The sequence below is a fragment of the Muscardinus avellanarius genome (genome assembly GCF_963383645.1).
Source record: "Muscardinus avellanarius genome assembly, chromosome: 13".
NCBI classification, from domain to species: domain Eukaryota; kingdom Metazoa; phylum Chordata; class Mammalia; order Rodentia; family Gliridae; genus Muscardinus; species Muscardinus avellanarius.
Window position 1 is genome coordinate 65,389,036 of NC_137799.1, and position 144,179 is coordinate 65,533,214.

Below are 144,179 nucleotides of genomic sequence, written 5' to 3' on the forward strand. Positions count from 1 at the left end.
GAGCTTACTCAAGGTATCTGCTCCTGAGAAATGTTTAAACTTTCAGTGTGCTGACAATTTATATGTGTCAGATCAAGATCCTGTTAAAAAGAATGGTATACTTGGAGGCCTCCTGAGAAACAGCTTTCTACTCACAGTCCTACAAACTCTGCACTGGTATTATAGTGGTTATGAGTCACGTTTCCTCTATTCTGGATTTGTACATAAACTTTCGTTTTGCAGTTGGGCAAATTGAATTTCTGGTGTGGATCCCACCCAGCACCCCCAGGCCCATTTTCTGTAAGCTGTTATGCAAGGCTTAAATTTTGAACCCCAAGTCATTCTCAGATTAGCTAAAAGTACCTGGTTATTATCTATTCCTTTATATTTACAAAGTAATATGAAGCCTGAGGGAGCTCAGATTTCTAAGTAGAGCAGAAAAAAGTGGGTTTCTTTGGTTCTTTCAGGCCTATGTCTGACTCTAGTAATAGCCACACAAAGTTTTTGGGTTATGGTATGAAACTAAAGGGCTGTGTATTCTTCCTGGAATGGATAACTCTGCAGCTATAGAAAGTAGAATGCTTTAAAACAAAGATGTATTTGAGTTATGTTTTAAAAATCTTGATTATAATGTGTGTTAGTTTGAATTATTCAGGAAACACAGCTGCTTTTCCTGTTTTAGTTACCTGGATTCATTTACTCCATTACAGGTTTTTTTCTTAATTTCTTTTAATTTTCATTACAGAATTTTCCTATCCATAATTTCTTGGCAAGAATCCTGTCCCAGGCTCTGCTTTCACAAGTCAGATATAAAACAGATTTGGATGCAGGTGAGCCTGAGAGGCTCTGTGCCTAAGAGGGAAACAATTTAGAGTGAAAGAATAAATAAATTATTTTTAGTAGAGAACCAGATTTAAAAGAAACAATCCCACATACATATTGATGTTTCTTGTCAGTTTACACTACAAATATTATGAACATCAATTTGCTAAACATTCAGTTTAACTCTTATTCTTAGTGTTAAGAACCCCAAACTTTATTCATGAAATGAAAAGATTAATATGCTACTAGCTACTGCATAAGTTCTCTGATGTTGCAACCTTCAAATAAGAGCCTCTGATAGGCTGTGTATCTTCTTGCTGTGATTTGCTGGCATGCAAACCTCACTGGATAATTTTAATTAGAATCTTAGAATTTTATAGCTGGAACAAACTTTAGGGATCATCTAGTCCAACTCTCATAGGTCATGAACAAAGAGAAGCCAAGAAAATCCAATTATTGCCCAGGGTCATTACAACTACCAAATGGCAGAGTTGGGATGATAATCCACTCTCTAGGGCACAAATCAAATACTATTTCTACTGAACCACATAATCTGGCCTTTACCAAACTTCATATATTTCAGACAAAGGATAGAAAGAGTATCCAGCTTCTTCACTCATTACTCATTAAGTCATACCATTTGGTCTATATTAATATTTACTTTTGTCTAAATGAGTTTGCAATGCTAAATTGTAAACTCATCCTCCTTTCTCATTATTTCTGTATAAGCTTCCCACAATTACTTCAAATAACAATAAACATGTAACTCTCAGAAAAACTCACAGGCAGAAACTATTAAATATTGTATTATTTCATTCAAAATAAGGCTGAAATGGCCCAGACTAAACTAAAGGGATATGCTTCCAATAAGGCTTATGTTATCTATAAATGGAATCAATATTTTTATATTTATATATAAATATACAGAGGGATACAACTTTTTATATTTATATATAAATATACTGATTTAAATATATAATATATCATGATATGTCATATACTATATATATATATATATATATATATATATATATATGAGAGAGAGAGAGAGAGAGAGAGAGAGAGAGAGATGTCCTTTGTCCTTAAGAGAAGAAATTACATGTTCTAAGAGAAGTCATTTCCCTGTGATCTAACAAAATCACTGTTTTCCTGTCATTAATTACAGCTATTTGAGCAAGCTGACCTTTACACCCATTAAGTTGATCTTCAACACAAGCAAATTTGCCATCCTGAAAGATTACATACCCTAAAGCCACTGGGCACTTGTTTCTTATTGAATTTCTTTGCCTTTGTCTGCAGTACAAGTAAGACATTCTAAATGAAACATCTCTGCCTTAAGTGAAATCATTTGGCAACTGGGTGTTTGCATTTGATTCCCTCTAGTAATGAAAAGTTCTACAGAAAAGAGGAGAACATTTTCCCCTCAGGTCTCCAGGGCTAACGAGATCATGATCTCTTCTCTACTCAGTGACTCCCATTTCTAGTTCATAGTAAGTCTAATACTCCTCTTACTGCCACTGAACAAGTGGGAAGGAGCAAAGTTTGCCACAACTGAGAAAGGTCCCCAGTACCTCTAAGAAGGTGGAAAAGAGACCCTTCAACAGCTTCATTTTTAGGTCTGGTTATTTTGGTAGCTTCTCTGCTGAAAACTTTAAGCCCATATAAGAATGAAGACGGTTTGTCATTATTTTCAGGCTGCCTAAATGGTCTATGGTTAATATCCAGTGAATCTAGAAAGCTAGGAATGATCATGATAGGTTTGAATTATATTATACCTGAGATTCATATGGACCAAAGAAAACTTACAAATATATTGTATTTGAGGCCAGTATCTCACAAGAACAGATGTGCAAGACATTATTAGCCAATTTTCTTATTTTCCCAAATGCCCAGAAGAATATTAGGTTCCCCCATACTATAAATATCATTTTGAATATATTATACAAAGTAAAACTCCATTAAAACACTATTCCTCGGATTGCTTTTGTTTTGTTTTATATTGTTGCTGGAGATTGAACCCACGGCCTCTGGCCTGCTAAGCATGAGCTCCACCAGTGGACTATGCCTCCTTTCTCCACACCTACTTTAGTTGACTTTAAAGTCAACCATATGTTCGTGAATAGGGCATATTTGTGAATATGTGTTCATTTTCCTTTTTAAAGTTTAATTAATGTACTTCAGTTGAGTAGTTAATAAGTAAATATGAAAAAACATAATTTCCAAAGTTCAAAATAATATCACCATAAAAAGTAAACTCCTTATCCAGGTCCTCTAATTTCTCATCTCCTGATGCAAATACTTTTACCAGAGTCCTATGCAAACTTCCAAAGACATGCTGTCTATAAACAAACATATGTGTTAAACCAAAATGGAACATTTACATAAATCTTTCTGCATCTTGTCATCTACCAGCACTTTGTTTCATACTCATGTTTACAAAGCTACTGTATTCCATACCTGCATGAGATTTGACTCAATGGTGCTACAGTAATTTGTTTAGTTTGTGGATATTTCATGATATTTTTTCTAGTCCTTTGTTCTGATGGACAAAATTGCAGCAAATTTTGTTATACAAATGTCTCTGAACGCATATTCATATATAAGTGTACAATAAATTCCCAGAAGAGAAACTGCTATGTCAAAAGGGATCTATATTTAAATTTTTTATAATTATTACTGCTTCACACTATGTCCTCATTCAGACTGCCAGAGAAAAATAGCATTGACTTGATGCCTTAAACAACAAACACATGTTTCTCATAGTTGTAGAAGCTGCAAGTCCACTTGCAGGATGCCAACATCACTAGTCCTGGGAAAGATCCTCTTTCAGTTTGCAAACTGCTGACTTCTTATGAATCCTCATGTGAAAGAAAGAAAAAAGGAAAGAAAGGAAGGAAGAAGGAAAGAAAGAAAGAGAGGGAGAAAGAAAGAGAAAAAAAGAGAAAGAGAAAAAGCTTTCACTCCTTTTATAAGAATAATAATCCTGCTCACTCATGAGTATTCCATATTCATGACCTAATGACTTCCCCAAGTTCCACCCTCCAAAAACCATCACACTGGGAATAGGGTGACAACATGTCATTTTAAGGGTATACTATTTCATTGTACCATCTACAGAAATCATAATAATTTACAGTTCCATCAAAATGATTGGAAGTATCATCTTCCCCAGTTCCTGACAATATATTGTCATAGTATTTATTTTAAAAATCTAAGTAAAAATTTCATCTTATTGAATTAATTTTCATTTATTTAATATTGAGCTACATTTCAATGATATTTTAGCTCTACACCTCTGCTTAGTTTTCTATCATTTTCCTGGAGTATGTTATACACACTCCACTGTATTTTTTATTTAGTGTATTTACCTAAGCAGTAGTCAGTAGTTTTGTTTACAAAAATTTATTAGGTTAAAATAGAACTCAAGCATGTAAGTTTCAATCTATGACCATAATTATATAACAACAGTTGACAAAATAATGATTATTTCCACTTATTATTTTATTGCCAAATCAGCATTTCTTGAAATTTAAATGGCATGTTCAAATGACTAAAATGGTTGTGGGGAGTTCCATGGTGGAAGAGAAGAACATTGGAGGAAAATAATATTTATTTTATTTGGAAACAGAGTCTCACTAAGTTGCTGAGAGCCTCACTAAGTAGATGAGACTGGCTTTGAACCAGTGCGATCCTTCTGTCTCAGCCTCCCAAGCACTGGGATTACAAACTTGCACCACCATACCAGGCTAATTTTAATTTAAGCATAGCTAAATGGGATTCTTTTTTCAAAGATTTGTCTGACTCTTAATATAGTCAATATCTATGAAACAAGCCTAGTAGAAGTGTTCCAAAATCATTTGCTACATAACTACTGGAATTAGTATTCTGCTGAACACAGTTTGAGAGACAGCCTTTTCAGGATATATTTCTACTTTATTTATGATTATTACTTTGCAATGAGCCTTGAATTTCACAAGTATCAATAAATACTTTTTATACTATTATTCCTGATAATTAAATTGTTAGTTGTAACAACAAAATGTTCGACAATAACAAGATTCATTTGTGTATGGTTTTAATGTACGTGTTGCTCCAAAATTTATAGGTTGAAACTTAACCCCCAAAGTGGTGTTGTTAAGAGGTGACGACTTTGGGAGGAGGATGCTCCCCCCCAGATAGAATCAGTGCCCTTATCAAATGGCTTGAGGAAACAAGTTCATGCCTTTTTGCTCTTCTTCTATCTTTATTGCTGTGTACATGTGAAAGCACAGCAGCAAGAGTGTCATTTTTGAAGGATAGAATGGGCCTTCACTAAATATTGACTCTGCCAGGACCTTGACCTTGAAATTTTTAGTCTCAAGAACTATAAGCAATATATTTTTGTTATTTATAAATTATGAAGTCTAGGATACTTTGTTTTTACTTTCCAAATGGACTAAAAAATTTAATTTTCTAGTTATTCTTCCTCAAGACAAATATCTAGTTGTGACCCTACACATGCACAGACGTTGCCTATTGGGTGGTGTTATGATCCTGTGATGAATCTGAATACTCAATCAGTCCAGACTTACTGAGCTCTCATGACTTTCAAGAAACAGTGTAGACAAACACACACCAGATAACAATCTTGCCCTTACAGGGCTTACTCTTGAAACTAACAAAAACACTCTTTTCAGGCATCCTATGTAAATTATTACATCTCTTACCCATGTCATCTTCAGTGTCATAATCAGACCACCACAATGGGAGGCCAACAGTCATCCTCTTTGGCAGACAATACAGGAAAGGCAATTTGCCTAAAGAATCAGCGCTAGATAGAAATCAAGCTAGAGCTGGGACTTGGGCACCCTGAATCTGCCACAGAAACCTGTACCATGTAGAAATAATTATATTATTTTTGAGTAAAGGCTGAGGTGGACAAAACTAAGAGTCACAATCACTTCTATTGCTTCTTCTAATCAGATGCCTTTTTCCTTTCTGAAATCTAAATCACAAGGTGTTTTAGTCAGTTTTATTTTAATACCTGTGGCCCAGATATCTGACAAGCACAACTTAGAGAAGGAAAAGGGTTATTTGAATCAGTTTCTGATTATAATGAGGATTTAATTAAGCAAGTTTTCACAATGAGGTAATTTTGATAATGCATGGCTCCCAGCAGTCACAGATTCACAAGACATGAAAGCAAACTTCATCAGGAAGTCTAGAGATTCTTAGCTTTACCTTACTTTTACATTGATCCAGTCCATGGTTGGCAAGCTCCAAGGCAGAAATCATAGTGGCAGAGGGATTGGCAGAAAAAAAGTGAAACAAAACAAAACAAAATAATCTCAGACATGGAGACTGGAAGCAGAGAGAAAAGATCAGGAAAATATATAGTCCCCAAGATCATGCCCCCAATGGACTACCCCTTCCAACCATGCCCCCAACTTCTGAAATTGCTACATTGGGAATATGCTTTAAATAAATGAGGGGTCTTAGGGAGGACATCCCTGAACCAAACCATAATACCAGAGAATATTAAAAAAATAAAAATATTTACTATAAACTTAAAACTTCACCATTGGCGGAATCTGAGTTCACTTGAGAAGAAATGAAAGATGCCTGTAACATCATTCAAAAGGAGTTCTAGTGACTGTAGACTCAGGCCAAGCTTTGGAATAACTACCTTTAGCTCACTAGGCTTGATCTTTCCTAATTGTGTAGCCTTTGATATGTTACCAAACCTTTCTATTTCTTTCCTTTTCTGTGGAGCCAAAAGAGTTCACTCAGAGGATTATAATGATGATTCAATTAAGCAAGTTTTCACAGTGAGGTAGTTTTGATAATGCATGGCTCCCAGCAGTCACAGATTTAGAAGACATGAAAGCAAACTTTATCAGGAAGTCTAGAGATTGTTAGCTTTACCTTTACTTTTACATTGAGCCTCCAAAGTAGAATTGGGTTTCTGAGAGTGATTCCTCTTGCATCCTGTATTAATTGATGAAGTCAAAAGATCATGGATTCTCCCTACTTAGTGGTTCTTAAACTCCTTTTGAATCATCACTTTATACTCTTTTGAAAAAAAATGCATGGATTTTTTTCTTAAAGTTTTAGGGGTATATGAATTTGCAGAAACACTCCTTAGGACTTCAAAGGGAATATAAGGACTCCTCCAATGAGGAGACATCAGTAGTAAAACAGGTCATCCAGCTCTTTCTCTGGTCGAAATATACAGTTTTTCTCTTTTTATGTGTTAAAGTTTTTCCCTTTAGTGACATAGAACAGTTTGATCTCTGGCAACTGCAGGGGCACCTGCCTTTTCCTTCCACTAGGCAGGGACACAACTCCTTCATCAGCTGACCAGGAGAATACCAAGGCTGTAGTTCTCATGCCAAAGCCCTGGTAATCTGCTCAGATGTGTGGCATGGTCTGATAACCTTTTATCTTTGATCTTTCATGTTTCCTGCAGAGGTTATTAATTCTGGTCTCCAGGACATCAGAAGGTAGAGCTGGCACTACTTTCATTGTGGTACTGTAGGAGGAGACAGCTACTAACCCAGAGGTCTATTCCACTAAAACACAAGGGAAGATTTCATGAGAAATTTTTCTCAAATAGAACCTGGTATAACTAAATAGCAGTGTATGGAACAACCAGCAAATTTTCACATATATTTCCATCCCTGAGGCCAGTGCTAAAGCTAAGAATTTTGTTTCACAATAGTATGGGATATTTTATAGTTGTTTATTGTTCTAATTCTAGTGGATTTTATTTCAACTTTCCATTGGCCAAAATTGGTCAGAAGAATCTTGTTTTTAAAAATCTCTCTGGGACTTCTTGGCAACCAAGGGAAGCAACAAATACCAATCCTGCTGACACCCGATCTCCATTGCCTTAAAAACAGCATTATTACCAAAGCCAGAAATACCACAACTTTAAAAGGAACAAAGATGGCAGAAATAAAAGAAGGCTAGAAGACTGATCAGAGCAGAGCAGAGGCCTTCCAGCCACATGGCCGTGGGTGCCATGTGGCACAATATTACCTTACTGCACCCGACTCCAGAGACAAACAGGAAAACAACCAAGGACCTGATGTAAATGGCTGAAGATAATTGGAATTGTAAGCCATCAGTTTCTCCTCCTCAAACACCAGCTGCAACTTTCAGCAGTGGCAGCTGAGCTCATCACACTCTCCAGAGATCCAGACCAGCACTCAGCAACACCAGAAAAGAAACCTGCCCACCTGTTGGCCATGGGCACAACAGCACCATCTTCCTTCAATGGACCTGACTTCAGAGACAAACAGGAAAACAACCAATGACTTGTAGTAAGCAGCTACAGATCACTGGAATTGTAAGTCATCAGTTCCACCTGTGCAAACACCGGCTACAACTTGCAGCAGTGATGGCTGAACTTACCACACCTTCCAGAGATCCAGACCAGTGCTCAGCAACACTGTAATGGAAGCCACCGACCCAACAGGAGAACACCCAGCACAGTGTCCCCAGGGACTCGTGAAGCCTTGATAAACTCCCTGAATCTGAAACTTTGTGGTTCAATTCAGCGAAGGTGAGGATAGAGTCTGCTGTTGGACATAAGAGAGGCTCAAACAGACTCAGGCTCTGCATCAGCGAAAAGTGTGGGGGAATACCTATTTTTTACATTATATCCAACTAGTATAATCTCCAGGGTCACCACAGATCACCCAATCATGATGAAGGGAAAAGTTAGACTGGTAGGCCCAGCCCTACCTGTGAGACTCAGACTGAGTTTGGTCTTGGAGGCATCCACCACCTATGGAGGCAGGGAAAGACTAAAAATCCACATCTATGGAAAGCGTGAAGGGTGATCTATGCTTAACACTGAATCCAGCCCCATTGATACCAGTCATCTGCATAGACTGAGAAAGACTCAGAGAACCAGGATTGCAGCAGGAAATGTGCTGGTGGCACTTGGTATCTGCACAGAGAGAGACTTCAGAGGCCCAGTCTGTTGAATATTTCTATATTTGTAGGGCATAATTTGTGTGTGTGTGTGTGTGTGTGTGTGTGTGTGTGTGTATGCTTGTCTGATTGCTCTATTCCCAACCACTCTCCCATGCTTCTTTCCTTATACATACCTACCCATCTTCTCTCCATCTCTTTTCTTATTTTTGCTTATTTCTTTTTCTTTTTTATTTCTTTTTCTTTGCCTTGTATTAAATCCACTTCATACCACTATACTAAAAACTCTACATTGGTTACTAGACTACTACTAAATATTTACTATCTCTAATTCCTACTATATACTACCTCACCAAACTCATATTCTCATTCTAACTGATCCTATCTGTGGCTTTACCCTATTCCTGCATTTACAACTTCACTTCCTTCCTCACTTAACTGTTGAATACAACACACTTGCCCTTAGATACACCAGATGACACCTAAATACTGAGAGAAATCTACCAAAAGCAACAGATACAAGCTTCTGGAATCATGAGAAGGGGGAATAACAAGGAAGCAATGAGCTCCCACAATCATACAATAACAGAACTTGACAACACAGAATTGCAGAGATCTCCTGAAGGTCAAATCGGAATGTAACTATAGAAATAATACAGGATTTCCAAAAAGAATTTAGAGAGAGTCTGAAAAAGTAATGGATGCAATCATTGAAATGAAGGCATCAATACAAACTTTATAGACCACATGGAAAATAGAATCTCGCTCCTAGAAGATGATCACTCCAAAAACACATAATATATAACTTAGAAAAAACATTTTGACAGCATGAATTGGAGCTTGAAGAAATATGGGCCCATTTTAAAAGAGCTAATCTAAGAATAATTGGCATAAAAGAGGAAAATAAAGGTGAAACTAGAGGGATCAAAACTCTTTTCAAAGAAGTAACAGCAGAAAATTTTCCAAACATAGAACTAGTGGTCAATACACAGGTATAAGAAACTTACAGAGCACCCTTTAGACAAGATCAGAGAAAAAGGTTTACCTCACCACATAATAGTCAAATTGACCAATGTAGAAGCCAAAGAGAGAATCTTAAAGGCAACAAAAACAAAAGACCAAGTGACATTCAGAGGCAAACCAATTAGAATTACTCCAGTCTTCCCAAGCCAAGTCATGAAAGCCAGAAGAGCCTGGAGTAACATATTCCAAGTGCTGAAAGAAAACAACTTCCATCAAAAATTTTCTACCCAACAAAACTATCTCTCAAATTATATGGAGAAATAAACATCTTCCATGACAAACAGAAGTTAAAGAAATTTATGTCTTCAAAACCAACACTAGAGAAAATACTCAAAAGATTAACTGCAAAGAAGAAATAACTAATGCACACGAAAACCAGAGAAACAAAAATTTCCACCCAGCAAACAACTAAGCAAAAAAAAAAAAAAAAAAAAAAAAAAAACCAAACCAAAAAACACTACCTCAAACAGAAGTTCAATATTAATATGTTAAGAATTAAAAAGCATCTCTCAATAATTACACTGAAAATAAATGGCCTCAACTCCTCAATAACATGACATAAGGTGGCAAAGTGAATTAACAACCAGAATGCATCTATCTGATGCCTGCAAGAAACACACTTTACAAGTAAAGATAGTATCAAACTAAAGATAAAGCAAGGTAATCCATGTCAACAGAACTGGAAGACAAGCAGGAGTAGAAACTATGACATAAGTTAGACTTCAAGCCCAAGCTTATAAGAAGAGACAAAGTAGGTCATTTTTACTGAGAATAAGAACAATTCAGCAAGAGAAAAAAAATAGTCAACATTTATGCCCCAAACACAGTTGCAGCTATTTTTATAAAACAAACTCTGTGACATATATCACACTTAAGGCACAGTACAATAATACTGGGGGACTTAAACACCCCTTTCACACTCTTAGACTAGACAAAATACTAGACTAGTAAAGATGCTGAAAACCTAAAAAACACCATCAATCAAACAGACCTATTAGATACATATAGAATATTTCACCCAACTACAGTAGAGTTCACATTTTTCTCAGCTGTTCATATACCTTCTCCAAAATAGATCACATCCTGGGCCACAAAGTGAGCACTAGCAAATTAAAAAAAAGTTACATACTTCCCTGCATCTTTTCAGACCATAAGGAATGAAACTAGAAATCAACTATAAGAAGACTCAGAGAAACCACATAAATATGTGGAGACTGAACACCACACTGCTGAATGAAGAATGGGTCATAGAAGAAATAAAGGAGTAGAATCAAGAAATTTCTAAAAAAAATAAAAATAGAGATACAACATATCAAAACCTCTAGGACACTTTGAAGGCAGTATTAAGAGGAAAATTCATAGCACTGTGTGCCCATATAACAAGAACAGAAAATAACCTAATGGCAAATAAAATTAACCTAATGACACACCTTAAAGCCCTTGAAAAACAGGAACAGTCTAATCCCAAAGCCAGTAGAAGGCAGGAAATTATCAAAATCAGAGCAGAAATCAACAAGGTAGAGAATTTTAAAATTACAAAAAATCAACCAAACAAAAAGCTGGTTTCGCAAAAACATTAACAAGAGAGATAAACCACTAGCCAACTTAACCAAAAAAAGAGAGGCTAAGAGATGATAAATGAGATATTACCACCAACATTGTAGATATCCCGAGGATTATCAGAAACTATGAAAAACTTTATTCCAACAAAATGGAAAAACTGGAAGAAATGGACAACTTTCTTTTATTTGTGTGTGGGTCTGGGGCTAGAACCCAGGGGCATTTGACCTCTGAACTACACCATAAACCCTATTTTTTAATTTTGAAACTGGGTCTCACTAAGTTGCAGAGGGCCTCATTCAGTAGCTGAGGCTGTCTGCAAACCATGATCCTCTGGTCTCAGCCTCTTGCATGCTGGGATTACAAGTGTGCGCCACCACTCCCAGTTTAGAACTTTCTAGATAAATACAACCTTCCTAAACTGAGTAAAAAAGATATAGAAAATTTAAACCAACCAATAGCAATCAGAAAGATTGAAATAGCAATATAGAGCCTACCATCAAAGAAAAGCCCAGGACCAGATGGTTTCCCAAGTGAATTTTATAAAACCTTTATAGAAGAGCTAATCTCAATACTCCTCAATTTATTTTGTGAAAAAGAAAAAATAGGACTCTCCCAAATACATTCTATGAAGCCAACATCATATTAATAACAAAACCAAATAAAGACAGCTCAAGAAAGAATAAGTATATCATTGATGAACTTGTATGCAAAACTGATAAACAAAATACTAGCAAGACACATTCAAAACCACATCAAGAAAATCACACACTATTACAAGGTAGATTTTATCCCAGGAATACAAGGCTGGTTCAACATATGAAAATCAGTCCATGTGATTCATCATATAAACAGAAACCAAAACAAAAATTGCATGATCATTTTAATAGACACTCCAAAAGCATTTGACAAAATCCAACATCCATTTGTGCTAAAAGCAACTGCAGAGAACAGAAATAGAAGGAACATACCTCAACATCATAAAGGCAATATATAATAGGCCCACAGCAAACATCATTAAATGGGGGAAATCTTCAATAATCCCCCCTAAAAACAGGAACAAGACAAGGTTGTCCATTACCACCCCCTTTTTTCAATATAGTACTTGAGACTATAGCAGAGTAATAAGGCAAGAAAATGAAATCAAAGTAGTACAAATAGGAAAAGAAGAACTCAAACTTTTACTATTTGCACATGAAACTATGCTTAGAAGGTCCAACAAACTCAACCAAAAGACTTATAAAACTGATCAACAAATTCAGAATGGTGTCTGGATATAAAACTAATCTTAAAAATTCAGAAGCTCTTCTGTATACCAACCAAAAATTCACTGAGAAAGAAATCCAGAAAATACTTCTTCCACTCACGATATCTCACAAAAAATAAAATACTTAGGAATAAACTTAGCCAAGGAGGTAAAAGACCCCTACGAAGAAAATTATAAAACATTAAAAAAGAAATTGAAGAAGACCTTAGACAATGGAAAGATCTTCCATGTTCATGAATAAGCAAAATAAATATTATCAAAATGGCCATATTTCTAAAATTGATCTACATATTCAACACAATACCTATTAAATTACCAAGGTCATTTCTCACAACAGAAAAAAATCAGTTCTTAAATTTATTTGGAACAATGAAATCCCAGAATAGCCAAAGTAGTTCTCAGCAACAAAAACCATGCAGGAGGAATCACAATACCTGACTTTAAACTATACCACAAAGACATAATAATAAAAATAGCATGGTAATGACACAAAAACAGATACATAGAACAATAGAGCAGAATAGAAGATTCAAACACAAATCTGCATACTTACAGCCAATTGATTTTTGACAGAGGACCAAAAACATACACTGGAAAAAAGATAGCCTGTTTAACAAATGGTGTTGCCCAAACTGGTTATCCATATGCAGAAAAATGGAAATAAACCCCACTTTCTCACCCTGCACAAGAGTCAATTCAAGATGAATCAAAAACTTGGAAATTAGGAAGGAGACCTTGAGACTCCTTGAAGAGGGCATAGGTCCAACATTGTAAAACATAGGCACAGGTAAAATCTTTCTTAATAAGACCCCAAAGGCACAAGAAACTAAAGGTATATCAATACATGAGACTGCACTAAACTGAAGAGCTTCTGTACAGCAAAGGAAACTATCAAGAACCTTAACTGAGAGCCAACAGAATGGGAAAAGTTTTAATGTCTAGACTATACAGAAAACTCAAGAAACTCAACACTAAGAAAACAAATAATCCAACCAAAAAATGGACAAGTGAACTAAATAGACACTTCAAAAGGAAGAAATTCAAATGGCCAATAAATGCATGAAAAATGTTCACCATCATTATCAATCAGAGAGATGCAAATCAAAACTACCCTGAGATTTCACCTAACTCCAATTAGAATGATAATCATTTAAAACACAACAACAAATGCTGGTGAAGATGTGAAGTGGGAACTCTAAAATATTGTTGGTGGGACTACAAATTAGTACAACCACTTGTAAAACTGTATGGAGGATCCTAAGAGGAGTGAGAACAAACTTACCACATGATCCAGCAATACCACTTCTAGATAGCTACCTAAAAGAATGGAAACCAAACTACCAAACTAATGCTTGTGTATCTATGTTCATAGCTGCACACTTCACAATTGCCAAACTATGGAACCAGCCAAGATGTCCATCATCAGATGAATGGACTACAAAACTATGGGATATGTACACAATGGAATTTTACTCAGAGTCATAAAGAAAAACATAATTATATCATTTATAGGGAAATGGATAAAACTGAAGAACATTATGCTAAGAGACTAGTCAGTCACAAAAAATAAGAAATCAAATGATCTCTCTAATATGTGAAAACTATGGAGAAATTGGGACAAAGGAGAAACTATAAATGAAGAAGGAGGTACTATGGATTAACAAATAAGATGACCTAACTGAGGGGGATGGGAGGGAGAGGGAAATGTTCTAATTTTCATGATGTATATTAACAAACATATCAAGGTCAATCACCACACCAAACATGAGAAGGGGGAGAATGGGGCAGGAACTGGGTAAGGGGTAATTGGGTAATATGTGCATATATGCCTCCACCATCTTGTACTCCATTAAGAGATATGAATACAATGCATCAATAGAAAGTTAAAAATCTCTCTCTCTCTCTCTCTCTCTCTCTCTCTCTCTCTCTCTCTCTCTCTCTCTCTCTGAATTAGATTGTAGAAGAACTCCAAGGACTTACATATCCCCAGATATTGAGATATTGGAGAGAGTCCAATATCTCAATATATATATATATATATATATATATATATATATATATATATATATATCTCTATATTGGAGAGAGCCAATATCTCAATATCTCAATATAGTCCAATATTGTGGCCACTGCAGAAATTTACACAGTCTACTCAAAGGCAGACTAATCACCAGATCTATATTGGAGGCTCTGAGAACTGGCAGCTTTGTGCTTAACCACTTTCTAGTCTTCAGAAACATTAATATTAATCTCTTCATCCTTACAGTGTAAAAATGGTGTGTGGGGAGGTATTATCTGAGTTTTCCATGTATCTACAGCAGCAAACAAAGCAAAGCATAAATCCCTGTTACACACATGGCAGGTTTTTAGATCACAGTGTTAGAATGACTGCTGACCATGTGGCAAATAGCTATTTTCTTTCTCTCCAGACTTTACACCATTGTATTTGATTCATTTGGACTCACTGCTGAGACAGAGGGATGTGAGACTGAGAGAGTTTGTGATTATCAATGATCCTATAAAATATTTCTCTTTTTTTCCTGGAGAAATTATAGAAATGTCTGTGATTGGTTGGTATTTGGAAGATTCTATTGTACAGTTATATAAATATGTTTGTTTGGACTAGAGAGAGAGCTTATTTTTCTCAATCAAAATTTGCTTCAATGCCATATGATTATTTACACTAATACTTTATTGAAAGCTAAAGATTTTTATTCTTAATTTTCAATTGGGACACTTATGCATAGAAAACAACTTAAATGCTAAATAAAGTATTTTTAGAAGTGACAGGTAACAAATGGATGCAAAATAACATTTTGTTATGGTAAGGATTAAGATTGCTGTATTTATTGCTGTGTTTTGTTATTTTTTTTTTTCAGTACTGTGGATGGAACCCAGGGGCATTCTACCTCCGTGCTACACCCCCAGGTCTATTTTTTTATTCTTTATTTTGAAACACGGTCTCACTGAGTTACAAAGGACCTTACTAAGTAGTAGCTGAGGCTGTCCTCGAACCATGATCCTCCTGTCTCAGCCTCTCAAATTCTGGGATTACAAGTATGTCCCATCACTCCCAGTTATTGCTGTGTTTTATATCTAACATTTCTTTTAACTTTCATCTGATAGTTGAGAAAAAGGGGAAAGAAAGAATGATAGGTGTTTAATAGCAAGCAGGAATTGTACAATTGTGTGGATTGAAATTAGGAGAGACAAGTCCTTGGTTCTAATGAGTTTCACTTGAAAAAAGCCATATCTCAGTTTCTCCAACCTGGAAATATTAATGGCAGAGCAGCACCAATATGTCATAAGGGGAATGTTGAAATATCTATGGCTCTCCTTTACTTCATGTGTATCCTCCCACTTTCCTCCATGGCTTACTGAGTAACAACTAAGAAAGAACCCTATGGGGCAGGGCAGGGAGGGAAGAAGATGGGACTAAGAGGACTTTTCTTTTTTATTATTATTATTTTTTTATTGGTGCATTATATTCATACAATTTATTGGGGTAAAAAACTTGTGTGTACAAACATGTACTCATCGCTGATTTAACCCCTATCCAAATACCACCCCATTCCTCCCTTCCTTGCTTGGCTTAGTGATTGACTTCGATATGTTTAAGTACATTGTGTGCTTTAGAGATTTTTCTCTTCCCCCTCCTTTCTCTTCCTTTAGGTTATCTTGTTTGCTCCTCTTTTCTCCCTAACTCTCACATATTAGGGAAAGCATCTGATTTCTTATTTTTTGTGCCTGACTAATCTCACTTAGCATAATGTCCTCCAGTTCCATCCATTTCCCTGGAAATGACGTAATTGAGTTTTTTTTGATGGCTGAGTAAAATTCCATTGGGTACATATCCCACAGTTTTGTAATCCATTCATCTGTTGATGGACATCTTGGCTGGTTCCATAGTTTGGCTATGGTGAATTGTGCAGCTATGAACATAGATACACATGCATTAGTTTGGTAGTTTGGTTTCTTTTCTTTTGGGTAGATACCCAACAGTGGTATTGCTGGATCAAATGGTAGGTGTGTTCCCATTCTTCTGAGGATTCTCCATACTGTTTTCCAAAGTGGTTGCACTAATTTGCAATCCCACCAACAATGTCTTAGAGTTCCCACTTCTCCACATCCTCACCAGCATCTGTTGTTGTTTGTGTTTTGAATGATGGCCATTCTAGTTGGAGTTAGGTGAAATCTCAGGGTAGTTTTGATTTGCATCTCTCTGATTGCCAGTGATGTTGAGCATTTTTTCATGCATTTATTGGCCATTTGAATTTCTTCTTTTGTGAAGTGTCTATTTAGTTCATTTGCCCATTTTGTTATTGGATGCTTTGTTTTCTTAGTGTTGAGTTTCTTGAGTTCTCTGTATATTCTAGATATTAGTCCTCTATCGGAGGGGTAGGTGGCAAAAATCTTCTCCCATTCTGTTGGCTCTCGATTGAGGTTCTTGATAGTTTCCTTTGCTGAACAGAAGCTCTTCAGTTTCATGCAATCCCATGTATTGATTCTCCTTTTAATTTGTTGTGCCTTTGGGGTCTTATTGAGGAAATGTTTGTCTGTGCCTATGTGTTGTAGTGTTGGACCTATGCCCTCTTCAAGGAGCTTCAAAGTCTCTGGTTTAATTTCCAAGTCTTTGATCCATCGTGAGTTGACTTTTGTACAGGGTGAAAAAGTGGGATTAACATCCAATTTTCTGCATATGGTTAACCAGTTTTGCCAACACCATTTGTTGAAGAGGCTATCTTTTTTCCAGTGTATGTTTTTGGCCCCTTTGTCAAAAATCAATTGGCTGAAAGTGTGTGGGCTTGTTTCTGGATCTTCTATTCTGCTCCATTGGTCTATATATCTGTTCTTTTGCCAGTACCATGCTGTTTTTATTACAATGGCTTTGTAGTATAGTTTAAAGTCAGGTATTGTGATTCCTCCTGTGTGGTTTTGTTACTGAGAACTACCTTGGCTATTCTGGGCTTTTTGTTATTCCAGATAAATTTAAGGACTGATTTTTCTATGTCTGTGAGGAATGATCTTGGTAGTTTAATGGGCATTGCATTAAATCTGTAGATCACTTTTGGGAGGATGGCCATTTTAATGATACTTATTCTGCCAATCCATGAACATGGAAGATCTTTCCATCTTCTAAGATCTTCTTCAATTTCTTTTTTCAGTGTTTTATAATTTTCTTTGTAGAGATCTTTTACCTCCTTGGTCAAATTTATTCCTAGGTATTTTATTTTTTTGTGGGAGATCCTGAGTTGAAGTGTTTTCTGAATTTCTTTTTCAGTGGATTTATGGTTGGTGTACAGGAAAGCTTCTGATTTTTTAAGATTGATTTTGTATTAGATACTTTGCTGAATTTGTTGATCAGTTCTATAAGCCTTTTGGTTGAGTTTGTTGGGTTTTCTAAATATAGTATCATGTCATCAGCAAATAGTGAAAGCTTAAGTTCTTCTTTTCCTATTTGTACTCCTTTGATTTCCTTTTCTTGCCTTATTGCTCTTGCTAGAGTCTCTAGTACTATATTGAAGAGAAGTGGTGATAGTGGACATCCTTGTCTCGTTCCAGTTTTTAGGGGGATTCTTGAAGTTTTTCCCCATTTAATATGTTGCTGGCAGTGGGCTTGTTGTAGATTGACTTAATAATGTTGAGATATGTTCCTTCTATTCCAATTCTCTGCAGTGTTTTTATCATAAATGGATGTTGAATTTTATCAAATGCTTTTTCAGCATCTATTGAGATGATCATGTGGTTTTTGTCTTTGATTCTGTTTATATGAATTACATGGATTGATTTTCGTATATTGAACCAGCCTTGCATCCCTGGGATGAACCCTACCTGGTCGTGATGAATGATTTTCTTGATGTGGTTTTGAATATGTGTTGCTAGTATTTTGTTTAATAGTTTTGCATCCAAGTTCATCAGAGATATAGGCCTGTAGTTTTCCTTCCTTGAACTGTCTTTATTCGGTTTTGGTATTAGTGTGATGTTGGCTTCATAGAATGTATTTGGGAGAGTCCCGGTTTTTTCTATTTCCCGAAATAGTTTGAGTAGTATTGGGATTAGCTCTTCTGTAAAGGTTTTATAGAATTCACTTGAAAAACCATCTGGTCCTGGGCTTTTTTTGATGGTAAGCTCTTTATTGCTGTTTCAATCTCTTTGATCGTTATTGGTTGGTTTAAGTGTTCTATATCTTCTTGACTCAGTTTAGGAAGGTTGTATTTATCTAGGAAGTTGTCGATTTCCTCCAGATTTTCCATTTTGTTGGAGTATAGTTTTTCAAAGTAGTTTCTGATAATCCTCTGGATTTCTACACTGTCAGTAGTAATGTCTCCTTTTTCATCCCTTATCCTCATAATTTGGGTTGATTCTCTCTTTTTTTTAGTTAGGTTGGCCAGTGGTTTATCAATCTTGTTAATCTTTTCAAGAAACCAGCTTTTGGTTTTGTTGATTTTCTGTATTGTTTTTTTATTCTCTATTTCATTAATTTCTGCTCTAATTTTAATAATTTCCCGTCTTCTGCTGGCTTTGGGGTTCAATTGTTCCTGCTTTTCAAGGGCTTTGAGGTGTGTCGTAAGGCTATTTATTTGAAGATTTTCTGGTTTTCTTATGTGAGCACTCAGTGCTATAAATTTTCCTCTTAATACTGCCTTCAAAGTGTCCCAGAAGTTTTGATATGTTGTTTCTTTATTTTCATTTGTTTCTAGAAATTTCTTGAATCCACCTCTTACATCTTCTATGACCCATTCTTCATTCAGAAGTGTGGTGTTCAGCCTCCACATGTTTATGTTGTTTCTTTGGGTCTTCTTATAGTTGATTTCTAGTTTCATTCCATTATGGTCTGAAATGACACAGGGAAGTATGTAACATTTTTTAAATTTGCTAGTGCTCATTTATGTCCCAGGATGTGATCTATTTTGGAGAAGGTTCCGTGAGCAGCTGAGAAAAATGTGAACTCTGCTGTAGTTGGGTGAAATATTCTATATGTGTCCAACAGGTCCATTTGGTTAATGGTGTTCTTTAGTTCTGAGACATCTTTACTGACCCTTTGTCTGGAAGATTGGTCTAGTATTGTGAGAGGTGTGTTGAAGTCTCCCAGTATTATTGTGTTGGGATTTATGTGTGACTTCATGTCACAAAGAGTTTGATTTATGAAAGTAGCTGCCCCTATGTTTGGGGCATAGATGTTGATTATTGTTATTTCCTCTTGCTGTACTATTCTTTTTACCAATAAAATGTGACCTTCTTTGTCTCTTCTAATAAGTTTGGGTTTGAAGTCTAACTTGTCTGATATCATAGTTGCTACTCCTGCTTGTCTTCGAGTACCATTAGCATGGATAACCTTGCTCCAGCCCTTTACCTTGAGTTTGTTCCTATCTTTACTTGTAAGGTGTGTTTCTTGTAAGCAGCAGATGGATGGATTCTGGCTTTTAATCCATTTTGCCACTTTATGTCTTTTTATTGGGGAGTTGAGGCCATTTACATTCAGTGTGATTATAGAGAGATAATTTTTAATTCCCAACATGTTAGGATCTTATTTCTGTTTGAGGTACTGTTTATTCTTCTTTGCTTAGTTGTCTGCTGGATGGGAATTCTTGTTTCTTTTGGTTCTGGCGTGTATTACCCATTTCCTCTTTGCAGTTAATCTCCTTGAGTACTTTCTCTAGCGCTGGTTTTGAAGACATAAATTTCTTCAGTTTCTGTTTGTCATGGAAGCTTCTTATTTCCCCATCTAATTTGATGGATAGTTTTGCTGGGTAGGAAATTTTTGGCTGGAAGTTGTTTTCTTTCAGAGTTTGGAATATGTTACTCCATGCCCTTCTGGCTTTCATAACTTGGTTTGGGAAGTCTGGAGTGATTCTAATTGGTTTGCCTCTGTATGTTACGTGGCCTTTTGTTTTTGTTGCCTTTAAGATTCTCTCCTTGGCTTCCACATTAGTCATTTTGACAATTATGTGGCGTGGGGATCCTCTTCTTTGATCCTGTCTAAAGGGAGTTCTATAAGTTTCCTGGACCTGTGTATCAACCTCTTGCTCTATGTTTGGAAAATTTTCTGCTATTACTTCCTTGAAGAGATTGTTGATCCCTTTGGTTTCACCTTCTTTTCCCTCCTCTATTCCAATTATTCTTAGGTTAGCTCTCTTGAAATGGGCCCATATTTCTTCAATGTCAGATTCCTGCTGTCGGGGTTTTTTTTCTAAATTAGAAGCTATGCGTTCATTTTTGGAATGGTCATCTTCAAGAAGCGAGATTCTATTCTCCATGTGGTCTAATCTGTTGTTTATACTTTGAATTGAAGCCTTCACTTCATTAATTGCATCCTTTATCTCTTTTTGACTCTAAATTCTTTTCGAAAGTCCTCTATTATTTCTAGAGTTATTTTCCTAATTTGATCTTCTAGAGATCTTTGGATTTCTGTGTTATCAGATTCTGATGTTGTGGGGTTGTGGGCATTCGCTGCTCCATTGTTATTTCTCTTTCCCATGATTTTGGAAATTTGTGCCTTCTCTGGGTTCTTCCCTGAGTCACTACGAGTTCACTTAAGATGTTCTGGATCTCGAGTCTGTGGTATCTCAGTCACCACTACTCCTTTACTGAGTTGTATCACAAAGTCTCAGACCCAGGGAGTCAATTGAGGCTGCTTAGACCGTGGGGGGTGCCAAGTTGGGTGTTCTCTAGCGGGGAGTTGTGACTATGGTATGATATCTCTGCCACTGCCACTCCCCCACTGGGCTGCACTGCTAAAATCTCCGACCCAGGGAGACTATCTGCGCAAGTCCCTGGGAGTGCAGTACTGGGATTTCTCCCCTTGGGGCCACAATTTGACTCACGTTTGTTGAGTGCGCTGATGGAGCTGTAGTGAACTCGGTGGATTCGCTGCTGCCGCCACTGGCAATATGGCACCACTGCCACGCCCTCGGCCGTGATGTGGCCTATTTCTTCTCTGGTTTTGAGCTCCGCTGAGTCCCTGCCAGGTGTGCTGTGCCCGGCCCTTGGGAGCTTTAGACGCTCCTTGCACCGGAGAAACTGCTGACTGCCGCCCGGCTGTTCAGCAGCGGCTTACCTTGGCTTGCTGTCCACCCCTCCTCTCAGGCGTCTGGTGGCTGGTTGTGTGGGTTGGTCTAGGGCCATCTGGTAAATTCGCCGCTGCCGCCAGCAGTAAGACGCTGCTTCTGCATCCTAGGCCGCGAGGCCAGAGTACCTCCTCTCTGGATTTGAGCTCTGTTTTGAGTCTCCCTCCTCTCTGGAGCCTGGTGCTGGTAGGGGAGATGTAAGCCGCGCTGCTCCAGCCGCTCTGCGCTGTGGCTCTGACTTCTCTGCGCTGCGGCTCTGGCCACTCCTGCTCCTCCAGCCGCTCCGCGCCGCAGCGGGCACGGCCCTTCGGGCTGGTTTTTTTCTGGTGTCTTGTTTTTCCAGCCCTTTTTCTCTCTCCCTTGTATTTACCGTTTTTATTTCTTTGCTGGTGGTGTTTTCTGGCTCTGAAAGGCGCTGGTTTTGTGGTAATAGAGTCCGATTGTTAGCGGGACTTGTAAGTGCCGTTTTCCTCGGTCGCCATCTTACCGGAAGTCAGGACTTTTCTTTACCTTCTTTTATATTACAGTCTGCCTTACCTCTTTCATTTTCTTCCCTTTTCAGGTACCATCCTCTCATTGGCCTTCCCTGTGTGTCTTACCAGTATTACACACGTCATTTTCTGGGTTTTTTTTTTTCACAGATATTTCTATATATTTTTTATTTTCCTTGAGGTTGCCAGAGATCAAAGTTGTCCATATCACTAAAAGTAATATGTACAATATATTTTATATTTTTATCTTTTTATAGTGGTCTCTCCTACTATTTCCTTCAATGTTATGCTTCCAGCTATTATTTGATATTCTTTCATAGAAGAAGTTTTAGAATTTAGTGGTGTAAATGAAGATGAAGTAATCTTTATTTAAAACTAGCATTTACTGTTAGTGAATATGCGAGTTCATTTTCCAGGGCCACTGTAACAAATTGCCACAAACAACAGAAATATATGCTCTTACAGTTTCAATGTTGAGAAGTCTGAATTCAAGCTGTTGGCAGGGCCATGTTGTCTCTGGAATTCCTAGGGAAATATCCTTGCCTCATCTCATTTCTGGTGGTTCTCAGCATTCTGTGAGAACGACAGAATGAGGACTGCCCTACCTCTGTCTTTATGTAGCCTTTTCCTCTCCTCTTCTAAGTCTGTAAGTCTGTGTATCCACTTTAAGAACCCTTGTCACTGGACTTGAGGCTCTCCCAGATAACTCATTCTGATCTCATCTTGAGATTCTTGAATCTGTAAGACCCTCTTTCCCCTTAAGGTCGCGTTCTTGAGGCCATCACTCAACCTACAATAGTGTGTTTGTAATATTCACGAAACTTTCTTGTCAATAATAAAATCTCCAGTTTGTAAATGAGAGAACTAAGGTCCAAAGTAGTTAAATGGCTTGGTTAGAAGTTATTGTCTCAGAATTCAAGTTCAGGTCTATATGACACGAAGGCTCACTAAATTGTATCTAAAAAATTCACAAGTTATTTCCCCAGTGGCCTTACTTGTGGCAAAAATATCTCAATAAGCCAGGCGTGGAGGCGCACGCTTGTAATCCCCGCACTTGGGAGGCAGAGACAGGAGGATCGCACAGGTTTGAAGCCAGCCATGCTGGTTTAAGAGACCCTGTTTCCAAATAGTATAAAATAGGTCTGGGATTGTAGCCCAGAGGTAGAAGGACTTCCAGAAACCCCAGTACCAATAAAAACAAAGTCTCAATAAAAAGAACATATTAATATCTCTAATAAACATGAATAATTCTCTAATACCTTTTCTTTTAACTTCTGCTCCAGTGGATTTTTTAGATATAGCTTATTACATTAAAAGGAAAAATCCAGGTTTTTAATTTAGCAAAAGTCTCTTTTAAAAGTAAAAATGGCATGAAAGTAGATATTACATTTCTGAAATAGGGCTAGGAAGGGGAGAACAAAGTAACTATGCCTCTTCATTTTTGTACATTAAAAGATAAATTTGGATCATGGCCTCAAATATATTCTCTGCTGAATAGAATTTGGAAATCAAAGGATATCAGCAAACCAGCTCAATTTTTCTCTATTAAAAAAAGGGACACACTGGAAGTTTTTTTTAGCATACAAACCAGTATTTCCAATGACTTTCTGAACATTTTCACATGGATATCCTCACATCAATTCTAATTCGATGCAAGCATCATTTTTCTTCCCACATCACCATATCTACTTCTTCCAGTTCCTGTCACAATGCTCCCATTTACCAAGAAAAAAATTCTTTGACTCATTGAATTTTGTTGCTCCTTTCCTCAGTGTATCTTACGTGCATTCATTTATTAACTAAATGTTTTGAGTATTTCCTCTAGGTGAACCACCATGTTGGGCACTACAGATAACAAAGCTCTAAAAAGGAAGACATGATCATGACATTGTGGTAAGCATACAGTCCAGGAGGAAAACCTGACATTGAGCATATAATTATAAATTTATCTTTACATTGAGAGGAAATTAAGTTTGTTTTTGTTAAAAGTTAAGTGTGTTTCTGGAGATTCAAATTCACCTCTATCTTCTCACCATCTCTGCCAAGCTCTGGTTAGGGTCTTTGTCATACCTTCTTCTTGAGGAGGCCTTCCTATCTTCAATGTAACCTCTTCCAATTCACCCTGTAGGCCACTCTGCTTTAACCTCCCATATCGCCACTGATCCTCCTTCTCATGGGCTCCCAATAATACTCTACTGCTTACAGGCTCGGCTCTTTTATGAGCAAATGCCAAAAATATTCATTATTGCTGGGGGTGGTAGTACACGCTTGTAATCCCAGTACTTAGGAGGCTGAGACAGGAAGATCACAGGTTGAAAGCCAGCCTCAACCACTTAGTGAGGCCCTCTGAAGCTTAGTGAAACCCTGTTTCAAAATAAAGAATAAAAAATAGGGCTGGGGGTGTATCTCAGAGGTAGAGTGCCCCTGGATTTAATTCTCAGCACTGCAAAAAATATATATTCATTATTGTGAAAATGTGAATGATATAAATATAAAATATACGTATATATTCATTATTGTGAATAATAAAAATTATTATTCCCAATCTCATTTAATCCTGAATAGAGTTCTCAGGGAAGTTAGGGAAGATGCTTGATGTCATTCCTAATATTTGGGAATTTTGTGTTGTCTATAAAAAGTCCTATTAGCCTCATGGAACTTTTACAAAATACTACCTACTCACTCATAATCTATCCTATGATAATCTCTCTCATTCTAACCTTGAACAATTTTTTTTTTCTCACAAAGTACACTCTTCCCACATTTCTATTTCTACTTCAAAGAACACCACTTTGAAAGGGCTTTTTTTCTTTTCGCTAGAATCAAAGCACTGGTTGTCACACCTTTGGGTGAAGGAGTTCAGCTGGTTTATATGATGTTATTTTTCTGTGTATGTAACTGTGCCTTATCTCCCCAGTGAGACCATGATTTTCTTGAGAAGGTCTGACACTATACTCAGTGCTTCTTTGTCCTACGGAAACTTCTGCTGAGTGGGCAATCAATATTTTATATAGTCATAAAATTTTAGAGGTCTAAACATAATGAGACCCAGAGATGTAAAGGATCCATGGTTGGTCAGTGGGATGAGTCTGATTAGAATCTAGACCTCTTGCTAGTGTGTAATTTTTTTTTTCACTGACAGATGAATGCAATAAGTAAATGAATATAAAGAGAAATAAAGTTTGACTCTTAGCAGGTGATTCAGACAGTGTGGTACTTTCCAGCCAGAAGCAAAGCTATGGACTGCAGGTGCAGCTGTTTGGTTTTGAGTTGTCACCCATTGATATTGCAACCGCACCTGTCGACTCCTCCCACCGGCAGACAACCTCTCAATCAATCTGCTTAGTATTGGCTACAACTAGGGGTGGAGAGACTTATGAAACTTGAATCCACAAGTTGTTGGCTCCATTTTCCATGATTGGGATTTGTGGTGTAGCAACTTGAGGAGACAAAGGCACCCCCTCTGTTTGATGTAGGCTACTGTGGGAAACTATGCAGGCAGAGATTCTAACATTTTATTGAGCATCTGGGCTGTCAATCAAGAACCCAGAGGTGAGGAGGGGCACTCCAGGAATTCAAAGCAGACTCAATTATTATCTATCTGCTGCTGATGGCAAAACCATTTCCTTCTTCGGCTCTTCCCAGAATTGAGCGAGAAGTGGGGTGGGGGCTGTGAAAAAATTAAAAGCGTGAAAAATTTTAATGAGTACAATTATTGAATCATCAGTCACACAGCCCATCTGCTTCAGAGCTTTCCAATGACTAAATTCTAAAATACCGCACTGCATTTTCACATTCATGTAATCACATAAATGTTCTTTAAGGAACAGCTAATGATATTCATATATCACGCCCATCCTTTCCATAACTCAACATTCTCTTTTTGTCTGTTTCATTTTATTAGTTGCTAATTTTACCCTCTGACACTGACCTGGTGGGGATTTCCTGACAACTCTATGAGTAGGAGGCAACCCAGTAACATTAAATACTGTGTTGAGGAGCCGGGCATGGTGGTGCACTCTTGTAATCTCAGCATTTGGGAAACTGAGACAAGAGGATCATGTTTGCCGACAGCCTCAGCTACTACTTAATGTGTTTCTTCACAACTCAGTGAGACTCTGTTTCAAAATAAAAAATAAAAAGTAGAGCTGGGGGTGTAGCTAAGAGGTAGAATGCTCCTGAGTTCCATCCCAGTTCTGCAATAATAATAATGATAATAATAATAATAATAATAATGTGTTGTGCAATATTCATTTATACAGATAAACTAATGTGAAATGTATCTCAATGGTCCTGCTTAATCTGGAGTTTGGAAGGCAAAATGTGAAAGTCTGGTGCAGAAAGGACCCAAGACCAGCCATCAGAGATGAGCAAGCAAGCACACTTTATCAGGGCTGCCCAGATCCCTTTTATAACAGGCAGCTGGGGATTTCTAAAAATTGGAGGGTGTTTTCGCTAGCAGAGGAGGACCGTTAGATGTAAGGGGCGTTTACTGATTGGGAGACTCATACCCCAGTGAGTGTGTCACTAGGGGACTGGTTGTTGGGCATCCTGTGGCCCCCTTTGGCGTGCTATGAGGTAACCAGCACAATCTGGAAGAGAAGCCAGAAAGGTTCCATCTTTGTCATGACTGGGCTTCTTATTCTAACAAAATGAATATGTGAAGAAAGGCAAATCATTTTTTAAAGTTTTTTACAGAGCCGGGCATGGTGGCACATGCTTGTTATTCCCACGCTTGGGAGTCTGAGACAGAAGAATTGCACAGGTTTGAAGGCAGCCTCAGCTACTTAGTGAGGCTCTCATCAACTTAGTGAGACTCTGTTTCCAAATAAAATACAAAATAGGTATGGGAGTATAGCCTAGAGGTAAAAAGCCCCTGGTTTGCCGGGCGTGGTGGCGCACGCTTGTAATCCCCACGCTTGGGAGGCGGAGACAGGAGGATCGCACAGGTTCAAAGCCCACTGTGCTGGCTTAGGAGATCCTGTTTCCAAATAAAAATATTAAAAAATAAGTCTGGGAGTATAGCCTGGAGGTAGAAGGGCTCCCAGGAACCCCAGTACCACACACACAAAAAAATTAAAGCCCCTGGGTTCCACCCTCAGTACCACCAAATAGATAAATCTTTTTTTTTTTTTTTTTTTTTTTTTTTTTTTGGTGGTACTCGGGGGTGGAACCCAGAGGCTTTCTACCTCCGGGCTATACTCCCAGACGTTTTGTTATATTTTATTTGGAAACAGTGTCTCACTAAGTTGCTGAGAGCCTAAGTAGCTGAGGCTGGCTTCAAACCTGTGCGATCCTCCTGTCTCAGCCTCCCAAGCGTGGGGATTACAAGCGTGCACCACCACGCCCAGCCAAATAAATAAATCTTTTACAGAGATGATTTTTTCTACCAAGGAGAGATATGAAGCAAAGGTAATGTGTCCCTGAGAAGGCTGGATTTGCTGGTAAAGTTCAAATGCCCTTGTTACTTAGAGCAATGGAAAAGGAAAGAGAAAAAAAGGAAATTCTGGGAAGGTGGATCGTGCGTAGGAGAACTCTAGGACTGGAGTAGGTCAGGATTGCTAAGAATTGGGTTTGTATCTCTCAGATAGAGAAGCTAAAGTCCTAAGCCTAAAAACCTGTGAATGTGACCTTATTTAGAAATAGTGTGCTTGCAGAGGTAATCAAGTGATGATGAAGTCGTTAGCACGGTTTCTTAATCCAATCCTGGTATCCTAAGAAGAGAAGAAGACAGACATCTGAAGACACAGACAAACAGGGTTAGCACTATGAAAGAAGTGCTATAACTACAAATCAAGGGAATCCTGGATAATCAGAAACTTGTAAAGGTGAGGAAAAGAGAATAGTATCTCATTTTCTCTATGAATTCATCCTTTGAAGGACATTTAGGTTGCTTCCACATGCAATAAAATATCATTCAGTCTTTAAAAAGGATTCTGTCATTTGCGACAGCATAGATGAACCTAGAAAATACTATGTTAAGTGACATAAGCCCAGAACAGAAAGACACATGCTACATGTTCTCACTTATGTAGAATTTGAGAAAACCTGAACTCACAGAAGTGGAGAGCAGATTGGTGCTTACTGGTGGTTGAGAGAGGCAGACAGGGAAAGGAAAGATGTTGACCGGAGGGCACAAAGTTTCGATTATTTGGAAAAAATAAGCTTTCACAATCAATTGCACAAAATGGTAGCTATAATTAAGATCTATCACACTGGCAAAACAGCTTTTACATGTTCTTACCACAGAAATGATAATATGAAGTGATGAACATGTAAATTTGCTTGATCTAAACATTTACAATGTAAGCATGTGTCAGAACACCAAACTGTACCTCATAAATATGTACAAGTATTATTTGTAAATTAAAAATAATGTTTTTAAAAAGGACAAGGAGCTGGGTGTGGTAGGTACATGCCTGTAATCCCAGTACTTGAGAGGCTGAAACAGGAGGACCGTAGGTTGGAAGCCAGCCTCAGCAACCCAGTGAGACCCTGTTTCAAAAACAACAAATTAAAAAGAACTGGAACTGGGGGTGTAGCTCAGAGGTTGAGTGCTTCTGGGTTCACTCCTCAGTATCACCTTCCCCCAGAAAAACAGCAAAGACACATCCTTCCCTAGATATTTCTAAAAAATTGTGGTCTTGCATAATGTTTACATGATTTCAAACATCTGGCTTCTGGATCAGTTATACAACAATTTACTGCTATTCTAAGTCACCCAGTTTGTGGTACTTTGCTGCAACAGCCTTAGGAATCCAATACAAGATGTAAAGATATTTGCCATGATATAGATCTCTACATATAATACATTTAATACGAACTTGCCCATCTGTGCCTCTTACTAGGCTCAACACTACAAACCAGGTTAAGAAATCCTTTACTTTGCTCTAAAGGTTAAGGCATAAAGGTGTCCTTCTATCAGCCTGCCCAAGAACTGGAATGTTTTCTATTTCTTTATTATTGTTTTGCATCTCAGAGAAATTTATTGTTTTTTTTTTCATGCTAGCATCACCTGAGAACACCTACCAAATTGAGATAATAGATTTTACAATTCTAAAAAAAAAAAATCACCAAAGAACCCCCGCAATGGTAGGGGTGTCTGGCTGTAGGATGAGTCCTTGGAGGGCACATGAAGCTAAAAGGTAAAACGTTTCATTTTTTGTTTTGCCACATGATTACTGAGAGATGGGAGCCAGGCTGCCCTGGTTACTATTCTTGCTTCCCTTTTTATATACTGCACAACTGTAGAAAAGTTAATCTCTTTGGCCCTCAGTTTTCTCATCTGCATCTAGCTCAAAGATTTTTTGAAAATTAATCTGTACACATTGCTTAGATTAGTGCCTGTCTCACTGGAAGTGTTAAATAGGCATTCACTATTCTTTTATATGTGAGATCTTAGAAGTACATTTGTGTATCAGAGGCCTAAGTAATTTTCTAGGAAAAGATACTTTGTTGGGACTAGGATTTTTTGCAATGCTAATGCATCTTTCTACCCATTAGAAATTCTCATGAGATGGTTGGAATACTTTTACCACTCAAATAATAATGGTTGTTTACTTTTTAATGAAAGATTTTTATACATCTAATAACCTCACATTGTTAGGAAGGAAAAAAATCGGAGAGATGAGGAAAGGGATAAGAAAACAAGTAAACTTAATGAAGAAGTGTGCAGACAAGTGTGTGCATGTGTGTATGTATGTGCATGTGTGTATGTTTGTGTGTACGTGTGTGTGTTTAGGGAGTTGTTGGAAGTGAAGAGATACTCTAGCCTAGACAGATGGAAATATGTCTATTGTTCCTTTCTGTATCTCTATGGAACTTAACTGATTCTATTTCCTCTCTGTACAATGACCAAAAAAACTCTATTAGTTTTATTAATTGCACAAATCTTAAGTGTACAACTCAACACTCTTAAACTTTTAATACTTGAGTAACTAATTTTCAGGTCAAGATAGATGATGTATTTTCTATCCTAGAAATTTCTCCATTCTCTCTCTCTCTCTCTCTCTCTCTCTCTCTCTCTCTCTCTCTCTCTCTCTCTCTCTCTCTCTCTCTCCTCTCTCTCCCCCCTCCCTCTCCCTCTCCTTCTTCCCCTCCCTCTCCTTCTCTCTCCCTCTCTCTCTCTCTAGGTGGTATTGGGGTTCCTGGAAACCCTTCTACCTCCAAGGTACATTCCCAGACCTATTTTTATACTTTGTTATTTGGAAACAGGGTCTCTTAAGCCAGCAAGGTTTGCTTCGAACCTGCACAATCCTCCTGTCTCCACCTCCCAAGTGCAAGGGTTACAAGTGTGCGCCACCACGCCTGGCCTGCTCCTTTTCTCTTAATAGCAATGTGGAGGAAGATGTCTAAATATTAAGTTGCTATAGTATAAATGAAATAATGAATTGCATTCTTTGGTGTCTATCTTCTTTAGCTCAAAATAGCAGTGCTTGGAGAATCATCCATATATTCCATAATAAATAGTCCATTTGTTTTTAATGCTGAGTAATATGCTATTTAGAAATACACCACAATTGATTATTCTTCTGTTCATGGTCACTTAGGTCCTTTCCTATTTTCCTAGTTCCAAACCCAAATCCACGGGGTTAATTCAATGGTCTTCAATACTTTTTTTAGTCAATAGAACTATTTATTTAGTTGGAATCTTATTTGCTAGTCCATTGTATAAAAAATAGACAAAAGTAAATCTGCTCTAGATTAAAGGTTAGGATTTTAAGATGCAGACTCCTTGCTCAGCTTTTTTCTATTCCTTCCTTATCCTCAATCTGGTATCCTTTAAAGCATCTCTCAAAAGAATAGGGTTCCATGAGATTTAAAAACATCTTGTCTTATCCTTAAACACATCCATTATACATGTATAGGACCAAAAGATTAACATAAAATTATGATGCACCCTCTTTTAAAGGTTCAACCCCTCTTTAAGCAGTTGTCGCTTGAGAGATGTGACCCCATTTACAGATGAGGATGCTGGCAGAGTAGAAGACCTCATTTCAGGGAACATAGCTCAGTTATCTGATCGCGCTGCCTGGGGTATGTGAGGGTAAAGACTCAAAACCAGGCTTCCTAGACCCAAGTCCAGTTCGCTGTCTCTGCCACATGAAAATTGACACCTGCTCATATGACAGACTGTCTGTATATCCAAATGGTCCCCAGAATGCTTGGAAATGTGTGGATTTTTGTTACTCTTTGTTTTGCAGTTTGAATTCAATTTAGTAATTATTCAAAGAGCATTCATTCAGTGCCTACACAGTGCAAGATAATCTCTGAGTTTATGAAGGACTCTGTGAATATAAACTGGACTATTGGAGTTTCCTGAATGTGTTAGTTCCGGGAAATCTAATCATTCTTATGAAAACCACTCCAATTACAGCATTACATTCCAATTCATCTTGGGGTGTTGGGAATTCTCATTTTTCTATTCAATCAAGAAAACAATGGTGTTTCCGCTGTCCCCACCCCACCCTCCCTATCATCCAATCTTAAAACTTAGTGCCAAATAGCTTAGCACAGAATAATTTTCTGTGAAAGCAGCCCTGCCATTTTCACTTAAAAACACTTAAAAGTGTAACAATATTTAAATATCTTTCTGTGTAGAAATTTCTTATCCTTCCAGGATCATGTACAATAGTAACTATCCAAAACAAAACCTTTCTAGAAGCAAAGTCATCAGTGGTCCAAAGGTTCAAGATTCATTCATTTTGTGGTACTGGAAATTGAACCAAGGGGCATTCTATATCTGAGTCATACCCCTAACGCTATCTTACTTATTTTTCTTTAATTTGAAACAAGGTCTCAACAAGGGGTCTTACTAATTTGCTGAGGCTGGCCTGAAAAAATATATCAGAATCAAATAAGGCAACCTTACTGAGGGGATGGGAGGGGGGAAGAAGGAAACTCTCTAAAGCACATGTTGTACTTAAACAAACATATCAAAAGTCAACCACTAAGCCAAGCATGGGAAGGAGGGATGGGGAGGGAATGGGGTGGGGATTAGGTAGGGAGGGATTAGGTAGGGGCTAACTGGGCAATGTGTGCATGTATGTCTGTCTACACAAGTTTTTTATCCCATTATGATGTATGAATACAATACAACAATAAAAAATTTTTTAAAAATATCAGAATCTTTTCTTGAGGCTTTTAATGAGACCTAGCATGGAGTTACTGCCTTTGAATCATTGCTGAAATAATTATTTGTGATACTTTGAAATAGCCTAATTTTGTGGTGAAAAAATATACATCAAAGACTCTCCAAGATCATCATCACCTTGTGTAAAGATATCTTGCTTTCAGCTGGTGGTCATTGAATATTTAAAACTTTTCTTTTACCCCTCCCCCATTTTGCTTTTCTTGTTTGTCTAGACCTGTGAGGCTAACAAGGTCCAAACACCTCTTACTGTTGAAGACACAAGCCCCAAAGTCAATTTGCAGGACAGATGAGAATCAGTTCAGAGCTTTGCTCTTTCCCCTGACTTTGCAAAGAGAGGCTCAGGAATTGTCCACTTGGCACAGAAAAGATTTAAGAATAAGTTTATTAAAAAGTTTTGTGCCTTTAAAAGAACAGAAAAAATAACACGAATAAATGTGAAGAAGAGAATGAGAAAGTCCCTTGGGTTATGGATGGCTATAGAGGCAGTACTGCAAATGAGCCCTGAAATCTAAATTGGTTTAGAAATAGAAGAAATGGCAGTATTCTGTGCCATTTTACAATAAGTGCCACTGCTTAGTGCTCTGGTTTGGCTTTTTATGTATTTATGTGAGTACATTGGGTGTCCATCTGGATCTTTTAATCTATCTAGTTATATGCCTGGGCGTGTTCTCGTCTTAATATCCTTCCTCCCCGGCCTCGGGAAATGCATGAAGGAATACTGACTTGGAAGAAAAGGAATTTTTGCTGATTAGAGAACAAAGCAAGAATGTTAAACCCAGCAGGGGATCTCTTTTTGCCTACCATGGAAGGGCTGAGCACACACTTCTGAAGCATATGGGCCCTACTTGGTCCTGAAAATTTGACCCGCTGAACTCCCATAAAGGAATCACAAAACCCAAGAAGGCCAACCACCACTTGCTAAATTCTGAAGCCTTGCAATTCTGTAAGAAATAACCATCTTCTATCTTCAGATGAGGATGCTGCATTTTCACACAGATCTGAATGGGTCCCTGGAATCCATCCAGAAATTAATGTTACCACTTAAGAAAATTGCAGGAAAAGTGTTAGGCAGAGAGAACACAGAGCAGTATTTAATATCAATTTCTAGGTCAATTTTTAGTCTTAACTTTTAGCTCATCCAGGAAATTTCTAGGAATGACTGACAGAACAAGAAGCAACTTAGACTAGTTGAGAACATAGATGCTGAAAACTTACCACCTGTGTTTTTCTCAATTCTGCAGGTAATTTACTATAAAATCACCAGCCCTGGGTGGGCCACTAAATCCCACAATGCCATAACTTCTATGCTATAAGATGAGCACGAAACCAATGGTACCTTACTATATATTGTCACTAGCACTAACTAATATATAATTAAACTCATAATAATAAATATATGGAGATAAAGTGAAACATAATAAACTCAACAAAAATGTATAAAGATATAATAAAACTCAATAAACTCAACATTTACCATTTTTATGGAATGTAGGCATTTGTACTCGCATTTTTACTTGCAATTATTATGGACTTTTCAGTGCCTCTTTTCTGTTTATAAAAAAAAAAGTGAAGAGCATATTATGTTTCTTTCCAAGAGTACAATCTATGTGTAAGTGATACATTGACTTTGAACAGTCAGTCATAAATACAGCCTTTTCAGAGCGTGAAGTAAATTAAAAAGAATGCTTATTTCATGCCAAGAATTTGTTCTTGCTTTTTTTGGAACTGATATTGTCCATGAATTTTTTTCTCTTAGTGTACTGTATCTATGAACAAATTTTACTACCTGCTATGAAGGTAGGGATCCCATCTGTCTTATTCATTTCTTGGCCCTCAAAATGAGCACAGAGGAGCTTCTCCATAAATATTTTTGATTGAATAAACACACTTGTATTTCTCCCATGCTCTTCCCACTTAAAAAGTCCCACCATTCATCCCCCCCTCTCCCGTGTCTCCTCAAATGGAGCTCCTAAAGCAACTCTTCTAAAATGCCTTTCTTCACTTTTCATTCCATACTATTATGCCATACTCATGACCTCCCATGTATTTTTTCTATGCCATTCTTCTATACTTTGATTCCTATCTTTGTTATAACTTATGCATGGAAACTGCACATATCCCAGATCAGGCCCTGATTTTATGTTTCTGCATGGCTATCATTCAATATATGCTCGTTAAAATACTAAACATACAGGCATGATAACACATGCCTGTAATCCCAGTATTTGGGAAGTCTGTGACATCAGGATTGCAGGTTCAAGCACAGACTCTGCAGCTTAGCTAGACTCAACAAACTAGTGAGATGCTATTTCAAAACAAAAGAGGCCTGGGGATATAATTCAGAGGTAGAACACCCCTGAGTTCAATCCTCAGTAACACATACACACACAATTTTAAATCAATATATTTCATTAAGCATATATGTTTTTATACATACACATGTATATATTCATTTCAGACTGCTTTGGACTGTGTTCTGAACTAAACACATTTATACTTTTATTACTAGAATTGTATTTGTTTTCCATCCCCCAATTGCTTTATTTTCCATTTCTCTTCCTCTTCCTCCTCCTCCCTCTTTCTTCTTCTTCTTCTTCTTCTTCTTCTTCTTCTTCTTCTTCTTCTTCTTCTTCTTCTTCTTCTTCTTCTTCTTCACCACCACCACATCCAATTCCCTAATTTCTTAATTTGGCCAAAGGCTGGATCTACTCCATTGGACCTCACTCTGTAGCTTGATAAGCTGCTGACTTAAATATTTACTTTTACTAGGCCTTGTTAATACTTGGCACTTACTAAACTTAACCTAATGTTAAAAATGATCTGTAAGAATTTTTTTCTAAAAATCACCTCAAGAAATAAGTAGTTGTATTCTTTTTTTTTTTTTTTTTTGGTGGTACTGGGGTTCCTGGAAGCCCTTCTACCTCCGGGCTACACTCCCAGACCTATTTTTACATTTTTATTTGGAAACAGGGTCTCCTAAACCAGCGCGGATGGCTGGCTTCGAACCTGCGCGATCCCCCTGTCTCTGCCTCCCAAGCGCCGGGGATTACAAGCGTGCGCCACCATGCCCGGCATGTAGTTGTATTCTTTACTAAACATTTTTCTTTTTTTCCATTTGTGATCCTCCTCGTGTCCCTGTTGGAAACTTAATGTTGAACTGTGACATAATTAGCCTTCTTTAGGAAATTTTTGATAAAATATTCTCCAGAATATGTTCCACTAACAAACAACACAAATGCTGTATGGGATAGTCAGAGGTCTCATGTATTTCTCCTGGATGGTGTGGCCATATCTAATCAGCAGCACTTGTTGGGTATGGAACATCCCATCAGGTAGCAGGCCTGCTCTGCACCTTCTGGCATTCTTATTAGCAGACACACTAAAGAGGCTGGTAATGGTTCCTTCTTCAGGCATTAAATTTGATCAAGTCACTTCTAATTCTTGTTGGAGGCAGGGAAGGGGTAAATTATAAATAAATTGATTGATTCAATCAGATTAGTTTAGCAGATACTGAGTATAGCAATGCATTTTTAAATGTCATTTGAGGAAAGCAATGAGATTAGATGGAAGAAATTTTATAATAGGATTTTAAAAACATAGATCAAATCTGCATTCTTTCACCAACTGGTTGACTATTTCACTCACATAATTCTCATTTTTTACCTTCTCCCCATCTGAAAACTGTAGACAGAAAAAAATAATTCTCACTTATAGAACATGTTATTGAATGACAGCCACCCTGAGAGGTGGCATCTCTTTCAGTCTTCACAAAGGAATAGCAATATTATCAATATGTTAGTGATAAAGAAATTTGCAACTCAGAGACATTCCATTTCATCAGAGTAGTGTTGCCATCAGCAAAGACAGAATTTGAACTCATGTCTATTAAACTATAAACCTTAGATTTTACCACCAGTCTCAGTCATATTTATTTTCATCCTCCATACCATAAGGCGTTTAGTTCTTCAGAATGTAATGGAATTTCTATATCATTCCTCCCTATCCATCCTATGGGTTCCTCTATTTCCTATTTCTGCTGTTACAAATTACTACAAATGTAGTAGCTTTAAAACATCTTACATTTTACATTTCTGAAGATCAGACCTACAAAATAGGTATCGCTAGAAAAAAAAAAACAATGTTTGCAGAGCTGTGTCCCTTTCTAGATAAGCTGCCCCCCCCCCCAGCTGCTATAGGCAGCCTGCTCCTTTGGTTGCTCCTTCCTCTGTTTTAAAAATAGCAATAGCTGGTTGAATCTTGGACTCATCTTAAAGACCCTTCTGCAGTTAAGGACTGGTAATTACTTTGAGTTCACCTTGATAACATCTTTAAAGTCAGTTGATCAGAATATCTTAATTCTATGGCTAAGCTTAATTTTTCCTTGTTATGGAAGAAATTTTATAATAGGGTTTTAAAAACATAGATCAAATCTGCATTCTGTGAATACATACTGTGAATACAACATATTCAGAGGTTACAGGAATTAGAGTAAATATATCGGGGAGGCTGGTATTCTTCCTATCATAGCCCTCAAAAAGAAAAGATGGGTGTTTGAGTTTGCCATTAACTAACTCTCAAAGTCCAACCACATTCCTGGGTCTATGATAGTCTGAAACATTGCAGAGTGGCTCCTGAAGCTACAAGCCTAGGCTCAAGTCTCAGTTCTGTTATTTACTAGCAGTGTGATTCTGGGCTGATTTCTTTATTTCATGATTCTATTTCCTCATCTGCAAAGGGGACTGATTAGGGCAATAAGCACAAATACACACTGAGTATCCCTTATCTGAAAAGCTTGAGACCAGAAGTGTTTGGAAATTTTTTTTTTACAATGTCTGATATCTTGGGTATCTCATTTGAAAATCTAAGTCTAAAATAAAAAATTTGTTTATATGTCATATATATCTTACACACATAGCCTGAAGGTTATATTATGCAACATTTTAAACAACTTTGTACATGAAGCAAAGTTTTATGCTGTGGAATTTTCCACTTGTGCTTTGTGTCAGTGCTCAAAAATGTTTCAGACTCTGGAACATTTTGGATTTCAGATTTTGGGTTAAGATGCTCAATATGTACTTTTTATAGTGTTTATCATGTATTCTAGTAAGGCAGGGTAAAGGAGCTGGGATGATAAGGGTTAAAAGAGGCTATCTATATAAAGATTAAAAACATAGCAATGGTTAATAAGATATTAGGGTAAAAATAACCAGGCAAGAACTATGAAAACTAAAACAAAACTTTGGCTTCTTCTATGAGCTGCATCCTGATAACAACCTGTATAAACAAGGATGGGTGGAGGTAGACAGATAAATGGCACCAGGAGATTAGAGCCCACTAGCCCATTTCATCCTTCAAATTAAGGATTGAAATTGGACAAAAGACATTGGGCTGGCCCAATTCTGACCAATCACAAAATAGCAGATGGGGGACCACAAGAAGGAATAAAATCTCACCTCCCAGGAACTTCAAGGGTTACTTTCTTTCAGATACCCTTCCCTCTGTCTGGGGGAGCTACATCTGTCTTCTAATTCTACTTGGCTTAAACCAAGTGCTATTTGCATGTATGTCACCATCACTGCAAACTACATTATCATGTGAGACTATAATGCACCAATAAAAGTATAAAATAAATAAATAAATGAATCTTTATATTCCTATTTCTACCCTTCTATACTCTGTTGACTTTTAATTTTGTAGACAAGAACCCAATACAAGGAAAACTTGCATCCTTTTGGGCAGAAAAAGAAGAATTTGATTACACTAGATCCTTTTACTTGTATTTACTTAGTTATTGCCCCCAAACAATTCCCTGAGGTATTTCCATTATATTCTCATTTTATAGGTGTTGAAATAAATAAACTGAGATGGTGAGTAACTTGTCCAAGGCCATATAGTTAATAGAGGCAGAATCAGGACTTGTACCTAAGCAATATTGATTTAGAATCCTGTTTGGAACTACCAACACTGCAATTATCACCAGGACTAAATGAAATAGTAGTTGTTCTGTGTCTAGAAATATCTTTAAAACATTTTAGACATTAAATATTAGCGTACAATTATGAGCAGTATTCTATTTTTAAAATTTGGTTAGACTATTATATTTTGCAAAAATAATAGTGTTAAATCATTTTGTATTTATCCCTTTTCTGTATGTTCATCATTAATTTTTTAAATGGAAAATGTTTATTCAAAACAAAATAGACAAAGAGTAAATGTCTTTCCCATAATAAAAATATGTACCTTATTGTAGAAAATGGGTAAAGTACCTAAAAAATAATGAAAGTTATGCCTACATTCAATAGATTTGAAAATATTGACTATGATTGTCTATTAAATAATGCAAGTAAAAATAATGTCTAATTTTCCAATACTGATTTTAAAAACATTAAAAAATAATTATTTAAAAGTATGACCACCACGTGATTCTCAGTATGTGTCTCTGGAGGTCTTAACTGGATTAACATGGTTACCACCATGTTCTGTGGCACACACTGGGTGCACACCGGATCCCGTGGCTCATCTAGCCACACACACTGATACCTGGCTGCCCTGGTCTGGGGCTCTGGAGAGCAGCTATGCCACTAGGTCCTGCGGCTTTACTGGGTACATACATTTATGTACCTTGGTCCCCTTCCAGTTGTCTGGAGGTCTCGCTGTGCCACTGTAGGTGCTGCCTCTGGTGAGCAAACAGTGCTACACAGATGCTTGGGTGAAGCTCGCTCCTTAAGATATTGGAGCTCTATGGCTGCTTTCAAAATCTTGGGTTTTGCTGGGCGTGGTGGTGCATGTTTGTAATCCCCGCGCAGGTTCGAAGCCAGCCGCGCTGGCTTAAGAGACTCTGTTTCAAAAAAAAAAAAAAAAAAAAAAAAAAAAAAAATATATATATATATATATACACACACACACACACACACACACACACACACACACATATATATCATACACACACACACACACACACACACACACACATATATATTAGGTCTGGGAGTGTAGCCCAGAGGTAGAAAGGCTTCCAAGAACCCCAGTACCACAAAACAAAACAAAACAAAAAAACTTGTTGGTTTTTTTTTTGTTTTTTTTTTACTTTCTTGGGGCTGCCATGCCGGGACTTGCAGTTTGGGCCCACAGCCCGTTATTGCACCAGTAGCTGGTGGTGTCTGCAACAAGTCCATTGTGCACTTGGGATTTTTTGCAGTAGATCTCGCTGATCAGAGTTACTGGATCCCTTCAGCCATGATTCCTGGATCTGTTTCGGGTCATGAGGTATATTTATTTTTTTTATTAAGACACTGCCTTCTCAATAGTTGAACTTTATCTGTTTTAGCTACTGAGATGTGCGTCCCATAGTCGGCAATTTGAATCTCCATCATAAATTTTTTTATGATCCTAATTTTTCCACCTCAGTCTTCACACTTTCTAGGTCAAGTCTTCAAGCCATGTTGCTAGAGTTCCTATTTCATCAAATCACAACTAATTTTGAGTTATTATCTCTGAGTCTAAAACATTTCAGGGAAACTACTAATTCTGACAATTAGCCCTAACTCATCTTTATAGCTACATAAATTCTCACCTACAAGCCAAGATTCTCTTGATTCTACATAGTTCATCACACAACCTTTAAAGGGTTCCTTCATAAGAGATCCTTCTCCCAGCCTGGGTTATGAACACTTCCTTCTCTCCTTATCATGGAAAAGAATTTGTCAAATACTATCATAAATGGAGCATTGGACTCAAATTCCCCAAATTTTTGATGAAGGCCTAGCAGAATTACTGACTGGCTACAGTTCTTGGAATAAATATTTGCATCCAAATTTGTAAAATGGAATATAAATCCTGACAGAAGATAATTAAGGATCAAATTAGACAATGTATGTAAAATTGATTTGGAAAAGTGAAATACTTTTCAAATTTAGGCAGTATCAATATTAACTCACATACAATGCCAATAGATACTGGCCATGGTTGATTCTAAACAAGGTACACTATAGTTTTTGGTGCAGGTTAAAAATGTACCATATTGAACCTGAAAACTCTCTTTTTCTTGTTCTCCACTATAGACAGAAACAATATAAATTCAGATCCAAAAAATAGTATCTTTCAGCCTCATTTTCTAACCTTTAACAATTATTACTTCTAGAGTTGTCATAAGAACTAATTAAGATAATGTTTGTGGCTAGCTGTCAAGTCTAGAACTCAGTGAAGAACTCATTAAGACAATTGCTGTTATCATCATCATCATCATCATCATCATTATCATCATTATAATTTGTATCAGGAAGATGTAAGAATTAAAATTTAAAAATAAAAAAGTTCCCCTGGAATAAACCCCAAATCCCATTGATGGAGGCCAAATTCCATTGTTTTATTATTCCTTTGCCTTGGGTCACTTTCATCTTCAGGCCATCCTCAGACTTTACTTATTTTTTTTTAGTTGAAGGTCTTATCCTATAAGAGAGGCTATTAGAAATGAAATCTGTATTATCTAGCCAATAAGTTCTGTGAAGCACTTCAAACTTCTACCTATCAAAAGAAGCGTTTCAGTATGTTTTTTCTAGTGTGTCATATTTATTAGTCTTTTCTAATCTTGAAGCCAGCTTTTATTCAGGAGCAACTCTGACATATAAATAAAAGAGAACATAAGGAAATAAACACATTTATATTGGAAACCTTGAGAAATATCTAGTGATATACTATAAAGGCAAAATTTAAATGGACTCATCTTCATGAAGTTTTTTATAAAAATTTCATCTATCTATTTATCCATCTATTCATTTCCTTGTTCATTCTTTATGTGTATTTGTGTGTGGTACTAGGGATTGAACTTACAGGTAATTCTACCTCAAGCCTATACTCCAGCACATTTTATTTTGAAACAAGATGTCACTAGGTTGCTGAGAGTCTTGCTAAATTTCTGAGGCTGATTTTGAACCTGTGATCCTCCTGCTTCAGCCTCCTAAGTACTAGGGTTACAGTGGTGCACTACCATGCCCAGCTTATTCATACTTTATTATGCATTTAGTCAGCTTTTGGTACCTAGTAGAGGCCCCTGTAGAAAATACAAAGATATTTAGGCAGATCTCTTGCTTGCCAAGGGCTCAAGTCCTAGTTGCTGTATAAACTGAACATGAGTAATTAAACCAAATCAATAACATTTGTATATTTACAGAGCAAGAATATATCTTAAGAGGCAGCCTCATCAAACTTCTGTATAGATACCTCTGCAACCTAAAAAATTTACATATTTTTAAATTTAATGATAAAATGAATATTTATTGGATACATACTATATCCTGGCACAGTGCAACCAGTCTTTGAAGATATAAGCAGAGCAGATCTCTTTCAGCTCTCATGGAACCGGCATGATGGGAAATGAATATTAATTAAATTTATGCAAAATTCCAAATGAGGTCTGAGGATGAATAAGAAAAGGGGGTCCATTTATTCAAGACAGGGGGAATAGAATCTTCAAATATGTTAGAAAAGAGAGAATATGGTGATTGATATGGGACTATTTTAGGGCTTGAGGCTGAACAAAGATAGGTGTGAGAGGCCATGTAGTAACTTGTTCACCACATGAAGGAGTTTTATCTTTTTTTTTTTTTTTTTGTGGTACTGGGGTTCTTGGAAGCCCTTCTACTTCTGGGCTACACTCCCAGACCTATTTTTACATTTTTTAAAAAATTTGGAAACAGGGTCTCCTGAGCCAGCGCACGCAGCTGGCTTCGAACCTGCGCCATCCTCCTGTCTCTGCCTCCCAAGCGCAGGGATTACAAGCTTGCGCCACCACGTCCGGCAGGAGTTTTATCTTAAGAACACTGGGAACCCCGGAACAGCCGGGCCCGGGTCGCGGGACACTGGACCCCAGGCCGACCATGCGTAGCACTCCAGACCCCTGGAGAAACCAGGCCCAATAAGACCCTGGGTCCCCAGCAGGGGTCGGGCAGGGCACACCGGACCCGGGAACAGCCAGGGCCCGGGTCGCAGGACTCTGGGCCCCAGGTGGAGTAGTGCGGAGCACGCTGGACCCATGGGGAAACTGGGCCGGGTCACAGTGCTACTGAGTGCCTGATCACACTACCTCCTCAAACCACACATACTGTCTTCTCTTATTGAAAAAAAGAAAGAAAAGAAAAAGAAAAAAGAAAAATATTGGAGAGGGGTTAAGAAGGCTGTGGCAGATGCTAGGATACTGGAGATGCAGACAAAACTTATCCAAATGCACTGGAACTTATGGAAAAATTCCCTGTGAAGGAGGACTGCTGTTTCTCTATATTGTTAAGAATTTTGGACATTACCTGTAAGGAGAGAGTTTAGTGGAGACCAAGGAGAAAGACGGTGTTGAAAGCGGTCTCCACGATGGCGGTGGAGACTTGTATTCAGGGGAAGCAGAAATCGGATCCTACCAACCTTAATTTTTTTGAGAAATTACACCAAATGTCGAATGCTACTGTCACGCATTCTTAGGAACACTGGACAACATTCAGAGTGGAAAAAGAGCTTGGGAAAGATTTGAAATGGTGGAGGCAGTGGCAATGGCAGTGGCCAGTACTCAGGGGAGACAGAGATCTGATGCATTACACCTGGAATCTTTGAAATAATAACCCCAGAGGCAGAATGCTACCACCACGCACCCTTGAGAACGTGGGACAATTGGTTGGGCAAAGAGGGTGCTTGAATTGGAGCCTGCCGAGGGGTGAGGCCGGCGATGGACACAGCAAAGCTGGGATTGGAGCCTGCCATGAGGCAAGGCCGATGCTGGAACTTCCGAGGCCGGGATCGGAGCCTGCTGAGGAGTTAGGCTGGTGCTGGGGCCAGTGAGGCTGGGATCGAAGCCGGCCGTGAGGCAAGGCCAGTGCCAGGGCCTTCGAGGCCAGGATTGGAGCCTGCCAAGGGGTTAGGCTGGTGCCGGTGCCGGTGCCAGCAAGACCGGGATCGGAGCCTGCCGTGAGGCAAGGCCAGTGCTAGGGCTGTCGAGGCAGCGACCGGAGCCTGCTGAGGGGTTAGGCCAGTGCCGGGGCCAATGGCTGACATTGGAGCCTGCCGTGAGGCAAGGCCGCTACTGAGGCCTCCAAGGCCAGGATTGGAGCCTTCTGAGGGGTTAGACTGGTGCTGGGGCCAGCGAGGCTGGCATCAGAGCCTGCCATGAGGCAAGGTGGGTGCTGGGGCCTCCGAGGCCGGGATCGAAGCCTACCAAGGGGTTAGGCCGGTGCCAGAGCCGGCATAGCTAGGATTGGAGCCTGCTGTGAGGCAAGGCTGGTGCTGGGGCCTCCGAGTCTGGGATTGGAGCCTACCAAGGGGTTAGGCCGGTGCCGGTGCCAGCAGCCGGCATCAGAGCCTTCTGTGAGGCAAGGCCGCTACTGAGGCCTCTGAGGCTGGATCGGAGCCTGCAGAGGCGTTAGGCCGGTGCTGGTGCCAGCAAGGCCGGGATTGGAGCCTGCCATGAGGCTAGGCCGGTGCTGGGGCCTCTGAGGCTGGGATCGGAGCCAGCTAAGGGGTTAGGCCGGTGTCGGGGCCAGCGAGACCAGAATCGGGGCCTCCCATGAGGCAAGGCTGCTGCTTGAGCCAGCAAGGTCTGGATCAGTCCACCGGGTAGCCAGGCCACTACTGGGGCTGTAAGAGTGGGATTGGTACTTGCAGCACGGCATGCACAGAGAAATATCACAGAAAATAAAAATCAGATGCTTCCCCTAAGCAGCAAAAACTAGAAGGAAAGGGGCAACAGGAAGAGGTCGAGCTATAGAAAGGGCCCTATAGTGAAGCAACTAAGGTGACCAATCAGAGGGTATGGAATAGGTGAGGATGGAGCCTCTTTAAAACTCAGGAGGTACATAAACAAATGTATCAAAGTTAATCACAAAACAAGCATGGGATATAGGGAGGGGGAGTGAATGGGATGGGGGCTGGATGAGGGCTAATTGGATGATGTGTGCTTGTATATCCTCTCAAGTCTTGTATTCCAATGTGATATATGATTAAAATGCAACAATAATAAATAAATAAATAAATAAATAAATAAATAAGAACACTGGGACACATCAAGGAACTTAAAATGATGTGAGCTGATTAGATCTGAGTTTTTGCAAGCATTATGTTGACTGCAGTATAGAGAATAAATTAAAGTAGGACTAGATTGGAATCCAGGGACAGGCAGGAGGTACTGCAGTCCTTCAGGTAGGGGATGGAGATAGTTTGGACTAGTGAGGTGGTAATGGAGATGGAAATCAATAAGTAGGTGGGGTAAGATATCTGAGAGATAAAGCCAACAGGACTTGTAATGGATGAGGTGTAGGGGATGAGAACAGAGATAAGTGGCAATCGATTTTTACTGCCTAATTCAATTGAGACAGAACTGAGAAAAATCTGGACAGAGAATTTTGTTTTCAGTCTTCTCAGTCACTCCGTTCTGTTCCTGGTTGCTGCTCAGCGACACATTTTCCCTCAGTTTACATTTGATTCCAACTTTTGAAATGCTCAATCTCTCTACACACACACAACACACACAAAACACACACACACTCAAATATTTTCTAAGATATAATAGTCTTTCATACTTTGCAGTAGATTTCTGTGATAAGGATTGATATTTTGTTCTCCTAGGAGGACAGTTGTTGAGTCAGTTGTTGTGGGTATATATTTCAAGGTTTCCAAAGATTCCCTAGATCAGTGGTTTTAACCCAGGAATGATTTTTGCAATGTAGGGGCCATTTGACAATGTCTGGAGACACTTTGGGTTACCAAAACCACAAGGGTGTGGCTACTAGCATCTACTAGATAAAAGAGAGGAATGCTGGTAAGAATTGTACAATGCCCAGGCCAGTTTCCCACAATATAGAATTATCAAATGCCAATAGTGCCAGGTTAACAAACATTGTTCTACCAGTTAACTCCTCATAATGCAGGGGAAAGATAAAAAATATACAGGAGCTATGTCTAATGTCTTATTAACACTTGTTGAATATGAAAAATAAATTAAAAAGAAAAATCCATAACTATAACATGTCAAGGTTGACGGGTGGTAGGAAGGGTCAGTAATGATGGTATTTCTGAATTGGAAGCAAGAGCAGAGCCAGCCAGAGAGAAGTATAATTTAGTGCTTAATCAATTAGCTGATTAGATTTTATATGAGATTAGGTTTTGAGACACAAATGGATTACAGTGGTGATCTTGGGTACAGCCTTGAACAACTATCAGTCATATATGAGACTGGGGCAGTGGGGGGATGTCAAATATTTCAAAGCTTCTGTAACTAATTTAATGCATTATAATAATAGGGGAAGTTATAAAACTCTTTAACACAGGAAACTCTAAGGAAAAGCTGGCAGAGAATTCTTATTCCATCCCAGGCTGTTGTGCTTGTGGATTGCAGCACATATGGTCCTGCACTAGGGGCGGCAGAATAGTAAAAGATTCTAACACCATATGTGTGGAGATCCTGCACCTTGCAGAGAGTGAAGGGCCAGAGAAAGCTTGTCCTTGAATTTTGGACCTTTATAGCCATTTTCTTCCTGGCTCCACATCAGATTTTGTCCTGTTCCATATGGTATTTCTAACTTATTGTATTTCATCTTCAGAGTAATCTTCTTGGTGATTTTAATTGCTTATTTCCAATACTAATTTCCATCCCTATGAATACAGAGGAAGTAGATTTGCCTCCCTTTCAATAATACAAAAAGAGAACAATTACAAAAACTACTCAGCATGAATAGCATTTCATTTCCCAATGAAAGGTCTGTATTGTGTCAAATATATGCATCTGTATGCATATGCATAGCTTTTAAATGCTGTACTCAGATTTTTTTTGGGGGGTTGCTGGATGGAAATGTGCTATATAAAGCTAAGCTACTGTTGTTATTTATCTAATCGTGTGGAGGCTATGGATTTAGAAGGGACAATTCTTTATCATCAGAGAAACCCTATTCTTCCTTTCACATTAAGTAAAATAGTCAAGGATAATAAAAGATTAAGAAGCCCGGTTAGTAGAAATTTAAGGGGAAGCAACATAAAGATGCTTTTAAAAGATTTCATTAAAATGCTACCCTGAGGTAAAAGAAGAGAGGATTGAAGAATTAGTAACCACTGATGCCCTGTGAATTGAGTCTTGAGTTGGGCCCCTTAACAGTTTCTTCTCCGTTTACTTGCTTTCCCAAAGCTTCAATTGCCTCAAACCACACTAACCCACCTGCATTATTGTGATGATGATTTTTAGCTCTTATGTCTCTTGAAGAAACTGAGGCTGTTGCCTCCGAGTTTTTCAGTTTGAGGCTTCCCCAAGGACAGACACCCTTATTTTTGTAATTGCATTCTCTGCTTTCCTATTGCCATGAATAAGCCCTTCAGGACTGGTCCCTTGAACTGATTTGCTTCCTTTCCTCTAGTACCCACTGAGATCCACCAGTGATCTCATTCTAAAACTTCTACTTGTCCTTCATTGTAGCTCTTTTTCTATACCCTGTAGAAGTGTCCAGGTCCCTCCCATACTAAAAATTAAAATACTTCTCTTATCTTGAATCTTCCTAACTCTCCACTTCCCAGCCAGAGTTTTTATGAGAGCATCTTCATAGCTGCCACTTCCTCTCTTTCCATTCACCCTTTAGCCCATAACCCTGTGTTTTTCTCCCCGTAATTCCACTGCAGCTGCTCTTCCTAAGGCTGCCACTGATGATTCCTGTTGAAGAAAACCATGGACTTCTGTCCATAGGTCATCTTCAACTCTTACTGCTTTTACCTCCTAATCTTCCTCTGCTTCCTTCTTTTGCCTCGAATTATGTGACTTGTTTCTGGTTCATTTCTGCTTCTCTGTCTGTTCTTTCCTATTTTCTTTGTGAATTCCTCCTTCTACTGCTTGACTACTGCTCTTTTTCTTCTCATGCTCCCTTCGGTCAGTTTCATTAAAGTCCTTGTAGAATACTACTCTCTCTATGCAGATAAGCCCCACATTTTGTCTTTAAATTGTCAAATCTTCTTTGAACTTAAGATTCAGAAAATTTTTTATTTCTCCACTGGAAGCTCTACTTTGAATAGCCTAGTCACTCTAGTCTAATCTGAATTCACTGTAGGCATCAAATATCCATATCTTCTTTGCTCAACATAGTTGCTCCTCTCCCTGTAGTCTGATCCCAATTATTCAGTCAAAATCCACTTGGGCATCCAAGCTAAGCATCTGGAAGTCAAAATTTCCCCCTCCCTCTCTACACATACGACCATTCAGTCGTCTTATTTTACCTTGAAAATATTTCGTGTGTGTGTGTGTGTGTGTGTGTGTGTGTGTGTGTGTGTGTGTAGAACTGGGGATGGAATCCAGAAGCATTCTTCCTTCGAGCTAACCCCCAGCCCTATTTTTTATTCTTTATTTTAAAATAGGGTCTCACTGAGTTGGAAAGGGCCTCACTAAGTAGGTAAGGCTGTCTGCAAACCTTGATCCTCCTATCTCAGCCTCCCAAATGCTGGGATTACAAGTGTGCAGCATCATGCCTGGCTGCAAATATTTCTTGAATATAACCCTTTCTTTATTCCTGGAGCTATCACAGTTGACACCTTAATCATTGCCTTAGCAAAAATATTGATATTTTTAGAAGCTGGAGAAATTTGATAGGAACTACAACACTTTTTCTGATTTTCTAGCCTGCTGAATTAACCCAGAAAATTCCAAATCTTTCTTCTCTCTCTCTCTCTCTCTCTCTCTCTCTCTCTCTCTCTCTCTCTCTCTCTCTCTCTCTCTCATCTCTTTATCACTTATGGTTTTACTTCTCTGAACAACCCTGACTGATACAAGTCTCATATTCCAAAGTTCCAAAGACAGTCTAGACACCAGAAGGTAGGGGCTAAAAGGCCTATCTATTTTTCTCTTCAATATCCTTGAAACTCTCTCTTTTATATTACCATTATATTTTTTAAAAATCTGCTGAAATGCTCTCTAGGCTGTAAGTTTTATCATAAGATCGCACTGACTATCACATTTAAATAAATATCATCTCACAGACATAAAGTAATTGGAAAAATGTTCTTCCATTATTATGTGGACAATTTTTCCTTTGCCTTTTTAGGCTCAGTGTCTTCCTTTACTGTCAAGAAAGGTAAGAAGGAAAATTTTTCTTTATAACTGGACTAAGTATGTTTGGCAGCCTCTCTGCTTTTATTATAAGCAATGCAAATTATAAAATATTTAATATATATTGTCCTTTGCTAGGCTACCTCTTTAAGTCTCTATTCATATTTAACTTTCTAAGAGAAGCTTTTTCTGAATCTTAATATCTACATCTTAATTTCATTGGCATGATTTGTTTTCATCACAGAGCACATCAAGTCAGAAATAATCTATTTAATCACTTACATCTTTATTTTTTCCCATTGGGTTATAAGCTCAATGAAGCCAGGGCCCTTATTTTCTTTTGCATATCAAGTAGTAAGCAACAAAATCCTTTTTTTTGGGGGGGGTACTGGGGATGGAACTCATGGGAGACAGTCTACCTCTGAGCTACAACCCAAGCTCTCTAAATTTTATTCTTTATTTTGAAACAGGGTCTCAGAGAGTCGTAAAGGACCTCACTGAGTATCCGAGGCTGTCCTCAAACCATGATGCTCCTGTCTCAGCCTCCCAAATGCTGGGATTATAAGCGAGTGCCACCATGCCTGGCCTAACAAAACCCATTTTGAATAGACACACTAAGGATTCGTATTCATAACTCAGTAATACTGGTTGGAAATGATCACAGGATTATTGCTTTTGAACATCCTTCAAGCTACTTGGGGTGTTGAGGTTAACACTGATGAAATTGTCAAGAACAACAATGAGGCAATATAGGCGACAAGTACCATGACACTGACAAGGGCTGGAGGTATCAGTAGAAAATGAGATCTATGAGCAGGACATCAGGGACAAAAAGCCACTTATATTGGCCTTGTTGAATGGATAAAATTAGATGATTATGCAAGAGAGTAAAGACGGGGGGGAGGAGGAACAACCAACAAAAAGGACAAATTCACAGGATAAAGAAAAGGTAAGGATTCTGACTATAGAGATTAGTGGCAATCAGAAAATGACAAGAGAATTATCCTGGCTAGGGAAGGTGAGGCAAGTGACCAAAAAACAAATTTAAAACTTGGCTTAGCAGCACAGTTTGTAATAGCCAAAATATGGAACCAACCTAGATCTCCATCAACAGATGAGTGGATTGCAAAATTATGGGAAATACACACAATAGAATTCTATTCCGCTATAAAGAAAAATAAAATAACATTTGCAAGAAGATGGAAGGAACTAGAGAACATTATGTTAAGTGAGATTAGTCAAGCACAGAAAGAGAAGGGACATATGTTTTCTCTAATATGTTCAAGCTAGGGAGTAGTGGTAATACCAGAGGGATTCCGGATGATGGAAGGGAAATCTCAGCAAAGTTTGAATGGAAGGATAGGAGAGGAAGAAAGCTGAGGTTGTTCAGTGGAGGAGCTACATATGAATATGTGTAGTAGCATAAATACAACATGATTAACCTGGACACTCTCTACTGGGAGAGGGAAAAGGAGGGGGAAGGGCATGAAGCACAATGTAAATGTACACTCTCACTATGTTCCACTTATAAAAAAATAAATATTAAATTAAAAAAAACTTGGCTTAGTAGCCAAGTGGAGCTATTGAATGTTTTTGCAAAGAAAGACCTAAAACATAAAAAGTTAGTAACAACTTAGTCAGCAGTGCTAAACAGCATGTATTAAATGATACAAAATCTGGAGCAAGAAAAATATAGCTCATCTCCATGAAGGCTGTTCTTGTATCACTTCCTGTTTATCTCCTTCCTCTTGGCCCAAAGTATTTGGGACCCTCCCCAAAAACCTTCTGTTACACAAGGTCAAAAATCTGGTGAAGTATTACTAGTACCTAGTAAAATTACCAGAAACTTCATACTGATCCCAAGTAAAACTGGAGTTCCATTTTAGATTTCTCACCACTAACATGAGAGACCTAAGCATTAGGAAACATTTAGCATCTAATCACTAAAACTAATGATGAAAGTTACTTGACTTTGACTCAGTGTTTCATGTGTTTACTTCTTCCTGGGGATAAGCATTCCCTTATTACAGTTTGGAGAATCCTAGTCCAATAATATCAAGCAAAATTCAAGTTTCTTGTCAGAGGGCCCATTTTAGTTACTTGGTTTCAATTTCCTATCCCAGGATATCTTAGGACTAGAAATATGTGTCTAACTTGTGACTACAATATTTTTTATTATTAGAGCCAGAATACCCAATTTTTAATTGGCAATAAATCATTGTGCTACTTTGAAATGACTAGAATATATCAAAGTCCAGGTAAAACTAAATTATCAAAGCATGGAAGAACCATTTGAAGGCAGAATTATTATTATTACTATTATTATTATTATTTTGGTACAGGAGTTGAACCCAGGGGTGCTCTATCACTGAACTACATTCCCACATCAGACCCTCACCTCTTTTTTTCTGAAACAGGGTCGTCACACTAAGTTGCTAAGATGGCCTCAAACTTTCAATTCATCTGTCTCAGCCTCCTAATTACTGGGATTATGAGTGTATGCCACCACACCCAGGTAAGAGGACTATTTTTAATGGTGTCATTAACCTGTAACCCCAAAGAACTAATTAGAAATCTTTGCTCTTGTTAAAACAGATTGGTACTGGCTTGCTGGCTTAAAACAATTTTATCCATGTTTCAGTCAATTATATTTGAACTAGACTGATTTGGTTGAATTCAATTTGAGCAGTCAAGAACAAGTTTAATCCAGTTAAGACTTACTTCAGATATAAAGTTACAGACATCTTTGAATTTTCAGTGTCTAATCCAGGGTCCAACATACAGAGGGAACTGAATACACATAGCTAAAACCAAGGATAGCCAAAACAGAATATCTGGGCATTAATTAACCTGCTGGGCAAGGACATTTTGAGTCCCAAGATATCGGTTAATGATAAGGATTTTCTTTAATAACAGGAAGAACTTCTCTGTCCAATACTGTGGACATGAGTCATATTATCTATTAAGCAGTTGAAATATTGCTAGTCATCTGGGTATGGTGCCCCATAGAGATAATCCCAGTACTTGGGAGGTCAAGACAAGAGAAGCTCAGGTTCAAGACCAGCCTCAGCAACTCAGCAAGGCTTCATTTCAAAATAAAAAATATAAAAAATGCTGGGGATATATCTTAGAGGTTGAATGCCCCTGAATTCAATTCCTTGTGCCAAAAAGCAAGAAAGAAAAAGAGAAAGGAGAAATAAATGTAGCTGGTAATAATTAAGTTGATTATATGTGTAAAATATATGTCAGATTTCAAAGATTTAGTTTAAAAAGCAAAATATATCATTAAATTTTTATGTTTGTACACTGAAGTGATAATACTTCTGACTATTTAAATCTAACATATTATGAAAGTTAATTTTATCTGGGTATATTTTTTATTTTTATTTTATTTTATTTTATTTTTTTACCTTTCTTTTTTTCTTTTTTTTAAATTTTATTTTATTGGTGCACTGTATTCATACATCATAATGGGATACATACTTTTGTAGACATACATGCACACATCACCCAGTCTGCCCCCACCCGATCCCCACCCCATTCTCTCCCCATCCCTCCTTCCCATGCTTGGCTTAGTGGTTGACATCTAGTATTATAGCAATTTATCCAAAATTAAAAATGATAATCTCACATAACAGTTTCATTTGTCTGATACCAAGCTTTTGATGACTTAAAGATAACATTTCAATATTTCTTTTTGCTTTCTTTCTTACCAGAGGATTTTTTTTTCTATTTTTTTAGGTAAAACTATCATATATTTATATATTTATTTTTCAGAAAGAAATCTATCCTAATATGGAATATGGATTCTAGATACCCAAAACAATCTCAAAGAAGAACAAAGCTAGAAGATATATATTTTCTGATTTCAAACCATATAAAGTTACAATAATTGAAACAGTGTAGTACTGTTCTAAAGGCAGATATATAAACCATTGGAGTTAAATACAAGCCTAGAGCTAAATTCTTCCCTATATTGTCAAGTTATTTTTGACAAGGTTTCCATGAACATTTGGTGGTGGAAATAATAATCTTTTAACTAAATATTGTTGAAAAATAATAATTACATGGAAAAGAATAAAATTGGACCCTTACCTAATCCCATATACAAGTATTAACTCAAAATAGATAAAAGACCTAAATATAAATCTTAAGACTATAAACTTTTAGAAGAAAATCTGGGTCATAAAACCTCACAACATTGAAATTGGCAGTGATTTCTTGGATATGATTTCAATGGCACAGGCAACAGAAGAATATACAAACTCCCTAAAAAATAAAAAAATATTGTATATCCAAAGACAATGTAAACAGAGTTAAAAGTTACTAATAGAATTGGATAAAATATTTCCAAATGCTATATCTGAAGGTATATTAATATTCCAACTAGAAATCCTAAAAATTAACAACAATAAAGACAAACAATACCATTTAGAGATAGGTAAAAGACTAACATAAATAATGAATCTCCACAACCAATCTTAGTTGTCTGTTGGATGGAAACTCTTGTTTCTCTGGTTCTGGTGTGTGTTACCTATTTCTTCTTTGTAGTTAATCTCTTTGAGTATTTTCTCTAGTGCTGGTTTTGAAGACATAAATTTCTTCAGTTTCTGTTTGTCATGGAAGCTTCTTATTTTTCCATCTAATTTGATAGAAAGTTTTGCTGGGTAGGAAATTTTTGGCTGGAAGTTGTTTTCTTTCAGAGTTTGGAATATGTTACTCCAAGCCCTTCTGGCTCTCATGACTTGGTTTGGGAAATCTGGAGTGATTCTAATTGGTTTGCCTCTGAATGTCACTTGGCCCTTTGTTTTTGTTGCCTTTAAGATTCTCTGCTTGGTTTCCACATTGGTCATTTTGAAAATTATGTGGCGTGGGGATCCTCTTCTCCGATCCTGTCTAAAGGGAGTTCTATAAGTTTCCTGGATCTGTGTATCAACCTCTTGCTCTATGTTTGGAAAATTTTCTGCTATTACTTCCTTGAAGAGATTGTTGATCCCTTTGGTATCACTTTCTTTTCCCTCCTCTATTCCAATTATTCTTAGGTTAGCTCTCTTAAAATGGGCCCATATTTCTTCAATATCAGATTCCTGCTGTTGGATATTTTTTTCTAGATTAGAAACTATGCATTCATTTTTGGAATGATCATCTTCTAAGAGCGAGATTCTGTTCTCCATGTGTTCTAATCGGTTGTTTGTGCTTTGAATTGAGGCCTTTACTTCATTAATTGCATCCTTTATCTCTTTTTGGCTCTCTCTGAGTTCTTTTCAAAGCACCTCTATTATTTCTACAGTTATTTTCCTGATTTGATCTTCTAGAAATCTCTGATTTTCTGTTTTATCGGGTTCTGATGTTGTGGGGTTGTGGGCATTCATTGCTCCAGTGTTATTCCTCTTTCCCATGATTTCGGAAGTTTGTGCCTTCTCTGGGTTCTTCCCTTGGGTCACTATAACTTCACTTAAGGTGCTCTGGATCTCGAGTCTGTAGTATCTCAGACCCCCACTACTCCTTTACTGGGTTGTATCACAGAGTCGCCGACCCAGGGAGTCGATAGAGGCTGCTTTAAACTATGGGGGGTGCCAGGTTGCACGTTCTCCTAGGGTGTGATATCTCTGCCACCGCCACTCCCCCACTGGGTCAAGTCCCAGGGAGTACAGTACTGGGATTTCTCCTCTGTGGCCCGCAATTTGACTCACTGTTCTTGAGTACGCAGATGTAGCTGTACTAGACTCGGTGAATTCACTGCTGCTGCCGCCAGTGGCAATATGGCGCTGCCGCCACGCCCTCGGCCGTGAGGCTGGCATATTTTTTCTTCTCTGGTTTTGAGTTCCACTTTGAGTCCCTGCAGTGTGTGCTGAGCTCAGCCACTGGGAGCTTTAAATACTCTCTGCGCGGAAAGATCCCGCCTGGCTGTTCCGCAGCGGCTCACCTCAGCTTGCTGTAGCCATCCGGTGAATTCGCTGCTGCCCCTGGCAGTATGGCACTGCTGCCCTGTCCTCGGGCGTGAGGCCGGTGTATCTCCTCTGTGGCTCTGAGCTCTCTTCTCAGTCCGCTTTCTCTCTGGAACCTGGTGGTTTTTTTGTTTCTCTGGTGATGGTGTTTTCTGGCTATGAAAGGCGCTGATTTTGTGGTAATAGAGATTGGTTTTTAGTGGGGCTCTTAAGCCCCGCTTTTCTCGGTCGCCATCTTCCCGGAAGTCATGACCTTTCTTCTGGGTATATTTTTTAAAATAAAATTACTAGAACTTTTTTTTTTTTTTTTTGGTGGTACTGGGGATGGAACCTTTCTATCTCTGGGTTACACTCCCAGACCTATTTTATATTTTATTTGGAAACAGGGTCTCTTAAGCCAGTGAAACTGGCTTCGAACCTATGAGATCCTCCTGTCTCTGCCTCCCAAGCACGGGGATTAGTGCGCCACTACGCCCAGCATTACTAGAATATTTTAAGTTCTATCTATGGTTCTCATTGCATTTCTGTTGGGAGTGATGGAATGGGATCCACACGCTGATGTGCCTGCCACTGCTCACTCATCAGAACTGTCCACCACCATCCATCCAACACCTGTGTTCACAACAGGACTGAGACATTTTTCCATAAACATCCAGAACTTGCACTTTAATAATGACAAGTCTTGGCATTCCAGAACTATCCTGCACATTCCTCTAAAACAAAACAAACAAAATAAAACAAAAACTCCTATCACTCAATCTGTCATCAAATTTAGTTTATGGTTTAAATATTTTTTCAAATATGTTCTTCTCTCTTTCTCCCTTCCACTAGATTCACACTCTGTGCCTCACCAAACTCCCCACTTCTAATATTTATTTTATACTTCTGTCCTATGAATATATCTCTTAAAATGGGAACATAAACACATACCATACTCAAAATCTCAGGCAATTTGTGAACTTCATGATACTCTGTTCCTTGCCTGGACCATCTTAACTTTTTATTTATTCTTTTCATATTTCACTTAACCACTGTGGTGACTGCTTCATGCCTGGTGGCACTCAACACTTTCCCAACATCCACTCATTTGGTCCTCATTTCTTTTTTTAATGCTCTACTACTATTTCCATTTCGTGGGTGGGAAAATATTATGAGTCATGTGGCTAAGATCATTCAGCCCTGGTAGTATGTGGCAGAGAAGAATTTAGCTTGGTCAATCTGACTCCTATGGCCCATGCTCCTCATCACTATCCTTTGGAAGGAGGAAGGATCTTCCTTCCTGAGTGTCTTCATTTTTCCATGGCTTGCTCTTCCCCAGGTAGGGATAAAGGAAATTTCAGGATTTACTTGGGCTTCATCTTCCTTGCTTTTATGGTTTACAGTCCTCTGCAAGGGCTTTCTGTTTGCAAAGTATTCAAAGGTAAATAATAAGTTACCAATGTGCTGATCAGAGAAAATGTGCTCATTTTGATCCTGCTCATCTCAAAGTAGTATCTCTGGTGGTAAGATCTCAGGCATTGTGATAAATCACCATGTAGGAAAGTCTTGGCATCACTGAGAACTGGCTTACTGACACCTCCCCACCACCATTTTCATCACAGTCCCATATTCTTTCATTCATACATACATATCTGGTTTTGCTCACAAAGGGATTTGAAGTTGTTCTCAAAAATAAATATAAACTCACAGGATTAAATCAATAAAGAAGATGTGGCAGCTATTCATGATCTCTGTGGCAATGCACTAAATCTCTCTTTCAGTTATATAGCACCACTATGAAGGACACCATGAAAAATAGAGACACAATATATGCTCCAAGCCCACATATCCTTCTTTTCCATTTAGAGCTTGCCTTAGTCAACCTGGTGAGCAAAACCAGAGTTATGGTGGGTACTTAATAACCTTGACTCTTTTTAAAGGCAAATACGGAGACCAGCATGATTAGCTGACCTGAGCTTCCTTACTCTGGGCCCTCTAGAGTAGAGCACCTCCCAAGCAGAAGGCACTTTCTATCCATTACTCATCATACCAGGTTGTTAGAAGAACAAGACAGAAAATGAGAAAATGAGCAAATTGAAGTGATATAGGATCTGGGCATATTGACATATGCCTGTACTTTCAGTACTTGAAAGGCTGAGATAGGAGGATCACAGATTCAAGGCCAGCCTCAGCAACCTTATGAGGCCCTCTGCAACTTAGTGAGAGCGTCTTTCAAAATAAAAATAAACTAGGGCTGAGTGTTTAGCTCAGAAGTAGAACACCTCTGGGTTCCATCATACACACACACACACACACACACACACACACACACACACAATATGGAAGAAATATCTCCCATTTTCCCATTTTGTTTGTTCTATAATTTAATTAGTATCCTGCCCTAATCTATCTATATATAGTCTAGGTAACCTGACTGATTTTCTACTCTGTGCTTATCTTGCTTACCTTTGGAGACAAGATACCTGAAAGACAAAAACTCCTCTTCAGGTAGGCTGACTTCAACTCATAGGATCTAGTGTGACCACCAAACAACCTAACTTTATTATAATCTATCTTCTTTCTACATGCTACAACTATCACTGTCATGATAGCTGAAAAGTACTATAATAAAACCCAGAAAGAACCATGAAAGGAACTAAAAGAGGTGATGTTTGAACTTCCAAAAAGTCTCCTTTCATTCCCAGATAAAGCATAAATATACTTTCACTTATTAGCCTATCCTTTCACTCATTTCTTTACATACATCTACAACTGTCCCACCTCCAAAGGGCATAAAGTTTATTTGTGAGTTTATCTCTAATTTCTCCTATTGTTGGCCAAGAATAAATCTTCACCACTTAATCGCTCAGTTGGTGCTGCCTTTTTACTGGTTCTACAATTCTAAAAGAAAAAGATGACCTGGCGTTTGAAGCTAAAAAAAAAAAAAAAAAAAAAAGGTAATGCACTCACTAAATCTCCACTTTTCCCTGACAAAATGATGGCCTACTTTACTTAACCTGGGAATTCTGTTTTGACATTCAACTATAGGTGATATCAACTTAATGATGATTTCACTTATAATTGGACTCTACAGTGGTGCTAAAGGGCTATGCATTCGCTAGCACTTTGAATTTTTAATTCTGTTCTTTTTTTAGTTAATTAGTGTTATGGTGTATGATACTCTCGGGTAATTGTTGCCTGCAGAAGTGAGTTGCAGCTCCCAGTTGACCATTCAATCATGAGAGCAAACAACCAATTTTCTACAATGTACTATGGAATGCATGGATAAGTTATGATGTGCGGTAGGTTAATTGTATTAAAAGCATTTTTTCTTTTTCTTTTTTTGTTGTACTGGGGATGAAACCCAAGGGCATTCTATCTCCGAGCTATACCCCCAGCCTTATTTTTTATTTATTTTGAAACAGGGTTTCACTGAGTTGCAAAGGGCCTCACTAAGTAGTTGAGGCCGGCTGTGAACCGTGATCCTCTGGTCTCAGCCTCCCAGTGCTGGAATTACAAGCAGGCTCCACCACTCCCGGCTTAGCATTTTTTTTTTTTCTTAATAGTTTCAACCTACATTAGGATCAAGGAGCAGCTATATTTAGATATCACCTTCCCTGGAAAGGAATAGGCCTTAAGGGTCTCTTTGGAATTGGAGGCATTGGAGACACACCAGTGACCACCTGAGTTAGCGAGGAAAGAGATTACACAAAATAAACATGAATGCATACCTTATGATACATTTGGCAAAAAAATAATCTATAAATTTGGTTCTGAGCTCCCTGGAAACCAAAGGAAAGAGAGAAACACAATTATTTATATCAAAATGTCCATATTATAAAATCAACATCATTATTCAGAAGAAATTTCCTGGAATTAAGAACTTTAAAAAGATTGTGTCTCAAGATCTCATTAGGGGACCTTGTGTAATATGGAGCACAATGTTTTCAAATTCATGTCTTTAGTAAATTTCTAGCACTTAAAAATCTACTTGATATACTGAAAATCAGTAAAAACAAATCCAGAAAGGCTGTTTTCTTTAGGGAAGATGCTATCTAAAACAGTCAATGTATTTCCATAACTGGTAAATCACTAGCGTCATTAACAAGTGAAGTTTGGGGTTTATGTTTTTTTAAAGTTTTCAGTCATTTCTCCCAAAGAATTTAATTAATGTAGATAATTTAGCCATCTCTTCCCAGCCCTTTTACTTACCCTTGGAGTTTGTTCTTCCAAGTATCAACAGGACCCCGACCTTATCATCTGTCCACAGCTGAATAAACTTATGTTGGGCCTTGACCCGAGGGAAGCCACTTGCTAAGCTGAGCTGAGCTAATCAGGTTCTCTACTGAGAAATTAAACCAAGAAACATATCCTGCTATAGTGACTCATCCTATAGAAACAAGTTGCAAGAGACAAAGCGGGTGTGATAGTCACTCAAACCACGGATATACCAAAGTTGTGGAGAAACAGAAGCCCTAACCCTTGAGTAGGATGCCAACCACCACACAATCTCTGAAGAAAGGCATATGCTCCTTTTCCTGGCCCCTTGGTGTTCTTCCTTTCCCCAGCTAGTCTCTCTCAGGACAATTGATCCCAAATTTCTGGATAATATGAAAATCCTAGACTTAACTGTAAATCTACTCTTGAAAATTACCTTGTGCACTGTTAGCCCACCAATAAATAGAGATGCAACATTTTAGGGAAACTTAAAATTCAGAGGACTTTCCAATGATATCTACTGATTAGATAATGGAGTCCGTGTCAGTCTAGGAATCCTGAAACCAACCAGACTTAGGTCATTCTGACATATCTTCCCATATTTACTGCTCACTAAGTTTCCTTTAGAAACGAGCCGGTAGCCTCCAAAATACCATATTTGCAGACAAGTTCTGCCTTAAGAAAGATGTCCCTAAGAAAAGAGCCATGAACCATCTTCAGAGCCTTAGCCCTGCTGAGGGCAGGAATAAAAAAGCAGGTCCTGCAGTAAAAAGTAACTGGTTGACTGAGGGATTACACTGGTGGTGTAACGACATCTGATATTAACATTGTTAGATGTATTCATTTATGAACAGGCAAATGGAGCATTTTGAAATGACATTCTTAAGAGGACCTCAGACCTCACATGCTGTAGGAAACAATGCCTCAAATTCCTGGAAAAAAAAAAAAAAACTCCACTCTCCAGGAAACAGGATGTCAAGCATTAGCCTGAGCTCTTGCAGATTAAGTTGGCAGTTTGCTACAGCAGGAGACCTGGGAGAATCAATACTGCAACAATTACCTCTACAATATGAAAGTGCTGGCCCGCAGAAGCACCTTTGAGATCCCATTTCATGCTACAGTCCAGCAGCTCCATTTCCTAATGGATGAGCATTTCAGCTCCTACTATTTGGTTCTCCAAAACACTAGTATCCTTTCAAGAGAGCCAGTAAGTTGCTTCTTGATATCCTGATAGATAGCTATGAAACAGCATGCTTTGGGATGAGGTCTCTGGCCAGAATGAGCTCTTGCTCTATCAGGAAAGCTGAAGATGCTTCCCAGTTTCCCAGCCTCTATTCATCTGAGGGTCATATCTCTCTCTCAGCAAAAGGCTAAAGTCTGCCAAGCACTTGTTTAAGCTAGTGAGCTTTAAAGACAGTTGAAATGCATTGGAGATGCCCCTTAACCAGCTGAAAGACCCTCTGTGCCAGAAAGATCCAAACTTACATCTCTACCACTGCCCAGAAAGCTTTCTGGACACCTGGTTCAGCAAACCAGACAGTACCACAGCAAGCTCCTACTACATCCAAGACACTAAGAGCCACCCCTTCTAATTGTCAACTTCAAAACTTGACTAAGACAGAGACAGGCTAGAAAAAGTAAGAATATAGGTAGAAAAGAACGTAAAGAAAGGATAAAAATATATTTTTATTCAGAAGTTTTGCATACTTTTCCAGGCCAGTCACTTCCCAAGCCAGTCTCTTTTCCAGGCCTGTTGCTCCCATATTTCTGGAGAATTTGTAAATCCTAGAGTTAACTGCAAATTTAATCATAAGAATTACCTTGTGTAGTATTAATTAGCCCACCAATAAATAGAGGTTTAACATCCTTATATGTATACCTTTCCATATCTGCTTCTAAGTTTTCTTTAAAAGAAGAGTTGGTAGTTTCAAACTGCCTGTCCCACTGCCAAGATAACCCACATTCCTTGTGTATTCTTTACTTTCTTAAATAAATTTCTACTAACACATACTAAAATTCTTTTCCATCACATATGTCAACGATTCCAATAGTTCTGAGTCCAGTTCTTCCCTTCTCTCCAGATATTCCTTCTCTGTTCTTCTTTCAGAAGCATTTCTTCTCTGATGAAAAGACTAGTAGTACATTTCTGCCACTGAAAAGCTATTAATAATGCACTTTCCTTGAATTCCCCCTGGTTTGGATCTTGGTGACATTATGTGGCTAGTTAGAATGTAAGAGAAGGTGCGTGGTGACCATGGCTACCCCTTTAACATAGTTTAATAGCAACTGCATTGGTGACTCCCAGAAAGTTGATGGATGGGGAAGATGTTTGCAGTGAATTAGGGGAGGGGAATGTGGGATCAGGATGGAGACACATCTGGGTCCCTTGAAAATTTAACACAACTTTCCTAAAGAGCAAATCCACTTTGACTCCATACTTTTTCATGAAGATATTAAGAACTATATAGGAAAGATTTTTTATTTCTTCAATCTATTTTATGTACATAAAGCAAATTAAACATAAACTCCAACACATTATTTATAATAATAAATTAGTTTTGTTAAAACATATAGGTCCTTGTGGACTAAAAGTATGGCTCAAGCTATATAAAAAGCAAATAGCTAATATGAATACTTCTAAAATAAATGGAAGACTTTTGACGCCTAATACTAATTTTGATGGTCTCACTTACTGTATATATAATGGGACAGTGAAGGAACATTTTGCCTTAGAAATTAAGCTACTGGTTGGACTTCAAAATTAAGTTATCAATAAAATTAAGAATTTTTTTTTAAAGAGAAAGCTACTCATAGAAAAGACACGTAGGGGACCCTCAGACATAGGAGAGAAGAGAGATTATGAAGCCTGTGAGAAATATCATCAGAGAAACCCTTTAGGAATCTCTCAGTTCCATACCTAGAAAGCCTAGTATATCCATAAAATAGCTACCTTTCTAATTTAACTGAATGAATTTGGTTGGGGGGGTACTGGAAATTGAATTCAGGGATGAGTGTTCTTTCTCTGAGCTACATGTCCAGCTATTTATTTATTATTTATTATTTATTTATTATTTACTTATTTTAATTTAGAAACAGGTTCTCTCTCTAAGTTGATGGCCTCACTAAGCTGAGGCGGGTCTTGAACCTGCTATCTTTCTGTTTCATCCTCCCAAGTGCTGGGATTATAGGTATGCATCACCATGCCTGGCTTAAATGAATGAATTTTAGTAGGGTTTTAGTATTCACTTCAAAACAGCTCCAAGAGTACTAAATATTAGAAAGCCAGCAGAAAACAAGACCGTTTGGATAATCTGCCAAGAGAATATTCTGATACTGAATAATGGGAGATGAAGGAATTTAAGCACATTTTTAGAATGGAGTGAAGTATTAGCTGTGCTATACACCACATTGCTCTTTTTAGGAAAAAAAAATCATATGTCTTGTGGAGAAAAGTAATTTAATTCAAGTGATAATGGATGCTCGCTCTTAAGGTAGTCAATCTTCAAACTAACATTCCAAAAGATTTGTTTGGGTTTGTGCAAAACTGTAGTTGTAAAATGCCTTGAATGGTGCTCCATCTCTTGTGTAATGTAAAGCTTTCATAAAGGAGTCACTAGATAGACAGGTGACATTTCAGATGGGTAGTCACAGTTTGTGGTTCTATAAGATACTTTGGGAACAAAAGTCTAATAATAACATCACAATCAAACCTACAACAAAAGAAAAGAGAAAAAAATATGTCAAAACAAAGTACACTGGAACCTCTAATTGTGATTAGAGAGAAAGCAAGATGCTGAGAAGAAAAGTCTGCATTGCAAAACTTTTCCTGCAATGACTCTCACTTTTACACCTGCTAGTCAGGTGAGCTTGAATACTTCATTTAGATTCCATACATACTGGGTACACATTTGGAAATATGAATAATAGTTTATTCTATTCAGGACTGCTATCTAAATTAAATGAGTTCAAGGATATAAAATTTTCTGGTACGTAAAGTTCACATTTATTTTCCTGTTTTAATATTGGTCTGATGATGTTAAAATGCATAAAATATCACAGATCCTAGAACTAAAAGACTTCATTTGATAAGGCAACTGTTCCAGCAATCAGTTCTTTTCCATATTTCTTCCAAGAGAACTAACTCCTTCCACAAATATTGAGAAAGGGGGTCTTTGGTTTATGTGGAATATAACATAAAGACAGAGGCATGGCTAGGCACCTTTCCAAATGTCTAAGCTTTCCTGATGGTTCCTGATATAATATTTATAGATTTGGCTTCTAAAATACATAACATATATTCTCCCTATTTTATCTGGGACTGATAGCAGTGTGCAGTATAGATGCCCCCATTGGTGCACTGTTAGCAGGGATTAACTAGAAATTTATCTCATGGAGTTGGATGGAATTTTTTTTTTGTCTTCCATATTTAAAGAATTAGAGGTAGACAGGCTATTTTGAAAACCTTTAAAATAATCATCATCAGAATTCAAAACAGGAAGTATGCCTTATGATATATTCTTTGAATTATATCACATGGATTCTACTCAAACTGATATCTTTAATGGGATTCTTCTCTTCCTCACCTTTTGGTCGTTACATAACCTCTTCCTTCTGCCCAGAATCCCCTTAATCCTTCTTTGTATTATTTATTCTAGAGTAACATATGTTTACTTCCCTAATTTCCCATTAGACTCTATGCTTTCATTCCTAACAAAGAATAAAATATAATTAGGGTTCTTAAAAGGTTTCCTGTATAGATTTCGCTTTCTTTTTTTGTACTAGAGATTAAACTATTTTTCCTTTGAGTTCAGTATTACTCTAAGTATCTTATTTATATTGAATAATTCTATGATTATTGGGACATTAATGGAAGTAGAGTCTACTAATATATGTGTATTACAGATGAAACACCTGAGGCCCATAGAAGTTAAGTAACTTGTCCAAAACCATGCTTATTAAGTTAAGGATCTGGGATTTGAATACTGGCATCTCTATGTTTAGAATTGGGCAAGTTGCACTTCCATAACTTTCCTATATAGTTCTAATCTAATAAATAAATTATTCAGGTTCTGGATATAGAACAGGAGAATTAGGCACTCCATATACATAATTTCATTTACTTCATCTAATCTTCTGAGTCACCAATAAAAATCATATACTCAAAATTTGAAGACTTAATTTGAGCAGACTCAAACTAACATTCTTCCACTCTTGAGCTATGAGAAAAGAAGAAACAACTGTGAATGTTTTCCAATTAAGCAAATGTTAGGAGTTTCTAAAAATCTCTGACTCAGACAGAGAAACGACCCACCTTCTTTCATCCCTTACTTTATCCTGAAGGTTGCAGCGAATTACAAGATAGGCTCCGGTGTCATTCCATCATCATTACTATAAGATTGTCATCCTCTGAATGCATGTTTTAGCCAAGTGCAGCATGATAATAAGAAGATATTTAAATGGCACTACATTAAGAAAGTTTCTAGTATTTCATTAACTGGCCAGAATGTCATACTAATTTTCCCCTTAAGTCTTTACATGAATTTTCCTTACTCTTTTCTGTTACACAATGGCACAGTTTCAAGTATTATGTTTCTCCATATTTCTTCTAAATGCTCACATAACTATTCATGTGCTTACTGCCTATACTTACATACAGTTTTGCAAATATTTACTTCTGTGTCTGTTTCTTCTACAGGAACTTGGGCACCTTAAAGGAAGGCCTGTGTCTAGCTATCTCTGTATTCCCATTGCTTAGTACACAGTGTGGTGCAAGGGAGGGTAGTAGAATGGATGGATGGATGAATGGATTTGACCAAGAGGGATTTTCTGGAGCTCCATTTTAAGTTTTCTATTGATATTCTTCACTTCTGTTTCCTACAACACTATGCCTTTCTATCTAAGAACTGTTACCCGATTCTTTTATATTATTATGTTGAACTTGTTTTCTGGATGATGGATGGTTTGCTTTTTATTTATGCTTTTAGTGGCTTACCTCTCTTGAACCTCTATAGTTTTTAAAACAAGTTACCAGTCTCTATTTCTTTCCTTTGCTTTCTGATTTTCCTTTTGCAAGTGAATGAAAGGAAAAAACTGGTTCAAAGGATTTCAAAATCTTATGGACCACTAGAAATTATAGGCTGTGCCTCACTGTAGTTTTCTGCAAATAAGTTATCTAAACACTATGAAAGTTCATGCTTATGTAATTTTAAAACTTTAAATCAGAACAATAAGGAAAAGTCATTGTTTCTTTTTTTATTTATGGTTATCACTCCCAACAAAAATCCAAGGTTACATTGCCTGGTTGGTCAATTTGGCTCAACATCTGAAATGTTGTCTTTGAAATGCAGGTAGATGATGATAGATAGTTAGATAAATAGGTAGATCATAGATAGATAGATAGATAGATAGATAGATAGATAGATAGATAGATAGATGGCAGATAGGTAGACAGAGAAAGAAAAAAAAAGAAATAGAGCTAGATGGCATCCAGAAAGCAATCCTGTCAGCTCTACTTTCAACCTAGTAATATTTTTTAAATTAAATTCATTTTGCATTCAGCCATAGAGTGAGTGTATAGGTATGTTTAGTTGAAATATAGATGTTTTCTTTCATTTGGTTTGAATGTAAAAACAGCTCTCTAAGTTGCCCCAGGATACTTTTCAAATTCCCTGTGATATCCAGTTGGAATTATGCACACTTATTTTCTAAATTCTGCAAAGAAAATTGTTGAATGTTCTGTGATATTTACCATAACTTTGTAAATTTATGCTGCTTCTCCCCCCTTTTCCAACTTCTATCTCCTTTTCAAAAGCATACTTCTTCTGTCTCCATCTCCCTGAGTGTTAAATGCTTTTTGAAATCTTTCATTTTTATTATCAGCCATCTTGCCCTGTTTTATTTGCCACAGAATTGTTCCAAAGTCTAGTCTGATTCTTGGCTATAAAAAGAGAATACTATTATTTGAGCTCAGATTCTGTTTCATACTTGTTAAGTTTAGCTCAACAATATCAAAATCCTATCCAGATGGATAAAATGCACTCTAAAGTAAAAAAGCCCATTGCACAAAAACCTAAAATTCTTTCCTAGTGATTATACCACTTAACCACTTCCCTTGACTCTCTATTACCTTAATGGGGATTCTCATACTGTAAAGTGCCTTAAAATCCCTCAAGGAGACTGTAAACACTGTGGGTTTCCCATGCCCTACTCTCAGGGATTTTGATTCAGGGAATGTGGGCCATTGCCTCTGAAGTCTGCCATACTAAGAAGTGCTGCTAGCTAATTGGATGCAGAAATCATGAGCATCACATTTTTAAAAGCACTGACTCCTATTGGGTAAAAACCATACTTTAACATTGCACAAGACCTTTTAGTGAATATTCCACATCTATCCTTCTCCTCTCATTACCTGACACTGTCCACCATCCATTTTTGTTGACCTTCTCACCACCCCTTCAGATACTTCCATGCCCTTATCCTTTCTTAACCTTAAAATAGAACAGAATGCCCTTTTATTCTGACCTAGGAGCACCTACTCATTCTTTACAATCTATTTTCCAATTCCCTTTCTCTGTATAGCCAAGACTAGAGCAGTCATTCCCAATTTTGTGAATGGAAAAATGAATCAACCACCACTTTTTAATACCTTCTTAAAAGTACTAAATGTTTAAATATACATAATCTGAGCCGGGCGTGGTGGAACATGCTTGTAATCCCCGCGCTTGGGAGGTGGAGACAGGAGGACCCCATAGGTTCGAAGCCAGCCATGCTGGCTTAAGAGATCCTGTTTCCAAATAAAAATATAAAAAATAGGTCTGGGAGTGTAGCCCGGAGGTAGAAGGGTTTCCAGGAACCCCAGTACCACAAAAATAAATAAATAAATAAATAAATAAATAAATAAATAAACAAACATAATCTTCTTTACTTCTCCCAATCCTATAAGAATCATTTATTTTTGTCATTTTACAAATGAGAATACCGAGTTTTGGAGATGATAAGTGACCTTCCCAAAAATACAATTATTAGGTTCTAGAACACAAAAGGAAATCCACCTCCAATAACTCCACCTCTAGTACTCATTTCTCTTCCTCTACTGCCACTCATTACACCTGTTCACTCCTTTTCCTTATCACTTCATTCATGACTCCTTGTGACGCCACTCTACAGCGTACTTGTGCCTTTATAAACTTCATTCATCCACTAGATAGTGTCATTTTCTAGATCAGGGGCCAGACTCTATGCCCAGTAAGTAGTAGACATGGTAGACATACATTATGTTCATCTACAAGCTAAATGAATGCTTTACTATGGTGAATGTTTGTCACTTTGGGGCCAGTAGTATGCATCCACCTTTGTAATAACACCATGATTTACTACAGAGAACTTCTTCTGCATTTCATGTAAGATATTAGGGTGTATAATTCTAGGCAACTCCTTTATACAGAAGAATGAAAATTCTTGACTGAGTGACTGAAGACTGTGGAAAGTTTTAAGTTTCATTCATTTTAGCAATGGCAGCAGTGGAATCCTGATTAGGCAGTTCAGGTTATAAACTAGCTGCAAGGCTTCCTGTTTTCTGTTTTCTTTTTTCCTTTTTTTTGGAGGGGGGCTTTGCTGGTGCCAATCTCTTCTCATTATTTGACCTCTAGCATCCCAGATTCTCTGTAAATCATCCATTCCCATGTAAAATGTCCCCTTTTGTTAGACAATAACTGTTCTGCTACTTGCAGTCAAGAATCATAACTAATATTTCTGCTATTCAGCGAAGCCATTTTAGCTTTCTCTGCTGCACAGTACAATTTTTCAAGCAACTGAAACCTATTGAGTAGAATTAAATAAGTAAAAATTGCATGTTACTCTTAGGATTTGAGCTGCTAAAAGAGACCTTTAATATCAAAATGCTTTTAAAGGCTTGTTTGGGGTTGATTATTCATGCTGACCCTTCTTACAACAGAGGGAACAGTCTTTACTCACATTTTACGAGACAGGCCATTTATGATATCCAGAGGCAATGTAAATTTGTGATTCATACTTATAAATGGCAACAGTGGCCACTGAGTTTGATATCATGTACCCAGAGGGAATAACAAGATTTTATGAGTTTTTGCCAATATTTTCTTGCTTGCAGATGTGATTACACAAGACAAGTGCCTTCTTGGTACAAAGTGTTGGGTAAGTAAGGCATTGGAGTACCTGGAATATTGATAATAATAATAAAAAGCTTAGGGAGACTAATGCACTTTGAAAAAGAGTATTTTAATATTAAGATGAAAGCTCAGATTTGAAGTGTTTTCTTGGTGCCTAGACTAAGATATGAAAGTCTTTCTAATAAATCTAGTAGCTAATAAGAGCTCTACAAAGCAGAGGATATTCATTTATTTATTCCCTCAATCAACCTGTACAGAACACACTATCTGCTCAGTGCTGGTAATGAACGATGAACAAAGCATAGTTCTCCAGAGCAATTAAAATCTTATCTGAGTTTAGATAGATGAGCAGGATTTTTTCTTTTAAGCCACATCGCATAATAAAGTGAAACCATTAATTCTATTTTTAATCAATATTCCATCAAAAGTATGTAGTTAGCTGCTTCTCTGAGCCCATTATTATGTTGGGGTTTTTAATATAAGGCAATAGGCATATCAAAGAGGCCTACATCATGATTCTGACCCTAGAGAAGCTTATGGTCCATTCGTAAGGGTAATCCTGAAACTTCATGAAGCAAAAGAGAATGAAATAAGAGTTCATATTTTAGTAACTGACTGAGAAGAATGGGCTGCAAGTGCTGTGAGATTTCAGAGAAGTGAAGTTAGTGCATGCTGTATAATCGGGAAGACATCATGAAATATATGGGGCATACAACATAGAATTAAAAGGGGAAAACAGTCCTCAAAACTGGAAAGGAACTTAGAGATGGCCTCCTGCAGTTCCACATTCCTTGCTCTATCTTACATACTTAGAATCTGAAACTCAGCAAGACAATGAAGTGACTTGTACAAACGTAAGTAGCCAGAGAGTTACAGAGTCAAGATATGCCTCTCCATCTTAAATTTTTTGATAGAAAGATAGGAAAGAGTAGAGTTGTTGAAACTGTGCTGGGGAGTCACGGGAAATAAGAATGGATAGGAGACACTTCTAGGGAACAATTAGGGGATCAAAAGCAGGCAGGGTGGCTAAAATTTTGGGTTTTAGGAGTTAAGATAAAATTGAAAAATCCTGAGTATACAGTAGTCTCAATTATTTGGGAAGGGGAGGGAGTTGTTCTAGAAAAGTAAAAAAGAGAGAAACAGCTTAATACTAGACAAATTTAAATTGAAGTTATAACAATGGATTAACAAGCAAATACCCAGCTCTTTTTTTTCTATGTACTGCATTTTAACATCAGCACTTGACAATATTCAAAAGACCTGACAATATTTACATGTCATCTAATGTTGTTTCAAAATAACATTTTAATGCCTTCCCTCTCAGAAATCCAATCACGACAAATGCATAACACAAAATAAAAGAAAAAGATAAACAAATCAATAAAACAAAAGAAGTGCCAAATAGAAAAAGAAGTGATGGGAAAGTAGGGGGCAGTTAATGTAGAGACCTTGGAAAACTAAGTCTTGATGTGAATTCTGTTAACGTGAAAGAGTTTAAAGGATGAAGGGAAAGTAATCTACCTTTAATGTTAAAAATTCCGTTATATTTAGTAAACATATATTTTCATATTTTCTTGAATTCAGATGTCATTTATGGAAGTAGCACCATCACTTAATGTACCACTAAAAGAAGAAAATCACTATGGTTAAAATATGGCACAGTACAAAGATGTTATTGATTAAAAGATCTATGCCAATTCTAGAAATGTTCAAGTATGAAAAAATTAACATGGTAAAATCAATGAAATACCATAAGATTCTATAATTAATTAAACTACAACCAATTAGTGTGTAGTTTTTCATTGTAACTCCTATAAACTATATTATGGAAACATACTGGAGTGGGGAACAAGGCATGGCTCAGCCAAGACAGATATAAGAATAAACTCCAGGTTATCCCTTACTAGAGTAATGACTTCAAAATGAATTAATTTCCCTATGCTTCAGTTTCTACATAAGCAAAATAAGAATTGATAACTGCTACCTCAGAATCTATTTTAAGGGTAGAAATAACACATGTAAAATACCTAGCATACAATACATGGTAAATAGTGCTAAAATATTATCAGTTTAACAGGATAACTCTTCTCACTTTTTATAATGCTTATGAACAAGAAAAAGTTAAAAAAATAATTAAATTTTAAATTAGAGATTTCTAACATAATATAGCCCTACTTAGGTCTTTGTAGGTCTATACCAATTTTAAGAAATTGGAACTATAAAATTTAATGTGAAAGAAAATATAACTGAAAGCATAATTGTGCACATCATCAAATAGATTTTTATTTTATAAGAGGTGCAATTTTAGGATTTCTTTAAACAGTATCCTTCCCCTCAGTCAAAGTGTATTTAAAATATCATGAGTTCAAGTGATACTTGATTTAAGCAATTTTTTCAAAAACATATATTTTTTAATAAAGAAGTAACTCTTAAAGTTCATGAGCATAAGCCGGGTGTGGTGGTGCACGCTTGTAATCCCAGCATTCAGGAGGCTGAGACAGGAGGATCTCAGTTTGTGGACAGCCTCAGCTACTTAGTGAGGCCCTCCATAACTTAGTGAGACCCTGTATCAAAATAAAGAATAATAAAAAATATATAAGTCAGAAGGTGTAGCTCGGAGATCAAATGCCCCTGGGTTCCATCCCCAGACCCACAAAAAAAAAAAAAAAAAAAAAAAAAAAAAGTTCATGAGCATAGAGTTTCCAAGAAAAAAAAAAGCATAATAGAATGGGAAAAGTATTTCCAATGGAAACAGACCAAGGTTTGAAAGTGGACTCTGAGGCAAGCTAATCAACTCCCAAACTCAGTTAACTCATCTATAAAATGAAAATAATATTCCCTATATCCTAGGGTTGTTGCATGAATTGAAATTAAATGAAATAAAACATATATAGACAAAGTACACAGTCATACTGTTTACACAATAAATGATAAATGTCAACTCATTCCTCATTTGTATTTTATCTTCTAAATCTTAGAAGAGACTAAGCCTAGAAGGCATTCTACCTTCCAGTTACCCCTAGACCTATTTTTTATTCTTTATTTTGAAACAGAGTCTCACTAAGTTGCAAAGGGCCTCACTAAGTAGCTGAGGCTGACCACGAACTGCAATCCTCCTGTCTTAGCCTCCCAAATGCTGAGATTACAAGTGTGCATCACCATGCCCACCTAATTAATGGCTTTTTAAAAAATGTTTTTAGTAATTTTTTTAGCTATCAAGTGTATAATAATAAATATACAGTGCCTTATTTAAAATGTCACTTTATAGCTATTAGACCATTGTTTGATTATTTTTTTCCTATGCTTGTTCTGGGGAGACCATTTTCTATTTTAATCACCGAGGGGAGCAGGCTGGAAGAGGTAATTCTCAGATGATACCTATAGCATTAGGTTAAAGCTGCTGCTTTTCTGCACCAGAGAAAGGGACCAAAAACAAGGGGCCTAGATTTCTCTGTAGTGGGTACATGTTTCATCAGTTTTCAATTGAAAAATAGATTCCATCAGTGTACTAATGTAAGTTTGTGTTTCCAGGAAAGGAGACAAAAGATCATTTTTTTTCACACTCACATGTATATTGATAAGTGAATAGCCATTTGGATAAGATAGGTGTGTAAATGGATGGATGGTGCCTAAATAAATGGGTGGGTGGAACAAAGACTCACTCTTTTTACTAAACTTAAGTCAGTTTCCTCTGAATTCTTTAATCCAGGACATTTGAACTTGAATGTTCTCTGTTTTTGTAGAATCCGATTTGAGTAAGAATCTACTAAACCAATTTAGTGATAATGATAATCTCCCACCCCACCCAGGTATGTGTCACATTCCTCTCCTTCATTATCTTATCACTTCTGGCTGCCTTTAGCAAAAATTTTGTTGAGTCAATCCAGCAAAACACTTCTTTTACCCTGGGTATTTCCTGTTATTAATTCACTGACTCCTAGCTTCATGCTAGACTAGAGATGCACATTCAACTTTATTGGATTTGGTAAATTTCAGTAGTTCTCCCCCAATGTAAAACCCCATTGCATTGATCTCAGTACTTATGCAACAGTCCTCCCTGTGGGAAACTGTTCCAAGTCTAAAGAATATTGGCTTAAGGATTTATAGATTCTTGCTTGTTTAGGCAAAAGATTGCCTTTCTTGAGGGAACTAAAGACAGTGACCTTGCTGCCCCTTCGCTATCTAAGCTATGTTCATCTTTTTGACTACACCTTTTGCTTGCTTTGCTTAAGGGTGGAAGCAGGCCCCAAGGAGAGAGCTGGAGCAAACTCTGCCACACCTGCAAAACTGCCAGATAGCAACTTATCTTCTAACGCACTCCTAACACCACCCTCTACTCCTCAGCCAGAGACAGTCAATGATTTAATGACCCAGACTTAACTCTGTACGCCTGTAATAAAAGAGCTGAGTTTTGCTCCAGGAGCTTGGTTCTCTTGCCTCCTCCCATCTCCCCTCCTCAAAATAAGGAATTAAGTTTCAAGAGAATTTTTTTCATCATGCCATCCAGTGCCCTGTCAGTTCAGAGCCTGGCACTCCCTTAAGCAAGGTCTTTTTTGCCATATCTAAAAGCATAATGAATATTTTTTCTTTAGCAGGTGCAAAGGTGAACATGAATGGAAAATTATAACAGCAAAGTTTGGAAATTTATTTTAACAATTCCTGAAATAGTATCTTGATACGACTGGAAATTTTTGTGTTTGCCTTCAAAAGTTAGGAAATTAAAAAAAAAATCGCTCCTTAAACATATACCCAAAGGAACAGGGAGAATGAATTTTATTTGGATTTAATTGGTGTTTACTTGATGACACTCTTCTAGTAAGAGGCAAGAGAGGAAAGATAAATCAGTTGACTGTGGAGTTCATAAACATAAACTTTGAGATAAAATGTTAAGTGTTTCAAAGGAATGTTTTAGCCTAAGTATGTGTAGAATCCTTGCTGCATAATAATTTGCTATTGGCTGCATTTGAGAATATTGACAAGAGTGTTGCAAAGTGTTTCCAAGGATATATAAAATTTCCCTTGTAAATACTTCAAAGTGCCACAAAAAGAATAGAGAGTAAACTGATAGTTCTTTTAAAAAATGTAGGAGCATTTAAGCGTTTGGTAACTACTTGGGAAAATAGACATAATAAGATTAGGTGCTAAGAAACCAATGTTGATATCTTACCATAATATTTGACTTGTTCACCGTAAATGTTTAGCTTGTTTTGTCACATATAATAACCATAAAATGTAATTACACAGTAGTTACTAGTGTCATTTTGAGTTTATTTCAAATCACCCAGATTTACTCTACACTACATGGATCCTAAATCACAATAGAGTTCTTAATTTAATCAATATTTAATTAGGTTATAATTACTCATAGTAGCAGCCTTTTTAAATGCAAATTAAATGCTACCCTGTGACATTTTAAGAGATTAATACTTTTCTTATTAAGTCACTATATATGTTTATTGCCAAAATTTATCCTTATTGCTGGTGAAAGTATAACTTCAAAAGATATATAAATTGTATAACATTTAAAAAAATAAGGCACTAATCACTGTATTGTTTTATTTTTTTTTTCTTTCCCTTTTTCTTTTTGGTGGTACTGGGGTTCCTGGAAGCCCTTCTACCTCCGGGCTACACTCCTAGACCTATTTTTACATTTTTATTTGGAAACAGGGTCTCCTAAGCCAGCGCGTGCAGCTGGCTTCGAACCTGCGCGATCCTCGTGTCTCTGCCTCCCAAGCGTGGGGATTACAAGCGTGTGCCACCATGTCTGGCTTTGTTTTATTTTCTAAAACCATTATTTAGAAGGAGAATAAATATATATAACATATATATTTTATTTAGTGATTTTGAACTTGCTCATTCATAGCAAACACCCTGGTATTCTCTAGTAAACAGTCAGAGTCTAGGTGGGAATAGATTATACTGATTCAGTTGAAATGTTGCTCTCTACTTGCAGTTTCCACCCCTCTGAGAGCTATAGAAATTCTTTCAGGCCTCAGGGTGCCATTGAGGAGAGAGCTAGTTCAGTGCACTAAATGGTACTCTATGCATAGGAAAACATTAATGAAAAGTTTGAGTGGCAGGACTTAAGAGTAAGAGGTAGCCTCAGTTAGATTGAAAATGCCTTCTAATTAGATTGCTAAGTTCTGAAAAGGATAGAAATCCATCTTGTTTTTAATATCCACCAGAGTGCCTAGATTTGTGTTTGGACTATTATATATGCTTACCTATAGTTAATTTGCTACACAATAGAAAATATATTTTTCTAAAGTAGCTACTAGCGTGTGTGTGTGTGTGTGTGTGTGTGTGTGTGTGTGTGTTATGTAGGTTTTGAACCCAGAAGTATTGAATACCAGGAGCTTTCTACCGCTGAGCTGCTATACCCCCAGCCCCATTTTATTCTTTTTATTTTGAAACAGGGTCTCACTAATTTGCTGAGGTAGGCTACAAAACTCTTGTCACTGTCACCCAAATAATGGGATTACAAGCATGTGCCACCACACCCAGCTTAGTTTTATTTTTGTTTTTATAAATTGATTAATTGGTCTAAGTGTAATGAACAATGAGTAGCTTTATAATAGTTTTTTTTTTTTTAAGGAGAATCCTTTACATCTAGCACAAACCACTTAGCATTAGAATCAAGCCACATTTAAGAAAACAGCATTCAAAGATGCCTGTAAAATGCAGAGATTCCCAAGGAAATGTCTTCCAGTAGAGAGAACGATGCCTCCATTTCACTAAAAATCTCTAAGCCCTTATTGCTCCTCACCCATAATTTCTCTGCACCAGTTGCAGGTCTAATTATACCATTCACTGGCTTAAATTCCTTCAGTGTTTCCCAATTTTCCAGAATAGCAGTATAAAACCAAAGTTCTTGGTGAGAATTCTATCTACGGTATGTTATCTTATAATCCCAGGACCCAAGAACACTATATTTAAAAAAAAAATCAAACAATTCATAGCTTCTCAGGTTGACCATGCTGTTTTATACATGTATGTGACTGTACATGTGATTCTATCTATTTGAAATGTCTTCTGCTTCTTTTTCCTCTACCTGGCAGATTTGGAACATCATGTGCTTTAGAGAGTTTCACTATTACTTCCTCCCATCCCCTCGGTTAGGTCGCCTTATTTGCTCCTCTATAAGATCTCCTTCATCTAGAGTTCCTCCTGTTACCCATTTCTCCCTAGCTTTCACATATTAGGAGAAGCACCCAATTTCTTCTTTTCTGTGACTGACTAATCTCACTTAGCATAATGTCCTCAAGATCCATCCATTTCTCTGTAAATGATATAATTGTATTTTTCTTTATGGCTGAGTAAAATTCCATTGTGTACATATCCCACAGTTTTGTAATCCATTCATCTGTTGCTGGGCATCTTGGCTGGTTCCATAAATAGGCAATGGTGAATTGCGCAGCTATAAACATAGATAAACACGCATTAGTTTGGTAGTTTGGTTTCCTTTCTTTTGGGGAGATATCCCAAAGAAGTGGTATTGCTGGATCAAATGGTAAGTTTGTTCCCATTCTTTTGAGGATCCTCCATACTGTTTTCCAAAGTGGTTGCACTAATTTGCAATCCCACCAACAAAGTGTTAGTGTTCCCACTTAATTCTTTAGTTTATTTTCTGTCTGTGTTTCCATAGCTCCATTAGCTTTTATTACATCACACTGTAAATATTTATTTATGTGTCTTTTTCTATTAAGCTATGGATTCTTTGCGAGTAAAGTGTTCTCTTCATCTTTGCATTCTTAGAGTGCCTGGTTTTTGTTACTTTTTTATTAATACATAGATAAGCTGAATACTAACACCTTGATGTTTCATTGGAAAACACAGTCCTTATTAAATATGAACTGCAGCTTTGGAATGTGAATTAAATGTGTATATATTCATGAAAGAAGCAAGTTAACAAGGGAAGAAGTATATCAGCCAAAAGATAGCAGATGGGCTACAAGAAGTACATGCCAGGTATTGGACATTCCAGAGATATGCTAGAAGGCTTTGAAGCAGGGCTCAGGAAGACTGTGGAGTAAGCCTGGCTTTATGGCAGAGTTAACGGCCACAAGATAAATTTACACATGAAATTTTCAGAGTGTTAAAAACAGGCTGTGGAAGAATAAAATGTTAGGTGTGTCCAATTTTGATGGATCTAAGCATTTCCCATCCCATCATGCAGTAGAGGAATTGTTTCTGTAATTTTGTACCCAACCTTGAATCCCATCCATGAGAAAAAGAAATGGGGATGGATGGTGTGTGGATGAACATAAATGAAGGGTAACCATGCCACGGCTCAAATGTTGGGGAAAAAAAAATGGGGTTTAGTCTATACTAAAATGGTGTCAAATTTTGTCAAAGCACTTTTTTTCTTGGCCATTTTATGTGGAAAATAAAGGATTTTGATCAAATATTCCCTAAGATTAATTTCATCTCACTAGTCTGTGATTGTATTTGGTCTATAATGTCTACAACACATTTGAAGGAAACTAGAACCACTCAGCCCTTGGGATTGAGAACACAGATGTGCTACAATGACACCTGTCTATTTATTTCACTCCTCCTTGGCATTCAGAATATCGATTGGCTTATAGTAGGCTCTCAGTAAATATTTGTTGATTGAATTAAATGAATAACCCATATTCTAAACATGTATATGCTGACCATCAATTAGCCACTGTGGGGAAGAGGGGATGATGAACTTTCACTCATAAAAAAATCAAGACTATTATTTCCTTCACCACCAATATTTGGCAAAATACCTTACCTTATTTTGAAATGATTTCATATAGGAGTGGTTATTTCTGCTACACAAGTACAATACTAGTGATGGCACAACTATGTATCATTTTAGCCTGCTCTGTCCAAGGTTCATCTACACATGTCCAGTAAGACTAACTCAGGCACTGTAGGCTCCATCTCTGGAACCAATAATAACCCAAACAAACAGAAGATAGCACCTTTCCTACTAGCAAGTAGAGTTTGAGCAATTCTTTTTCAGTAGGATTTGAACTATGCCCTTTATGGCCTTTGAATTCCATGAGTTCATATGGAGAAATGAGTGGGCATGGTTTGGGTACCCTATTTTGGTACTCTCTCTCTCTTATATCTACTAGAGGTATGCTGACATTTTATGTAAAATTTTAAATTTTAAGAAAGAGTTCATTTTTTAAAAATGGTTTAAGACCTTAAAACTAGACCTTGAACATTCTACTACTCAAAATTTCTAAAAGTCAGTGATAGAAATAACTAGCATTAGTGGGATTTGCTATGTGTTAGACTGTGTGTGTGTGTGTGTGTGTGTGTGTGTGTGTGTGTGTGTATACACACACACATATATTCTTTAAATTTTTATAAGAATCCTATGACATGGGTATTAGTATTATTTTCATTTGTATTATGATATAAAAAGGGCTGAAGTTGTAGGCCAGAGGTAGAATGCCCCTGTGTTCAATCCACAATACCACAAAAATAAATAAGTAAATACATAAGTAAATCAATAAATAAAGTAACCCAAATACTCATGTACCACACACTTACCAGTGATCAGGAATGAGCTAGACACTCCTTGATTTGCAAACCCCCTAGATCCTGCTTGCCTCTACATCATGTGCTGTCTTTTAAAGCCCTAGCTCCATGCTACTGTGATTTGTCAGTTTTGAAATCCCTACTCCATTTTGTCAGAACCTACCTGCTTCCCAGTAGCCAATGGGCTCAGAATTAGCTTGCCTCTAGTAATCCTTGGCCAAATACTCTCATGTTGGAATCCTCTGTCCTTTGAATTATAATTATTAACACTAGCCAGCTCTCTGGTCCTGGGTATACAAGCCCCTCTTCTCTAGAGTATACTAAAATGTTACTCTTCTTATTTTAGGCCAAATGATAGCCTTTTCCAGCTCACATAGAAAACACTCAGCTGGTACTTTATAACATAATTAGGTCACCTGAGTAATGAAAGAGTGAGGGTAGATGAGTCTTTCTAAACTTAAAATATGAATACGAAGATTGTGGAGAAAAAAGGAGAAGATATTGAACAGTTTAACTTCTAAACTGAAGAAAACTATAGAAAGTTGTTTAAAGTGGGGATTTAAAATCCCAGATCAGAGAGAACTGAAAAATAAAGTTGTCTAGTGGGAGCCTGGTATGGTGGCCCAGTCCTTGGGAGGCTGAGACAGAAGGATTGCAAGCTAAAGGCAAACCACAGGAACTTGGCAAGACCCTGTTTCAAAATAAAAAATAAATATAGAGCTGAAGGTATAGCTCAAAAGTATGCTCCTGGATTCAATCCCCAGTAAACACACACACACACACACACACACACACACACACACACACACACACACAATTGCAGTGTAGAGCAGTGGAAGCTGATGTCCCCTAAAAATCAGTACAGTTAATATTGTTCTTACTGTGTGCTATGTGATCTTGAGAATTAGATGATATCCACTAGAAACAAAGAATTCTCAAACTGTCACACTTTATTTTGGGTACAGTAGTGCTCGCCTGTAATCCCAGTACTTGGGAGGCTAAGACAGGAGGATGGAAGGTTCATGACTAATCTTAGTGAGGGCCTTAGCAACTTAGTAAGGCTGTGTTTCAAAGTAAAAAGAAAATAGGACTGGGGATATAACTCAAAGGTATAACATTCCTGTTCTCAATTCCCAGGACCACCATTGAATAAGTAATTTAGTAAGTAAGTAAGTAAGTAAGTAAGTAAGTAAGTAAATAATATCAAAATGTTACTTGTATGGCGTTTTCCCCAATAGTCAATGAACTAAAATATACCATCGACAGAGGCTTTTGCTAACATTAGTAATTCACATTCTCTCTTTCCTTTAGCATATTAGGTAATCTCTTATTTGAAATGTTTTTAACTGAAATATTTACAATCTACCTGGCAACTAGTGATCTTCAACTCTTCAACTAGAAGAGAGAAAGAATGATAAACAGCCTGGTGAGATCTTGCTTCAGTGTAAAATTCTAAGAATTTGTAAGTGTATTTTTATTTTTTTTTATTTTTTTTTTATATTTTATCTTTATTTTTTTTTAATTAATTTATTTTTTAAATTGGTGCATTGTAGTCATATATCAATCACATTGGAGTACAAGACTTGAGAGGATATACAAGCACACATCATCCAATTAGCCCTCCTCCAGCCCCCATCCCATTCCCTCCCCCTCCCTCCATCCCACACTTCTTTGGTGATTTACTTTGATACATTTGTTTATGTACCTCCTGCATTTTAAAGAGGCTCCGTCCTCCAGTATTACATACCCTCTGATTGGTCACATTAGTTGCTTCACTATAGGGCCCTTTCTATAGCTCAACCTCTTCCTGTTGCCCTTTTCCTCCTAGTTATTGCTGATTAAGAGAAGCATCTGATTTATATTTTCTGCGATATTTCTCTGTGCATGCTGCGTTGCAAGTACCAATCCCACTCTTGATGGTCCCAGTAGTGGCCTGGCTACTCAGTGGACTGATCCAGACCTCGCTGGCTCACGCAGCGGCCTTGCCTCATGGGAGGACCCAGTTCTGGTCTCGCTGGCCCCTGAACCGGTCAAACCCCTAAGCTGGCTTTGGTCCCGACCTTGGAGGCCACAGGAGTGAACTTGCCTCACGCCAGGCTCCGAAGCTGGCCATTGGCCCCTGCACCGGTCTAACCCCTTGGCAGGATTCCAATCCTGGCCTCGGAGGCCCCAACACTGGTAATGCCTCACGGCAGGCTCCGATGCCGGCCTCACTGGCCCCAGCACCGGCCTAACCCCTTGACAGGCTCTTATCCTGGCCTCAGAGGCCCCAGTACCGGCCTTGCCTCACGGCAGGCTCCGATGCCGGCCTCGCTGGCCCCAGCACCGGCCTAACCCCTCGGCAGGCTCTTATCCTGGCCTCGGAGGCCCCAGTACCGGCCTTGCCTCACGGCAGGCTCCGATGCTGGCCTCGCTGGCCCCAGCACCGGCCTAACCCCTCGGCATGCTCCGATCCCGGCCTCGGAGGCCCCAGCACTGGTCATGCCTCACGGCAGGCTCCGCTGCCGGCCTCGTTGGCCCCAGCACTGGCCTAACCTCTCGGCAAGCTCTTATCCTGGCCTCGGAGGCCCCAGTACCGGCCTTGCCTCACAGTAGGCTCCGATGCCGGCCTTGCTGGCCCCAGCACCGGCCTAACCCCTCGGCAGGCTCTTATCCTGGCCTCGAGGCCCCAGTACCGGCCTTGCCTCACGGCAGGCTCCGATGCCGGCCTCGCTGGCCCCAGCACCGGCCTAACCCCTCAGCAGGCTCTTATCCTGGCCTCGGAGGCCCCAGTACCGGCCTTGCCTCACGGCAGGCTCCGATGCCGGCCTCACTGGCCCCAGCAGCGGCCTAACCCCTCGGCAGGCTCCGATCCCGGCCTCAGAGGCCCCAGTACCGGCCTTACCTCACGGCAGGCTCCGATGCCGGCCTCGCTGGCCCCAGCACCGGCCTAACCCCTCGGCAGGCTCTTGTCCTGGCCTCGGAGGCCCCAGTACCGGCCTTGCCTCACGGCAGGCTCCGATGCCGGCCTCGCTGGCCCCAGCAGCGGCCTAACCCCTCGGCAGGCTCCGATCCCGGCCTCGGAGGCCCCAGCCCTGGTCATGCCTCAAGGCAGGCTCCGATGCCGGCCTCGCTGGCCCCAGCACCGGCCTAACCCCTTGGCAGGCTCTTATCCTGGCCTCGGAGGCCCCAGTACCGGCCTTGCCTCACGGCAGGCTCCGATGCCGGCCTCGCTGGCCCCAGCACCGGCCTACCCCCTCGGCATGCTCCGATTCCGGCCTCGGAGGCCCCAGCACTGTGCATGCCTCACGGCAGGCTCCGCTGCCGGCCTTGTTGGCCCCAGCACCGGCCTAACCCCTCAGCAAGCTCTTATCCTGGCCTCGGAGGCCCCAGTACCGGCCTTGCCTCACGGCAGGCTCCGATGCCGGCCTCGCTGGCCCCAGAACCGGCCTAACCCCTCGGCATGCTCTTATCCTGGCCTAGAGGCCCCAGTACCGGCCTTTCCTCAAGGCAGGCTCCGATGCCGGTCTCACTGGCCCCAGCCCTGGCCTAACCCCTCGGCAGGCTCTTATCCTGGCCTCGGAGGCCCCAGTACCGGCCTTGCCTCACGGCGGGCTCCTATGCCGGTCTCGCTGGCCCCAGCACCGGCCTAACCCCTCGGCAGGCTCCGATCCCGGCCTCGGAGGCCCCAGCCCTGGTCATGCCTCAAGGCAGGCTCCGATGCCGGCCTCGCTGGCCCCAGCACCGGCCTAGCCCCTTGGCAGGCTCTTATCCTGGCCTCGGAGGCCCCAGTACCGGCCTTGCCTCACGGCAGGCTCCGATGCCGGCCTCGCTGGCCCCAGCACCGGCCTAACCCCTCGGCATGCTCCGATCCCGGCCTCGGAGGCCCCAGCACTGGTCATGCCTCACGGCAGGCTCCGCTGCCGGCCTCGTTGGCCCCAGCACCGGCCTAACCCCTCGGCAAGCTCTTATCCTGGCCTCGGAGGCCCCAGTACCGGCCTTGCCTCACAGCAGGCTCCGATGCCGGCCTCGCTGGCCCCAGCACCGGCCTAACCCCTCAGCAGGCTCTTATCCTGGCCTCGGAGGCCCCAGTACCGGCCTTGCCTCACGGCAGGCTCCGATGCCGGCCTCACTGGCCCCAGCAGCGGCCTAACCCCTCGGCAGGCTCCAATCCCGGCCTCAGAGGCCCCAGTACCGGCCTTGCCTCAAGGCAGGCTCCGATGCCGGCCTCGCTGGCCCCAGCACCGGCCTAACCCCTCGGCAGGCTCTTGTCCTGGCCTCGGAGGCCCCAGTACCGGCCTTGCCTCAAGGCAGGCTCCGATGCCGGCCTCGCTGGCCCCAGCAGCGGCCTAACCCCTCGGCATGCTCCGATCCTGGCCTCGGAGGCCCTAGCACTGGTCATGCCTCAAGGCAGGCTCCGATGCCGGCCTCGCTGGCCCCAGCACCGGCCTAACCCCTTGGCAGGCTCTTATCCTGGCCTCGGAGGCCCCAGTACCGGCCTTGCCTCACGGCAGGCTCCGATGCCGGCCTCGCTGGCCCCAGCACCGGCCTACCCCCTCGGCATGCTCCGATCCCGGCCTCGGAGGCCCCAGCACTGGGCATGCCTCACGGCAGGCTCCGCTGCCGGCCTCGTTGGCCCCAACACCGGCCTAACCCCTCAGCAAGCTCTTATCCTGGCCTCGGAGGCCCCAGTACCGGCCTTGCCTCACGGCAGGCTCCGATGCCGGCCTCGCTGGCCCCAGCACCGGCCTAACCCCTCGGCATGCTCTTATCCTGGCCTAGAGGCCCCAGTACCGGCCTTTCCTCAAGGCAGGCTCCGATGCCGGCCTCACTGGCCCCAGACCTGGCCTAACCCCTCGGCAGGCTCTTATCCTGGCCTCGGAGGCCCCAGTACCGGCCTTGCCTCACGGCGGGCTCCGATGCCGGTCTCGCTGGCCCCAGCACCGGCCTAACCCCTCGGCAGGCTCCGATCCCGGCCTCGGAGGCCCCAGCCCTGGTCATGCCTCAAGGCAGGCTCCGATGCCGGCCTCGCTGGCCCCAGCACCGGCCTAGCCCCTTGGCAGGCTCTTATCCTGGCCTCGGAGGCCCCAGTACCGGCCTTGCCTCACGGCAGGCTCCGATGCCGGCCTCGCTGGCCCCAGCACCGGCCTAACCCCTCGGCATGCTCCGATCCCGGCCTCGGAGGCCCCAGCACTGGTCATGCCTCACGGCAGGCTCCGCTGCCGGCCTCGTTGGCCCCAGCACCGGCCTAACCCCTAGGCAAGCTCTTATCCTGGCCTCGGAGGCCCCAGTACCGGCCTTGCCTCACTGCAGGCTCCGATGCCGGCCTCGCTGGCCCCAGCACCGGCCTAACCCCTCAGCAGGCTCTTATCCTGGCCTCGGAGGCCCCAGTACCGGCCTTGCCTCACGGCAGGCTCCGATGCCGGCCTCACTGGCCCCAGCAGCGGCCTAACCCCTCGGCAGGCTCCGATCCCGGCCTCAGAGGCCCCAGTACCGGCCTTGCCTCAAGGCAGGCTCCGATGCCGGCCTCGCTGGCCCCAGCACCGGCCTAACCCCTCGGCAGGCTCTTGTCCTGGCCTCGGAGGCCCCAGTACCGGCCTTGCCTCAAGGCAGGCTCCGATGCCGGCCTCGCTGGCCCCAGCACCGGCCTAACCCCTCGGCAGGCTCTTATCCTGGCCTCGGAGGCCCCAGTACCGGCCTTGCCTCACGGCAGGCTCCGATGCTGGCCTCGCTGGCCCCAGCACCGGCCTAACCCCTCGGCATGCTCCGATCCCGGCCTCGGAGGCCCCAGCACTGGTCATGCCTCACGGCAGGCTCCGCTGCCGGCCTCGTTGGCCCCAGCACTGGCCTAACCTCTCGGCAAGCTCTTATCCTGGCCTCGGAGGCCCCAGTACCGGCCTTGCCTCACAGTAGGCTCCGATGCCGGCCTTGCTGGCCCCAGCACCGGCCTAACCCCTCGGCAGGCTCTTATCCTGGCCTCGAGGCCCCAGTACCGGCCTTGCCTCACGGCAGGCTCCGATGCCGGCCTCGCTGGCCCCAGCACCGGCCTAACCCCTCAGCAGGCTCTTATCCTGGCCTCGGAGGCCCCAGTACCGGCCTTGCCTCACGGCAGGCTCCGATGCCGGCCTCACTGGCCCCAGCAGCGGCCTAACCCCTCGGCAGGCTCCGATCCCGGCCTCAGAGGCCCCAGTACCGGCCTTACCTCACGGCAGGCTCCGATGCCGGCCTCGCTGGCCCCAGCACCGGCCTAACCCCTCGGCAGGCTCTTGTCCTGGCCTCGGAGGCCCCAGTACCGGCCTTGCCTCACGGCAGGCTCCGATGCCGGCCTCGCTGGCCCCAGCAGCGGCCTAACCCCTCGGCAGGCTCCGATCCCGGCCTCGGAGGCCCCAGCCCTGGTCATGCCTCAAGGCAGGCTCCGATGCCGGCCTCGCTGGCCCCAGCACCGGCCTAACCCCTTGGCAGGCTCTTATCCTGGCCTCGGAGGCCCCAGTACCGGCCTTGCCTCACGGCAGGCTCCGATGCCGGCCTCGCTGGCCCCAGCACCGGCCTACCCCCTCGGCATGCTCCGATTCCGGCCTCGGAGGCCCCAGCACTGTGCATGCCTCACGGCAGGCTCCGCTGCCGGCCTTGTTGGCCCCAGCACCGGCCTAACCCCTCAGCAAGCTCTTATCCTGGCCTCGGAGGCCCCAGTACCGGCCTTGCCTCACGGCAGGCTCCGATGCCGGCCTCGCTGGCCCCAGAACCGGCCTAACCCCTCGGCATGCTCTTATCCTGGCCTAGAGGCCCCAGTACCGGCCTTTCCTCAAGGCAGGCTCCGATGCCGGTCTCACTGGCCCCAGCCCTGGCCTAACCCCTCGGCAGGCTCTTATCCTGGCCTCGGAGGCCCCAGTACCGGCCTTGCCTCACGGCGGGCTCCTATGCCGGTCTCGCTGGCCCCAGCACCGGCCTAACCCCTCGGCAGGCTCCGATCCCGGCCTCGGAGGCCCCAGCCCTGGTCATGCCTCAAGGCAGGCTCCGATGCCGGCCTCGCTGGCCCCAGCACCGGCCTAGCCCCTTGGCAGGCTCTTATCCTGGCCTCGGAGGCCCCAGTACCGGCCTTGCCTCACGGCAGGCTCCGATGCCGGCCTCGCTGGCCCCAGCACCGGCCTAACCCCTCGGCATGCTCCGATCCCGGCCTCGGAGGCCCCAGCACTGGTCATGCCTCACGGCAGGCTCCGCTGCCGGCCTCGTTGGCCCCAGCACCGGCCTAACCCCTCGGCAAGCTCTTATCCTGGCCTCGGAGGCCCCAGTACCGGCCTTGCCTCACAGCAGGCTCCGATGCCGGCCTCGCTGGCCCCAGCACCGGCCTAACCCCTCAGCAGGCTCTTATCCTGGCCTCGGAGGCCCCAGTACCGGCCTTGCCTCACGGCAGGCTCCGATGCCGGCCTCACTGGCCCCAGCAGCGGCCTAACCCCTCGGCAGGCTCCAATCCCGGCCTCAGAGGCCCCAGTACCGGCCTTGCCTCAAGGCAGGCTCCGATGCCGGCCTCGCTGGCCCCAGCACCGGCCTAACCCCTCGGCAGGCTCTTGTCCTGGCCTCGGAGGCCCCAGTACCGGCCTTGCCTCAAGGCAGGCTCCGATGCCGGCCTCGCTGGCCCCAGCAGCGGCCTAACCCCTCGGCATGCTCCGATCCTGGCCTCGGAGGCCCTAGCACTGGTCATGCCTCAAGGCAGGCTCCGATGCCGGCCTCGCTGGCCCCAGCACCGGCCTAACCCCTTGGCAGGCTCTTATCCTGGCCTCGGAGGCCCCAGTACCGGCCTTGCCTCACGGCAGGCTCCGATGCCGGCCTCGCTGGCCCCAGCACCGGCCTACCCCCTCGGCATGCTCCGATCCCGGCCTCGGAGGCCCCAGCACTGGGCATGCCTCACGGCAGGCTCCGCTGCCGGCCTCGTTGGCCCCAACACCGGCCTAACCCCTCAGCAAGCTCTTATCCTGGCCTCGGAGGCCCCAGTACCGGCCTTGCCTCACGGCAGGCTCCGATGCCGGCCTCGCTGGCCCCAGCACCGGCCTAACCCCTCGGCATGCTCTTATCCTGGCCTAGAGGCCCCAGTACCGGCCTTTCCTCAAGGCAGGCTCCGATGCCGGCCTCACTGGCCCCAGACCTGGCCTAACCCCTCGGCAGGCTCTTATCCTGGCCTCGGAGGCCCCAGTACCGGCCTTGCCTCACGGCGGGCTCCGATGCCGGTCTCGCTGGCCCCAGCACCGGCCTAACCCCTCGGCAGGCTCCGATCCCGGCCTCGGAGGCCCCAGCCCTGGTCATGCCTCAAGGCAGGCTCCGATGCCGGCCTCGCTGGCCCCAGCACCGGCCTAGCCCCTTGGCAGGCTCTTATCCTGGCCTCGGAGGCCCCAGTACCGGCCTTGCCTCACGGCAGGCTCCGATGCCGGCCTCGCTGGCCCCAGCACCGGCCTAACCCCTCGGCATGCTCCGATCCCGGCCTCGGAGGCCCCAGCACTGGTCATGCCTCACGGCAGGCTCCGCTGCCGGCCTCGTTGGCCCCAGCACCGGCCTAACCCCTAGGCAAGCTCTTATCCTGGCCTCGGAGGCCCCAGTACCGGCCTTGCCTCACTGCAGGCTCCGATGCCGGCCTCGCTGGCCCCAGCACCGGCCTAACCCCTCAGCAGGCTCTTATCCTGGCCTCGGAGGCCCCAGTACCGGCCTTGCCTCACGGCAGGCTCCGATGCCGGCCTCACTGGCCCCAGCAGCGGCCTAACCCCTCGGCAGGCTCCGATCCCGGCCTCAGAGGCCCCAGTACCGGCCTTGCCTCAAGGCAGGCTCCGATGCCGGCCTCGCTGGCCCCAGCACCGGCCTAACCCCTCGGCAGGCTCTTGTCCTGGCCTCGGAGGCCCCAGTACCGGCCTTGCCTCAAGGCAGGCTCCGATGCCGGCCTCGCTGGCCCCAGCACCGGCCTAACCCCTCGGCATGCTCCGATCCTGGCCTCGGAGGCCCCAGCACTGGTCATGCCTCAAGGCAGGCTCCGATGCCGGCCTCGCTGGCCCCAGCACCGGCCTAACCCCTCAGCAGGCTCTTATCCTGGCCTCGGAGGCCCCAGCACCGGCCTTGCCTCATGGCAGGCTCCGATGCCGGCCTCACTGGCCCCAGCAGCGGCCTAACCCCTCGGCAGGCTCCGATCCCAGCCTCGGAGGCCCCAGTACCGGCCTTGCCTCAAGGCAGGCTCCGATGCCGGCCTCGCTGGCCCCAGCAGCGGCCTAACCCCTCGGCAGGCTCCGATCCCGGCCTCGGAGGCCCCAGCACTGGTCATGCCTTAAGGCAGGCTCCGATGCCGGCCTTGCTGGCCCCAGCACCGGCCTAACCCCTCAGCAGGCTCTTGTCCTGGCCTCGGAGGCCCCAGTACCGGCCTTGCCTCAAGGCAGGCTCCGATGCCGGCCTCGCTGGCCCCAGCACCGGCCTAACCCCTCGGCATGCTCCGATCCTGGCCTCGGAGGCCCCAGCACTGGTCATGCCTCAAGGCAGGCTCCGATGCCGGCCTCGCTGGCCCCAGCACCGGCCTAACCCCTCAGCAGGCTCTTATCCTGGCCTCGGAGGCCCCAGCACCGGCCTAACCCCTCGGCAGGCTCTTATCCTGGCCTCGGAGGCCCCAGTACCGGCTTTGCTTCACGGCAGGCTCCGATGCCGGCCTCACTGACCCCAGCACCGGCCTAACCCCTCAGCAAGTTCCGGACCCGACCTCGGAGGCCCTAGCACAAGCCTTGCATCATGGCAGGCTCCAATGCCGGCCTCGCTGGCCCCAGCATCAGTCTAACCCCTCTGCAGGTTCCAATCCCCGCCACGGAGGCCTCAGTAGTGGCCTTGCCTCACAGCAAGCTCCGATGTCGGCCACTGGCCCCGGCGCCCGCCTAACCCCTCAGCAGGTTCCGATCACTGTCTCTGTGGTTAGTATTTCAAAGGATCCAGTTGTAATGTATCAGATCTCTGCCTCCCCCGAATATTGGCCACTGGCATTGCCACTGCCTCCACCGTTTCAAATCCTTCCCAGGCTCTTTTTCCACTCTGAATGTTGTCCAGTGTTCCTAAGCATGCGTGATGGTAGCATTCGACATTTGGTGTAATTTCTCCAAAAAAATAAAGTTGGTAAGATCCGGTTTCTGCTTCTCCTGAATACAAGTCTCTACCACCATCGCGAAGAACTCTTTCAACACCGCATTTCTCCTTGGTCTCCGCTAAACTCTCTCCTTATATGTGATGTCTGAGATTCTTAACAATATAGAGAAATAGCAGTCCTCTTTCACGGCGAATTTTTCCATAAGTTCCAGTGCATTTAGATAAGTTTTGTCTGCATCTCCAGTGTCCTGGCATCCATAACGGCTTTCTTACCACCTCTCCGATATTTTTCTTTATCTTTTTCTGTTCTGGGCCCGGTTTCTCCAGGGGTCTGGCGTGCTACTCGCAGTTCGGCCTGGGGCCCAGAGTCCCGCGACCCGGGCCCCATCTGGCATGCCCAGCCCGCGACCCCTGCCCAGAACCCAGCGTCTTACTGGGTCTGGTTTCTCCAGGGGTCTGGCGTGCTATGCGCAGTTAGGCAGGGGCCCAGAGTCCCGTGACCCGGGCCCCATTAGGCGTGCCCCGCCCGCGACCCCCGCCCAGAACCCAGCGTCTTACTGGGCCTGGTTTCTCCAGGGGTCTGGCGTGCTACGCGCAGTTCGGCTGGGGCCCAGAGTCCCGCGACCCGGGCCCCATTAGGCGTGCCCCGCCCGCGACCCCCGCCCAGAACCCAGCGTCTTACTGGGCCTGGTTTCTCCAGGGGTCTGGCGTGCTACGCGCAGTTCGGCCCGGGGCCCAGGGTCCCGCGACCCAGGCCCCAGCTTTTGTGCGCCGCGCGCGACCCCTGCCCAGAACCCAGCGTCTTACTGGGCCTGGTTTCTCCAGGGATCTGGCGTGCTACTCGCAGTTCTGCCTGGGGCCCAGAGTCCCGCGACCCGGGCCCCATCTGGCGTGCCCAGCCCGCGACCCCAGCCCAGAACCCAGCGTCTTACTTGGCCTGGTTTCTCCAGGGGTCTGGCTTGCTATGCGCAGTTCGGTCTGGGGCCCAGAGTCCCGCGACCCGGGCCCCATCTGGCGTGCCCAGCCCGCGACCCCCGCCCAGAACCCAGCGTCTTACTGGGCCTGGTTTCTCCAGGGGTCTGGCGTGCTACGCGCAGTTCGGCTGGGGCCCAGAGTCCCGCGACCCGGGCCCCATTAGGCGTGCCCCGCCCGCGACCCCCGCCCAGAACCCAGCGTCTTACTGGGCCTGGTTTCTCCAGGGGTCTGGCGTGCTACGCGCAGTTCGGCCCGGGGCCCAGGGTCCCGCGACCCAGGCCTCAGCTTTTGTGCGCCGCGCGCGACCCCTGCCCAGAACCCAGCGTCTTACTGGGCCTGGTTTCTCCAGGGATCTGGCGTGCTACTCGCAGTTCTGCCTGGGGCCCAGAGTCCCGCGACCCGGGCCCCATCTGGCGTGCCCAGCCCGCGACCCCAGCCCAGAACCCAGCGTCTTACTTGGCCTGGTTTCTCCAGGGGTCTGGCGTGCTATGCGCAGTTCGGTCTGGGGCCCAGAGTCCCGCGACCCGGGCCCCATCTGGCGTGCCCAGCCCGCGACCCCCGCCCAGAACCCAGCGTCTTACTGGGTCTGGTTTCTCCAGGGGGTCTGGCGTGCTATGCGCAGTTCGGCAGGGGCCCAGAGTCCCGCGACCCGGGCCCCATCTGGCGTGCCCCGCCCGCCACCCCCCGCCCAGAACCCAGCGTCTTACTGGGTCTGGTTTCTCCAGGGGTCTCTGTAAGTGATTTTTAAAAGAGTCATTCAACTTGATGCACAACTATTTACTCTAGAGTCATAGGAAGATAAATTGGGGTTAGGGTGTGTGGAAATTACACTCCATTAGAATAAAGAGAGCCACAATGGGCTCTGCTCTCAGCTAACCTATGCTGATTTTAGTCCAAGGGTAATATTGACAAAATCAGTATGCCTGGCAGTTATGCATTAAAGGCAGTACCTGAGTGGCATTTTCAATAAATGATTAGCTAAATAGCTTGCTCCCTGCTGGGCTGGTAGAGTTTATTTTGTTTTATTAGTCTGCAATATTTAAAATACATGACTGCTGAAAGAGACCAGAGATGAGCTCATAATTAGAGTGAAGAACACAAGAGGTGTGTAAGGCTTTCGAGGATACTGTTTTTTCTTTCAGAAGAATAGGTTAGGAAGAAGCACCATTAGTATTTATGAAATCCTGCTAGGTCTAGACACTGTTCTGGGCATTTATTATAGATATGAAAATGTGTCTATCAGATCTCTGACAGTGAGGAGCATGATCAATTGGGGGGCCTTGGCACCTTTTCTCCAAAATCCATCACTTCAGCGGGGCGTGGTGGCGCACGCTTGTAATCCCCGCACTTGGGAGGCTGAGACAGGAGGATCGTGCAGATTCGAAGCCAGCCTCAGCTGCTTAGTGAGGCTCTCAGTAACTTAGTGAGACCCTGTTTCCAAAAATTATTTAAAAAATGGGTCTGGGAGTATAGCCTAGAGATAAAAAGCCTCTGGGTTCCACCCCCAGTACCACCAAAATCCATCACTGCATCTCCGTGGTAACCTGTTTTTTTAGGGGCAGTTCCTAACCAATGAGTGGACATGGCTGGATCAAAGTGTGTCCATTCTAGGAAGATAGGGAAGCTCCTCTGGTGGGTGACTTTGACTCAAGGTCTTTCTTAAAACTGTCCTACAGTTTTAAGATTCCTGCTCATAGTCTCCCTGTCTTCTTCACATATAGTGTGGTGCAAGTCTGACAGTTCTCCCGGCTCCCCTCGACTCCTTACTCATTTTCCCTAAAGGTTATTTTGTCTAATAAATCTTTTGTATATCTAAACCTATCTTATGTCTGCTTCTCCAGATGGCCCAGACTGGCACGATATTTGCATCTACATTGATTCATTTTACTCCTCACAAACAGTGCCTATCATAAATAACCCCAAAGGACACAGTCCTAAACACCACAAACCCAAATGTTGACATTCCTAAAGATCAAAACCTATATAGTCTAAAATCATGAAAATTACAATCTTGAAAGATTAATATCCTGATTGTTAAGCTTCTAGAACCCCCAGAATCACAATTTCCATGGTGAGGGGGAGGTTATTTAAGAAAGGTAGAAACTTGAATTCCTGAGAAGGTAATAAGCAAGCAGATATGACAGTGACACTTCCAATTTAAAACTGTGTCCTTTATCGGCATTGGCATTCTTTTCAGTTGATAAAATTCCCAGAAGTTTTTAATGAATTAAAGCTACATTTGCCTGAAGAAGCCAGTAACGTAACTGATGGTTCAGAAAGGATAAGAAGTATTGCAATAGAATAAGAAGGCATTTATGCAATGATGTTGTTGGTCAATCACCATTACTGTTTCTACAAAATATGTGGTCTGTTTCTGAGTGCATGTGAAATGGATTTCTGTGCACTCAAAACAAATGAGAAGAATGGCACTGAAGATGGGAAAATCTAGTAGAGAATGCTCATGTTGGTGCATACTGAATCATACAAGGATTTCAAAATGAGCAGCACCACAGAGAAAGTGAATATGAATGTAGTCTCTAAGGACAACCATGCCATAAAAGAAAATAAAACAGCTATTAATCATCATCATGATGCAACTCTTCAAAATAAAATGATCATGAAGATTGTTCAGCTTTTATAGAGCACCTCTGTACAATTACCCATAATCTTTCCCTGTAATACACTATTTCATATATCATATTTTATTTTTTAGTGTTTTTAGTATTTCCTTACTGTTTTAGGTTATTGACAATATTTTTTATAATTAACAATGTAAATATTTTATATTTGCATCATTTTCAATATGGTGGTACAAATGGTAGAAAGATGCTTGGAGAGTTATAATTTGCTTTTTGCATTGTTTTCCAAATTTGATTCTGGGAAAATCTCATATCACAACATTGATTTTGTGCTTAAGCATTGTGCCATGCATAAAAATATTGAAACTTCCTCAGTAAAGAGACAACCCTTTTGTACATCTGCATTTGTGAAAAATAAAATTTTTCAAGATCTTAGTTGTTTAGAAAGCTACAAATGTGATGATTAACCCAGAACAGTTTTTGATTAATCTTGCCAAAAGAAAGATTGTTTGTCATGGTATTTCAGATGATTTCAGTTATAGAGCTTATATATGTCAATTTTATCTATTTCTTATAAATAAAGTTTATCTTCTCATAGATACTAGACTCATATGATATTTAGTATACCTGAATGCTATAAGTATTTATGTTATTATTGCATATCTTGTTGTGTCAAGTGACCCATGAGGTCTATTATTTTTTTATATGTTTCTCAGAAAAATTGCCTTTAAAATGTAAATAGATATTTTAAAATAAATTATAAATTAATTTTTCAGATTTAAATTTTCAAAATTTTAATCTTTTAAAGATTTTTAAATTTCAAGAAATAGTTTATTAATCAGGGTTTATGTTACATAATATAAAACTGATATTTTTAAAAAATATTCAGATGATGATAAGAGGTGGGAAGAGCTATTGGTTTTTTTCTGTCTCTTTTGTCAATAAAGTCCTGGGGGTGGGGGAATTCAATCATGTCTGGAGTTTTAAGGACTCCATTAATATTATTATTAAGACTTGGTTTCTTTGACTCTGAAGTTCTTTCTTTGGATTCTATTCTGAGAACTTGTATTTTTATATTAACTCCAGGTTAATCCTCCTTTTGGAAATCCCAATGTTAGAGAGTTTCTGTCTTCTCCACAATGGCAGCAAAACTCATAGGCATAACATCCTTTGACCTAAATCAGATTACACGTCCACATTTGAAATAATCCTGGTTTGGTGAGTGAGATACATGAAGTCACTCTAAAAAGAGAGGTAAGATCAGTCTCATCTGACCATATGAACTGAGATAGGGAAGAGGTGTTTTTCAAAATGGAAAACTAGAGTTTTCTTTTTAAAAGAAGAAAAAGAATTTCTGAGCATCAGATGTTGATCATAAAACTGTATTATATTGGAAAGTGGAAACCCAGAAATGGTAAACCATTTCTATAAGGCAGTTGCTCTTAAACTCTAGAGAACATCAAAACTATTTAAAGGTTTTATTAAAATATGGATTGTGGAGGCTGGGGAATGTAGCTCACTGGCAGAATACTTACCTAGCATGAATGAAGACCTTAGTTTGATCCCTCCTACTATAGACTGCCCTCCACAGCACCACTTCCCCTCCAAAATAAACACCACAAACAAAAAACGAAACGAAACAAAACAAAGACTGATGAGACCCATCCTCAGAATTTCTAATTTAGTAGGTCTGGATTTAGTAACCAGAATTTGCATTGCTAACAAGTTCCCAGGTGATGTGATGCTGGTCTCCTTAAGGTTGTCACACATTGAGAGCTATTTCTCTTGAGAAATAAAAAGTGTTAACCCTTTTACTAAATTGCTAGGTTTCAGGCACAGTTATAAAGTTTCCATACATTATCTTATTTAATTTTCACAATACTGCTAGAAGGTAGTTACTATTCATGTATTTAAACTTTTAGGAAGCTAAAGTTTTTTTAAAAAACAAGCAACGTTACCAAGGACACAGGTATTTGAAAGTGTCAAAGCTATAACTGAAACCCAAATGGCTTCTAAAATAAATTTTCCTGAGACAAACATTCAGAAAGATTGCATCTGCCTAGGTAAAACAGACAACATCCAGTTCCCACTGTGGGGTTATTCATGGCCTATGTGATCTGAAGTTTAAAAATCAATTAATTACCACTTTCCCAAGATCATCCCTGTTAATTATACATCCCAAGCATATATTTGCACATAAAGTGGTTATAAAAATGGTGATGGTTTTAAACAAATTTATAACCCACATGAGAATCCAGACCATAGAAACACCGAAAAAGGAAATGTTTCTCAAATATTTTTTCTCCTTCAGTTCCTGCTGCAGTACAGAATTTTAATATCTTATCAAGTATATAACAGTCATAAAGTATGGTCACTTTTTATCTAGTTTTAATGTAAGAAGAAGCACATTCTTAATCATGACCTAAACCTATCCCATGAAATAATGCTCAAGAACAAGGAACTATAAATTAGTCATTATTTTTCAATTCACAGCAACTTCCCTGAGCATTTTTACTATCTCTTTAATTTTTCCAAAAAGTCACTAGCATTGTTACCCATAAACAGTTCATTTAAAGGAAAGAATTCCTGGTTTTCATGAAGATTTATTGGATTGGATTTGTGTGTGTGTGTGTGTGTGTGTGTGTGTGTGTGTGTGTGTGTGTGTTATTGGGGATGGAATTCAGGAGTTTTTTACCTTTGAGCTAATGCCTTCAGCTTTTTAAAATTTTTTATTTTAAAATAGTGTCTCACTAAATTTCTAAGAACTTGCTAAGGCTGGCCTTGAACCAATAATCCTCCTGTCTCAGCCTCCTAAGTACTGGGATTATATATAGGTGTGCCCCACCATGACTAGCTGGTTTATTGGATTTCAAAGGAAATATTATCCTGTCAGATCATGGCATATCCTTTGGCAAACACAGTTTTGTGATTTAAGAAACAGAGCAATAAAACATTATTAATTCTAGCTGGGCGTGGTGGTGCACGCTTGTAATCCCCGCGCTTGGGAGGTGGAGACAGAACGATCGCGCAGGTTCTAAGCCAGCCATGCTGGCTTAAGAGACCCTGTTTCCAAAAATAAAAAAGTATAAAATAGGTCTGGGAGTGTAGCCCAGAGATAGAAGGGCTTCTAGGAACCCCAGTACCACACACACACAAAAAAAGTTATTAATTCTAGCTTCCAAACAGCCTATAGTCCAGGAAGAGAAGCTGCAGAGGTAAGATATAAAAAGGAAAGAAAAGAGTATATGACAACTCTGAATATTATGAGCCATAATTTACTTTCAGGAACTGTATCGATACAATAAAGAGTTGGTTCCAAATTTTATATGCACAAGGTCCTGTGCTCAACATTATAGAAGACTGAAGAACATTAAATTTGAACATTCCCTCAAATAAAGCACAGGCTGATACAGAAATCAAAGTGCATACATGGGTTTTATTTATGGGTTTTATTTTTAACACCTATAACTAGCTGGAACTCATACTACATATCTGGTTAGGGTAAGGGCTACAGTGCTCTAACAAGGATATTCAAGAATATAATAGCTCAAAGAAAATGAAGTCTATTTCTCAGGTAAACTTTCACGGCACTCGGCTCTTGAAAGGAAACCAGGGTTCCAGAGCCACATCTCTCATCTTCCAAACCTCTAGAGTCTGGTACATTGTCATTTGCATGGACAAAGCACAAAGGTATCCCCAGGTCCTGAATTCACTTAGAAGGCAAAGTGTGGAGAGCATAGAGGCAGCAGGCTCATTGTCTTAATGCCATGGCCCAGAAGTAGAGCATACTAATCCTGCTCACATTCATGGAAATAATTTAGTCACAGTGCCCCACTAGCCACAAGGAAGATAAAATACAACCTCTAGTCGTGGGCCCAAGAGGAAGTAAAAAATGGATTTGGATGGATAACTAGCAATATCTTCTGCAGTGCTGTTTTTATATTATTTAGTTCACTTAATCCTCACAACTACCCAATGACATAGATATTTTTGTTATCTACTCTATGTTTCATGTAAATGAGGCTTAGAGAGACTGAGCAACTGGTATAGAGCCATGTTAAACCACTTGAATAGCAGAGCTGAAATTCAAACCATAACCTACCTAACTTCAAGCCTAAGCATGTACCTCTGCGTCAGGGAACTGCCATGACATATGACTTTCTTTCCACTTTAAACATATTAATGGCTATAATATTGAGGAGAAGGTGGAAACAAGTTATTCTGTTTAAAATCTTATAACTTATAGTAATGATGTATAATAACTTCATGAAAATTGTAAATCTTGACAAGAGGTCAAAAAGTACCTCCATAACCCTACCACGTGGGATAGAGAACCATTTACTTCAGGACAGGTTATATCCAGAGAATCTGTTCATGTTTTCATATTGTATTGGGGATGATGTGGGGCAACACTATTATAATAATTAAATAGATTCTAAATAGAAGGTGGTATTTGGCCGGCACAAAGAGGACTCACATTTAAGGCAGAGCTGGCTGTGAATGCTAAGTTGAAAACTATAGCTGAGCTGCATGACATTTGAAAGATTAGGGAGTTGTTTTTATTGTCGTTTTGTTTCACAAGTGCAATTTGATTTCTGCAGTCTTTTTTATTCATCATATTTCAAATGTCTGCCACCCTGTACCAAAGCAGACAGCTATGTGCTGCCTGTAAAAGGAATCTTGGGCTGCCTGCCACTTGGAATGTGAAGACAGACAAAAGGCCTCTTTGTTCCAAAAAGGGTATTGGCCACTCTCTGAGGGTAACTCATGAACATCTGTAGAATGTGGAAGAGAGAGAGAGAGAGAGAGAGAGAGAGAGAGAGAGAGAGAGAGAGAGAGAGAGAGAGAGAGAGAAGAGAGAAGAGAGAAGAGAGAAGAGAGAAGAGAGAAGAGAGAAGAGAGAAGAGGGAAGAGAGAAGAGAGATGAGAGATGGGTGCTAGAGCTTGGCAAGTAAGGTTGTTTTTAAAATGTCAAAGTAGACATTAAAGAACCAAAGGACCATTTTTAATTTGTCAGATTTCTTTTTCTTTCAGTTCTTCAAGATGAGAGATAATTCAGAACCTGGTGATTTTTTTTTACTAGGCAGCTCATTGCCTTCTGCATGGGAATGACATCTGCTAGGCAGCCTGCATTCAGAACTAGAAGGAGTGATTAGCCTTGGCTCACAACAGCATTATATAGCCTGTTTATGTCTGGCAAAACACCTATCAGTAGAACAGCAGCAGCGACCTGTCATCTGGCTGAAGAAGGGGGGTGGTGTTGGCTGATAAGTGACAGAAAGCTTGACATCTGGCCATTTATCCTTTGAAAAATTCCAGAAAACAAAAGGAAGAGCCACAGATTGCAATGCTAGGGCAATTCGGGTGAGAAAAACCATCACACTTCCCCTCCATAATCTGTAGATGGATCCAAAGCAGTGAGCCAGGCATTCACTCTTCTATAATCTTCCCTCATGGCCTTGATTTTGCCTCAGTATCTCCTGGCAGGAAAGTAGGCAATCTTGCTCTTTTCCCAATATCGTCTCTGAGGCTATTGCTCTAAGAGGCATGAGAAACATTAGCTACTAAGTGGCTTTTCTCAGAGAAGTCAAATGTCAGCAGTGCAATGAAATGCAGTCACTCCAAGTAGGTGAGTGGCATTTATGCCTCTCCACATTTTTTCACCCAGAAAATGCAGACTTTTCCTTACTACCCACATTCTGCACACTCACTTTCCAGCTACAGTTGGCAGCTTTTGTTTCTGTATATCTGATCTAGTCCTCATCCTCCTTTCTGGGAAGTGCTACATGAAACAACAGCATGCATTAGATTTTTTTTTTTTTTTATTATTATTTTATTTTTATTTTTTTTTTATTTTATTTATTTTTTTTTAACAATTTTTTTTATTGAACATAAATAGTATACATTTACACTATATTTGGTGCCCTCTCCCCCCGCCCCCGTTTTCTCCCCCCCCCCCACCAATGGTTGGCCAGGTTAACCATGTCTTATTCATAATTTTACACATGTTCAGGTGAAGATGCTCCTTAATCAAGATCGGCCTTTCTCCTCTCCTATCTTTCCATTAAAACTTAGCTAGTATTTCCCCTCTAATATCTGGGGTCCTACTGGTATCCTTTGTGTTTTCTAGTTTGGGCATATTAGAGGAAACATGTGTATCTTCTCCTTCTGTGCTTGGCTGATCTCACTTAACATGATGCTTTCCAGGGCTTTCCATCTTCTTGCAAATGATAAAATTTTGTTCTTCTTTATGGCTGAATAGAATTCCATTGTGTGTATTTCCCACAGTTTTGCTATCCATTCATCTGTTGATGGTGATCTGGGTTGGATCCATATTTTGGCTATTACAAATTGTGCTGCTATGAACATAGGTATGCATATGTTGCTGTATTTCTCTGAATTCAACCCTTTTGGAAAGATACCCAGGAGTGGTATAGCTGGATCATATGGTGGATCTATTCCCACCTTTCTTAGGAATCTCCACACAGATCTCCATAGTGGCTGAACTAGTTTGCACTCCCACCAACAGTGTAAAAGAGTTCCTCTTTCCCCACATCCTCGCCAGCATTTGTTGTTGTTTGATTTCTTTATGCTTGCTACTCTCACTGGGGTTAGATGGAATCTCAGTGTAGTTTTGATTTGCATCTCCCTGATGGCCAGTGATGAAGAACATCTTTTCATGTATCTATTAGCCCTTTGTATCTCTTCTTTTGTGAAGTGTCTATTTAGTTCATTTGCCCATTTCTTGATTGGGTTGTTTGTTTTGTTGGTGTAGAGCCTTTTGAGCTCTTTGTATACTCTGGATATTAGCCCCCTATCAGAATGGTGGCTGGTAAAGATCCTTTCCCATTCTGTGGGCTTCCTCTTTAGGTTATTGATAGTTTCCTTTGATGAGAAGAAACTTTTTAGTTTAATGTTATCCCACTTGTTTATTCTTGCTTTAATTTCCTGAGCTTTGGAGGTTTTGTTGAGAAAGTTACTGCCTGTGCCAATATGTTGTAGTGTTGAACCTATGTTCTCCTCTACTAACTTCACCGTCTCAGGTCTAATTTCTAAGTCTTTGATCCATCTTGAGTTGATTCCTGTGTTAGGTGAGATATAGGGGTTTAGCTTCATCTTTTTACAAATGGCTAGCCAGTTCTCCCAGCACCACTTGTTGAAAAGGCTGTCTTTTCTCCAGCGTATGTGTTTGGCCCCTTTGTCAAAGATTAATTGACTAAAGATGTGTGGGTTTGTTTCTGTATCTTCTATTCTAATCCACTGGTCAGTATATCTGTTTTTGTGCCAGTACCATGCTGTTTTTACTACTATTGCTCTATAGTATAGTTTGAAGTCTGGGATTGTAATGCCTCCTGCGTGTTTCTTGTTATTGAGAATTGCTTTGGCTATTCTAGGTCTTTTCTTTCTCCATATGAAGTTCATGATTGATTTTTCTAGGTCTCTGAAGAATGTCACTGGTATTTTAATGGGAATTGCATTGAACCTATAGATCAGTTTTGGCAGAATGGCCATTTTGATGATATTTATTCTGCCTATCCATGAGCACGGGAGATCTTTCCATCTTCCAAGGTCTTCTTCTATTTCTTTTTTTAATGTTTTATAGTTTTTGTTGTAGAGGTCTTTTACATCTTGGGTTAGGTTTATTCCTAGGTATTTTATTGGTTTTGAGGTTATAGTGAATGGAATTGTTGTTTTTGTTTCCTTCATTGTGGATTCGTTGTTGGCATAAAGAAAGGCCATTGATTTCTTTAGGTTGATTTTGTAACCTGCGACTTTGCCGAATTTGTCGATCAGCTCCAGAAGTCTTTTGGTTGAGTTCTTTGGGTCTTCCAGGTAAAGGATCATGTCATCTGCGAATAAGGATAATTTCACTTCCTCTCTTCCTATGTGGATTCCTTTGATTTCCTTCTCTTGTCTGATTGCTGCAGCAAGAGTCTCAAGGACTATATTGAAAAGGAGAGGTGAAAGTGGGCATCCTTGTCTTGTTCCTGACTGTAGCGGAAATTCTTGCAGTTTTTCCCCATTCAATATAATGTTGGCTTTGGGTTTGCAGTATATTGCCTTGATGATGTTGAAGTACTTTCCTTCTATCCCAATTTTTTGCAGTGTTTTTAACATAAATGGGTGTTGGATTTTGTCGAATGCTTTTTCAGCATCTATTGCTATGATGATGTGGTTTTTGTTCTTGGTTCTATTTATGTGGTGAATAACATGTATTGATTTGCGTATGTTGAACCAGCCTTGTTTTTCTGGGATGAAACCGACTTGGTCGTGATGAATTATTCTCTTGATATAGTTTTGAATGCGTATAGCTAGTATTTTGTTTAGAATTTTTGCATCTATGTTCATTAAGGATATTGGTCTGTAGTTTTCCTTTCTTGAGGTATCTTTATTTGGTTTGGGGATTAATGTGATACTGGCCTCATAGAAGGAATTTGGAAGAGTTCCATCTCTTTCAATTTCCCGGAACGTGTTATGAAGTATTGGTGTTAGTTGTTCACTGAAGGTTTTGTAGAATTCAGCTGGGAACCCATCTGGGCCTGGGCTTTTCTTTGGTGGAAGAATTTTTATTGCCGTTTCTATTTCTTTGGTTGTTATTGGTTGGTTTAGGCTTGCTATGTCCTCTTGGTTGAGTGTAGGAAGGTTAACTGTGTTTAGAAATCTGTCAATTTCATCCAGGTTTTCAAATCTATTGGAGTATAAATTTTTAAAGTAGTTTCTGATAATGTTTTGAATTTCTTCACTATCAGTGGTGATATCTCCTTTTTCATTTCTAATTTTGGTAATTTGAGTTGATTCTCTTTTTCTTTTGGTTAGGTTGGCCAGGGGTTTATCAATTCTATTAATCTTTTCAAAGAACCAGCTTTTTGTTTTATTGATTCTTTGAATTGTTTTTTTGTTCTCTATTTCATTTATTTCTGCTCTAATTTTGATGATTTCTCGTCTTCTGCTGGCTTTGGGAATGGATTGTTGCAGAATTTCTAGATCCTTGAGTTGTTTCATTAGGTTCTTTACTTGGTGGTTCTCCATCCTTTTTATGTGGGCACTCAATGCGATAAACTTTCCTCTTAGTACTGCCTTCATGGTGTCCCATAGGTTTTGGTGGGTTGTGTCTCTGTTTTCGTTTGTTTCCATAAATTTCTTTATTTCTTCCCTAATTTCTGCTCTTACCCATTCGTCATTTAGTAGTGTATCATTCATTCTCCATGAATTTGAATACTTTCTTTCGAGTTTCCCGTTGTTGATTTCTACTTTTATTCCATTGTGGTCTGAAAAGATGCATGGGATTATATTACATTTTTTGAATTTGCTGGTATTTTCTTTGTGTCCCAGGATGTGATCTATTTTGGAGAAGGTTCCATGGGCTGCTGAGAAGAAAGTGTATTCTGTAGTTCCTGGTTGAAATACTCTGAAAACGTCTATTAGGTCCATTTGGTTTATGGTTTCCTTTAGTTCTAAAGCATCTTTACTCATCTTTTGCCTCGAAGATCGATCCAGTGGTGTGAGAGGCGTATTAAAGTCTCCCAGAATTATTGTGTTTGGGTCTACTTGGGATCTTATGTCCAGAAGGGTTTGTTTTACGAATGTGGTTGCACCCACATTTGGGGCATAAATATTTACTATCATTATATCTTCTTGGTGTATTGTTCCTTTTAATAAAAGGAAGTGCCCTGATTTGTCTCTTTTGATGTGTTTTATTTTAAAGTCTGTTTTGTTGGATATCAGGGTTGCTACCCCTGCTCTTTTTCGGTCACTGGTGGCATGGTATATCTTTTTCCATCCTTTCACCTTCAACCTGTGAATGTCTTTGGCTGTGAGGTGAGTTTCTTGCAGACAGCATATGTTTGGATTATGTTTCCTAATCCACATTGCCAGTCTATGTCTTTTGATTGGTGAGTTAAGTCCTTTGACATTAAGTGATATTATTGAAATATGCTTTTTGTTTTCTGCCATTTTGTGTTCTGTCTACTCTTGGGTGTTGTGATCTTTCTTCTTTACTTAAATGGCCCACTTATTAACTTCCTCGCTTCTCTGATTCTGGAGTCTGCTTCTTTTTTCTTCCTTATGATTTATTTCTTTAAGAATTTTCTCTAGTGTTGGCTTTGAATTCATGAATTTTTTGAGATTCTGTTTATCCTGAAAGACTTTGACTTCCCCATTGATCTTGAATAGTAGTTTTGCTGGGTAGATTAATTTGGGCTGGAAGTTATGTTCTTCCAGGGTCTGAATCACGTCATACCAGTCTCTCCTAGCATTCCTGACCTGGGTTGTATAGTCTGGGGTGATTCTTATTGTTTTGCCTCTATATGTCACCTGTCCTTTTGTTCTCACTGCTTTTAAGATTCCTTCCTTGGCCTCTATGCTGGTCAATTTGGTTATTATGTGGCGTGGAGTGGTTTTTCTTTGGTCCTGTCTCAGTGGAGTTCTGTATGCCTCCTGTACTTGAAGATTCAAGTCTCTTTCCATATTTGGAAAATTCTCTGAGATTATTTCCTTGAAGATATTACATATGCCCTTGGTCTGTACCTCTATCCCTTCCTCAATGCCTATTATCCGTAAATTAGGGCGCTTCATATTATCCCATAATTGCTGGATGTTTAGGTTTTGTTGCTGTAAAGATTTCTGTATATCGCTGACTGTGTTTTCGGTTTGGGATGTACTGTCTTCTAATATTGATATTCTGTTTTCCATTTCATCTAATCTTCCAGAGTTTCTTTCTATTGCTGTCTTCATTTCACTTATTGCCTCTTTCATTTCATTCCAGACCTCTTTCTGATTCTTTTTTAGTGTTTCTATTTCACCTTTAACCTCCTCTATACTTGTTTTAAAACCTTTCATCATATTGAACAACAAGATTCTGAACTCCCCTTCTTGCATTTCTAGTAGGTCAGTATTCGTGATTTCTGCTGTCTCTTCATAACTCCTGGTTCTCATATTTATAGTGTTCTCTGTCCTGTTTTTCTGATTTCTACCCATCGTTCGTGAGTAATGTGTTTAGTCAAATCTTAATATTAGGAGTTTAGGAGTATCGGCCAGTCAGCAGAGCCTTTCCAGTGTTGAAAGTGGGTGATGTGGGAGGAGCTGGGGTGATGGGTAAAGGAGTCAGATTAGGTGGAGGATATGTTAGGTTGAGAAGGACTTTAAGTATGATAAAGTAATAACTTGCTATGAATGAGAGAGAGTTAACTACTAGGACTCTTGTTGTTAGTAGAGTAGTTATGGATATAAAAAATACTTTGAGTTTTAAACCATGAGGTATATTATGGGGAAAAGTTTTGGGGGAGAAATGTATGTAGGTTAGTGTGGGAAGGTTTGTAAATAGGGATGCTGGTAGGAGCAGACAGACATAAAAAAAAAAAAAAAAAAAAAAAAAAAAAGAATCCCCTCAAGATACCAAGACTATTATGTAATCCAAGAAAAAGGAAGGTAAACCAATCAAAGGAGGAGAATGAAAGAAAAGGAAGGAAAAGGGAAGAAAGAGGAAAAAGGAAGAGGAATAAAATAAAAGGAACTAGCAGCCGTGTGAAATAAAAAAATAAGGCATACTATCCAATGTATATATATATAAAACAACAAGTTAAAGTAAGGGAAGTTTGGATTAAAAGAAGAAAAAAAAAGAAAAAAAAAGAAAACAGCAATAACCATACTAAAACAAAAGCACTTTAAAAGCAAAAGAAAACATAACATCCACATTAAAAGTAAAACAAACAGTCCTACTTATTTACGCATATGGGGTCAGGTCCATATAATATGTGTGTATCTGATTGCTTGGTAGCTTTCAGGATACCGTCCAATGTCTCTTAGTTTTCTTTGTACTCTATTTTTATCTTCTTAAGTCACTCTGGGTGTTTGGACACCTTTTTCTCCTTTAGCTGCTTTAGGTTTATGTGTCCGGGTGTCTGGTTTCACTGTTATTTGATTCTGTACAGTTCACAGATTCTGCGAAATTCTAACCTGTGGTCAGCACATCTGCACTCACCACCCTCGCCTCCAGCCTGTGCTTCCCTACAGCAGGGGTGGAGAGTGACTAAAGTGTAATTGGCCCTTCCCCCTGAGGTCCTGAGCAGATTTTGTGGCCCGATGGATTTTCTTGTGTCTCTGGAAATTCCAGCTGGGCTAGCCAGGTGTGGTCCCAAGATGTGCCCTGGGCAAATGAATGCTGGTTCCTGGGTGGCCACACTTACTGCCAGAGCTCTGCCTATTCCAAGAGTGCAGGCTGGATGCCCTGTTAATACTGGACCCTAGTGAGAGTGGGTGCAGCTGTCTATTGCTGCTGGTATGTTCTTCCAAGGTGTATTGAGCTGTGTTCTCACTTAGAACTAAGCATCTGGCTACCAGGAGGTTGGGAATACCCCGCGGTGGGCCAGGGGTGTAGGGTAGGTGCTCAAGGGTCCAGTGTGCGGTGTCCAGCAATGGTCTCTGCGTCCCGCGGGACGTAGAGGCTGGGGGTGCCCCAAGGAGATTTCCGGGTCTCCCAGTGCTTTTGCAGCCTGGAGGGTAGGCTCTGGCAAGGTGGCAGGGGTTAGCCACAGAAGCAGGCTCCAATTTAGGAGGGCAGTGTACAGGCACTGATTACTAGTAGGGGACAGGTAGGATGCGCGAGGAGAGTGCTCTGAGGCTTGAGCCCGTGGTGGGGGTTTGAGACTGCGACTCCGCACACGCTAGGACCCCAGTTACTAGGGCGCCCTCAGGTACCTGTCTTGGTGCAGGAATCCGTGTGAGTCTCTGTGCCGATGTGATCCGGTCGCTGGTGGACAGACAGAGTTCTGGTGGGTGCTGCTCGCTGCTTAGGATGCGGTCCTAAGTCCGTTTTTATTCCCGGATTATCTTGCCGTGGAAATATCGGGCAGGCAGCTCCTTGGACAGCTGCCAAAGCAGCCCGCGGCTCAGCGTTCCGGTCCGCGGTCAGATTGTATCTGAGCAGGTCCCGTGTCCGATCTTTGTTCTTCTTGTTCACGTTCAGGGTTCCGCCGAGGTACAGGATGTGTTTTGGTTCCTGGTATGTATTTGTTTTGTTGATTTAGACACTGCTTTCTCAGTATTTAAACTTTATTTACTTCAGCTACTGAGAGGTGCTGTGTCCCTCAGTCGCCATTTTGAAAAAAAAAAAAGCATGCATTAGATTTAAGGGACAGTAGGGGCTGTACCCCAACAGTTTTGACAACAATTTGACCTCTGTTTTTCTTAATATTTCTGAGAATTTTATCAGAAAAAGTAAAGAAGGCCAAACTTTTACACTTCTCACAAAAAATACCTGTCTCCACCTCCAGATGTCTACACCACTTCTATTTTCTCAGCTACTGTTTGGTCACTCCATGGGGTTGATGAATGCCCCTGTAACTGACAATACAGATCAAACCCCATAGATTCAACTTACTTCCCCCAGGAGTAATTTCTAAGCAAGGACTAAACACAACCATACTGAAGTGAGTTTGTAAGGCCACCAGACATAAAGGAAGTCACACAAGAGGCATTGTCAATTTCTATCTTGTCTACGGGATGTCCGACTTGGAATAAAGGCATGAACACTACAAATAGTGCTTTCTCTCCACAAGTAGTAGGTCTTGGGCATCTGCTCCTCTTGTAGAAGGAAGGCATTAAGTTACACCTGAAAAATACAGTGACCTGCACCTTAGGTGTGGCCACTAAGGCAACAATATTCTTGGAAGGCTTTCGAACCATCCTTGAATTACTGGCCAAGAATATTATGGGTGATAGAATTGCACTAATGTCCTGCTTTAGAGAAAAGAAAGAGGCTGCACCATCACTAATAGATCATGCTATCCTGAATTAGTGTTTTGGATCAAGTGCAAAGGAAAACATAGAAGTTGGTGGAGACAACCATCTGAATTTCTAAGGTAGACTCTGATGCCTTATGGGATTTATTTGTTCTATGGGACTCTAGGGCCATACTCATCTAACTACTTAGAGTCTAATCATTTTAGAGAAATGTTGTATGAGACAAAGGCATTTTATGTCACCTTCTGTTGGTAAAATTAGTCAAAGAGACTGTACAAATTGTAAAATACATCAACTACCCATGGTTTCCTTTGGTGGCTGCACCACTATAAGAATGACCTAGAACTAAGAGGCAGAGGCTACTGCAGTGATCCTGACTGTAGGAAACCCTATAAACAAGTCCTGCCATAAGTAGGCACTTCTAAAATATTTTTGCCTACATTCTAGGGGAAACACAGACCTAGAATAAATTGTTCTTACCAAAAATATGACATTTTTAAAGATACAAATGTCCCTACCTTACAGAAGATAACAGTACCATAGTTTCCAACACTAATTGTGATTTTCCCAAACTTTCCCAGGAAAGACCATCTCATTTTTTCATCTTCCTGTAGCTCTTGATTCCCATCAGCATCATTTTCTCCCTGGTAATGGGTAGATTTAAATGACAGATGCTCAAGGAGGCAATAGTAGTTCTCACCAATAGAATGTGGTACCATTTTCTCAAAGGGCGCATTAGGTGAGAACAGATCTCCTTGAGGAATGAGATTTATAGGTAGTATGAAAGAAGACACTTTGCCTTTCTCAAGTTTTTTTTTTTTTAAGGAAATAAAAATTTTCTCTCTACAAGTTTAGTTTAGGCATAACTATTGTATTTGGCACACTTTAAAAACTCATTTTCCATGAAAGTGAAGAAATATATTTGAAAGAGCTCCCCTAGTCCTCCCCCTTACACTCTCTGGAAAAAGCAGAAGGCATACAGTTTTACAGATTCTACAATATCCCTTACTCAAAGCTGGACAAATGTGTAAAAAAGATTTTTAAACATACATAAACACATTTAAAAAATAGTATTAAAAACTTTCTATATTCTGTAAAGATATTGTTAAGTACTAAAAATTATTTTACCTTTGAACAGAAATTACTTAAACAGTTTCACCCAGATTACCATCTTTTAAGAATAAATAATTCACCTTTATTACTTCTCTTGTTCATTGCACTGCTAACACTCTAGATGAAATTATTTGGAACATTGCTGCTTTCTAATATGAAAATATAAGAACAAACAAACGGTATATCATAAAAACTTAAAAGCCAGAGTCTAGCTCTCAACTTAGCCATTTACTACTTTGGGTAAAGTTTAAGTCTAATAAATCTCAGATTTTTTAATCTATAAAGAGTCAAATATAATGCCAACTTTGAAGCTTTTGTGGGAGTTAAAATAATATTAAATTATTTCTATAGTATCTATTACATAGTAACCATTTAAAGATTAATGGTAGCCACCATTTTGTGCACATTTAATACATGCCAGGCAAATTTTAATTCTCACAACAACCCTTTGAAATAGGTAAATAAAAGTCTCATTTTACTAATGAGGACACTGGACTCCAAGTAATTATGTAACCTAAGGCCATGGAACTTATAAGTGTCAACACAATGATACAAGTCCAGCAACATTTTCTGACTCTGGATGCAGTGCTCTTTTTAATAAATATAAACAATTAGGAATCAACATAAGCTGGCTCCATCATACAGTGTAGCCACACACAAATGACCATTTGCTTTCCCATAAACATACTGCCCGGTATTCCACCCGGTATTCCACCCATCTCTGTCAACATTCTCACTGCTTTAATACAAAATAACCAACCATAAAGTTCAAAGGAAGGAAGGTTTGCTCAGTTTTTGGACCTCTGGAGATTCAGTTCAAATCCGGATGGTGAGAAGAGCTTAGGGCATGGCCGAAGGAAGTGGGAAGAGAGCCAGCAAAGCTCAGCTCTCACATTGTGAAATTTGGAAGCAGAAAGAGAGCAGGAAGAGAAGGAAAGATAAACCATCCACAATACCACTCCCTCAAGGACCCTCCTTAGCAACCAAGCTCTACTTCAAACACTATCTTGTTTCCATGAATGGTAGGGGGACATTCTAAATTCTTACCATTATTTTATTATACCACCTCTGTAAATTTCATGAATGACTTTTATTTGGAATAAATTCTGATTTGGGGACTGCAACTTTCTGGTCTCTACAGTCATTTTTGCTTCCTGGGCCAGAAGTTGAGGTATCTCAAGTGTGTCTGCAGTAATAGGAGATAATATCTATCCATAGATATAAGCTCAATAAAGCATCAGTATTACCAAGAAAAGCCTCAATGGTCTGTCTGCCTCTGAGCCTTAGGAATAGTTCAGTGTGGACCTCATACACAATCCCAACACTTTTTTCTATTGAGTTACATTCTACTGAAAAAAATTCATGCTTTTCAAATATAGTGAGCTTTTGGATGGCCGTCTTGTAAACAGTGCTTACTCTGCCCACTCCTTACTCTGGGTTCTGTATTTTTATTAACATTTATATCAAAGGTTCAAATTCTAGCCTGATCTCCTCTATGATCGAGATAATAGTTCTCTATACTTTTCCTACACATTTTTGTGGTGAAAATGTATATACTTCTTGGGAATCTTTCCAACACTACAGATAGAAAAGTGGAAGTTTTCCCTTCTAACCCTATTCTGTTCCTTGAAGGTGAATACTATTAACAACAATGGATATCCTTCTAGACTCTTCTCTATGTAAACATCTACCAAAATGTATAAAAGTATGTATGTGTGTGTATTATATATATAATTATAAACATGAATGTATAATTTTTAAAAGAGAAATAATCATATATTCTATAACTCAAATTTTAAAAATATACAATATGTCATAGACACTTTTCTGTCTCTCTTTCCCGTGTGTGTGTGTGTGTGTGCGTGCGTGTGTGTGTGTGTGTGTGTGTGTGTGTGTGTGTACATATGTCTTCTTTGAGGGAGTACTGGGGCTGAACCCAGGGTCATTCTACCTTTGAGCTATACTCCAAGTCCTATTTTATTTTTTTAATTCATTTTTATTTTTATTTTATTTTTTCAAAAAAAGAGCCTTGCTAAGTTACTGCACTGGCTTTAAACCTGCAATCCTCCTATTTTCTTTTGAAACAGGGTCTCACTAAGTTGCAGAGAAGCTGCAAACTTGCAATCCTCCTGTCTCAGCCTCCCAAGTACTGGGATTACAGGTGTGTACCACCACACCAAGCTTATATGAGTCTTGATAATAGCACAAAATCCAATTATATTAGTTCACTATATCGAATTTTCTACTGATGGACATTTAGGCTTTTTCTTCTTTGGGAACCATTATAACCAGTACTGAAACAAATATTCTTGTAAATAGGTATTCAAGTACTTACAAAGGACACATTCCTATAAATGGAATTATTGAGTCAATAAATATACACAGTTGAAAGTTTGATAGATATTATCAAATTACCCTTTTACCCATTCTATAAATTAGATATTAGCTTTTTTCTTTTTTACAATCTGATAGGTGAAAAAAATCTTATTTTAAGTTAAATCAAATACTAATGAAACTCAGTTTGACAGTTTTAATTCTATCTCTCCATGAAGCTCTTCCTAACTTTGGTCTAGCTTTCTATCTAATGTCCCTACCAACCTGACCTAGCACTATTACATTATGACAAATACTTTGAGATCATCTATCATCCCCATCATTGTCTAGAAGGAACAAACGTCCAGAGAATGCTCAGCCTGATACTTAGCTCTAGGAGAGTGTTAATGCAGTTAACCTCTTCCTATTATTGTACTTTTTTGAGATTAAGTTTTATTCATTTTGATGTCTCTCTAATGGGTCTAATGTTACATAGTAAGGACTAATTATAGTAAAGCAAACTCCTCTGTCTTTTAGTGCTAAGAAGATATATTAGTAGATTTTTCTAGTGATCACAATATTGAAGTCAAAAAGACAATACTAAGTTGTTTTCTATGATATATTTAAATCATATTTATATAGATGTAGAAAAATAAACACAAAACTTTGACAGTATTATTCAACCAAGCAGGTAAACAAACAAACAAACAAATAAATAAATAAACATCACATTATAGTGCCACATTTTATTTAAAAGCTAGGCCCTAAAATATTGCTCCCACCTAAGTGAGAACTAGGGTCCACAAAGAGAGAATAATTAGAGTGAAAGGTCCTGGTTAAGTTATTTTCTGACTGAATTACTTAAAATATGAAATGGTCATCTTAGATAGATTTTTTTTCCCCCATGTAAAATTAGGAGACTAAAGTGCAGGGAATCTATAAGTGGGGCAGGAAGCTGTGGTCCAGAGGGACAATTGGAAACTAGGCCTAAGAACTTCCTGCCTTTTCCCATTTTTTTATTTAATCCACTAACCATGCCATCCTTTCATGTTCCATAACATGCCATCACCCATGCCATTCCCCTCATTCTAAGATACCAACTGCAATATTTTCTATTATATAAAAAATACCACAAACTTAGTGGTTTAAAACCACATCCACTTATTAGCTTGCAATTATGTATGTCAGGAGTCTGGGCACAGCATAGCTGGTTTCTATGCTCAGGATCTCATAAGTCTGAGATATTAGCTTTTCAACCAGCAAAATATACTGGGGTTGTTTTCTCATGCAGATCTTTGAGTCTTAAAAGTTCATTCAGGTTGTTAGGCAGACTTGAGTTCCTTGTGGCTGTAGCACTGAGGTGCCCATTCTCTGGCTGGCTGTTGACCAGGATTTACTCTCTGTTCCTAGAAGCTGCCCTCAGATTACAGCCATGTTGCCTTTTCCCAACATAGCAGCCTGCCTCTTTAAACCAGTGGGAGCATATTTCTCCATATACAATGGTAATAATGTGTGTAGCAAAAGGTAATCACAAAAAAGACTATCCAAATACTTTTGTAATGTCACATTACCTAATCAAGGGAGCACATGTTGCCCATTATATTCACACTTCCTACCCACATTGAAGAGGAATTTTGGAGGCCATCTTAGAATTCTATTTGCCCCAGCATATAGCGATAAAACTCAAAGTGAATCTGATCAAATATATCTATTTAAAACACATGACTAGCAGCATGGAAAAGATGTTCAACTTCATTATCAGCCTGGGATAAGGGAGTAATAACAATAACATTGTATACCTGGGAAAGATTTTTTTTTAACAAGTCCTTAAATTCATTTGAAACAACAAAAAACCCAGAATAGCCAAAGTAGTTCTCAGCAACAAAAACCATGCAGGAGGAATCACAATACCTGACTTTAAACAATACTACAAAGCCATAGTAATAAAAAAAAATATAGCATGGTACTGGCACAAAAACAGATACATAGACCCATGGAGCAGAATAGAAGACTTATATCCAATTGATTTTTGAAAATGGACCAAAAACATACACTGGAAAAAAGATATCCTGTTCAACAAAAGGTGTTAGCAAAACTGGTTAATCACATGCAAAAAAAAAAAATTGGAAAGATTTTTAACAGAAAAGCTTGAGTATATTTTCTTGTTCTGAAATTATAATCTTCAGAATATCTTAAGACATAAATACTAAGATTTCAGATTTTTCAAATAATGGTATTATATCAACATAAATAAAGATTTAGTTATTTTAAAATAACTCAGCATATTGAAATAACAGAATACCAAAACCCAATCTTCCTCTATGCTCTTTTTTGGGGAGGAAGGGTGATAGGAATTGAACCCAGGGTCTTGTAAATGGACTGTACCACTGAGTTGCACTCCAGGCCCAAACTAATAATCACTAAGTATCTATTAGACTTTGGGGAATAAATCAACATCAATATTTATAAATGATTGCCTACACAAAGGAATACCTAAACATTAAATAAATATTCAATTTTTAAATATATAGGCTTTTTTCAGAATCTCAAGTACTCTACCCTATTCTTAGGCAGTTCACATTTTTTACAATTGATAATAAAACATTTTTATTTTTTCTGTATTCCTCCATGCTCCATTAAATCTGTTCTCATTCTTCTCTCTGGTTTTTAATAAAGTCAGTTCTTCTTCTTTCCAGTTAACATTTTTAGTAGAATTTTTACTGATCCTGAGATACCCACTGCCAATATGACCTACAGGCAAACTCCTTGCCACCCATGAGAAATAAATTAATCAAATATTTCAAATAAACATAAAGATTTAAGTGGTGACACATTCTGACTTTGTATTACTAATTCCATGACTCAGATACATCCTTGGTTAGGTTGAGTTTAGTTATTTACACCTGTTTCCCCGTGTAGAGTATAAATGCCTAATGGTTATATAAGGTAGTATAGAAACTGGCAAGGATTGTTTCTTTAATTCCTTTCATTCAAATTGTGTCTTACTGATCACAAGGCCTAAAAACATTTACTATTAATCTTGTTTTATTTCATTTTAAATTTATCATTGAAGTTTTCAAGCATAAATGGTTCTGAGAATAATATTATCAATTTAATATATCCATTCCATCACTGAACTACAGTAACTTTTGATTCATGGCAAGCTGGTTTCATCTATACTCTTTCTCTCTACTCCATTAAGTATGGAAAAGCAAATGTTATCATATTGTTTCACATCATTGAGATATTTCAGCACATATCTAAAAATTAGATTCTTTATAGAAAGCATGAAAACTATAATCACAGCTAATAAATTATCTGTAGTTTCTTAATATCATCAAATATCCACACCATCTTCACATATCTCTGGTGGTGTTATAATTTTAGAATACATTAAACATTTTATTATAGAATTCAGGAAGAACCGAGCAAAAAAGATGTATAAGATAAGATTTAAAGGAATCAAGGCACAGAGCATGAAACAGGGTTTTAATATGTTTCTGAGGTTCTCACTAAGTTATTGAGGCTGACCTTATACATGATCTTCTTGACAGCCTTCCAAGTAGTAAGATTATAGGTGTATGCCACTGTACCCTACTAAATTTACTCATTGAATGGTTTCTAGAATATTTTCAGAGTCATGCAATAACCACCATAATCAATTTTAGAACACTTTCACCATACCAAGAGAAACCCTGTACCCTTTCCTATTGTGCCCCAAGTCTTCACACTCCCTTTTCCTCAACAGCCCTAAGTAATTGTTCCAATATCTGTCTCAATAGATTTGTGTATTCTGGATATTTCATATAAATGGGATCATATACTATGTAACATCTTTTGTCTATCTTCTTTCACTTAACATCATGTTTTCAAGATTCATCCATATATCAGTATATCATCATTGTTATGGTTGAATAATATATCATCATATGAATATACTACATTTTGTTTATTCACTTGTTAGTTTATGAATATTTGGATTATTTCCACACTTAGCTATTATGAATAAAGCTGTTGTTTGCTTTCTTATATAGATTTTTAAATAAATACATGTTTTTGTTTATCTCATAAAAGACAAGAGTGAATTTGCTGGATATCAAATGATATCTCATTTAACTTTTTGAAACATTACCATTAGTTTTCTTTTTTATAAGTTGTTTTAATACTTCTTTAAAATTTGTATTGGTGCATGGTAGTCCTATTGGAGCACAATATGGTAGAGGGATATATATTTTTCTAAAGTGACTATAAAAATTCACAGTCCTATCAGCAATGTTCTGACTTCCTCACATTGTTTACAATGCCTATTATTTTATGACTTTCTTATTGTAGCTATCTTGACAGGTAGAAATGGTATCTAATATCATTTGCATTTCTCTGGTGAATAAGTATGTTGAGCATATCTTCATGTGCTTATTGTTCATCTGTATATCTTCTTTGGATAAATTTCTATTTATATCTATTGACTATTTTTAAAATTGAGTTATTTATCATTTTAAAACTGAGTTGTATAAGTGCTTTATACACTTTTTATATAAGAACCTGTTTCAGTCACCTTTTTCATCACTGTGACCAAAACTCTGGCAAGAATAACTTAGAGGAGAAAAGGTTTACTCAGACTCACAAAGGCTTAAAAGGCTTCAGTCCATAGTTTTGGCTGCCTTCAAAGTAGAGGAATCACGGTGACAGCATGGTGTGATGGAGGGAAGCCAAGCACACCTCATGGTGCCTGGAAGTAGGGGGAGTAGCTGGAAAGAACCAGGAACAGATATAGTCTGAAAAGACACATCCCTAGTGGCCTGCCTTCTTTCAGCCACACCCCACCTGCTTAGGTTATCCACCCATTCAAATTATTAATCCTTTAGTCAATTAATCCATTGATGCGGTTGAATCAGAGCACTGATTCAATTATTTCACCTCTGAACGCTTTTGCATTGCCAATGCATGAGTTTTTCCAGGGGATATTCTATGTTCAAATCATAACAGAACCTTTATTACTTTTTTTTTTTTTTTTTTTTTTTTTTTTTGGTGGTACTGGGGTTGCTGGAAACCCTTCTATCTCCGGGTTACACTCCCAGACCTATTTTATATTTTATTTGGAAACAGGGTCTCTTAAGCCAGCGAGGCTAGTTTTGAACCTGCACAATCCTCCTGTGTCCACCTCCCAACCGTGGGAATTACAAGCATGTGCCACCAGGCCCGGCTCAGAACATTTATTAGATACATGGTTTTCTCAAATCATATATTCTTGCATTCTGTGAGTTGTCATGTAAACTGACCCCAGTATAAAGTTTTGTCTTCATTTCCTGTCTCTTATCATCATGAATTATAGTCTATCCATGACCTACTTACTTCCTGCCTTCTACTCAAAAATACCAAAAATCCATCTAAAATTTCCTCTGTACATCATAAAATATAACTAAACCACACAAGACAAAGAAACCTTCCTCAGGTGAAGTCAAAACTTTTCATATATGTATATCCTGCAATACCCAAGTCAGCATTTTACACTGTTAATAGATGTAGAACTTCATTAATTGTGGGATAAGCTGCATGCTGTTGGCTATAAGAGAAATCAAAACATAGAGAAAGGTAAAACAAACTTTGCCTATGAAAGTCAAAGAAATATCTTCCTGGATGATAAATAACTTTAGTTAGAATTTGATAGAAAATAGAGGATAACACATTTTAAATATACTTAATATTTACATAGTCCAATGGTACCTAATGCCCCTTTCAAAATTTAACCTATTTCCTAAGGCATAAATTGCTTACAGGCAATTGTCTTACTTCTGGCTATGTTCATCTCATCTCTCCAATGCACACATGTTCTTAAAGGAGCCTACTAGGGCCTTCCCTAGTTCAATTATATGACATTCAGCACAGAAATTCACTGTCATTATTTAAGAACTGAAAATGGACATCTTTCTAACCCTGTCAATTTATAAGTGGGGCACAGCGCTATTTCACACTACTGTCACATGTTAGTTCTCATGTGTTAAATCAGATTTGTATGATTTCTCAGAGTCTTTTTTGTTTGGCTTAAATTAAAAAAAATTCCTGCTGTTCATTAAGACTTACTCAAGACTATAATTCTGTATTTATATCTGTAAGAACATTTAGGATCTTAATATGCAATTTTACGATTGGAGAAATATGTTAATTTATAGCACCCAGGTGCTCCCCCATATCTAATCTTGCCAGCACTTCAAAATCCCCTTAACCATCTCTATTCAGAAATAAATTTTTGCACAGTTAAAAAAAAAACAAAAAGCAGATGTCGTTGGTGGAATAAGCAGTGGAAAGATCAGATACTTGAGAACTGAGAAATGTTTTTATTTTCCTTACCTCAATTGCTACACAGTGTATGTACTTTAAGTTAAGAATAAATATTGACTCCATTTCCCCATTCATATAAGAAGCCTTACTTCATGTTTGTTCTCTATAAATGCACTTTCCACTTTCACTTACAGATATATATATATATATATATATATATATATATGTTGCATGTACTTATTTTATATATATGTTAATATATATATCTTATATATTAAATGTATTTATATGATATATATATTTCATACAGGGTCAGCCAATTGAATTATATTTCTTTTAAATTCAAGTGGTTTCAATTCATCATCAGCCTAGTTTGGTGAAGGCAGTTCTCCTATAAAAGTTTTCTTCCCAAGTCATTGTTAGGCAACCCAAAGAATAATCGTGAGGCCTATGAGTTAACAATTTTCCTCTTCATATGTGGTCATCAACACAGAAATCTCATATAGATTCCTTTGAAAGGATTCGTCGAAGGAAGTTTTATTTCACACTACTGCCAACAAACCCAAGGTATGTTCTGGCCCACAGGAACTTTGAAGTTACCTCTCTATTGTTAGGAAACAACAGGAAAAAGCTGAAAAATTAGGAAAGTCAACAACCTTGCTTAGATCCACAAAAGAAATGATGTTATAGGGAAACTTCTTCCCCCAAATTTGAGAGACAGACACATAGAGAGAAGCATAACTTACCTGAGCAGAAACACACATAAGTAAAAATCTCCTTGGGAATCAATGCTGAGGTAGGGAAACCTAAACTTTAACTGACAAATTTCTGGAGGCTCAGGGTAGAGAAGTCAGGGAGTTAAAAACTACAGGGTTCCTGGTCACTGATGATGGGAGTGGGTGAGTTTACCTCCTGAATATCAACCGATTCTAAAGTTTGTATGGAGAGGCAAAAGACCTATAGTATCCAGCATGATATTGAAGAATAAAAAAACTGGAAGACTGACACTAGCCAGCCTCAACACTTACTATAAAGTTATAATATTCAAGATAGTATGGCATTTGCAGATTAACAAAGAGAACAGTGAGACAGAATAGAAATAGCATAGTTTCATATACATACAGTTAGATGATTTTTTTTACCAAGAATCAAAGGCAATGCGTTGGGTAAAAGAGAAAAAGAATTTTCAACAAATAGTGCTAGGAGAACAGGACATACGGATAAGAAAAAAATTATTCCAGAAACATAACACATATACTTCACAAAATTACCCCAATGTAAGAGACAAAATTGTAAAGCACCTAAAAGGTAACACTGGAGAAAATCTGGATAACCTTGAGTTTGGCAATGGTATTTTAGATATGACCTAAAAGCCATGACTCATGGAAGAAATAAATGAGATAGTTATACAGAATTTAAAATTTATGCTGCACAATAGACATTGCCAAGAGAATGAATAGTTCTATGATCAATCTTACTAAATGATCTGTGAGTATATTAAAAGATGTGTACTTTGCAGTTAGTTGTTGGGTAAATATTCTATAGATGTCAATTAGCAAGTTGGTTCAGTTTGGACCATCATTATATTCTCTATATCTTTCTTCAAGATAGCCCTTTCAATATATACAATGTAGTTTTGACTTATAATATCCTTTTCAAGTAACACTAATATTTGTCTTTCTTTTTTATGCCTAGTAATTGTCTTCTTATTAAATATTTTGATTAATGTATTGTAATCATCACAGTAAAGTTCAAAGTCATACAAACAAATATATACACAGGTTTTAGTATTAGGTGTTTCCAACATTAGAAACATTTTTCTAAATAGTGGGTTTTTTATTCCCATAAATTATTTTTTAGCTTCATTATCAGGCTTGAGTGACTTATAATCAGTTTAATCCTTTCTTTTATTATTTTTAAGCTTTCTTAGATGGGACTAGAGAAATGTTTAGAATATTTTCTTACTGGTGAGGCAAACTCCTGAAAAAAACAACCTCATAAGGCGGGCATGGTGGCACACGCTTATAATCCCAGCATTTGGGAGGCTGAGAGGAGGATCGCAGTTTGAAGACAGCTTCAGCTACCTAATGAAACCCTTTGTAACTCAGTCAGACCCTGTTTCAAAAAAAATAAAGGATAAAAAAATAGGGCTGGGGATGTCACTCAGAGGTAGAATGCCCCTGGGTTCCATCCCCAGTACTGAAAACAAACTAACTAACTAACTAACTAACTAACTTCATGAACCATGAAACAGGGACTATGGTGGCCCCTCCCTGACATCTGAGGAATTGCTTATTCCTCTTTTTGCAGTGGTTCTTTTCCTGGTTTTACTTTCCTTGCAAATATGTGCTCATTTGTACTTAGCTCCAGTACCACCCAGTTCAAATCTCCTGTTTCCCTTTGTGCAGCGAACTCCTCTCTCTACTATTCTGCCTGTGAACTTATTGCTGAGTTTGCCTCTCTGTTTTCCAATTTGTTAAGACTCAGACTCTGCCTCGATTTTCTCTCCCTGTTCTGCTTTCAGGAAACTCTAACCAGGCAGTGAGATGGAAAAATAAAAGGCTCACCATGTTTTGTCTCTCATCTTTCAGGGATCACTGACCTTTATTGCTTCACATCCACTATCTTGAAACACATTTTTTTTTGCCATACTAAGAATGGAACCCAGGGGCATTCTACCTCTGAGCTACACCTTAGCCTTATTTTTTTATTTTTTATTTTGAAACAAGGTCTCAATAAGTTGTAGCAGGTCTCACTAAATAGCTAAGGCTGGGTGCAAACCATGATCCTCCTATCTTAGCCACCCAAGAGTGTGCCAACATGCCCAGCTGAAAAACATTTTTTCCCAATATTTTAATAGTTTCATGTGGGAGAATAAACAATACCCCCGTTATTCTATTGTGTCAGAGTAGATGCCCAATGCTGCTCTATTTAGTGTAGAAGGGTGGTTTACATTTCTTTCGGTGGGAAACGTTTTACTCACACTGCATTAGTCAGGTGTCCATTAGTCTATCAAATATCTGAGATAATCAATTTATGAAAAGTTTTGCTAATATAGTGGTGTATGCCTGTAATTCCAGTACCAGGGAGCTTAAGACAGGAATACTACAGGTTTGAGGCCACACTCAACAACTTAGTGACCTGCTGTTTCAAAATATAAAATAAAATTGGGTTTTGAGTATAGCTTGGAGGTAGAATGGCCTTGGGTTTAATCCCCAGTACCACAGAAAGAAGAAAAAACAAAGTTTATTTTGGCTCACAGCTTTGAAGGTTCCAGTCCACGAGTGGGCATACCTACTGCTTTTGGTCTTCTGGGGAGCAGGACATCATGATGGGAAAGCAAAGTGGAGTAAAACCATTCATCTTCTTCCTAGGACACAAAAGAGGGAGAAATAGGCAGGGCCTTGGGTCCTAGTATCCCCTTCAATAGCACAACCCTCAGTGGCTGGAAGAGCATCCACTAGGTCCACTTCTTAAAGTTTCCCAGTAGTGCCAAGATTTTAACACTTGGGCCTTTGGGGGGACATTTTAGATGTAAATTATAGCACACCTTCTACTCATTCATATTATGTTTAGTAATATATACTTTTTTGTTTACATATTGTAGGTATTGAAACTATCAGGGACATCTTGTATAGCATCACTGTTCTGCTGGTATCTTTTATTTCATTATTAATTACTCTGCAAAACTACCCAGTCATAATATCAATCGTTATTATAAGTGAAGAAGGAGGATAAAGAAGGGAGTAGTTGTATCAGAATCAACTGTGCACCTTTTCCAAACTAAAGGACACTTACCTGCTCAGTTTCTTTATGTTTCCTTGATAGAAACATTACCTCTTTTAGTGACAATCTATGCATTGTTAATAATGAAAATATAATTCATCCCTTATTCAATTTTTTAATATGGCCAGGAGGTGAACTACATGCTTGTTTTACAGAATACTAGGCTTTTGAGATAATATTTGGGAATGGGGCCCAGAAATTCTATTTTTGATGGGATCTCCAAGCAATTTCCCTTGTTCATCAAGGTTTTAAAATTATTGGCTTGGAGAAGTAAAATGTAGTCTTTTAAGTATTCCATTTTGGTACATATTTTTGCATGGTGCTTCTTTTTTCCCCTCTAAATGTTTTTAAATATCCTCTCCTATTTTTTAAAATAATACACTCTTTTTCCATCACTTTCTCCTTTTGTATTTTAGAATTCCAGGTAGAAATAGTATATAGTCATAATCATTATAAATATATAGAACCATGATATATAGTTATAGGAACAGATTGGGAGAATAGGATTTTCTGAACTTTACAAACTTCTGACAAGTTTTAAAGAGGTTCACTTTATATAATATGAAATGAAAATTTTAATCATTTCTATAAACAAAGTTTCCCAAAATACATCATGTATATTTTCAGGAGACAGAATTCACCTCACAGTTCTAGATAATTAACTTAGAAAGTAATTTTTTGGTAAGTGTCCATCATGATTTTACATAGCAAAATTTCAAGTTTTGGGGATGTTATCCAATATATTCAGTCATCCAGTCAATATGAGAAACCTTTCAAATGGGAGAATGTTGAGGGCTTAAAAATGATCATTAAAAACATCAAGTAATCTATATTAGCAATGTTAATGTTAATGTTATTGATTTTATCCTTTCTACTGTTCTTAAAAATATTTGTAAGGGAAATTCCATAGCAGTACATTTGTAAATTCAATTGAATATGTTATTATTTATAGGTATAATTAACAGTAGACTGAAGTCTCACTTTCATAATTAATGCTCTAGATTCTTACTTATTCTTTTAATGATTACACCCAGGGAAAAACTTACTAAACATTAAAAACCCTTAAACTTCAGGTAGAGCATTATTATTTTACTCCTGAGTAAAGAAAAAGCATTGACCATCAAATGGAAAATGCCTTATGGTAAATAATGCCTCTTTTTATTATTGGTATAAAAGTCATAACTCTGAAAATAACCTAGGAGGTATTGTGAGTGGTTTTCTGTGCAAAGAAATAAAACCAAATGATTAAAACAGAAGCTGGAGCATAAGCTAGACTCAAGATCCAGTAGGAATCCTCTCATACGGTTGTTTTTAATGGCCAGACTGCCAAGAAAAAGTAAGGAATGTGCATATAACCAAAGACTTGGCTTGGGGTTTTCCTTCTAAAAGAAGTGATAAAACCTCTCAAAGACATTTGTTTGATTACTGTTTGATTACTATTACATTACTGTTTGATTATACATTCAATATGCTTCTCTGAATTATACAGGCTTACTCCATCTCGGTAACCAAATAAGCATACATCTCTGTAACAGAAGAAGCACATTCTAAGATACTTCTGTGATCTGTTTGCTGTGAAGGAGCCAAACAGAATATGGCAAGATCCTTGATCAGAGTATTTTGACATTTCTAATCTGATTCCAAAGAATATCAAAATATCTCAACATTTAATGATTAAAGTCTAATATACTAAACATTTTGTTGGAAAGATTCAATCGCTCGCTCATTCAACAAAAGAGTTTTAAAATGACTCCTAAGCCTATTTAGAAGATGCCAGGAGATCTTCTACTTCTCAGTTTCATTAGACTAGTTTACCCATGTTGTCCTAAAATAGAACAGAAAAAAATCTCTATTACTTGTTTCTCCTTTAACAAGTGTCTCTTCCATAAAATTTGGTATCATCCCAATAATCATTTATTTATTTCAGATTTATTATTTTATTTATTTATTTATTTATTCATTTATTTATTTATTGGTGGTCCTGGGGATGGAACCCAGAGGCTTTCTACCTTTGAGCTATACTCCCAGACCTATTTTTATATTTTATTTGGAAACAGGGTCTCACTAAGTTGCTGAGAGCCTCATTAAGTAGCTGAGGCTGGCTTCGAACCTGTGCGATCCTCCTGTCTCAGCCTCCTCCCAAGCACGGGGATTACAAGCATGCGCCACCACGTCTGGCTATTATTTTTATTTTTATATCTTATCTTTCAGTTTAGTCCACAAGCTTCTGGAAAGATGGGATCCTCACTATATATCCTCATTGATTCATTTGAAAGATAAAATACTGGAGTAGGAATGATGGGAAATATAATGATATAAATAAGACACAGCTGCCATCACCAGTTTGAATTTGGTGTAATTGGTAAAATAAGATATGTAATTATCTTGACATGATTCTTACAATTTTTTTATATCTAAAAATGTGTGAACTTGAGCTGAAGGCTTTTCCCAGCATTCCTGGCCCCTGCTTTGTTATAAACCTAGCATAATTAACACAATGTCATGGAAAATATAAGGACTAAATAAATGTGGGCGGGTTGAATATTTGTTGAAAGAAGTTTTTAAGATTTCAATTCTAGGCCCCTAAAAGTCCTGTTTTTGCTTACACATTTTATAAAGCTACTCACTCCTATTCTTCATCATGTTCACATTTTCATATTCTGGTAGTACTTAGCTAGTGTAAAAGGATAGAAATATTTATACAAACATGAAGCAACAATGTAGAAAAAAACAACACCAGGCTCCAAGTCAAGGAATCTATTCCCTACTCTGGCCCCTTCATTTCCTAGTTGAGTGAATAGCATCGTTAATTAATATATGTCTTTAAGTCTCAGTTTTCTATGCTATAAAACAGAGAGAATAAAGTCTGGATTCTAATCTAAGCTTCAGCCTTTAGACTTTGTGATCCTAATACTTGGCTCTTCACCTATTTAAAGATGGAGGTAGCGTGAGTTCCTGCCTCATATGATTGTTATGAGGATTAAATTTACTGACACACTGAGAATATGCAGTTTCTGACTCAGTGTTACATATTATTTTTTTCCCAGCATCTTCATCCACTATCAAACACTAGGAGCAAACTACCTAACCCTTTTAGACCTCAGTTGCTTTAACTTTAAAATGGGGACAACAAAATCTAATGTCATTGTACTATTCTAGTATATTAGATGACTATAAGCTGTAAATCACTGTAGATATTTTGATTCGTATTATCAAATAATTCTCTTTCTCTTCCACTTTATTCTCCGCACAAATCTTTGCTAACTACCAGAATATGTTCTGGAAAGAAATTCTGGAATAAATTAACATTCCAAGAAAACTGTGCATTTTATCACCCAGAGCATTTATCTCCCTTGGGCTGTCTATACTTCACATCAGCCGTTTCCCCAGAGTCATCTAACTTGGCAGTGTATGCTGTGTGGATTAGTATCTGCAATCCTTAAGATGCACTGGGCTGCAAGACACCTGGGGCCCATCTCTTCAGCTGATTCACTGGACAATAAAGAGCAGCATTCCCAGATGTTCACCCATGCAATACCCACCAGACCTAAAAAGATTATAAGAGGGATCAATATGAGTTCCTTCCTCATGACAGTACTAAGGAGCAAGGAAGTAGAAGACATCCTGTTGAAGTGAATAAGTATTATGGGAAGAACTAAAATAAACTATTTTTGGCTCAGAGTTCTTAAGGCCTAGGCTCACTGACATATACTTGAACAGCTTTTCCTACCCTTTAAGTGTGTACACATTAGACTGTCAAAGCTAAGGAGATTCAGAACATTATAAAGCGCCATTTCTTGAAGAGAAGCCATAAGTATTTATTCTATACTTAATTAGTGTAAGCAATCAGAACAAAGGAAATATGCTGCTTAATATGTACATAGAATTTCTTGAATTAAACAAATATAAATGTTAGTACTAAGTCATAAGGAAGTTTAATCTTATAAGAGTCTGAACAATATTTTAGATGATATTTTTATCTTTGGTTCTGGTTGAAATGAATCCACTGACATTGACTACTGAAGCAATGTGAATATACCCACTGTACATGACATAAACATTCTAGGCATACATACCTGCAGATATAAGTTGGGAATCAGTGGAACACACTGCAAAAATTTTTGTGATCCCCAATTTTAAGGCTTTTAATATTAATAATTTTTCACATTCTAATCACATAAACCATCAATTCATAATAACAGAGCCATATGAATAATAGCACCATTTAACTACAAAAAATTTTACCAGTGTTAGTTATTATAGTTCTTTACCCTGCCCTAGAACAAGATTAGCAGTATTTACCTATTACTCAGTGACCCAAAGCTCAACTTAAAGCATTCCTTCTCCTAAATTTAGGTCATTTGTATTCATCCAATTAGAAATCATCTTTTTCTACGTTGTCACAAAATCTTCTTACTACCTCTGTGAAAACATTTTTCAAAGTCTAGATATATATATAGATTTACTTATGTATATGCTTATTTTATAAATAAGTTTCTAAAAGTTTAGGAAACAGACTTTTCCACATTGCTCATGACTTCACCCTCCCCTGTTAGAAATTTGCACTTAAAATTTATTTATGTTTTCAGTGATTAAAGCATGTTGTTGGTTACCTCAGGTAGATTATAACTATGGTGTTATGTCTTTTTCTTACTCTTAAAGTAAGATAATTAATGTTTTCCACACACGCTCCTTACAAATACATGTGGTTATCATCTACCAGCCTGATTTATTTTGCGCATTTCTCTCGGCATCAAAGGACATTCCCTCCCGCAGTTCTTAGGGTGATACTTTCTCTCCAGGCTGTCTGTAGTAAGTGGCATGCAGAGCTTTTCCCTAGTGAGAAGGAAGTCAATAGGCTGTATTTTACTGTGACAGCTGAGCCATTTGACTTGAGCCTTATTACACTTGATGGCTACCTTTAGGGAATGTCTCTTTTAGTTGTTTATTTTTCAAGTCCCTTGTCAGTTCAAACTACAGAAAACAAAAAGGGGAACCCTGAATTTACTAATGTGTACCCAGAATACAGAAATAACTTTTATCAAACATGAGCCAAGATGATATCAACTTAATGAAACAAACAGATACTTACCGAGTATCAATAAGACACAATGTACCATACTAAACAGTATGAGAATGCTTCAGAAATGAATAAACTCTAATAGTCCACTGATGGATCATATATTTAGGAAATAATAAATACTTATTTGAAACATCAAAATTAAGAGTTACTTAAAAGAGGCCAATAATATCCAATATGAGCAAGGGCTTAATAATGGACACTCATTTCAGGAAGACACTGGTCACACTTGCCTAGCTACTTACTACATTTTTCATGAGGGAGACTATTGGCATTTCAAGCAAAATAATCTCTATTGAGTAAGACTCTTGTAAGCATTACTAAAGATTTAGTGTCTTTAGATTCTGGACACAGTTGTTGTGGCAACCAAAAGTGTTGCCCTGTATTTCCAAAGGCCCTAAAAGGTAAAAGCCTAAGTTGTAAACAAACAGAATGAATTAAAATAGGCTAAGTTATGCTACATTAACAATTAGCTTTAAGTCTCAAATACAAACTTTACTTCTCACCCTCCATGTGTAAAGCAGATCAAGAATAGTATTTGCTCATTATAATTATCAGGAATTAAGCCTGATGAGGATGTGTAGGCTGTATTGCAATGTGTACATCAGCAATCACTATGGCAGTGGGTCACACATGGGTGTGGTGGAGAGAAGAGAGTCACAGCAAATGCACCGTAGCTGCAGATGACAGCAAAGATCAGAAAAGTAAAACTCTTGAAGGTACAAAAGTCTTTGACATACATAATATAAATCCTTATATTCCATAGGTCTAATATTGCTTCATGAAAGAAAAAAAGATAGAGTTAAATAAGGAAGCTGACCCAAAAGTCAAGCACATGGTCTCTTTGGCAGTACAGGAGAAAAACTTCAAAATGTGAAGCCTATTCAAAGCAGCTTATTCCATTTGCTTAGGAGACAAAGAGGCAACATGAGCTCCACACTCCCTAACTGTGGGGATAATCCTGGCTGACCTGGAACTTTTGTCCAGCTCTATCCTGGTATACACATCCTTCTAAGAGCTGGGAAAACTCACCATTTGGAAGATGCTTAATTAAACAAAGGACTAACATGGGACAGTAAAAGATACAGTAAGAAATATAAACAAAAAATAATGGATTCATACTAGCATTAAAAAATAATGTCATGGAGTATATAAAGATCATGAACAAACATTTCTCCCTGAAATTTAAAAATATTAAGAAGCTGTCAAGTGCATGAGGCAGGATTTCAAAGCACAAATAAAAAGAACTTAGGAAAGAGATGATTCGACAGCAGGATAAGATAAAATATTAGTTATCAGACTTCAATAAAAGAAGTTGGAGAAAAAAATGAAACCATCACATATATAAGGATAAAAATAGAGGACCACGAAAGGACAGACATTTCTACTAGAATATTATGAAACAAAGATAAAATTAAAAAGATAAAATTTAGTAATAAGTACAAGAAGTTACAATAGTATGTGATCATTTTTGTAATAATTTTCAAAAAAGAAAAAATAAAACAAATAGTTAAAGGGCAGGTCTATATTGGCAACAGCACAGAGGAAGAACTAATATAGCTGTTATTTCTCTGGCCCCACATTAGGCTCCCAGGGCACAAGATAGGGGTCCACATATGTCATACTTCCCTTTTATTCCTCTTCCATGTGGTTAATGCGATGGTCCACCACTTAAATTACTGCCCACCCCAAAGTCTATAGAAATAATGAAGATTAAAAAACACTCTATAAAGTAGACGAACAGGCAGTTTGCTTCAGGGAAATATGTTGAGGCTATTTCTTGTCACAAAAGAAAAGACACCTATCTCTTTGAACCCATTAGCTGGCATGGTCTGGACAGATCCATTTATCACTGGAATGACAGAAATTCTCACATGAAGAGCTACTGCACATTCTGGTGGGTTAGGAAAGAGAAAACCAGGTGAAAATATGCAAGTCCAATGGAATATAGATAGATGTAGTCAAGCATCTCCCAACTCTGTTTTGAAAGTTAAAAGCCCATGGTTTTTTTTTTGTTTTTGTTTTTGTTTTTGTTTTGTTTTTTGATGGTACTGGGGATGGAACCCTTCTACCTCCCGGCTACACTCCCAGACCTATTTTATATTTTATTTGGAAACAGGGTCTCTTAAGCCAGCACAGCTGGCTTCGAACCTACGCAATCCTCCTGTCTCCACCTCCCAAGTGCGGGGATTACAAACGTGCGCCACTACACCTGGCATAAGCCCATGTCCTTCTTAGAACCTACCATATGACCAAGAAATACCACGTCTGGGTATCTACCTAAAAGAATGGGAACCAAATTACCAAACTAATGCATGCATATGTATGTTCACAGCTAACCAATTCACAATTGCCAAACTATAGAACCAACCAAGATGTCCATCAACAAATAATATAGATTACAAAACTGTGGGATATGTACACAGTAAAATCTTACTCAGCCAAAAAGAAGAACAATATACATCATTTACAGGGAAATTAATTAAACTGGAGAACATTATGTTAAGTGAAATTAGTCAAAAAGTAAAAAATCAAATGCTCTCCCTAATATGTGGAAGCTAGGGAGAAAAAAGGTCGTAAGAGAAATTCTAGACAAAGAAGGAAAAACCATAGAGGAGTAAATAAAGCAACCTAACTTAGGGGGAATGGAGGTAAAGAAGAGGGAAATTCTCTAATGTACATGATGTACATTCACAAACATATCAAAGTTAATCAGTAAGCCAAACATGAGAAGGAGTAAGGGGGGAGGGAATAGAGTGGGAATTGGGGAAGGGCTAATGAGTGATGTGTGTATGTATGCCTTTACCATCTTGTATTCTATTAAGATGTATGACTACAATGCACCAATAAAAAAAATTTAAAAATGGAGACTCACCACAGGGATACATCTGCAGAAATTCAAGGGAAATCTTTTACAAGGGCTTATTTTTTACCATAGCAACAGAATATTCCAGGAGAGCCATATACTAGAAGCAAAGCTTCAAAAGATGTCCAAACATTTTCAAAGGAGCAGATCACAAAACTGCATATCTAAGGAGGCACATAGAGCTCCTACAAGCTAAGAGCAGAAGAGTAAGAAAAGAAAAGAAAAGAAAAGAAAAGAAAAGAAAAGAAAAGAAAACAGAGGCTTAAAAGCTCAGTCTTGAAAATAACAGGTCCACTGTAAAAGAAGCCACAGGTATATGTTGATTTTGTAAGAAAGAAAAAGAGTTATTGAGCTTGTCACCACATTTTAAAACTTCAACAACATCATCAATCTGGCAGAAGTTTGTAGCAAGTATAGAGAAAGCCAAGGGCATTACAATACTTAGTTGTCCAGCCTTTAAATTCCTATCTCCAAAATTTATTTTAGAAAATTCTTAGAGGAACATTCTTCTTTAGAATATTCTGAAAATCTTTATAATTAAGTAAAATGGAAGGTCCTATAAGAAAAAAGGAGAAAAATAATATAGTTCATACACAATAATAGAAACAATACATGGAAGCCCACTTCAGAGGTACTCACAGAAGTGTATAATTTGTCAATATTTTAGGAGAATAGTCAAATTCATGACTTAAGGAATTCAGCATATCTGATTTGTTGACTCAAGCTAAGAAATCCAGATTTGGAAAAACCACTAAACTCTTTAGAGGTTCAGCTATCATATTATAAAACAAATGGCTATCGGGATGTTTTCAAGAAATTATTATATTTTCTTTTCTTAGGCTTATAAATGTGTAAAATTATTTCGTGTAATAATCCATAATGTCATAAAAGATAATTCAATATTGAACTTTAATATGAAAGCCTAGGGCTCTGGGTATTCATTTTGTTTTGCAAGTATTATTAATCCACATGAGATATAAACATTATAGACCTTTCCAAGTGAAACTATATGTACCAAACTTTGTCGCCGAGGCTGGTATTATACTTGTGAACCTCCTGTCTCAGTCTCCCAAGTAAGGGATTGCAAGTGTGTGCCACCATGCCTGGCTCACAAATGCTTTTTTTTTTTTTTAATTTAAGGCACTGTCTTAAGCAATAATACTTTTCTATCTTAGCCAAGGATTCCTGAGTGCAGAGTCTGAGACAAAAGTTTAGTCAAGTACATGTATTAGTATTCTGTGGCTGTTTTAATAATTTTCACAAACTAGGTGGCTTAACTAGGGACAGGGAAGTAGGTAACTAGGTAGGTGGTGGACAGAGGTGAGAAGGACACATCTTAGTATACACCATTTTATCCATTTTGAACTTTCTAAATTTGTTAATAAACAGGAAAATATCAAGGCTTTCTAGGTCATAATTGTCAAAATAAACTATAGTGATACTAAATAGTAAAAGAAATGAAGGCAATAAAGAAGAAATGAGGCAAAGTCAGCTTTCAACCTTCTCCTCTTACTTTCTTCCCCCCAAATGCAGTTTTCCTATAATTACAGCTTTGTTTCCATCAACTTCTACTCTTATCCTCAATCCCTTCTGTTTCATTTATCTCAAAATGGTTCTTAACAGTTCCAGTAGTTTTCAAATTTCTATTAGCCCATCTCAATTTTAATATGTGCTGCGTGCTGTTTTAGGATATGTCAGGATAGGATATATGTTAGGATAGAAGTCAAGAAGTGAATTTTGGAGGAATATGACAATAAAATAACAAAAAAGGATTAAAATCATTCATTTGAGGCAACTGTATAAAACAATAATCTTTTAGTACATACTTTATAGAAACATTAAAAAGAACTTGCCTGTCATTTGGAAACTCTGTTATGGGCTATTTTAAAAGTATTCATTTGGAGAATTAACCATCTCCTCTTCTGGCACTCTTAACTGTGGTAAGCACACTACAGAAGGCAAGTTCCTAAATAAGAACAAGATAGAGTCATGTCAAATAACATGTTATTTATGATGATGACTGAGCTTATATGTTGTCATGACGAGATATTAAAATATCTATTATTTTTCCTTATCCTTCTAATATATAAGGTAGTACATTACTAAATAAGTTATAACAAACAGGCATAAATGCTAGTGTGCTCAATCTTTTATGTTCAGAGGTATGTAATCAAAATGTGTTGAGGCAGGAACTCAGCTACATTTTTGAAGAAAACTCATGCTAGGAGTCTAGAGACAAGTTAGAAGAAAAAAGCCTTTCTCCCCTGGAGAACATAGTTGAGCCTCCTCACAGGTTAGCTGAAACCTCAAGATAAGGCACATAACTGCTAGAGAAAAGAGAAACGATATACAAATTAATCGCTGCCCTGCTTCTGTCTCTTGCTTACACTAGGCAAAACAAATCTCTCACCCATTCCTTCTGAAAATTAAGTGAGAAAATGTATAAAAGAACTTGCATGTTCTGAGCTCAAGGCTCAGACCTGCTATATACTAACCTGGCCTCTATTTCTTGTTCTCTGTGGAACAAAGCCTTCTGCAACAGTTTGGTGATCACTGCCAACAAATAATTTTTTCCCATATAAGTAAGAAAAAATTACAAGCACTATAGGATTTTTATCAGACATAGTGAGAAGCAGCAGCCTTGAATTACAAATTTCTGAGTGAAATATTTTTTAATTCATTTGGTATGGCATTTAACATAGTGCTATTAGAAGAGAGAGATTTCTAACAATAGGAATTTTAAGTTAGGAGAGAAAGTAGAGACTACCTAGTTCAAATCTCATTATAGATATAAGATAAACAAAAGCCAGAAAGGATAAGTAATAAATTTATACATTATATGTCTGTCTCACAATGACAGAGCCATTTTTACAGTCCAAATTCCCCAAACTGTGCCCCTTCTAAGTTACCACATGTGGAGATATGTAGGTATATCTATTTACCCACATATGTGTAAAAATGGAGAGGGTCTTTGAAATTAAGCAGCAAATCAATATCTTATTATGTTTATGTCTATTTATTCATGTTTTTATTTTCCTTTTCTTCAGACTTCCCAAATTTACATTCCATTTTAGAAAGTGGAATAATACATTTGTTTTTTGTTTGTTTGTTTGTTTGTTTTGGGTTTTTTTGGTGGTACTGGGGTTCCTGGAAGCCCTTCTACCTCCCAGCTACACTCCCAGACCTATTTTTACATTTTTATTTTGGAAACAGGGTCTCCTAAGCCAGCGCACAGCGGCTGGCTTGGAACCTGCGCGATCCTCCTGTCTCTGCCTCCCAAGCGCGGGGATTACAAGCGTGCGCCACCACGCCCGGCCTAATACATTTATTTTGACGTATTATTTAGAATAGAAAGTTTAAATCTATAGTCCTGTTTTTACCCATTTCCTCTAACAGAAACAACCTCTGAGCTTTCTAAATGTCTTTCTTACCAGTAATCAATCCTCAGAATACAACCAGGCAGAAAAATTATATATCCAACTACATGCTAAGAAAATAAAAAGTGAAATGTGTTGAAAGTGGATGGCACAGAAGTTGACTTGCAAAGATGCAATCAGAATTTAAAGGTCATTCTTAAGGAATAAGAATGTAAAACAGCAAGAACAAATCTTATATAACTCCTCAAATCCATTAACACGATTTTGCATTGAATTTTCTCCAGGGATCTCAAAGAAAATAATACCATGAATATAACATGTCTTTAAGAAACAAGGTAAAGAGAAAATGAAAGTATTTGTACAGATAATTCAAACTGATTTTTAATACCTTGATCACATTTGTGTATTTCGCCATATGCATACGTAAGAGTTCAAGAATTTTGTTGACTCATTATCTGCCAGAGTTTGGTTTCAACCATGGCTAGGTCACTACCCAGTTTTATCAAATATTGAGAAAACTCATATCTGCCGCGATGAGCTGGGAAACTACCTAATGTAGATAATTGCTTAGCAAAGCATCAAACTTTATAAAACTTAAATCTATGTAAGACTTAACCCTTTTGAGACGAGTCAGCGGCCTTAAGAGAGGTGAGTGACACACCCACAGCCTCACCGTTTGTGTTAGGCAGAAAACTAAAGGCCTGGTTTTCTCTATGGAAACTGAAAACTGGGACATTTACCAAGTAGGCTAGGTCAGAATTTCTAAAGTAATAAGGGGTGGAAAGAGACTGGTCCTGCAGCACCACAGCAGGGCCACCGGCCTCGCAATCTGAAGAGGCAGGAACTACATTTCCCAGCGGCCCACACGATTTTTTTTCCGGCGCAGCGCGACAGCGCCCTGCTTTCCGGCCGAGTCGTTTTACGTCAATCTGAGCCGGAAGTTCTTACGGCTGGCCTGAGCCGCGCAGCATGGGCTCTACCTGGTCTGGTCCCGTGGAGCCGGTTAAGGTGGCTGCGCCTCCCGTGGCCACCTTCCCCGCCAGCTCCGCGCCCCCACACCCGCCGGGAGAGCCCGCCTCGCCCGCGCAACACTCTGCGTTCAATAACTGCTGGAGCTGTCGGGTGTTCTCGGGGTCGGGGCTGATACTGGCGGGCGCTTACGTGTACTTGGTTTCTCGGAGGCCCATGAAGCTGGGCTACCAGCCGGGTCCGGGGACGGTCGCGCAGATGGTCGTCGGCATCAGTGAGAGCCGGGCCGCCCCCGGGTCGGGCAGTGGGTGCGGGGTCTGCGGCCAAGCGAGCTGGGCGAGCGGCGGGGGCGCCTGAGTCCAGGGAACAGCCATTTAGAAAGAGAAAGTATTTTCTGAGATTTCGTATTCAGGCTGGTTGTTTAAATCTTTACAATATCCATTAGAGGTAGATATGACTGTGCCCGCTTTACTGCCGGGCAAACTGAGACAAAGAGTAGATTGAAGAATTAGAAAGTGACCTGGCTGGCTTGTGGTCACAGGTTGATCAGGCGCCAAAGCCCATTTCTTTTCTCCACAATATGGAGAAAACCAGTGTGAAGGCACTCGACCTTGGTTGAAGAAATTGGGCTTTGAAGCCAAATGTCAGATGTTGGTTAAAAGCCCCTCTATGCAGTGTACTGCTGGGTAATGCAGTCCATGGTCCTGATCTGTAGCAATACTGATTGTCAAGATGCCTTGCAGTAAAATATGGTTCTTTTAGCTTTCCAAACCAGTTTTCTAAATGGATAGACTTTTATGTTTTCATATTTCTTACCTTCTTAACCAGGTTATCTAAATCACTTACCCTTATTAAATCTTCTGGCTTTGGAATGAAATGGGCTGTTCCTTTATTTCTTTCGTTAAGTTTTTGTTGTTACTTTTCTGAGCTTCGCTGTTTTATAAGAAACATGCATGTTGCAAGAGTTAAATAAGTGGTTTCTATGAATCACTTGGTAAACTGAAATGTAACATACAAGTAAAATACTCTTGTATATGTGTTGTTTTTTTTCCCCTAGGCATTGCTTGTTGGGGTGTAGTTGTCCTGGCAGATCCTAAAGGGAAGGCCTTCCGAGTTTTTTGAAATTGCCACCAGTAAATTTGTCCTCTTCTGTCCCTGGACTCATGACACACAAGAAGCAAGGATGCCAATACCTGAACATGGATAGTCATCGCCATTGTGGATACCACCAAACTGAAAAGAAAGTGAAAACATTGTTTCTCTTGCTTTGGCTGTGTTTGTGACATTCTTTTCAGGTTAAGGAGGGACCAATAAATCCCTCAGACAAGAAAGCCCCTTTGTGTATTATCTGGGAAAAGAGGATATACTTTTAAATTATACTTGCATATAATTATATTAGTTAAATTGCAATATTTTTAAATATTAAAATAGAGGAAATGATAAACCAATTTTATTATTTCAAATGGTTTTTATTTCTCCCATAAATGGGTCAACAACTTTTCAACCTAACCCTGGATAGACACACAGAACTAGATCTGAATACTTCTTATATTTTCAGGGAATTTTCAAATCCATCACCTACTTCATGAGAGCTTCATAACTAGACTGATCCTTAGTTTAAAATACAAGAGGCCCAGTGATTTGCTGAAGGCTATTTAGCAAGGCAGTGATGGAGACAAGAACTTGTTCTGGTCTAGTTGTTCCTAGTCTAATCTTTCAAAACGAGAATTTTCTACGGAGGCAAGAATTACCTCTATGAAACAATCATCAATATCAACAGAATAAAAGATGTAAGTGCCAAAATATTTGAGAAAGAATTCAAAACTTAGCAAAAAGAAAAAGGCCTTTGATTTCTCTTCCACAAGCACTAGAAAAGTACCTGTGATGGAATTGTGTTGTTTTTGAGATAAGAATTCAGAATTAGTTCACTTCTAAAAGAAATCTGTACTTGCTACCATTGTTTTGTTTTTTCTCTGAAATACTGTGTCTTTGTAAAGGTTTATATTGCTGGTTTTCTTTTTTTTCTTTTGTAGTACTAGGTATTGAACCCAGGGGCTTTCTACCTCCTAGCTATACACCATCCCTATATTTTATTTTATTAATTTTATTTTATTTTATTATTTTTTGGTGGCACTAGAGATGGAACCCAGAGCCAGGGCCATTCTACTTACTAGCTACCTATTTTTTGTTTGGAAACAGGGTCTCACTATGTAGCAGAGGACCTTATTAAATTGCTGAGGCTGTGATCCTCCTGTCTCAGCCTCTCAAGTACTGGGATTACAATTTTTCACCACCATGCCTGATTTATGTAGCTCTTTTATCAAAGCAGAAAGGTACTCTTGAATTCATCTTGTAGTTGCAGTGTATATGTTTTAGATAACATGTGGAGTAGGTAGTACCTTTGAGGCTTTTATTATGTAGAAGTTACTAAGTCTGTTAAGCCTCACAATAATATCAAGCCTCTTACAGTGTGTTGTATACTGGTCATAGTATGGGTGGTCCTATACATAATAACTGAGACAGAAGACATTTAAACAACCAAAAGTAGGCAACAAGGCATTCTTTATGTGAAATACACAATTCAATTACATGTTGCTAATGAATATAGAAGTTTTCAGTTGGAAGAGATGAACTACCCAAAGCAGGTCACACATGGTCATTGATCCCCTAAAATGTCTGTGGACAAGTTGTCCCCTGCTTTCAAAAGCAAGTAATCCTATTGAAGAATAGCTATAGTCTGAACATTTTCTTAGGTTAAGCTAAAAACACATAAACCTACTCTGATCTTGGCTTGACTTACTGGGGAAATAATAAATTTTTAAACTTATGTAGAGGTATATCCTGGAGGTATTGTGGGCTCACATGTAGACTACTGCAATTAAGTGAGTCAAATATTGTGAATTCCCTTTGCATATGGAAATTAAGTGTGTACTATAATAAGTGCAAATCCTGTCTGAAAATTAGTGTATTCGACATGTTATTGTTTTAAAAAAAGGTTTATGATCATCTGGGCCTTTAGAAAGTTGTAAACTTTGCTGATGGAGGGTCTGGCCATAATGTTAATAATTGCTAACTGATCAGTTTGGTAATTGGTAAGTGCTAGGGTGGCTGTAACAATTTCTTAAAACAATAATGAAGTTTGCCATGTCCATTTGACTATGTTACAAAATTTTCTCTAGCATGCAATGATGTTTTATACCATTTTACCCATAATAGAACTTCTTCAAAATTGGAGTCAGTCTTCTCAAACCCTCCTACTGTTTTATTAACTAAATTTATGTAACTGACTACATCTTTTGTTGTCATTGCAACAGTTTTCATAGTCTTCACCAGGAGTAGATTCCATCTCAAGGAACCACTTTCTTTTCTAACCCATAAGAACTAACTACTCATCTTTAAAGTTTTATCACGATACTATAGCAATTTAGTCATATCAACAGGCTCTACTGCCTCTACTATTTTTAACATATCTCTACTATTTTTAACATATCTGCCCTTCCTCCACTGAAATCTTGAACCCCTCAAAGTCTTTGAGAGTTGGAATCAACTTCCAAACTCCTGTAAATGTCACATTTTAGCTGCTGAATCACAGGTGTTCTTAATTGCATCTAGAAATGGTGAATCCTTTCCAGAAAGTTCTCAATTTACTTTGCTCAGGTCCATCAGAGAAATAACTCTGTTACAACTTTGGAAATGAAACTTTCTATGGAAATGAAAATAAGACTTGAAATTCAAAGTTGCTTCTAGATGCATGGGCTATGTATAGATGTTTTGTTTTCAGGCGTCAAAGCATCAGTCTTATACATCTCTATCAGAACTCTGGTGACCAAGCACACTGTCAATGAGCAGTGATGTTTTGTGCAATAGATCTTGACAGGGCACTTAAAATATTCAGCAAACCATATTGTAAGCACATGTGCTGTCATCCAGGTGGTGTTCCATATATGGAACATAGAATAAATAGTATAATTCTTAAGGCTCCTAGGATATTCAGGATGGGAATGTTGCCTTCAACTTTTCAGTCACATAGGCCCCTAATAAGAGTCAGTCTGTATTTGGAAGCTTTGAAGCCAGACATTAAACTTCTCCTCTCTAGCTATGAAAGCCTTAAAAGGGCATCTTTTTCCAATATAAGACTAAGACTACTTTGTCTACATTGAAAATCTGTTGTTTAGTGTAGCTATCTTCATCAGTTATATTAGCTAGATCTAGATACTGTGCCATACCTTCTGCATGAGTACTTGCAGCTTCACCCTATACTTATAATTATTATAAGGTATAAAGATGTCTTCTTTCCTTAAACCCCTGAGCCAATATGTGCTAGATTCAAACTTTTCTTTCACGGCCTCTTTATCCCTCAACCTCATAGAATTAAAGAGAAAATAAGACCTTGCTCTCGATTACGTTTTGGCTTATAAAATATGGTTTATTTGATCTTCTTTCCAGATGACTCCAACTCCATATCAGCAACAAGTATGTTTGACTTTCTTATTTTTAATGTTCACTAGAGTAGCACTTTTAATTTCCTTCAAAAACTTTTCCTTTGCATCACATCTTGGCTTATGATTTGGTGTAAGATGGCCTAGCTTTTTAACCATGACATTCCTTTCTCACAAAATGTATTCATTTCTAGAGTTGATTTTTTTATATTGGTTCATTGTAGTCACATCTTAATGGGATACAAGATGGTAGAGGTGTACATGCACACATGACTCTTTAGCCCTTCTCCAATTCCCACCCCATTCCCTCCCTGCTCCCTCCTGCTCATGTTTGGCTTAATTATAAGTTTGTGAATGTACATCATGTGACCTGAGAGATGTATTGTGTGACTCTTTAACTTGAACACTTAAAGCCCATTGTAGGGTTATTGTCCTAATTTCAATATTGTTTCTCAAAGCAGGCCCTAGGAGAGGGAGAGAGATGGGGTTGGTTGGTAAGGGGCAGTCAGAGCATATACATTTTAAGATCTAGATACGAGCTCCTCAATTACAATCATAACATCAAAGATCACTGGTCATAATTCATTGTGAACATATAATAATGAATGTGAAACATTGCGGGAATTACTAAAATATGATACAGACAGACACACTAAGCACATGCTGTTGGAAAAATGATGCTGATAGTTTATGGCAACAAGGTTGCCATAAACTCAATGTGTAAGAAATGCAACATTTGCAAAGTGCAATAAAGCGAAATATAACAATATGAGGTATACCTGAATCATAATACCATTTTGACATTTTTATTAAAATTTTATAAGTTTTAAGTTTGTAAACAAGAGCTTCCAAATACACTTGCCTGCTAACAAAACATGTTTAGCTCTTCCTGACTTAAAACAATTTAACTGAGTTTGGTCAAAGTATTTTATCTTGTATAGGCAGTTAAGAGGAAATAAGCAGAAGAGAAAGTCAGGTTTTGGAATTGATTTTTTTTTTAATCATTTGAGATATACTCCAAATTTTGATTTTTGTTTGTTAAGCCAGAACCTCCAGTTTGTTTTAGGTATGAATCTAATCTTAACAGGTTTCCAGGAAAAAGAGACATCACCTTAATTCTGAATTCAGGAAATGTACTTAATTTCACCATTATCTTCCTTTCTGCTAAGGATGAGGTGGGGTGAGCAGAATAAATGATATAAGAACACCAACTTAATTATGATTTATTGGCTTCAGAATCCCTTTACAACATGAAAATTAGGAACTCTGGAGTCTCACAATTACCTTTAATAAACAAAGAAGAAAAAAATTAACAAGTTAAATGCACTTAATTTTTTCCTTGGAACCCAGAAACCAAAATTAGAACACACATGTAAACACAGTGTCCAAGATACCTGTTAGCTCAACCTTGACACTATAGGTATACACTTTGACAGCTGGACATTATACCACCTTTTGTTCCAATTATGTGTTGAATCGACTATTCCAGAGTTTGAACAGATAGAAATGTGTGTGAACATACTAAAGAACCTAAGTAGGTTCACTCTCAAGGATCTTGGTAGGATGTGATTATGAGGTGAAGGATTTGTTTTTTCTTAAGCCAGTTGCTGAGACAGATGTTGATGGCAGCCTCACAGTATCCTAAATATGGACTACCCTCAGAAGTTCTGGAGTTCCACCTGGCTGAGGCTAGTTGCAAAGACAACTGTTAGGGGTAGTCCTAGAGGTTGAGCATCAGTCATGATTGTACTGTACCTCCACCCTCAGCATTTTGTTCCTTGCTTCTTTTTGTTACTAGTTCCTTAGCTTCACTGTGCATAGGGGCCTCCTGAACACAATCCAGCTGATTGGACAACATAAAATATATTGCTCTTCAATATATGTTCAGGCCAAGCTTATGTTCAATTACCCCCTCCAACCAGACTTGGCACTGATTCATTGCCATGACTACATTGATCAAACTAACACTCTTCGAATCTTGAAGAAAGGAATAGTAAAAGGAATTTTGAAACGAAAAGCTGTTTTTTCTTTTTCAACAGATAAATCCTTGCCTGATTATATAGGTATTAGGGGCACAGAGTCAGAGGTTAAAGACCCACAACTACTTCTCATTCAGAGTTATCCCAAGAGCATAGGGCAACCATACGCCATTTTTCTAAAATGTATATCCACTGGCCTTTTATACTTAACAACTGGTCATTCAAATGTAAATAGAGCATAAGGAAATAACCAAAGGGGCAAATGTTAAATGCAGCAATGTTGCTAAAATCACTGTTGATACCTGTCAATCTGCATGAGCTTTATAGGAATGTGGCAGATAGTATCTCAGGACCCCAGAGGTTCCTGCACCCAAGATGTACACACACCTCAGTTACTCACTTGAACACCTTTCAAGGTGCCACTAGAAAGGTATTTATCAGGTATATTAAGGAGCTGGATCAGTTGACCATGAAGTAACATTATCCAGATGAGTTAACCATATTCATTAAATCTTATTCTAGAGGTCAAAATCCAGTAAGTTCAAAATGTACATGATTTATGTTCACAAACATACAAAAGTCAGGCATGAAGCCAACATGAGAAGGAGGGAGGGATTGGGAATGGGGTTGTAATCGGTGAAGGGCTAAATGAGTAACATGTGCATGTATGCCTCTACCATCTTGTACCCCAGTAAGCTGTATGACTACAATGGACCAAGAATATATTAAAGAAAAAGAATAAAAAAAAAATTAGAAGCATGAAGGGGATTCAGTGCTTCAGAAGTTCTTTGTAGGCCTGGAAGAAAGTAAACATGCATGTTGTGAGCTGCTCCTGGGGGCCCCATAGCAAGAAAAACTGCAGACTGCCTAAAATTGCTGAGAGCAGTCCCTAGTTGACAGCAAGAAGGAAAGTGAGGATTTCAGTTCTGCAATGGCCAGGAGTTGGATTTCTGTCAACCATCTGTTAACTTGAAAGAGGTCCCTGTGAGAACCAAGACCCACAGCCCTGGCCATCACTTTGGGTTCAGTCTGATGAAACCTTAAGCAGTGTCTGGTCGTGCTTGAAACTCAAATCATAAATTTGTGTTGTTTTAAGATATCACATTTATGGTAGCTTGTTGTGCAGCAATAGAAGATAAATACCAGGAGCTGGGAGTGTTTCATGCTATCATAGCCACAGTCAGTATGCTAGACCAAACAAGCATCCCCATTCTGGGTATTCAGGAGTAGCCAGTAGTGAATAGTGTTTGTCTTTGTAGTTATTGTCTCAGCTTTTAACAGGGGTTTTCTTGGACAATTTTAATATAAGTTTTTAACTGGCTTATTTTTTTAGCTTAATCATTACACTGTTAAATGGGCCAAACATTATACCAAGTGCTTTAATGAATTGTTTTACTTAATTCTCTCAGAAGCCCTGTTTTACAGATGAGATTACTGAGTATTGAAGCAGTAAAAATTTGCTAAAGAAAATTTTCAAGTGATGAACCAGTTGTGACATGACTAAGAGCACTGACTGGGAATGTGTGTTGATACAGTCATATTCTTAGCATCAAATATAGTTTACGTTTGAAATGTCCCCTAGAGGCCCCTGCCCTGTACCATTAGGAGGTGGAAGAAGCATCAAGAGGTTTAGCTTCATGGAAGGTTTTAGGTCACTGGTAGTGGTCTCAAAAGAATTGTGAGAATTTGTTCTTTCCCTTTTTCTTTTTTACTTCCTCGCCATGAGGTGAATAGGCCTCTTCTACTGCCACATGTACCTGCTATTAGGTACGGCCATCACAGGTCCAAAGCAGTGGGGCCATCGATCATAGACTGAAGCCTCAAGTCAGTGAGCCAAAATAAACCTTTCCTCTTTTTAAATTAATTGTCTCAGGTATTTTTCTACAGTAACAGGAAGCTAACCTCAAAATATTTTGCTAAGAAAATATTCCTGAGCTCATAACCTTCCATGACTTTATTGCTGTTTGTATCTCAATCTCGAGCCATTTTTCTGAACCTGAACCTGAGACTACATGTCCCTATCATAGCAAGGCATCTCTACCTGTCCCCAGACACTAGAGTCCCAGCATTTCCCAAATGAACTTGCGCTTTCCCTCCAACCTAATTCTCATCCTCTTTCCTGTGTCTGTTAACACCATTTCTCTTATCAGCTAGCTAAGATAGACACCATGGAATTCTATGACTCCCTACTCACTGTAATTCTTTTACTTCTGACCTGTTAACAAGTCCTGATTCCCTCACTTATTTTTATTTTATTTTGTGGCACTGGGAATCAAATCCAAGGACATTCTACCTCTTACTTGCACTCCCACTCATTTATTATTATTATTATTTTTAATCTTGAAACAAGATCTCACCAAGCTGCTGAGAGTCATGCTACATTACTGAGGCTGACTTCGAACCTCTAATCCTCCTGTCTCAGCTTGCCAAGTACTAGCATTACAAGTGTGTACCATGATGCTCAGCTAGTCTTAATTATTTTAACCCTTTTCTGTTTTTTCCCACTTACATCACTATTGTTTTGGTCCAGTAATCATAATTTCTCATGTAGCTTTCTCTATAATTTTTTTTTCTTTTTTTGCAGTGCTGGGGATTGAACCCTGGGGCATTCTACCTCCAAGCTACACCCCCAGTCTTATTTTTTATTCTTTTTATTTTGAAACAGGATCTCACTAAGTTGTGGAGGACCTCACTGAGTAGCTGAGGCTGGCTGCAAACCTGCTATCCTCCTGTCTCAGCTTCCCAAGTACTGGGATTACAAGCGTGATCCACCATGCCAGGCTTGCTATACTAAATTCTTAGTTTCTCTTTGCTTAGGAAACCTTTTTCTCCTAGCCTCCACTATAACCATAAATACCTTAAAAGATGACCCTCCTTAAAACCCTTCTGTTATTTTCATCTCATATAAGATGAACCCCAAGATGTTTTGTGATGAAATGCTCTTCATTAGTTGACCTTCTGTATCTTTTCACCTTCATCTTTTACTTTCTGGCTCTACATACCTCATGTTTCTGTACCTCTTAGCAAATTCTCTCTAAAATGCTATTCTTCATGTCTTTGCACATGCTAGTTTTTTAGGCGACAATATCCTTTTGTTCCTGCTTCATCTGGAGAATTCCCACTTGTCCTTTAAGATCCAGCTCAAATGTCACCTTTCCTGTAGCATTATTTCTGAAAAGTCTCCCCTTCTGTTAGCCTTGGAACTATACAACAACATACTGAATTCTATCTCATTCAAATTGTTCATTCACACATCTATCTCTCCCTATTGATTGTGAACTTAAGAAGAGGACTTTACTTTGGTCATCTTCATGCCTTCCACCGCATACCCAGCACCAAACATGCAAAGCACTTGGTTAGTGTTCAATAAATTGATAAATGAGAGCCAGGCGTGGTGGTGCACGCTTGTAATCCCAGCACTTGGGAGGCTGAGACAGGAGGATCGCGATTCGCGGGCAGCCTCAGCTACTCAGTGAGGCCTTTGCAAGTTAGTGCGACCCTGTTTCAAAAACATAAAAGACTAAAAAATAGGGCTGGGGGTGTAGCTCAGAGGTAGAATTTACCTGGGTTCCATCCCCAGTACCGCAAAAAAAATAAATAAATAAAAATAAATAAATAAATAAATTGATAAATGAGTGAATAAAGGATTGATAAAATGAATGATAAAAAAAGAAATACTTGTTCCTCCAGATACTTCAGTGGTTCTCAAGGATTGATCCAGATATCATATCTACTGTAAGAAGCAAGAGCAGCATTAGCATCAACTGAGAACTCATGAAAATGCAAATTTTCATCCCTTTACTGCATTTACTACTGAATCAGAAGCCTGAAGATGGAGCCCGCCCACCCATCAGTATTTCAACAAGCCTTCCAAGACTAACACTAAGTTTGATGAATCTCAGGTGTGGTTGAGCCTTTGTACGATGTGTCTCAACTATAATGAAATAGAAGGACATCTGACTGAAGCCCTGAGAGCCAGGTTCTAATTGTAGTTCTGCCTCTAGACCCTAAAAAGCTCTTGAGCAAGTTGCTTACTGTTTTAGAATGTGAATTTTAACCTGTTAAGTCAAATGATCAAAATAGGTAATTTCTAAGTACTTTTTCAGCACTAAGGATTCCCCCTATAACTTTTATTTGAAGATGTACTTGTTTTGATTCTAAAGAACAGAGATAACAAAGAGGAATGGAAAAATGAAAAAAAAAAAAAAAGAAATGGCACTCTGCAATAATCATGTGAAGCTGCCACAGAAGATCAGACCATTGCTCCATCAAGTCTACCTTCTAGCATCTTGCAGCTGCAAATGCCTGATGCTTCACAGGAATTTTTCAACCTCTCACCCCAATTAGTGGACCTGGCCAACCAAGCAACTTTACAGTGGAAAGAGAAGGTCTTTCCTGGCCCTTTTGTGATCAGATTAAGGCCTGAAGCATGAAATGTGATTATCCTCTCCTAGCCTAGCTCAGGCATGCAAAACTATGGGAAGTTGAAAGAAAAATTGTGATTGGCAGTAGTGGTGTGTGTGTGTGTGTGTGTGTGTGTGTGTGTAGAATGCCTATTTTTAAAGAACCCAAATAGGGAAATTTTCCATTCAGTTTCACCCTATATACTGGTTTAGTGATGTGAATTAAATTACACATTTTATGTTATGCATGCTCGTGTGTCTAGAATAACAACAAGCTTCAGCAAAGGAAAAGATACTATCAGTGAGTGGGCAAGGCAGACTAGTGGAAGTGTACATTGCATTCTATGTGTGGACATTTAGTTTTATTTTATATTTTATTATATATGAAATTATTATATATAAAATATATTATATATAAAGATATATAATAAAATCAAATCAACATAAATGGTCATATGCCAGGAAAATGACACATAATCAATCAGAACTTCCCAATAACCTATATCCAGGGACTTTCCATTTTAACCAGATATTTTCTTTGTCTTGCTCCCCTGAACACTTTATATGCCACTCCTCACCCTTCAGGATGGGTGGGAGAGGGGCACTTGTAGCTTAGCATTGGCCAATAAATGAATCACTGTCTACTCAAGCTGGTTAAAAATTTGGTGTGCTTAAACTCACCAGGCAGTCTACTAAGTGTGTGGGAGTATTGTAGGGCTCCTGCTTTAACAACTTGAAAATCTGGCTGGAGAGATTGACACTAAAATTTAATTATACATAAGACAGCTGGGAGCAAAGAGAAAGGATGGTCTGTCCCTTAAACAGAAAAAAACCTCAAATCTGACATTTAACCCAGAGGGTGGGAAACAAAAACTTCTGACCTATATGCCTATCCATTGGCAGGATGGGCGAAACAGACATGTCAAGAGAAAGGGCTACCAATGCGCCAGGGCATGTCTTCAGACTCTTAAGATGGCATTCTTAGAGTTAGTTGATGGGTTACTTTGAGCATCATGCTATGCATCCATGCTTAGAACTGTGTGATAGAGAACTGCAAAATGCTTGTCAAAAGCTCTGACAAGTGAAAGACAGGCAAATGGTGGGGGGGTACTCTCCACTCTTGCCAGTCTGTGAACACCTGTTACTGATGGAACAAGCTGAGAGACATATTTGGCACATGTTGGCAGCACCAGAAGATTCAGTTCTTCCTCATAATTTAGTGAAAGCATGATTCTTTTTTTGTGGCATCTGCAGCACAAACTCATTTCCATTTTCTTTGCTTCTCAGTCATTAGAAGTGAGAAGGAGTGGTAAGCAAACTCTTTTGAGTAGTTTATTCCATGGCTGAATTTGGGAAATGCCAAAGATTTTTTTTTCTCTTTTTGATGGAGAAAATGATACCAACTCCATTTGTATATATTTTTAAATCAACAAGGCACTTTCATTCATTTATGTACTTGACAATAAATAGCCCAAGAAAGTGGGCAGGGCATTCTGCATAATTTTCAATTTATAGATGAAGAGAGGAAGGGAGCTTCAGATGGCTAGGGGACTGTTCAGTCACTCAGGAAGCCACAGATTTGATCACATGAGCATAGACAGATGGCACCATTGTTGAATGATGCTCTTTCCACAATGACTCTCAAAGAATTGAAGAGGCTGTGAGTATTCTACCCCACATTTCTGGGTAAGAAGAAGTTTAGGTGGTGTTTCTCCTAAAGCAACAGAAGTTCAATTTTTTTTCTCCCTCAGAAAAAAGCATACTGACTCTTGTTAGAGGTTCAGAGGAACTAGAGTAATGCAGGCCAAAGGTGTCTATTGCAATTAATCCAGTTATAAGTTTGTCCCTAAATAAGGTACCTTTTCAAAGCCAGGGCTTTCTAATTCATGAAATGTGAATATTTGTGTCTATCAGGTTTCATGGAAGACTACTGTGTATTTAGTGAATGTAATATACTAAATAGTCAATAAATGAGCATGATCACCATTGTTTCAAAAGTACAAATGATGTGTCATCTCTTTTCTTGCCAACCTACTGAGAACTCAGAGTCCGAATATGTGGAGGGCTGGTATACTAGTGTCAGTGAGATTGCTTTGGACCACATTGTGCATCACAGGCAGATAATAGGAAGGCAAAATTAAAAAAAAATAATCCTGTGCATTGCTCAAGCCATGCTTTTGTTTGGAATTTGGTTCAGTCAATCCCGTTTTTTGTTTTGTTTTGTTTTTTTTTACTTCAAGTTGTTTTTACCTCGTTAGAAATGTAACTTTAAACAACAAATGAAAACTAAAAAAGAGAAATGAAAAACTCTGTCTAGAAAAAAAGTTTTCTTGTGAGGGGGCTCCAGAGTTGGCACTATGAAAGTGCCAGCTGCCAGTTTGTTTTATTATTACTTGGTTTAAATATATCCATAGCTGAGGGGGAGGAGGGCAATTGACAGCAGCTTTGGCTTCCTGTGAGGCTCGATGATTATTTCTCCAAGTTGCTTGTGGAGCTGACATGCTTTTCCTTAGCACAAGCTCAAAATAAAGACCTGCATGCAATACTATCTCCATCATTTATTGAGTGCCTGATTCCTTATCTGAAAAACAGGAATGATCTCACCTGTCTCACCCATCTTATGCTATTTTTCATTGATTAAGATAGGATTAAGATGGGTGAATATTTAAGGCTCTGAAACTGTTCACAACACCCTGTCCATTGTTACGTACTTCTCTCTTCCAGTTATACTTTTTCAAAACTATGCAGTGTGACTCATAAAATGAAGTTTCCTATCTAGTGATGCCATTACGCAATCCCAAATCAGGATATTCTGTGCATGCTTAGACATTCTTTCTCCTTTGCAGCCAGTTTAGCTTTCTCAAAACACCAAAAAGATACTGATCTTTTAGTAAATGTCATGATCTTGGAACTTGCTTTCTAACGAACAGCCTTGTTCATATCCTTTTCAACTTTGAACCAGAGGGTCAATAAGCAAGTCTTCCCCTCCTTCTTCACTATACTTTACATACTGATCTATAGTGTTTTTTCCCTTTTCTCCAATATTTGACTTGAAAC

General features: G+C 39.3%; 1 protein-coding gene across 1 annotated transcript; it reads left to right on the top strand.

The window, feature by feature from the left end:
* Window positions 1–130,301: 130,301 nt before the first annotated feature.
* Window positions 130,302–131,423, top strand: DMAC1 (distal membrane arm assembly component 1; the record flags this gene model as incomplete). Its single annotated transcript, XM_080708981.1, has 2 exons — window positions 130,302–130,575; window positions 131,359–131,423. 2 exons carry the CDS (start codon window positions 130,302–130,304, stop codon window positions 131,421–131,423), a joined length of 339 nt encoding a protein of 112 aa, XP_080565107.1.
* Window positions 131,424–144,179: the final 12,756 nt, after the last annotated feature.